The sequence below is a fragment of the Canis aureus genome, chromosome 10 (assembly GCF_053574225.1).
Source record: "Canis aureus isolate CA01 chromosome 10, VMU_Caureus_v.1.0, whole genome shotgun sequence".
NCBI classification, from domain to species: Eukaryota; Metazoa; Chordata; class Mammalia; order Carnivora; family Canidae; genus Canis; species Canis aureus.
The window spans coordinates 50,451,423-50,595,601 of NC_135620.1; the positions used below are offsets into that span (position 1 = coordinate 50,451,423).

The 144,179-nt window shown below is 34.8% G+C and overlaps 1 long non-coding RNA gene across 6 annotated transcripts; it reads right to left on the reverse strand.

Annotated features, from left to right (window-relative positions):
• Positions 1-14,424: 14,424 nt before the first annotated feature.
• Positions 14,425-90,753, reverse strand: LOC144322337 (uncharacterized). 6 transcript variants are annotated; one of them, XR_013387994.1, is made up of 7 exons: positions 90,499-90,753; positions 88,711-89,221; positions 68,866-69,027; positions 53,486-53,663; positions 21,042-21,185; positions 19,067-19,270; positions 14,425-14,615 (listed from the first exon to the last, which is right to left on the reverse strand). It is a non-coding gene; the product is annotated as an uncharacterized LOC144322337 (long non-coding RNA). The 6 variants fall into 6 exon arrangements; XR_013387992.1 differs by lacking the exon at positions 19,067-19,270 and having other exon boundaries at positions 14,427-14,615; positions 90,499-90,749; XR_013387991.1 differs by lacking the exons at positions 14,425-14,615; positions 19,067-19,270; positions 21,042-21,185; positions 53,486-53,663; positions 68,866-69,027 and adding exons at positions 86,005-86,213; positions 87,076-87,211 and having other exon boundaries at positions 90,499-90,742.
• Between the last annotated feature and the right edge of the window lie 53,426 nt (positions 90,754-144,179).

Consider the following 144,179-nt stretch of genomic DNA (forward strand, 5'->3'; position numbering starts at 1 on the left):
CTGTCTATAACAAACTGAATTTCCTGGTATGCAAACTCTGAGGTGAATTTAAGTACAGTTACTGGGATGTGTTCTTTGAAGGGTAACAAGAGGAAATAAAATTAGGCTGAGGAAGAAATTGGACTACAATGAAGTCATACAAGGCCTCTGCCATTCCCAAGAAGGGTTATAAACAAGAATGGCCCTTCAGAGCTGCCCCATGTTGGGACATGGAGCCAGGCTTATATACTCTCACAGTGACCAGTAACAGGTTTCAGAAGAAAGCATTACCCCGGGAAAGGTGGCTCTCTTTGGCAGAAGGCAACTCCCTTTGCCTTGGCAGATGAGGTTGCACTACAGACTCAATATTTAAATACTGCCCCCATTCCGCCCCCGAACACCTGGTGGCTCAGTGGTTGAGCATCTGCCTCCAGCTCAGGGCATGATCCTGGCGTCCTGGGATCGAGTCCCACATCAGACTCTCTGAGGGAAGCCTGCTTCTCCCTCTGCCTATGTCTCTGCCTCTCTGACTCCCATGAATAAATAAATAAAATCTTTTTAAAAAATCTTTAAGTACTCCTCAAATTCATATGTCAAAATTCTAACTGGTAAGGTGATGATTTTAGGAGGTTGTTGGGCCTTTGGATGGTGATTAGTTCATAAGGATGAAGTTCTCATGATTGGGATTAGCACCCTTGTAAAAGAGAACCAGAGAGCTAGCTTGTCTGTTCCCCCTCATGAGGACACAAATGAACTCTCACCAACCACCACACTGAATTTGCTACTGCCAAGATCTTTGCTTTGATTTCTCAGTCTCCAGAACTATAAGAAATAAGTGTGTGTTGTTTATAAGCCATCCGACATATGGTAATTTTGTTATAGCGTCCCAAGTGGACTGAGATAGGCGGTCACCCTGCAGCACTCCAGCAACTGGTGGAATCACTCCTTTAGTACTAAAAAGTAATATGAGGGTACAACATAGGATACACTAAAATGGTGCAATTAAATTGAATAACTAGTACAGTAGTCAGTGACCAAAGGTTTAACGGTTCCGCTCATTGATGCTTGGCTAAATCAGACCTAAGGATCTTTTATTTCCCCATGATTAGAAGAAAATAATTATTTAGTCCAGGTAACTAATAAACTATTCAGCTGGTAAGAAAGAACAGACGTATCTATGAAAAAGAAATGAAAACAAATCAAAACAAATGTCTATTAAGAGCCTGATTATAGATTAGATACTCAATACCTCTTGTATTATGAAATTCTTGGGCACAATTAACTATAATTCATATTACACCACCTTCATATATACTCAAGGGGTCTGTTTCTATTTCCTTCTCTCCTATTCCTCCATCCTAGGACAAGTGGGAAGCATGAGGGCAGAGTGAGTGGCTGAGGGCAGCTTTAGGGAGGGTCAAAAGATGGGAAGTGATGCAACATGAGGAACCAATTTTGAATTTGAATTTTAGCAGGCAAAAGTGACACATAAGCGCTGAAAAGTATAAAGAAAAGAGTTAGGTTGAAAGCTCCCATGAAGGTCAGGGGGTTAGTATCAGGGATAAGCTCATCAACTTCATGCTGGTAAGGCCAATATATTGCATAAGAGAGATGCTGCATGAGAAAGATATTAGAATTCAAATGGATAATTATTTTGAAGTTCTTGCTATACTTTATTAAAAATTAAAACTTTATTCTCTAGAAAAATTTTAGAGTAACAAGAAGATTATGCAAATAGAGAAGAGAGTTCCCATATAACCCACATCCAGTTTCTCTTTTATCATCTTATATTAGTATAGTAATTTTGTTACAGTTAACCAATATTGATATATTATTATTATTGTTATTCAGATTGCCTTAGTTTTTGCCTAATATCTTTTTTCCTTCCAGAATCCCAACTAAGGTACCACATTTCACCTGGTTGTCATATCTCTTTAGACTACTTTTGGCTGTATTGGTTTCTCAGACTTTCATTGTTTTTGATGAACATCAGTCTTAAGTGGTACTGGTCAGATATTTTATAGAATGTCTTTCTACTGGGATTTTTCTGAGTTTTCTTCATTATTAAAATGGGATTATGGGATTTGATGAAGGAAACCACAGAGGAAAAATAGCATTCTCATCATATCATATCAGGAATAAATAATAACATGATTTATCACTGTTGATATTAACCTTGATCACCTAACTAATGTAGTGATTATCAGATTTCTCCACTGTAAAGTAACTCTTCCGCCCTCCCTTTTCCATACTGTATTTTTTTGAAGTTACCATACAGAGCCCACATATAAGAAATGGGGAGTGATGATATTTCATCTCCTTATGGGTACAATGTCTATAAATTATTTTGAATTCTTCTGCATGGGATTTTATCTTGTCCCTGCATTTATTTATTCTCTCATTCATTTCTTCACACAGCATGGACTCATAGATAAATATTTTAAATTTCAGATTACAAATCAGTATACTACTTTATTTTGTTGCTCAGATTATTCCTGCTTTGACCATTGGGAGCTTCATTCAGTTGGTTCCTGTAGTCCACTGATACACCTCCCTATTGTGTTTTAGGTTTTTTTGTTTGTTTTGAGCACATTCTTCCTATCTTTACTATACAATGTTTCAGTCTCATATATTCCCTGCCTCTCTCTTAGAATCAGACATTTCTCCAAGGAGTGCCAACTCATTTTACTGGAGAATGGTATTAAAAACTAAGATTTGGGTGCTAGGTATGCTCACAGTTACAGGTGTCATTTTTTAAGTTCTTCTCGGCCAACAAAGAAATATATGCATGTGTACTAAGCTATGTATATCTACAAGTATAACTGTGTGTATATATATATATATACTGACAGTATATATATATATATATATACACACACATATACATATATAATTATGAATTTAGTGTGATCTGATTATAAATCATTGCCACATGGATCATTATAGCTTGCTTTGCTCATTTATATGCAAACTACCACGTCAACACTTAATAAATTGGTCTTTCATCTGCCATCATTTATTATTATTTATCATTTATTATAGCTTAATTCCAGTATACTGTATAAAAGCTTCCAGTGTAGAAGTATACATGTATAGTATACATATACAGAAGAATTATTAACTGGCACTTATTCATAAGAAATAATTTCATTAACTACAATATAGCCTATGTTCCTTCTCTTGATTTTAGACTCAATTTATTTCCAGAGCTTTAAGATCAATACCTTTTCCCCCAAGTTGTTTTATACATTTATAAGATAGTTTTCATATTATATCCTCCATTCTGTGATTCCCATGAGCTCCTAAATTATTTTATAAAATTTGCATACAATAAAGTTCAGGAAATTAAAATGAATGGTGTCTTATAGCTAAAATTATAGTACCAAATAGAGTGTATTCATCACTCTAAAAATCCCCCCTGCTTCATCTATTCAGCCCTTGTCTTCCCTTCCTGAACCACTGGTAATAACTGGTATTTTTATTGTCTGTAATTTTGTGTTTCCAGAATGTCATACATTGGAATCATTCATTATCAAGCCTCTTCAGACTAGCTTATTTCATTTAGCATTATGCATTTAAGATTCATCTAAAAATGTTCATCACTCAATAATTCATTTTTATTGCTAATATTCTTTTTTATTGATTTACCACAACGTGTTTATGTATTTATCTATTAAAAAATAGTTGCTTGCTTCCAGTTTTTGGTGATAATGAAAAAGACTGTTATAAACATTCAGGTGTATATTTTTGTTCAGAAATAGTTTTCAAATTCACCAGGTATATATTTAGGAATATGATTGCTGGATTGTATTTTAGCATTATACTCAGATTTTAAGACACTGCCATAATGTCCAAAAGTGGCTATACTATTTTGCATTCCCACCTAGGACCAAATGAAAATTTCGGTCATTCCACATCCTCACCAGAAATTGACACTGTCAAAAAAATTGACATTGTCACTATTTTTATTTTAGTCAATCTAAAGAAAATAATCTAACACGATCTAGCATACATAGTGTTATATCATTGTTTTATCTTCTATTCACTAATGACCAATAATGCTTTCTGCCTCTTCACATACTTGTCATCTACATATCTACTTTTGAGGTGCCTATTCACATCTTTGTTCTTTTTTTAAATTGGGTTGCTTGTTTTCTTAATGTTTAATTTTAAGATTTTCTATATTTTGGATATTGCTGCACTTTTTGTAAAATCTTAACTTTAAACCCTACGGAAAGCATTTTTTTAAGAATTTTAATTTGTAGCAAAACTAATTTATTGAGAATTCCATCAGCCTAAAAGATTACTAAGAAGTTTCTCTTCCCAGAAAGGTCACAAGAAGAAAGATTAATAATCTCCTAAAAATATGGACCCTTGGGTTGCTCAGTGGTTGAGCATCTGCCTTTGGCTCAGGGCATGATCCCAGAGTACCAGGATCAAATCCCACATCAGGCTCCCTGCCAGGAGCCTGCTTCTCCCTCTCCCTATGTCTCTGTCTTCTCTCTGTGTCTCTCATGAATAAATAAATAAGATCTTTTTAAAAAAATAGAATCATCTTGACTACTAATAGTCATATATGCACTACAGAAGTTAGTGAAACAAGCACATTAACGTAATGACCCAAATAGTTCCACCAAATGTGGGAATCTAAGTGACATTAATGGTATTAAATATTTTTATTCACACTTCCAATTCCTTCTTTTTCTCCATATATTCTTTCCTCCCAACATCTCCTTTTCCCACAGAATTAACAAAAATGCTATATAACAGCAATGTAATATTTTTATTTTTTTTATTCCTCTAGGTTTGTTTATGCCAGATTTCCTACTCTCTTTTATTATTGTAGTGTTCTTCCACAGTAGAAATAAAAGAGTCATCAATTCTAAAGAACACTTCTTTTTACCAAAGATCCCCAGAAGCTTCCTTGGTTTGATTTTCTGATTAAGCATTGAAGTCAGAATTACCAACAAAGATTAACTGCTGCTTAGAAGACAAGTCAAGCAAGAGGTCCTGATCAGACAAAGAAAAACTATATATGTTTGAAATATTTGTAATAAGTCTAGATATTATTTTAAGAGCTGAGTAAAAGAAACTGCATATCTTATATAATTGGATTTCAAGACCAGTAGTTATTTCTACAAAGTATATTGAACTGTCAAAGACTGCAAGTTGGAATTAAAAATGATTGAAAAAGTACATACTTGGAACTAAGCTGAAATTAAAATAAAATCCACCTATTATTATGCAAAATTTTGCTTAGTAAGTTGAAGATCCTTATACAGAAAAAATAATAGAGAATTAGCTTATCAAGAGGTATTGGATATAGCCCAGAAAGGCATCAATTTATTATTAAGTAGGAAATAAAGTGAGAAATATTAAATTATTAATAATATTAAATAAGCAGATGTATGATGATACTGAAATAAATCATTATAGCTTAATATCTGTTGAGACTTATGGACATTGTGACTTTAAAAATAAATTTCAAAAAGTGCTATATAAATCACTGGTGTAAGTGAGTATGCAGTTTAATATAGTTTATCATTCTTACAATGACAACAAAAGAACAAGTAAACATGTTTTATGAAAACATTTCAGGGACATCTGGGTGGTTCAATGGTTTAGCGCTTGCCTTCGGCCCAGGGCATGATCCTGGAGTCCCAGGATCAAGTCCCACATCAGGCTCCCTGCATGGAGCCTGCTTCTCCTTCTGCCTGTGTCTCTGCCTCTCTCCCTCAGTATCTCCCATGAATAAATAAAATCTTAAAAAAAAATCTCATTTAATCACAGATTTACTGAACATTAAAAGTTGCTATGAGATTATGATTTAACTATTTTAAAATACATTAATAAATAAGTAGGATTTGTGAAAAACTTAGAATTATTGAATATCTTGTTATATGATATTGAAAATCAATTAAAAACATTTTAATAGTATGATACCACTTAGTAGTTTTTAAAAACAAAATAGACTTCTGCTTCCAAGAACAAATACAGACTTTTCTCTATTCTTCCCATTAAATACATCTAGAAGTCCTTAATATTGTACATAAGACATCATAAATAGACTCTGAAACACGGAGAGAGGGCAGAGTGGCTACAGACTTTGAAACCCAAGGAAAAGAACAGTGGTGAGTTCCCTAGGTCTTCTGTTTTGCCTCACATATCTCAGAAATGTTGCTGGAAAAGACAATAACTTGAAAACAATAACTGACACGTTAAAAAAGCCACAACAAAAACTTTCCCTCTCTAGCCAAAGACTAGGAAAAAGGCAGTATGGGTTTAGAACAGAAAAGTTTTAGACAGTAATTGCTCTATTGTAGCCAAACACTAAAGAAAAAACTTTGGCCCCATCCTACTCGTGTCAGTAAAGGCTAACTCAGACTTCCACAAATTGCCACGTTCTACCCAGGCATAACAAGGTCAATGTTCTCTACTAAGATAGCCAGCGAAGGCTAAGTAGGGAGTCAGAACTCAGGTCCAGTCAGTTAGTAACAAGCACCATCCCATCTGCCATGCTAATGGAGGTGGCAAGGAGAGCCTGAATTTACAGCTCCAGCTGGCAGTAAAATCATGAACATTAATGTAAAATATAAAACAATAAAAATTTTAGGAAAAAAATCCATATAAGAAATTATTTGGGATTTCAGACTAGGCAAACGTTTCCCAGCCTTACAACAAAAGCACCATCTCTAAAATAAAAACACATAAATTACACTTCATCAAAATTAAAAATGTTTGCTCTATGAAATGCTCTATCAAAGATAAAATACAAACTAAACACTGGGAGGAAATATTTCTCAACTACATATCTAAATTAAAAAAAGAAAACTGGTATCTAGAATATATATTCTCCAAACTCTATAGGAAAAAAACAATCCAATCAGAAAATTGGCAGAAGGTATTTTACAGAAAAGTATATCCAAGCGGGAAAGAACCAAAAGAAGGTATGTCCAAAAGAATTTTTCATTAGGGAAATATGAATCAAAATCAAAATAAAATACCACTACATATCTATCATAATGGCTAATACTAAATAGTGAGAGAATCAAAGCTGGCAATGATGTAGAGAAACTGTATTCTCACACTCCTAGTGGGAATGTTAAATACTGTAGACATTCTGGATAAGTACATAGAGGTGCGCTTACCATTACGACCCAGAGATTGTACATTTGGACATTTATCTTAGAGAAATAAAAACTCGTTCACACGAAAACTTGTACACAAATCTTTATAGTAGTTTTAATTGTAATAGGCAAAAGCTGGAAACCCTTGTCTCTAGCAATGGGTAAAACAAACTGTGGCATATTCATAACACAGAATGCTACTCAGTAACAAAAGGGGCAAACTCTAGATAAACACAGTGACTTGGTAGATGCCCAGGGAATGATGCTGTAGAATTGTTAAAATGAGGGATCCCTGGGTGGTGCAGCGGTTTAGCGCCTGCCTTTGGCTCAGGGCCGATCCTGGAGATCCAGGATCGAATCCCACGTCGGGCTCCCGGTACATGGAGCCTGCTTCTCCCTCTGCCTATGTCTCTGCCTCTCTCTCTCTCTGTGACTATCATAAATAAATAAAAAAAAAAAAAATTTTAGAATTGTTAAAATGATAAAATTCTTTTTTTTTAATTCCACAAAACTGCATTTTTTATAAATTTATTTTTTATTGGTGTTCAATTTGCCAACATATAGAATAACACCCAGTGCTCATCCCATCAAGTGCCCCCCTCACTGCCCATCACCCAGTCACCCCCATCCCCCGCCCACCTCCCCTTCCACCATCCCTAGTTCGTTTCCCAGAGTTAGGAGTCTCTCATGTTCTGTCTCCCTTTCTGATATTTCCCACTCATTTTTTCTCCTTTCCCCTTTATTCCCTTTCACTATTTTTCATATTCCCCAAATGAATGAGACCATAAAATGTTTGTCCTCCGATTGACTTATTTCACTCAGCATAATACCCTCCAGTTCCATCCACATCGAAGCAAATGGTGGGTATTTGTCGTTTCTAATGGCTGAGTAATATTCCATGGTATACACAAAACACATCTTCTTTATCCATTCATCTTTCGATGAACACCGAGGCTCCTTCCACAGTTTGGCTATTGTGGACATTGCTGCTATAAACATCGGGGTGCAGGTGTCCCGGCGTTTCACTGCATCTGTATCTTTGGGGTAAATCCCCAGCAGTGCAATTGCTGGTTCGTAGGGCAGATCTATTTTTCACTCTTTGAGGAACCTCCACACAGTTTTCCAGAATGACTGCACCAGTTCACATTCCCACCACCAACAGTGCAGGAGGGTTCCCCTTTCTCCACATCCTCTCCATTTGTGGTTTCCCGCCTTGTTAATTTTCCCCATTCTCACCGGTGTGAGGTGGCAGGCATCTCATTGTGGTTTTGATTTGTATTTCCCTGATGGCAAGTGATGCAGAGCATTTTCTCATGTGCTTGTTGGCCATGTCTATGTCTTCAAGAAATGAAGAATAAATTCGTGGTTGGCCGAGTTTAAGAATTCAGGATTCGGGGTTCCCTGGGTGGCGCAGTGGTTTAGCGCCTGCCTTTGGCCTAGGGCGCGATCCTGGAGACCCGGGCTCAAATCCCACGTCGGGCTCCCGGTGCATGGAGCCTGCTTCTCCCTCTGCCTGTGTCTCTGCCTCTCTCTCTCTCTCTCTCTCTCTCTCTGTGACTATCATAAATAAATAAAAATCTAAAAAAAAAAAAAAAAAGAATTCAGGATGGGTGGGATGCCTGGGTAGCTCAGGGGTCGAGTGGCTGCCTTCGGCTCTGGGAATGCAGCCCCACATCAGGCTCCCTGTAAAAAGGAGCCTGCTTCTCCCTCTGCCTATGTCTCTGCCTCTGTGTGTGTGTGTGTGTGTGTGTGTGTGTGTGTGATAAATAAACAAATAAAATATTTAAATTTAAAAAAAAAAGTTCAGGAGGGATCCAATAGCAACACAGGGGGATCCTGAACTCAGCTCCTCTCACAGGCACATCAAACCTGCATCAGCTCCTTGGACCAGGGGCCTCAGGAAAACTGGCTGCCTGGACAGCGGAGAGACGTTCACATCCAAGCAAGTAGGACACTCTGTCACCCCGGGCACAGACATCCGGAATTAGGAAGGAACTCGAAAGCTGAACTTCTCCCGGAGGAGCAAAGGGTTTGAGCCTCACGCTGGGTGCCCCAAGTTTTAAGAGACCTGCAGCTGACGTGTAAGAAATCAAAGCACTTACCTCGGACGAACAATAGGGCCGGTGCCCACTAGACGCACAAGGCTGTGTGGACCCCAAGAAACGCTCTTAAAGGGCTTGCACCCGGACTCACCCGTCCCAGGGCTCACCTGAGGCAGCCAGAGGAGAGGTGTCCACACTGGGCGGGAAGCAGGCTCCTTCCCTGGTCGCAGAGCTCCAGCCTGAAGGGCGGGCGGGCCGGGGGCGTCTTGGCGCTCTCCTTCCGCCTTGCTCCACTCACCAGACACTGGCTTTTCCTCCCTTCCTCCTCAACACCAGTCCTTTCAGGGGGTTGTGGCTTTTTTTTTTTTTTTCCTGTTTTCTTTTCTCAGCAAGGCCAAACTCGACCCGCCCTCTACCTCACGGAAGCCGGGGCGCGCCATCTTTGCGCTCGATTTGCCTCCTTCCCGAGCGCCCGCCTCGCCTGAGGGGAGACTTCTGTACCGCGCGCTGCCTGAGGTGCCCGGATGTGCGAGCCGCTCCGGAAGGCGGCCTGCCTCGCCCGTGCTGGAAGCAGGAGTGTGCACTGATTTTCAGTAATGTTAGTGATTTTTAACTACTCAGCAATAAACTGACTTAATTCAAGTTGATTTTATGGTTGGCACCAAATTGCTTGCTTTTTGGGGTGATTTTTTTTTCTTAAAGATTTTATCCATTTATTCATGAGAGACATGAGAGAGAGAGAGAGAGAGAGGCAGAGACACAGGCAGAGGGAGAAGCAGGCTCCATGCAGGGAGCCCGACGTGGGACTCGACCCCCGGACTCCAGGATCACGCCCTGGGCTGAAGGCAGATGCTAAACCACTGGGCCACCAGGGCTGCCCTGGACACATGATTTTATTTTATTTTATTTTTAAAGATTTTATTTATTTATTCATGACAGACACACACACAGAGAGAGAGAGAGAGAGAGAGAGAGGCAGAGACACAGGCAGAGGGAGAAGCAGGCTCCATGCAGGGAGCCTGACGTGAGACTCGATCCGGGGACTCCAGGGTCAGGCCCTGGGCTGAAGGCAGCGCCAAACCGCTGGGCCTTCAGGGCTGCCCTGGACACACGATTTTAATCCCATTTTCATCCTGCTTTAATCAACTGATGAAAAGCCTCAACGTGGGACAAAAAAGAAGTATACATAACAAAATTTAATTTCAAAAAGTGCTTGAATTTTTATTATACCTGTGACTTCACTTAGAGGTATATATAACACATCTGAGATTTTAGGAATACATTTTACGTTTAATTTTTTTTTCTTTTAATAAATACAGAGATGTTCATGAAAAGAAGATACTTCTCGATTTTATAGAAACCAGAGGGAAGCAACTTATTACAAAGAAATAGACAAAGCTATCTTTCATCAGCCTCATAGTACAGGGGTTTTTAATCTTTGTCTCTTGTGATAGGCTTACCAGAATGATGAATCAATAGGAAAGTGTTCAGTATTCTCCCAATTCATTTGAACCAACCTTGTGAGTTGACTATGAACTAAACAATTGAGTGAAGCTGGATAGTCCTCTGAGCAGTAGTTTTAGTATTGTCTAAAGCAGAACCTATAGATTTATAGATCCTAAATTGAGCAAATAAACAAAACAAAGCAGACAAAAGCAGACTCAGTGATAATCTCAGAAGCACACACGTTAAAACTATGGTCTTTCTAATTGTGATGTAAAATATCAGAGATGGAATGAATTTAAAACTAATGAACAGTTGATATAGACATATCAAAAACTAACCAAATAATTCTTTTGCCTATTGTGATTTTTTAAACTGGAATTTATAAAATTCGGAAATGTAAAAACTGCTGAAATTAAAAAATGCATTTGTAAGCATGTTGACAGACTGAAATATAATCCAAAATGATGAACCATTTTCTTTTTCTAAAAACAGCAAAATTTTGGAGCCTACTGTAAAAAAAGAAAAAAGTTTCCCTTTATTTTTTTCTGACTCCTTCAAATAAGATGTGCTTCATTCTCTCCATTTCTAATTGGCTTTTTAATTAGAAGAGTCTACACATTTATGTTTGTTCTCCCTAGAATTCCATGTATTAATTCAATAAACTTGTCTGTCCACCAACATCACCTAAGAGGTTTGTTAAAAATGCAGATGCCCAAATACCCAACTGTATGTCCTGAGTCAAAATAATAGGTATAGAAAGTAGAAATTTCAATTTTAAAAAAGTCTCCCCAGGTTACAAAGCAAATGTAGAAATACAGATAACAAAGACTAAATTTTCAGAGGAGTCATTTCTGTTTGCTGCTAGTCTGCTTATGGAAGAGAAATGAATAAAGCAGGAGCTCAACCTACCAGTCTTCATGGAAACTGGTTTTTATATTTCTTTATGTAGAATGGTTAAGTGTGTGCTGTTGGAGGTTTTCTTTTTCCTGATAGTTGCTTTCCTTTATTATCTTTTCTTCGAATATCTTTCCAAGTTTATAGACAGAAATAACCTGTGGACATGCGGTGACAGCTTTGGGCAATTCTGAGGTGGGAATACTTGACACATTTAGATACCAGTGTATGGATCAGAATCTTCTAAATTTCAGCTTGGGTGATTTTTCTTTAACTTATCTGGGTACTTAGTCTCATCTTTGACTTAGCTTCACCTCCACTCTAAAGGCACTAGTCCATATGAACAAATACTTTAAACTTGTGGTATACAGCCATCCGCATTTAACATGTTACTCCTGGGTACGGTGTTTGAACACAGTCTAATCTACTCCTTTTAATGGATCTCAAATGTAAAATGTCCAAACGTTTTTTCCAGGTTGTATCCTCTACCAACCTCTCCCACTGCAGCTTAGCAAATTTTTTTCATTTTTTTGGAAACCCACAAATTTACACATACAGACACACAGATACTTACCATATCCTATAGGATTGAAGAGTATGGAGAAGAAAAGTATAGGTAGAAAAGGATATGTATTCATTTTTTCCTTGTAAACTCACAACAGAAAGTTCATACATGTATATGCCGGTATATACACATAAACAGTTTCTCAGTAATGTACTCCTGTGCTGCATTACACCAATACACACTAATTGCATATCTTGGTATAAAACAAGGACTGGAAACCTAAGACATGCTTATTTCCACAGTAGTGAAAATATGGCATGACAGAACTATGGCAACTTAAGCATGGCAGAGCTAGGCAACTTATTATGGACATCATTAAACGGTCTATCAGCATGATCTTCTGTTCCCATACTCTCTCAAAGACAAGACATATTTGTATTCCTTCACCACTCCACTTCAGTACCCATTCCAGCTGCCTCCCTGATGGCTATTAAGTTATTTCCTGCAAGGAGGAGACAGATTACTAATTGTTAGCATTCCATAATATATACAATTTGAATGGAGACAATTTAAGAGCGGTGTGTGGATTTGGAAGGAAGCCAAACTAGCCTCACCCTCTAACATGAAATACCTCTCCTATACTTATGAAATTGTGAATGTATAAACCTATAAAACTTTGCCATGGTCTGGTACATTTGCAGGCCACTGTTAAAGCAACAGCTCTCTGGTATGTAATGAGCATAGATACTGACTGGTACAGATGCTAGTTGTGATCAAACAGATGAGACATGTCAGTTATATTAAGAGTCTGCTTTGCCAGTGATGGAAAATCCAATTCAAAGTGACCTGTGTCAAATGAATTTATGTGCTCAAATAACTGATATTTATAGGAATATCTACCTTTGTGTTTAGCTTATTTTAACTTATGTAATCGGGAATTAGTTTTGTTCCATTTTTCATTCCTCTTACCACTTGGCTTTATTCTAGGATTCTTTGGATCAGTTTTTGTAGCAATAGGCTCACATTCTAACAAGTTTACTTTAGCCAAACAGATTATAAGTCTCTCTTGCAAAAGATCTAGCCAAGGGACGCCTGGGTGGCTTAGCGATTGAGCGTCTGCCTTTGGCTCTGGGTGTGATCCCACAGTCCTGGGATTGAGTCCCACATCAGGCTCCCTGAATGGAGTCTGCTTCTCCCTCTGTCTCTGCCTACCTCTATCTCTGTGTCTTTCATGAATAAATAAATAAAATCTTTTAAAAAAATAAAAGATCCAGCCAAAATCTAAGTCATGTTATTGAGTAGGTCAAATGCTCAACTCTGAATCCAGTACCTAATGGCAGAGAAAATTATTTTTTCAAGCCCATGGTTTTTGTCTATTCCTATAGTTTGGAGGTAGAGTCAACTCTACCTAAAATTCATGAATTAAAACTAGAGGATGAGTTGGTGGCCACACAAGATTCTGCATACTGTTTATCAGGGGAAAAGTGTTTGAACATTGAAGGGCAAAGTTAGATAGATACCCATTATATCAGCAGTGGCAATAAACTGGCATCCATGCCGGCACTAGCTCACATCCATCCATGGTAGACATTTTTATTAATCTTGGCTCCATTCCTATTGCACTCAACATGTCTCATAATTCTCTTCAATACACTCTCCAGAAAACAACTAGCAGTTCTGATCAAATTTAATATGACACCCTTTGTTATACTACACATGATAATATATTTGATGACTGTGAGTAAAAACCTGAATATGTGTTGATAACTCATCATTGATATTTCACCTTCAAATGTACCTAAATCCTTCTTGAGTCTACTTATAATTTTGACTTTTCCACCTCTCGGGATAATTAATTATCTTCATGCCCTTATTTCTAGAGGCATACCAAGAAGTTCAGGCTACTGCCTATTATACCTGGCTTTTCATCTTCAATTTAAGATTGAATTTTTAGTTAAATAATAGAAGTGTTCAGATGTTAATGAGACAAATGTCAGAAAGATGCAGGCAAAAATGGAAACTTAATTTTGACCTCCAATAATATGTAACTAATCAAAAGAATACAAAGTTAATGCATGTTTAGATGCACATAAAGAGACAAAAATTTATCTCACATTATAGAAAATGACATGGATAATATTTGAGACTGGCTGTACCAGTCTTAAAAATGTATAAAGACTTGTATTATGATGTATATCCATATAATTTAACTTTCTGGCCTTAACATGTTAAAATGTCACCCATTGACTTAGAAGAATGTATTTGAAAATTGCTATTTCTATACTTTATATAAGTATACTACTTTTATAAATACACTAACATACTTTTTCCAACTCTAACAACTGAGAAGGTAACAAGTGACAGAAGTATGAATGCATCTCTAAAGCCATTTTAACTATCATTATTACATTAAACATCATGTTTTGTTTCATTTTGTTTTTAAGATTTTATTTATTTATTCATGAGAGTTACAGAGAGAGGCAGAGACATAGAGGGAGAAGCAGGCTCTATGCAGGGAGCCCAATGTGGGACTCAATCCTGGAACTCTGGGATCATGCCCTGAGCCGAAGGGAGATGCTCAACCGCTGAGCCACTCAGGCATCCCGAACATCATGTTTTTCTCTGAAATTACACAAACTTATTAAAATACAATCCAAATAAAATGCAAATCAAAGAAATTATGATGATAAAAAGCAAAGAAATTCTGTTATTAGTAATGGAAAAAATTCATAAAATGATTCCCTTTATAAGCTTTTTCAAATATATAAATATTTGGTTTACTGTGAATGTATTTATATATACTCTTGCATAGAAAGCATGCAAGAAAGAAACTTAATAGCTAGATTTCTTATGTAAGTCTGTAAATGACATATGAAGATAGTAATAGCGTTATAAAGGTGACAAGAATCATTTCATGGTAGTGTTTAGCATTACAGTGTAACTAGTAACAACTATAAATATATTGTGACTCTCTAATAAAATATTATGACTTCCTTTGGAAGGTTAGAGTTGGCTTCACTTCGATATATCTTTAAATCGGGGATTGTTAATGTCATCTAATTAGTTGACTTTGCTTAAGTACATGCAATATCATGTAACTCTAATATCACTTGCTTTTTAGAATTGCCTATCATTTCCAAGGTCACAACCACAACTATAATGAGAAGAATGAACACTTTGAAATTTAGTATTAGTAAATATAGAAAACAGCATTTTATTTCTTTGAGGCAAGGGGCAATTATTCTTAATAATTTTATCAAAAGTAATAAATATCCAATTGATAAATAGATGAAGGATTGGAATTCTGTGTACAAATGCCAGCTCTTTTCTGATGCCCCCCAAAAATCAATAGCTCCAACACTGTCAATCCTATAACGATTTATACAGAAATCTCATATGACATTAACTAGGTTGTATGGCAAATGTACACACTTATGTACATTATGTACACATTATGTACATTCATTCTCCCAATACTGTATCTCACAGTTCAAACATCCTTTTATCATTTTCTGTATTCTCAGCATTGTTCAGCACATAACAGGTGTTCAAATAACTAACATGTTTGATATAAAATAAAAAGGAAACATAGGGTGTTTTGCACACATTTCCAAATGAAACTTACCATTTACCATCAGATTTTATCCTCAAAAAATCAAAATTTTGGTACACAGCAATATGAACTCAGTTTTCCAGACATAAAAGCTTAGCATTAGTTTTCATTATGTCATCCTCTCTATCCATTCCCAATATGTTACTATATTCTTTTGTACTTCCCTTTATGTTTGTCATATCCAAACTCCTAACTTTATTTTTAGGATCTCTAATTCAATATCAATTCTATCACATTACCTGGATTCATCTAAATGTTATCCACAAACTTTTATGATCATACAGTACTCGTCTTAAATATTTTGTTGATCATCTATTTCATGTATGTATATTTATATATAAAAAATAAACATGTACTAATCAACTTTGGTTGACCCTTGAACAATTGCAGAGGTTAGAGGCGCTGACCCCCTGTGAAGTTGAAAATCTGAGTATAACTTCTAACTTCCCAAAACCTTAACTACTAATATCCTACTATTGATTAGAAGCCTTACTGACAAGATAGTCTATTAATACATATTTTGCATGTTATTTGTATTATAATCTATTCTTATAATACATTTATTACTTATAATAAAGTAAGCTACAGAAAAGAAAATGTTATAAAGTAAATCATAAGGAACAGAAAATACATTTACAGTACCTTACTATAAAAAAAACTACTTATAAGTGGATTTATGCAGTTCAAATCTTTGTTATTCAAGGGTCAATTGTAGTATGTAACACATTCAAAATAAAAATAATCATTAAAGGTATGAAAATAAAATAAATTTAAATACAGTTATTTCTGCAACCTAATGAATTGAAATAAGTGCCTTATGGGAATGTAACAGAGTTTATAAGATAATTGATCTAAATCATATTATATGATGACCTTAAATTATCTAATAAGATGACCAATTCCTTGTTTTTATTTCTCCCAGTCTCCTATGCACCCAGAACTCAATGTCTTTTTAAAACACTACTTACTGGGACATGTGGGTGGCTCAGTGGTTGAGCATCTGCCTTTGGCTCAGGGCATGATCCTGAGGTCCTGGGGTCAAGTCCCCCATCAGGTTCCCAATGGGGACCCTGCTTCTCCCTCTACCTACGTCTCTGCCTCTTTCTGTGTGTCTCTCATGAATAAATAAATAAATACTTAAAAAAAAAACACTACTTCCTGCATAATAGTGTCCTCATCAGAAATCTGTAATGGCTAAGATCAATTTAAATTCCCCAGTGTGGATTTAAACATTTTTATGCCTTAGTCCTTCTTTGCTAATCCATTTTCATTTCCTACTCTGTACTCCAGCAACACACACATATTAATTCTTCTGTTATGTAGCACCTTGTATCTTTTTCATTAGTTTGCTCATTTTCTCCACTGTGTTTTTACCTATATGATTTATCTTGCCTATGTTACAATAGCACAACAGTCCTAACCCAACCCTACATCATATCCTTCTGATCTAATGTTACCCATTCTCAAAGCCTAATTTTCGAAGCAGTTGCTCAACAAAGTTTTCCATATATATTGATGAAATTTATCCATGTTTTTAAAATAAGGAAACATTAGGTTTCTATCCCATTTGAAACAGACATATTCTTCATTCTTCTTCATGAATATATCTCTTTTTGGAGTTCTGAGGCTCAATTTCCAACCTTGATGGGGGTGGTGAGTACCCCCCCAGCCAAGCAATGCTCAGAACACCAGCTGGGTTTCCTAGAATTCAAATCAATTCTGACACTATTCACATGTAGATAACATCAGAGTTCACAATTTAAAAGTTCAGTCCTATAAGAAGACTCACTTCATCCAAATCCCTACTTGAGATGCCAGTCACAAGCCCAGGTAATGATCTATACTTCTGACAGACTAGCTATAAATTAGGTTTCCGGGACCTCCTTCTTGTTTAGTTTGATTAATTTGTTAAACAGTAGCTCACAGGACTCAGAGAAACATTTTACTTACTAGATCACCAATTTATTATAAAAGGATGTAAGTCAAGAACAGCCATTATGAAAGACATGAATAGAGCAAGGGCGTGGAGCTTCCATGGCTTCCAGGAGTGTCATTCTCCAAGCATCTTCAAGTGTTCACCAACCTAGAAGTTCTGTGAACCCAGTCCTTCTGGGATTTTATGGAAACTTCATTACATACAGAGGCATGATTGTTTCCACAGCAATTGATTCAACCTCCAGTGTCTCTCCCCACCTTGGAGGGCACAAAGTGGACTAAAATTTGAACCCTCTCATCAAATGGTTGGCTCCATTGCTAATCAGCCCTCATCCTTAGGTGTGGCTAAATTCACCTCATTAATATAACAAAAGAAACCTTTAGCACTCTCAACAATTAGGAAATTCCAAGGGCTTTAGGAGCTGTGAGTCAGAAATTGTGGACTGAGACCAAATATATATGGGAAATACATTTTAGTCATATGGATTACCAAATATGTATTCCTTGTAAATCACAATATTGCATCTCCCAAGCATTAAACACACACACACACACACACACACACACACACACACACACACACACAAACTGTGTCAAGTAGTGGTGGTATCAGCCACACAGTAGATCCTCCATGAATGCTTGCTTATACTGATAATAATCTTTTTCTCCCAACTTCAACAACTCTAGTAGGGTCTTAAACAAGGACCTTCAAACTAGTATAGTTATTCTCAGTAATATTTAAATGCCAGTCAAATTTCTCATCATAGAATAAACGAAATTGTAGGGTATCTGATCATTTGTATGCAGCCACATGTTATCTGGGAAGATTTTAATATTTTATAGGGACTCTAGACTTCCTGAAATACTCCTGGACACATTTTGTTATCTGAAGGAATCCCATTATTTGTTTTTGTGATGTTTGTGGACAAATACAGAATTATCCAAAATCTTCTTCTGAATACCAATGACAATAATCAAAGGCCAAATCTTTCTGGTAGTAAAATACAGTAATCTTATTCTAAAGTTTAATGAATAATTTTCTATCAAGTTGGGACAGATGGATAAAACAGAGCAAACAGATTCCTCTAGCTAATAATTACATGTGAGGAAAATAAATTTTTCTCATTTCTTTGAATTTTATTTTTACTGAGAATATCATGCCAGTTGGCATGACATTCTAGTTTTTATTTTTAAGAGTGGTGTTGTTGGCAAATGTAATTATTAGTCTGCCTGCTTTCAAAAATGTAAAAGAAAATAACACTTTAGAATTTTCTAAAACATTTTGTTAAACGGTTAGTTCTGCTAATCTTATCAATCTACCTATTCAAGTATCAATACATCAGAGCCTGTCCCTGTATTCTAGCATTTTTGGAAAAATTTCCAAGATTTTAGCTTCCTAGCAATGCTCCTAATCACATTTGCTCAAAATAGACATACCCGAAGAAGCCACTCTGATGTTCTTTGCCTTAATTCATACCTTTAAAAAAATAAAAAATAAAAAAATAAATAAATAAAAAATTCATACCTTTATTTGGCCTCTTTGATTGAGACTATTATTGGCTTCCAGTTGGAATCTCAGATTTGGCCTCATTACTAGGCATTATTTTTTTATATTTTCTTATAGAATGACTTTTTATTTATTTAAATTTTTAATTTTAGTCAATGCCATAAAACTGCCTTTTATAGGATCATCTTCTTGAATCTTTGTTCACAAATAGATTTTTGGTCTCTGTTCAGGAAGAGAGTTGGGGCTTTAATCTAGAGAGTCATTTATTAGATAAAGTTAACAATTAGCATGATTGTTTTGTTTACTTTATATTACTGTTCTCTTTATTTTAGTTTTTCCTTTTCGGCATTATAAGCAAAACTTAGAGTATATTTCTTCTATGTCTATTAGTTTTCAAGCTCCATTTGATGGAACTACATATAGTTCAGTGGTCCTCAAAGTGTGGCTTGGACTCCTTTCAAGGGGTTAGTGGGGTTAGATTTACATTACATAGTTGTACTAAAACAATATCTTCTATTTTTACTCTCATTCTTTTGCAACTACACAAACTTTACAAAAGCTAGATGATTTATAATATCACAACAGACTGAATGCAGAAATTGAAATAATAAAGAAAACTGAAGAAATATCAAACAATGCCATTCTATATACTAATTTACTTATTTTAAAATATATTTTATAAGTTATTATTTATATTAATGTATAATGTTTATAGTGTTATTTAAAATAAAGTATTACAAATATTTAAATTGTCTTCCAGTTTTGATTACAGTAAATAACAATAGATATAATACATACAAACAAAAGCTCTTGGGACTCTCAATAATTTTTAAAATTGTGAAAATGTTCTGGGAACAAAGTTTGAGCACTGCTTTTCTTGTCCATAAACAATATAAATTGCATCTCAAATTGATAAATACATCTAAGTAAAATTTATTTCTTGCAACTGAGACAACAGATGGAGTGCCTAAGTCCTTAAAACTGACTAATATTCAGGTGACAAAACGACCCAGGAAATCTAATTCTAACTGAGCTCTTTGTTCCAGCAAATATAGTGTACTCCAGCAAATTACAATGGATTAGTAATAGAGAACACACTATGGTTTAGTAAAGAATAACATAGGAAAAATAGGCTAATTATATAATCATTGAAGATTCCACTGGCAAACAAGTGATGAAGAAGAGTTGGAATCAATATATCCTCATCTGTGTCATCTGTCTTAGCAAACGAAGGCAATACACATGACTACACCCAATTCTTTAAGAAACAAATAGGTCTAGATTTAAGAAATCTAGGACTACATAGTCATCCATAAGTAAATGTATTCTGTTTTCCCCCAATAGAGTGCTTAGTTTCCGAACATGGTCTTTAGAAGATTGCTAACTCAGATAACTCATAGTGTTTTCAAGTCAGCTTTATTCAACAGAGCATAGCAAAATTACTACCTAAAACTCAAGCAAATTTTATTTATTTTATTTCTAACTCAGCACTTAGACAAGGCAGTCAACAAATCAACTAGTTCTGAATTTGTTAGTCTGATATTTCCTGACAGTCACATCCTGAAGGTCATTTTCTGGACTGGGAGAAACCCAGGCCAGTAATCTGTCAGCCTTTCATATGCATCATTTTTATGCTAGGAGTAGCCTCTTACAAACCTAAAATAAAATTTCTGGATGCGTAAAAATCAAGCAATTGACAAAGAAAATACATGATTCCTGGAGAACAGAGAGGAGTATATTTATATAAAATTATGGCATTTGTTAATAGAAATAAAGGAAATGTCCCTTATTTTTTATTTTCCACAGAGAAATTACCATGATGTGTATATTGATTCTTATCTGATAATTCAGTAGACATTCTGTGAGAGGTTTGTATGGGTCATCTATTCTTTTTAGAAAATCTCAGTTATTCAACAAGAGTAGAAAATATTACTGTAAAATTTTTACAGCAGGCTTGGGGCACCTGGGTAGCTCAGTTGGTTAAGCGTCTGACCTCAGCTTAGGTCGTGATCTCAGGATCCTGGGATGGAGCCCCAAGTCGGACTCATGCTCAGTGGAGTCTGCTTCTCCCTCTCCCTCTGCTGTTCCCCATGCTTGTGTGCTCACTCGCTCTCTCACTCTCTTTCTCTCCCCATCTCTGAAATAAATAAATAAATAAATAAATAAATAAATAAATAAATAAATAAATAAATAAAATCTTTAAAAAAGTACGACAGGCTGTTTTTTTTATTATTGTTGTTATTTATACTGACAAGGTAAATCAAAGCCTCATATGGATTAAAACAGTAATGTGATACCACTGCACACCTATTTGAATGGCCAATATCTGACACACTGATAATACCAAAGGCTGGTGAGGATGTGGAGCAATATAATCTCTCTTGCATTGCTGGTAGAAATGTAAAATAATACATTTTGTATGTATATAAAATAATACAGTTTGGTGATACTTTACACAACTAAGCGCACTCTTGACCATATGAACTAGGATTATTCTTCCTGATATTTACCCAAAAGAGTTGAAAAATTTGTCTACACAAAAACTTATATATAGATGTTTACAGCAGGTTTATTTATAATCGCCAAAGCTTAAAAGCAACCAAGATGTCCTTCAGTATGTGAATGGATAAATAAGCTATGGCATATCCAAACAATGGAACATTATTCAGTGCTAAAACAAAACAAAACAAAAAAAGAAGACGTCAATCCTTGAAAAGACACGAAGATGGGCAGTCCGGGGGGCTCAGTGGTTTAGCGCTGCCTTCAACCCAGGGCATGATCCTGGAGACCTGGGATCGAGTCCTGTGTCAGGTTCCCTGCGTGGAGCCTGCTTGTCCCTCCGTCTGTGTCTGTCTCTCTGCCTCATTCTCTCTCTCTCTCATGAATAAATAAATGAAATCTTTAAAAAAAAAAAAAAGACACAAAGGAATCATAACTGCATAATACTTAGTGAAAGAAACAAATGAGGAAAAAAGTACAAAACAAATAGTACAATAGGACAAAACAGCTTTAAAAAAAATAGCATCCTGGGCAGCCCGGGTGGCTCAGCGGTTTAGCGCTGCCTTCAGCTTGAGGTGTGATCCTGGAGATCTGGGATCGAGTCCCACGTCAGGCTTCCTGCATGGAACCTGCTTCTCCCTCTGCCTGGGTCTCTGCCTCTCTCTCTCTCTGTCTCTCTCTCATGAATAAATAAATAAAATCTTAAAAAAAAAAAAGAAAATCAAATCAAATAGTGAAAGGGAATATAAGGGAAGGGAGAAGAAATGTGTGGGAAATATCAGAAAGGGAGACAGAACGTAAAGACTGCTAACTTTGGGAAACGAACTAGGGGTGGTAGAAGGGGAGGAGGGCGGGGGGTGGGAGTGAATGGGTGACGGGCACTGGGGGTTATTCTGTATGTTAGTAAATTGAACACCAATAAAAAAAATTAAAAATAAAATAAAATAAAAATAAAAATAAAAAAAAAAGAAAAAAAAAGAAATCTCAAATGGAAACCAAATGTTATTTTTATTTGTATTTATGTCCCAAGAGAGTCATTTACATTCCATGCTATGGACATTAGATACTTAGTAAACAGACCCTGATCAAGGATTTTGTGCCATGGCAAATGCATTCTAGTTCATTTGCAAACATTTTTCTCTCATTCTTTTGCTAGACTTATTTAAGTATACCAATAATAAACACAAATATTTTGGGGCCTAAAGCATTTGGAGAGTTTTTTTCCTTGATAGTTAAGTCAAGCAAAATTGGATAATTCCTGCATCTTTCAAGAGGAAAAAAAACTTGTATTATCAACTATGTTATTTAATGTGTCTTCCTATACCAAAAATTACCACCACTTAATGATTAAGAGAAAAAAAGAAAATAATAATAAAAGAAAGACAATCTACCATAACACTTTCTAATCTGAAACTCTAGCTATTAAGTTAGGCTCATTGGGAGTTTTTCAACAATAAAATTATAAAATATCAGTAAAATTGTATATAATAAAAATAATAGCAATATCATGATCTATTAATTTTATTGTATATCCATTACAGTTTTTAGCACAGCTATGGAGAAATCATTACAGGTGTTCTTTGAGGTGTATAAATGCAATACCCCTTTTTATTTAATTAATAAACCTTTCCATAGTTTTCAATATTTAAAGCAATATATTCATAGAATACTAACCAGGGAATGCAATAATTAAATATGCTTTCAAAAATAATATTCTAATCTTTTAGACTCAATATTTTCTTTTGCATTAAATATTACATTTTTAATGCCAGAATTACTTAAGCATAGGATCATAAATTTGCCCATACATGTGGGAACACTATTTCTATTTAATTTGTGGCTTTTCTCTTTGTTGCATCAAGTTCTCTGATTTCTCCATGCCTATGAATTATTAGAGCAAGTCAGATTCTGAATATGTTAAATAGAAACTATGTGAATTTAGAAAATATATACTTCTAACATAAAGCATCTGTTTCAAAACTCTTTTTAGCTTATGAATTATCATCATGTTCTCTCCCATAATGCCAGATAAAAACAGTTCTGAAATGTTTGAGATTCAGAACTGATCAATGACTAATTTATACTATTTAGAGCTTCTTATGTTTGCTGTATTAATAAGACTCATGGCTTATCTTTGAATGTAAAAAGCTCAAAGAAACATGATTTCAGTGAGACACAGAAATATATCCTTATCATTTGTCTAAAATCCTGGTTATTCTTTAAGACATGCCATTGATTTATCAATGTTAACAGTTTCAGAGTGATATATATGTAAAAATCTAGAAAAATATAACTTGATCAAAGATAGCATCTATTTAAATAGATATTTAGGAAATAGCTTTGTCTAATTTATTATCCTTTTTCCCTCCACCTACAATAAGCACAAAGAGATTTTTTTTACAATTCACTGAGAGAACTAATTCTTGTAGACAAAACTCACACATGGATGGAGATGCTCTATGAGTTTTTAACTCTCAGAGATGCCCACAGAGAGCCTCTAGTTACAGCTCAGACTTCTTTATCATAACACCAGGTCTGGCATATGTTTTTGCTTAGGAGTCTTTACTCCTGCAAGTATTAATTCTCTGCATTCACCTGCAGTTTTCCCCCGAGTTGGAAGGAGCTATTTACCCTCACTTCTCTTATGAACTTATGAGGAGTTTTGATATTTTATATGGTTTAGTTTTTTAGTTATTAGGACAGATTGTGGATTTAGTTTCTTACACGCCAGACCAGAATCTGTTAATCCCTTTGTCCTGCTTTGAACTTCCAAAAATTTACAAAAATGTTTCAGATGCTAAACCATTCATCCATTCTCATCTGTTTCCTAGAGTTATTTTAATACTCTCCTGAGATGTTTTAATACTATTTTTTTGTATATTTAACATGTCCCTCTTGCCTGGTATTGTTACACACTTATTATACATACACACACATTCTAAATATTTGAGAAAAATATATATGTATTGCCTAACTAATTCAATCAAGTAGCAAAGTAAAATGAAGATCTTATCTTAAGCTTTCAAAGAATATCCCTAACACAAAGCTTTTTTAAGGATACTATTAGAGAAAATGTTCCATCAGAATGAAGTAGCATATCTAGATAGAAGAGGATTTCGGAAACAATAATGTAACAATAATATAGCCTGATTAAATACTCATGTTGCTAATTGCATTACAACTAACATAGAGAGTTATTAGTCCAAAGTTTAACAAAAAAAAGCAGGAAAACAAAGAATCAGTAGATTGTCTCATTTCCCCATGTAGAAAACTATATTGAGAATCATTTAATAAAGTTTTTTAGACAAAGAGAAAACTAGAGTTCAAAGAAATAAGAATATAAAGAAAAATGGGGAATAATGGCATCAATAAAAACTAAAAAATATAAACAAAGGAAAGCATAATCATAAAAATATTTTTCTTATAAAAGTGATCAATATTGGGATCCCTGGGTGGCGCAGCGGTTTGGCGCCTGCCTTTGGCCCAGGGCGCGATCCTGGAGACCCGGGATCGAATCCCACGTCGGGCTCTCGGTGCATGGAGCCTGCTTCTCCCTCTGCCTGTGTCTCTGCCTCTCTCTCTCTCTCTCTCTGTGACTATCATAAATAAATAAAAATTAAAAAAAAATACAATTTAAAAAAAAAAAATCTAATTAAAAAAAAAAAGTGATCAATATTTATCAAATCATAATATTTACTTATTGAACAGTTGTGATAAATTGAGAGGATGAAGTGGAAAAAGAGAAGGGAAAATGCAAAAAAAGATAGGTTAAAGGAAGTTAAAATTCTCATCTACTATAAGATAATCTAAAAACATAATGTCTAAAACTGGTAACAAAAATTTCAATATATGCAGAAATACAGAGAAAATGAAGATATGGAGAAATATGGACATATGGAGAAATATGGAGAAAACTGCTAAAAATAATAGCTAACTTTATGACAAGGGTTGCCTCTAGGGAGCAGGGTAGTGTTGGACTGTTACAAGCTGGCTGAATTTGGTTTAGCTTTATGGTGTTAGTAGTATGTGAATTTTGTGAAATATACATGTATATTGATTAAAATTGATTAAAGTAATAATTAAAAATAGCTCTCAGATAACCAAGTGAGGAGTCTCTAACTGTAGGCTAAATAAAATAAATTATCCCAGTAAAGATATTGGCATACCTATCCTTCTGAAACTTAACATAACTTCTCCATCCCACACATCATTTTTACTTTTATCTGGATTCCTGACACTAAATATACTTTAGGCTTTAACCTCTGCTTCTTTGATTCCAGACAGGCTGTGTATGTGTATGTGTATGTGTATGTGTGTGTGTGTATGTGTGTGCAAGTAAAGGGAAAATACTGTATGCTTGTGTATTTTGCTCCGTATTTTTGTTCACATAATCGTACAGTATGTAAATTGCTATGTATAAGCATTCTAGAGTCAATCTTTTTTTGTATAAAGAGTAACTAACATTTGAGTGTGAATGTATCATAATTCACTGTATACTACTTCATCTAAAAATGTGCTTTTTGTCTTTTTTCCCATAAAATATTTTTAAAGTGCTGCACTTAGCAACTTCATTCATCTCTCTTATACATCACAAATATATGTAAATATTAAAATTCCCACAAGTGGAATTGTTGGTCAAAGGAAATGTGAATTTTAAAATTAGATCACATTTTCTAAATGCCTTTTATAAGTAATTTTAACAATGGACACTTTAACCAATGGTATAGAAGAATGCCTATTTCCCCATAAATTCGCTGTATTACTACAAAACATGTAACTATATGCTCATCTGAGAATTGAAAATAGCATCTAATTTATTTTGTATTTACTTAATTCTCAGTGAAGTTGAGATCCTTTCATATGTTCATTAACTTTTTTTATTCCTATGAACTAATCCATGTCATTTATTAGGTTGTACGAGATCCATTAATTTCAATGTCAGCCTTATCAGATACTGAAACATCATATATAATGTAGTTTCAATCTTGTAGATCTAAATTACTTTTTTTCATCAATTTCTCTGCCTAATTTTGCTCCAGTTACACACAGCTTTAATGTATGGTTTTTTTGTTTTGTTTTGTTTTATAATTTATTTTTTATTGGTGTTCAATTTACTAACATACAGAATAACCCCCAGTGCCCGTCACCCATTCACTCCCACCCCCCGCCCTCCTCCCCTTCTACCACCCCTAGTTCGTTTCCCAGAGTCAGCAGTCTTTACGTTCTGTCTCCCTTTCTGATATTTCCCACACATTTCTTCTCCCTTCCCTTATATTCCCTTTCACTATTATTTATATTCCCCAAATGAATGAGAACATATAATGTTTGTCCTTCTCCGACTGACTTACTTCACTCAGCATAATACTCTCCAGTTCCATCCACGTTGAAGCAAATGGTGGGTATTTGTCATTTCTAATAGCTGAGTAATATTCCATTGTATACATAAACCACATCTTCTTTATCCATTCATCTTTCGTTGGACACCGAGGCTCCTTCCACAGTTTGGCTATCGTGGCCATTGCTGCTATAAACATCAGGGTGCAGGTGTCCCGGCGTTTCATTGCATTTGTATCTTTGGGGTAAATCCCCAACAGTGCAATTGCTGGGTCGTAGGGCAGGTCTATTTTTAACTCTTTGAGGAACCTCCACACAGTTTTCCAGAGTGGCTGCACCAGTTCACATTCCCACCAACAGTGTATGAGGGTTCCCTTTTCTCCGCATCCTCTCCAACATTTGTGGTTTCCTGCCTTGTTAATTTTCCCCATTCTCACTGGTGTGAGGTGGTATCTCATTGTGGTTTTGATTTGTATTTCCCTGATGGCAAGTGATGCAGAGCATTTTCTCATGTGCATGTTGGCCATGTCTATGTCTTCCTCTGTGAGATTTCTGTTCATGTCTTTTGCCCATTTCATGATTGGATTGTTTGTTTCTTTGGTGTTGAGTTTAATAAGTTCTTTATAGATCTTGGAAACTAGCTCTTTATCTGATACGTCATTTGCAAATATCTTCTCCCATTCTGTAGGTTGTCTTTGAGTTTTGTTGACTGTATCCTTTGCTGTGCAAAAGCTTCTTATCTTGATGAAGTCCCAATAGTTCATTTTTGCTTTTGTTTCTTTTGCCTTCGTGGATGTATCTTGCAAGAAGTTACTATGGCCGAGTTCAAAAAGGGTGTTGCCTGTGTTCTTCTCTAGGATTTTGATGGAATCTTGTCTCACATTTAAATCTTTCATCCATTTTGAGTTTATCTTTGTGTATGGTGAAAGAGAGTGGTCTAGTTTCATTCTTCTGCATGTGGATGTCCAATTTTCCCAGCACCATTTATTGAAGAGACTGTCTTTCTTCCAATGGATAGTCTTTCCTCCTTTATCGAATATTAGTTGACCATAAAGTTCAGGGTCCACTTCTGGGTTCTCTATTCTGTTCCACTGATCTATGTGTCTGTTTTTGTGCCAGTACCACACTGTCTTGATGACCACAGCTTTGTAGTACAACCTGAAATCTGGCATTGTGATGCCCCCAGATATGGTTTTCTTTTTTAAAATTCCCCTGGCTATTCAGGGTCTTTTCTGATTCCACACAAATCTTAAAATAATTTGTTCTAACTCTCTGAAGAAAGTCCATGGTATTTTGATAGGGATTGCATTAAACGTGTATATTGCCCTGGGTAACATTGACATTTTCACAATATTAATTCTGCCAATCCATGAGCATGGAATATTTTTCCATCTCTTTGTGTCTTCCTCAATTTCTTTCAGAAGTGTTCTATAGTTTTGAGGGTATAGATCCTTTACATCTTTGGTTAGGTTTATTCCTAGGTATCTTATGCTTTTGGGTGCAATTGTAAATGGGATTGACTCCTTAATTTCTCTTTCTTCAGTCTCATTGTTAGTGTATAGAAATGCCACTGACTTCTGGGCATTGATTTTGTATCCTGCCACGCTACCGAATTGCTGTATGAGTTCTCGCAATCTTGGGGTGGAGACTTTTGGGTTTTCTATGTAGAGTATCATGTCATCGGCGAAGACGGAGAGTTTGGCTTCTTCTTTGCCAATTTGAATGCCTTTAATGTCTTTTTGTTGTCTGATTACTGAGGCTAGGACTTCCAGTACTATGTTGAACAGCAGTGGTGAGAGTGGACATCCCTGTCTTGTTCCTGATCTTAGGGGAAAGGCTCCCAGTGCTTCCCCATTGAGAATGATATTTGCTGTGGGCTTTTCATAGATGGCTTTTAATATGTCGAGGAATGTTCCCTCTATCTCTACACTCTGAAGAGTTTTGATCAGGAAAGGATGCGGTATTTTGTCAAATGCTTTCTCTGCATCCAATGAGAGGATCATATGGTTCTTGGTTTTTCTCTTGCTGATATGATGAATCACATTGATTGTTTTACGGGTGTTGAACACCCAGGGATAAATCCTACTTGGTCATGGTGAATAATTTTCTTAATGTACTGTTGGATCCTATTGGCCAGTATCTTGTTGAGAATTTTTGCATCCATGTTCATCAGGGATATTGGTCTGTAATTCTCCTTTTTGGTGGGGTCTTTGTCTGGTTTTGGAATTAAAGTGATGCTGGCCTCATAGAACGAATTTGGAAGTAGTCCATCTCTTTCTATCTTTCCAAACAGCTTTAGGAGAATAGGTATGGTTTCTTCTTTAAACGTTTGATAAAATTACCCTGGGAAGCCATCTGGCCCTGGACTCTTGTGTCTTGGGAGGTTTTTGATGACTGCTTCAATTTCCTCCCTGGTTATTGGCCTGTTCAGGTTTTCTATTTCTTCCTGTTCCAGTTTTGGTAGTTTGTGGCTTTCCAGGAATGCGTCCATTTCTCCTAGATTGCCTAATTTATTGGCGTATAGCGGTTCATAATATGTTTTTAAAATCGTTTGTATTTCCTTGGTGTTGGTAGTGATCTCTCCTTTCTCATGCATGATTTTATTAATTTGAGTCTTCTCTCTCTTCTTTTTAATAAGGCTGGCTAATGGTTTATCTATCTTATTAATTCTTTCAAAGAACCAACTCCTGGTTCTGTTGATCTGTTCCACAGTTCTTCTGGTCTCGATTTCGTTGAGTTCTGCTCGAATCTTTATTAACTCCCTTCTTCTCTTGGGTGTAGGATCTATTTGCTGTTTTTTCTCTAGCTCCTTTATGTGTAAGGTTAGCTTTTGTATTTGAGTTCTTTCCAGTTTTTGAATGGATGCTTGTATTGCGATGTATTTCCCCCTTAGGACTGCTTTTGCTGCATCCCAAAGATTTTGGATGGTTGTATCTTCATTCTCATTAGTTTCCATGAATCTTTTTAATTCTTCCTTAATTTCCTGGTTGACCCTTTTATCTTTTAGCAGGATGGTCCTTAACCTCCACGTGTTTGAGGTCCTTCCAAACTTCTTGTTGTGATTTAGTTCTAATTTCAAGGCATTATGGTCTGAGAATATGCAGGGGACAATCCCAATCTTTTGGTATCGGTTCAGACCCGATTTGTGACCCAATATGTGGTCTATTCTGGAGAAAGTTCCATGTGCCCTTGAGAAGAATGTGTATTCAGTTGAGTTTGGATGTAAAGTTCTGTAGATATCTGTGAAATCCATCTGGTCCAGTGTATCATTTAAAGCTCTCGTTTCTTTGGAGATGTTGTGCTTATAAGACCTATCAAGTATAGAAAGAGCTAGATTGAAGTCACCAAGTATAAGTGTATTATTATCTAAGTATTTCTTCACTTTGGTTAATAATTGATTGATATATTTGGCAGCTCCCACATTCGGGGCATATATATTGAGGATTGTTAAGTCCTCTTGTTGAATAGATCCTTTAAGTATGATATAGTGTCCCTCTTCATCTCTCACTACAGTCTTTGGGGTAAATTTTAGTTTATCTGATATAAGGATGGCTACCCCTGCTTTCTTTTGAGGACCATTCGAATGGTAAATGGTTCTCCAACCTTTTATTTTCAGGCTGTAGGTGTCCTTCTGTCTAAAATGAGTCTCTTGTAGACAACAAATAGATGGGTCCTGCTTCTTTATCCAGTGTGAAACCCTGCGCCTTTTGATGGGGTCATTAAGCCCGTTCACATTCAGAGTTATTATTGAGAGATATGAGTTTAGTGTCATCATGATATCTATTCAGTCCTTGTTTTTTGGACTGTTCCACTGAACTTCTTCTTAAAGGGGAATTTTAAGAGTCCCCCTTAAAATTTCTTGCAGAGCTGGTTTGGAGGTCACATATTCTTTTAGTTGCTGCCTGTCTTGGAAGCTCTTTATCTCTCCTTCCATTTTGAATGAGAGCCTTGCTGGATAAAGTATTCTTGGTTGCATGTTCTTCTCATTTAGGACCCTGAATATATCCTGCCAGCCCTTTCTGGCCTGCCAGGTCTCTGTGGAGAGGTCTGCTGTTACCCTAATACTCCTCCCCATAAAAGTCAGGGATTTCTTGTCTCTTGCTGCTTTAAGGATCTTCTCTTTATCTTTGGAATTTGCAAGCTTCACTATTAAATGTTGAGGTGTTGAACGGTTTTTATTGATTTTAGGGGGGGATCTCTCTATTTCCTGGATCTGAATGCCTGTTTCACTTCCTAGATTAGGAAAGTTTTCAGCTAGAATTTGTTCAAATACATATTCTGGCCCTCTGTCCCTTTCGGCGCCCTCGGGAACCCCAATTAAACATAGGTTTTTCTTTCTCAGGCTGTCGTTTATTTCCCTTAATCTATCTTCATGGTCTTTTAATTGTCTCTTTTTTCCTCAGTTTCCCTCTTTGCTATCAACTTGTCTTCTAGGTCACTCACTCGTTCTTCCACTCGTTAACCCTCGTCGGTTAGGACTTCTAGTTTGGATTGCATCTCATTCAATGGATTTTTAATTTCTGCCTGATTAACTCTAAATTCTGCAGTCATGAAGTCTCTTGAGTCCTTTATACTTTTTTCTAGAGCCACCAGTAGCTGTATAATAGTGCTTCAGAATTGGCTTTCTGACATTGAATTGTAATCCAGATTTTGTAACTCTGTGGGAGAGAGGACTGTTTCTGATTCTTTCTTTTGAGGTGAGGTTTTTCTTCTAGTCATTTTGCTCAGTGCAGAGTGGCCAAAAGCAAGTTGTATTGGGAAAAAGAGAAAAAGAGAGGAGAGAAAGAAGGAAAGAAAAGAGAAAGAGAAAAAAAGGGAAGAAAAAAAAACGAAAAAAAAAAAAAGAAGAAAAAGAGAAAGAAAAAGAAAGGAGAAAAAAAGGGGGTGGGGGAAGGAAACAAATCAAAAAGCAAAACAAAAACAAACAAACAAACAAAAGAACCACCGGGGAGTATCTTCTGATTCTGTGTACTTTAAGTCCCTTGACTTCCCCTGGAACTTGTCCATCTAGCTGGTCTTCTGGGGGAGGGGCCTGTTGTGCTGATTTTCAGGTGTTAGCAGTTGGGGGAGCTGCTGTGCCCCTGCCTGGTGCAGGGCTCAGTGGGGGTTGTTTACCCCGTGAGGCCGCAGGAGGAACAGCCCCAGTGGCGGGGCAGCTCTGGAAACCTGGATTCAGCTCCGGCAGGAACTCCGTCTGCAGGGCCTGGAGGCTCCGGGGCGGGGCCGCTGATCTGCTCAGCTGGGGCAGGAGCGTCCTCGCTGTCCTGGGCCCTCCCGGCCTCTGCCTGTCCCGGGTGAGGCGGGATCCTGGGCTGTGTCCCGGCGCCCTGTGCTCCGGAGCCTGCGCTGTTGGATTCGCGCTCCCGCCCCGCAACCCCCTCCGCGGAGCCGCCGTCCGAGCCCCCCGAGCTGCTCCTGGAACCGCGCAGCTCCCTCCGCACAGAGCCTCTTCCTCTGCCCGAGCCCCCCCGAGCTGCTCCCGCCCCGCAGCCCCCTCCGCGGAGCCGCCCCCCAGCCCCTCTGAGCTGCTCCTGGTCCTGCGGTGCGCGCTGCAGCTCGGCGCACTCTCCTGGGCGCGCAGTTGCTCTGTTAGTGTCCCCGGGAGCCCGAGGGCATCCCCGCCCTCCTGGGTCCTGCTCCAACTCCCTGCGAGCCCCTTTCCGCCCGGGAAGGTCGGTGCAGCTCCTGCGTCTCCGGGACGGGGCTCTCCTGTCCTGGGGACACTCGCCCCGGCCTCAGCCCGGCTCCTCGCGGGGCCCCTCCCCCTTGGAGGCCTTTGTTTCTTTATTTCTCTCCCCCCCGTCTTCCTACCTTGATAGAAGCGGGAACTCTTCTCACTGTAACATTCCAGCTGGTCTCTCTTTAAATCTCAGGCCGAATTCGTAGATTTTCAGGATGATTTGAAGGTTATCTAGGTAATTTGGTGGGGACAGGTGACTTGGGGACCCTACTCTTCCGCCATCTTGCTCCTCCCCCCGGTTTGCTTGTTTTTTTACATTATATCATAAAATCAAGTGGGACAAATTTCCTATCATTGTTTTTCTTTGCTGTCATTGTCTGGAAATCTTTCAGGAAATCATTAACATTGTGATTAAACTTATCATTTTTAAACTCAAGGTATGTGACATTTTTGTTTAAGCAATGATTTTTCTCTATACATTTCTGACTCCTCTGCATTAGTCCATCTTTACCTGCACAGTTCAGGAGGAGTATAAAGAAATTGAGGAAAATCCAACATAATCTTAATTAAACATAAAGATCTCATATTGGTTAGCCAAACTAACAGAGGTCTGCTGTTTTCTTTTGAGTCAGACAAACATGGGTTTAAAATCCATTTATACTATGTAATAACTTAGCAACAAAGAGAAAAATGACATCATTTCTTAGGATTCAGGTTTCCTTTTCTATGAAAGGGTGAAAAAATATTTTGCTCAAAAACAAGATGCGTATTTGAGAGCAGTGTCAAATACTGGTTAAGTATTTTGAAGACAGACATTCTCGGGTTAAATTCTGGTTCTAGCTTTTTATAATAAGAAAGCTTGTATAAGTCACTGAGTCAAAATCCTGTCTCTAATGACTTCTAACTTTGTGATCAAAGTAAGGAATGTGTTCTCTAGTACCTTAATTTCCTCATTCGTAAATTGGGGATAATAGTAACTAAATGAGTTCATAACTAAAGGTACTTAGAGCAGGACATAATGCCAAGTAAGTACTCAATAATGGACTTATTTGACATTTTGTGTGGGTCTTTCTTAAACAAAAAATCAGCAAGTTAACTTGCATGTTGGAAAGAAGGGCTTTACTTACTTTTTTTGTGATTTTTACTTGTGAGTCCACTGGGAACACTTTGTGCTCCTAATACCCGCAAGGAAGGTGTTTCTATGATTTACACTTTTTGACTTTGAAGCCCAAGGACATCCTATGTGAGCAAAATCCAGTGCCTAGATTCCTCTCTGTTATACATCTAAGGACTACAAGTGAAACTCACCTGCTGCATATTCTCTCCAATATAAGTGGGATGAAGATGAGCATGACACATATAATACTTTCCTGTCCTCTTTCCAAAGCCATTAAAAAGAAAATTGTGTGTACATATTTGTAGTGTGTGTGTGTTTAACAGAAAAAGAAAACATGTTGACTGATTCCTGCATTTGGCCAGAGCTGGTATGCATAAAAGAATAGGGAAGAATGACAATTTGAAATTGTGTCAAATTTGTTTTTATCTGGCTTACTCTAAAAGCAGCTAATAAGCACAAAATCACAAACAACATGTAGGTGGTTGGATTTGGCTACCATTTCCTACCTCATGTCTCATGGAGCTCTGCCAAAGTGTGGTGGTCTCCACAACTCAGTGGCAGTGGTCTTACTGTATTAAGTTAGAAAATCTGTAGACTTACATTAGGAAAGCACTCATCTGTGGTGGATTCGACTCAGCACACAGAAATTACTGGCTTATAACTGTAAACCAGCACAGATACCAGACTTAAAGCTAGGGTTACAGGGCTCTCTGGTTTTGTCTGCACAGGGTCACTCTCTTCTTAGTTGCATATGCGCTGGGGACTAGAAGTTTTTTCCTCTGTATTGACCTGTGGATTTTCAGTGGTCAGGCCTGACCACAGCTCACCACAACCTCAAGCTCAATTTTTCTACCCGAGCACATAGTTCGTCAATGTGTTGCTTCCCAGCAAGAATCCAAATCAAATACCTACGAACAAAGCTTGTTGTGTAGGTGGCTCCTATGCTTGCTTTTGAACATTAAAAGAGAAAAGAAAAAAATATTGCTGAATGTGCCTCCCACAGTTTTTCATCACACTGACCTCCAAACCTGACCCATCGGAAATGAAACATCCATTACCTTTTGTCTAAAGGTTTCAGAACCCTATGTGACTGAACAAGGAGCTTGGTGAGAATTGATTTTGCCACAGCACTCACACCTGGGTATTGCTTAGTATTATTTTGAAATCATTGGAGGCTTAAATCATTCCGGGAATGTTTACTATGGGATTTGGTTAACAGTCAGTATAATTGACTGAGCATAGAATGTATATACATAATTAAAACAAAACTATTCTTTTTTTTACATTTGCTAATGACTTTTCTGCTGTCAATAAAATTTCCACATTAAATCTGATTTGTTTTATTTAAGATTTCAGAAGCTTCATATTTTAAAATAATTTAAATTAAACTATTACAATAGTTTCATATCAACCCCAAAAGAGAAACTATCATCAGCTGAACAATAATACTCACTTAAAATTTAGAATAAATCATAGCCCACAAGTACTATCACATAATGATTTTCTAGTCAGTTGTGTATATATAATATATATGTCTGTGTGTATATATATATATTTTATATATATAATATATATACATATATATACGGCAGACATTAAGGGCTTTAAAAAAGTACCTATTTTGAAAGAAGTCATTCCATAATGTGAATATAAAGCTCAACATCTCATGATAAGTGATCCAAAGACATTCTTGAAATAGAACATAAAAAAATAAGAAGTTTTTATAAGGGTATAAAAACATCTTACAGAAATTAAGGGCAAGAATTCAAACAGCTGGGCATGAGAAATGGCTCCAAGTCTACAAAGAATTTGCTTTCTATCACCTATTTCCCTCTCTACATGTCCACTTTATTCTTCCCTCTTTTCTCACCTACTTTCTCTATTTTTCCAGATCATATGGCCAGAGATGGTCACTGACAGTGTCTGAATAATACCAGTTACACACAATAATAATTGGTTTAATTTGGGTCAGAGACATGCTCTCCTCAAATCCAGTCAACTGTGTGAGTGGATTGTATAGAAGTGTACCATTAAAGAAAAAGAAGAGATGTTATGGTAGGTAATAATTAATAGACAAAACAACAGATATACACCATTGTATCATTATGGAGCTTTTTCAGTCATGACCTCTCACCTTACCTATCACCTCTACCACTTCTTCCAGGCAACTCATGGCACCCAAGTAAAAAGCTACCTTCTATATTTTAAAACCAAAAATAACTAGGACTGAATCTACCCATTGTGTTGCATCTTATTTTTAGAACAAGTTTTTTCTTCAGAAGTTACCCTTTTTATTTCAGGCAGACTGTCCTGGAAGATATTAAATGATCACTGGCATAGTTGCATGGTCTTGACTCAGTGACCCTTACAGTGCAAAGTCAATACTATCTTTTCAATAAAACATGACAGACACTTCCTAGATTTCACTTGAGTTCCTACTTTTTGAGGCCATCACCCAAATATATTGGAAAGGGAACCAAAACAGAGATTCCAAACCCTATGTATGTTTATGTAGTCCCTTCAAGTGGCTATTACCTTCACTCTGACTATCTCCTTCTTTGAAGAACCAGAATCATCTTTTTTTACACAAAACCCCTTCACATAGTTACATATATTTAAAACATGAAGGTAATTGCTTTCCAGGTTTGCAAAACTAAGTCATTTTGTATGTCTGGAATATATAAGGGCTGTTTTGGTGGAGGAACTAGAGTGGTATCTGAAGAGTTGGGAGGGTGGTTCCAAAGGACTGACCAATAGAGAATCAGAAGGCAATCTAATTGGGGATACCTGGGTGGCTCAGCAGTAGAGCCTCTGCCTTTGGCTCAGGGCATGATCTTGGGATCCAGGATCGAGTTCCACATCAGGCTTCTTGTGGGGAGCCTGCTTCTCCTTCTCCCTGTGTCTCTACCTCTCTGTGTCTCTCATGAATAAATAAAATCTTTAAAAAATAAAAAAAGAAGGCAATCTAATTGTATATACTGGTGTTTATCAAGAATAAACCTACCATAGGGGTGCCACCATCTGCCTCCAGCTCAGGTCCTGATCTCAGCATCCTGGGATCAAGCCCTGCATTGGGCTCCCTGCTCAGTGGGGAGCCTGCTTCTCCTTCTCCCTCTGCCTGCCCCTCCCCCTGCTTGTTCTCATTCTCATTCTCTCTGTCAAATAAATAAATAAATAAATAAATAAATAAATAAATAAATAAAATCTTAAAAAAAATTCACATGCCAAAAAGCCTCTTTTAAGTGCTTGATGCTATCAATATACATAAATTCAAGAAGACTAGTTATCAGGTCTGTTGTGAACATCACTATAAGCCCAGTACTTAGCCAATACTCTGGTAAATAAGTAGACACTTGATAAAAATCTTCTGAAGGAATAAATAAGCAAACACAAGCCATAAGGTATTTAAAATAAACATGAGGGAGAGCAGTGACTTTGAAGAATCCACTCATTATATCTGGAGCTTTATTATGATAATGGTTCCTAGAACCAGCCTGCTGAAGAGTAGTTTCCTGAGCCTGGAAGCAGAGACAAATATGACTTATTTGATAAAGCAGATCTATCTTTTCTGTGACTTTCTGAGGGAGGGAGGAGTGACACAGGGAACCTTCTGGGTTGGGATCTCAGCAACTATCTTTTGGCTCCCCCTAGGGTATGAACTAGAGATGTAAAACTGCCATAGATTTTGGGTTCTGAAAAAATATGTAGACTGAGGTGTAAAATAAAAGCAAGAATGTAATAGGATAGTTGAGTCATAAATGAGTTAATAAAGCCCAGGGTTGCTGTGGTGAGTAAGGGTATTTAATACTATGATGAAGGCAGTACCATGATGGCCTGAAATTCTCCACAGGAAAGGTTTTTAAATGTGACTCAATTGGGAAGTTATTTTTCTCTGCCAACACCATAGTAGCAGATCAGAGTGAGGAACCAGACACAATAAAAGCAGCTTTAGAAGAATCATATAAAAAACAATGATGCAGTAAGAAAGGCAGTGAATTAATTAAATGCCATTTGCCCCTTTTATTTCTAATTCTAGCAAAAAAAATTAGTTTTTAACACAAGTAAGTAACTGAATTACTCTTAATTTTTGAGGACCTACTTATGTATAAGGGTTGTTTGCAAGTTTATTTATGTTTTATCACTTAGTCTTTATAAAGACTCTGCTTGCCAAGTATTAATATCTATAGCATTGTAATTCAATATGTTTTAACCCACACCTGTTTTTATATTATAAAAGAAGGGTTGAGAATTTTGAACTCAGATCTCTTATTTCAAAGTCAGTGCTTTTTTTCCACACTGTTGTTGGGATTTATAGTTGTTGCCATGGCAACTTAGTGACTTCCTTAAGGATAACTATCTTTTCATAAATAGGTCCCTGATGGGTCTTGAGGCACTTTCTAAGCTCAATTAGTCAAAGATTGTATTCTGTTTTATTTATATTATAAGTACATTATAGCTCAAAGATCTTATACAAAAGAAAATGAAGAAAACAAATGAATTACTAATTTAATTTGCATGGTATCTAGGTAATCTGGACTTTTTTTAAAGAGAAAAGCTTTGGTATGATAGCTACATAGTACTTACAATATGCTCTTACTAGGGCTCCTTATTGTCACTTTAGTTTCCATTGGGAATTAATTTTTAACAGTACTGGTATTAAATATCATCTGAGTATTAAGGAAAAGGGCTAAATATTATTTAAAAACATCTATACGATTCAGAATGATTTATAGGGATAGTTATATCTGTTGATCAAATCCTAAGCTTCCAAGTCCTTTTCTCTCTTCTCAAGATATAACTAATTTTCATCAGGACTCCATCTAAAAACTGATTATCCTCAAGCTCCAAATTCTAGTCCATGTGAATTTGGCTAAGTCTGTCAGCAAAATTCCATTTTCATGGCCAAAGTGATTTATTTGGGGTCTGGAAATGTGATTTTCGCCAGTGCAATAAGAGTGAATGTCAGGGCTTTGTGTAAGGAGTTATAAGATCTACCTAAGAAATCTCTATTTATGTGAACCATCCATTACTTGCAAACAAAAGTATCTGAACTGATTCAGAAATTAGTATAGGGAAATAGGGATTGACAGTAACAGATCCAGCTAAAATGAGATAGAACAAAGAGTAATAAAGACCCCTCCTCTCCCTCTTCAATGACAGAGTGGGCAATACTTATGTGTTAGTAAAATAGCTGTGAATCTGTGATCTCTGTGCACTGGGACTCAGATCTTGTTTCTAAGCCTGCAAAATTAAAGTTGGGGCAGAAAGATGTCCTGATGTCTGAGTGTGTTGGCTAATTCTGCAGCAGTAAGTAAGGTCCTGAAAGATACAAGCTTTTCCTGACATCAGCCCATCTGAAAGCAGGAAAATAAATAAATAAATAAATAAATAAATAAATAAATAAATAAATAAATAAATAAATAAAAGAGCTTTGCTAAAAGCAACTTCTTTTACCTATGGGCTGAAATAAAGAATGGCCAAATTCTAAACATTTTGGAAAATGTTGGAAAAGGCAATTTCTATATATAAAATTATATTAGGGCAAAATTATATTAGATAGCTTTTGGTAGGTAGGATATTTGTCAGGCAATAAGATCAGAGCCTAAGGGAAACCTGACATTACTTCCTACCTACAAACTCACAGCCTTATGGAGAAGCTTTAACTTGATTATTAAAAAGAGGAGCAGGGAGGAGAGGAAGGGAGGGAGAGGAAGGAGAAACAGAGGAATGAGAAAGAAAATTACTTTTGGGATGTGCACTGAAAGCAGGGACTATGTTAGCGGCGACAGGCCATCCATGGTACTGAATAAAGAGATTATGAATAGCATGCTGCAGGACAGGGCATGGGTCGGGCGCATTAGCTTCACAACATTCAGGTACCAATGTTATACTTAAATAATATCCTTCTAGTTTTGTTTTCTAGCACATGTCATTGTCTCAAATCAGGGAGATGTGAAGCTTGTTAAAGTTTTAAGGGAGTGGTTTTCAAAAGAGGACTCTAATTCTGGTAAATAATTACCAGTGATTGTTCATCTCCCTATGGGTCACACTGAGAGGAGGAGGTTAGTTAGCGTGGGCTGGTTCCTGATAGGTGTAGACTGTGTTCAGTGCACATCTCAGATATAAAAAGGAAGGACAATGTGGGAGGGACAGTTTCCTAGAACAAACCAACCTACCGCAGTCAGGCAAACCCTCTACAATGGGTAAGAAAGCTCTGTCATCTCTAATAAGAACGTGAGAAGGTCCATGCAGGAGATTCTGGAGGGTATTGCTTCCGTTCTCTCCTAAGCTTCCAAGCTTTGGAAACTTTTCCTATAATTGACAATCTAACGTGTCCTAAATATACCATGAATGTAACAAAATGAAGAGTTTCATTCAGAAGGCCTTTTGGGGCTAATTAAATTCTTAAATTCCTGAGGGACAGAAATGGAACATATTTTTTAAGGATGTGAAGGGTGGTTTGAAACTTCAATGCAAAACATGGTACCAAGACTGTATATGCATAAAATCTTTTTGGTTTTTACATGGGGTCATTTTTATTCTTTCTGTATCAAAGTCATTATCAAAGAAACATACAAAATTGCCATTGATTGTGCTTTATAAAATGTAAAAAGGTAAAAATCTATGCTTCTTTGTCATATATTTTTCCAGAGAAGTATTACCCAAAGTATATTTTGGAAGGCAATAGACATGTGATCAATTCCTTAAATATGAGATCCTCCTCATTAAAAAAATATGTAACTTGCATATATTTCATTTTTTGTGGAGCATTACTGTACTAAGTAATCTATTAAACATTGTGAGAAGTCTTAATTTAAAAAATTGTCAAATTTCAATAAACTATAAATATGTTTAAATTTACATTATTATTTTTATTTGACCTTTGAGTTAGACTTTTTAAAAAAATTTCTAAATTATAGACTACAGATTCAGAGGTGTGGCTCTAGATATGAAGGGAAAAATATCATAATTTGATGTACTCCTAAAAGATCATTCTTAAAGAATACAGGATTGTAAGAAGACAAAGTTAATAAAGTGTCTAATTCAAGATAGAAAGTAATAATAAAATCTATTTTAAAAATTAAAATTTTTCACAAAATAGAACTACAAAAGTTTTAAATTAAATGTACAAACTAATGTTACTTAACACAAACTCACTAATTAGAAGTAATTGCTAAATCAATTAATATGAGCTTCATTTAGACTTCTGAAATATATTTATATGGGACACTTTCTTTAGAGTAAAATCACTAATCTTTTCTCCAAATGTAAATATTGAGACATTTTTCTTACATTTTAATATTTTATGGTAGCCTATATTTAGAATGAAAGCTAATATATAAAACTAGTATTATTGGGAAAGGATTCTAGTCAACACTTGTCAACAAAACTATTCCTTTTTTTGTTTTTTATTTTTATTTTAAAGATTTTATTTTATGTATTCATGAGAGACAAAGAGAGAGAGAAGCAGGCTCCTGCAGGGAGCCTGACGTGGGACTTGATCCCAGGTGTCCAGGATCACACCCCAGGTGAAAGCAGCGCTAAACTGCTGAGCCACCGGGGCTGCCCAACTATTCCTTTTCTATCTGAGCTACTGTAGTACAGAGAAAGGCATTTTTTAATAGGAGCTTTGCAGCAGATATTTACTTTTGAGAAGTCTTCTTTCTTATAATCCCCCAATTTCATGTGTTTGGCATTAGAAAGTAGCAATGTAAAGATATTTAACTATAGAAAAGCTGATTGATATCCCTATAAAGGTTGAACTATGAAGGTACTTGGCTTCAATAGCTGAGAGTGACCTATTTAGAAACTCATATTTTGTTTAGAGAACAAATAAACTGATCAAGTGGATCATTGATTAATAAAGAACCACAGTGGCCACAGTAGATAATCATCTGTACCATAAACCTAAATGAGGTTTCAGTACAACCTAAGGCAAAGGAAGCTGTTGTTTATGCCAAACATTGCTGAAGTAAAATTAATTAATTAATTAACTAGAGAGAACAAACTGAGGATTAATGGAAGGAGGAGGGTGTGAGGTGGGTAGAAAGGATGGGCTAAATGGGTGATGGGTATTAAGGAGGGCCCTTGTGATGAGCACTAGGTAAGTGCTGTAAGTGATGTAAGTGATGAATCACTAAATTCTACTCCTGAAACCAATACTTACACTATATAGTAACTAACTAGAATTTAAATAAAAATGTGAAACAAAAAAATTAATTAAATTAAAATGAATAAATGTGTGTATGTAATGACCTAAAAGCTTCCTATGAATTATTTAGATACTTCTCATCGCTATTATGTATATATGTAATATTTATGTCTGAAATTAATTAGTATTAAAATAATGTAACATGTGAGCATGAACTAGACAATATTCAATAAATTAAATAATTTCGATAAAGCATTTCTAACACTAAATGAGAATATAGAAAGCTAGAAAAATAACGACAAATGATCTATACTGAAGAAATGAAAAATGTGTGGTTCTATGTGAAGTAAATGTCTGTTTTAGGACAAAGACCACTTAGTTACAAATGTAAAGAATAGCAAACTTGTTTGACAAACATGAAAAGAGACACAAAAATCCCAAGCTAGAGAATCTCAGGATATATAATATATACTACTGACTAATTGGGAAATAGTGACAACTCTGCATCTAGCAAGGGCTTCTTCAAAGAAATGAAATGTAGAAGGCATAAAGTTCTCATGCAAAGTTCAGCTTGCTGAGACCACTGTGGTTGACTCTTGACTCCTTCATGAGTGTTCCAATCAATCACATTAGATCTGCCTCAATATTTCCATTCCTTCTCTGTGTCAAAACTGTGTGTCTCAGAAGTGATTTTTTAAAAAGGGTGGCTAGGATTGGTTTAAGAAAAGCTCATTTTATTGGCTGTTTCCTGAGTCAAATGCACCACAGTCCTAATAGTCCCTGGCAATTAGAAGGGTCATTTATCTTTCTGTGAGACTAAGGAATATAGAAAGTAATTGGGAAATTCCTTCATAATACCCCTTTAAATACTTCACTCCAATTAATACTCCTTTGCATTAGTTATCCAGAGTATCACTCTGATTAATCTTTCTTACTTTAAAATACCAAACACAACCTAGCAAAAATAGTCAGAGTAAGTGTTGTCACTCAGAATAAGTACTGAGACACCTATATAAATGCATGTTACATTTTTATTATCTTAAGTAAACAATGAACTTTATATTATGTATTAGTCTTTCCCAATTAACCTTTTTTTTCTAAAGATTTTATTTATTTATTCATAGAGACACAGAGAGAGAGAGAGAGAGAGAGAGAGGCAGAGACACAGGCAGAGGGAGAAGCAGGCTCCACGCAGAGAGCCTGACGTGGGACTCGATCCAGGGTCTCCAGGATCACGCCCTGGGCTATAGGCGGCGCTAAACCGCTGCGCCACTGGGGCTGCGCCCCAATTAACCTTTTTATAGCCTTGGGTTAAAAGCTTTTCAGTTTTACTGAGGGTGAGTAAATTGAACTGAATCTATCTCACAATTTTGGTTAATGCATTGGACACCTCTTGTGCTCCACCTCACATTTCTCACATTTTACGTTGGCCATGGCTGCAGCAACCAGCTTCTTACAACTGTAACATGTCTACATCTACATACAACTCTGGCTTTCTGCTTTCTGACCCAACAGAATGGGATGCCTCTGGAAATGCACTCTAAAGTCATGCAGACAAAGTAGTGCTGCAGAGGATATGGGAGGGACCTTCCTTGCATAAATAATGAGAGCTAGGAATCATTTAGAAAAACCCTTTCTGTCCCTTGCACAGACCATTCTAAGTATCTTCTCTGTACCTCCCTCGAAGAATCTGGCAAGAATGGGCACAGTTACGCACAGAGGTAACCTTTGAAAATGCACCCTAATATTGGTTTTTCCTCTTTACTAGCTTAATTATTTACAGTCCTTTGTTTTTATTTCTTGAGATAACTTTGCAAAGTAATCTTACTTCTATATAAGCTTGTCTCAGATTCTGTTTTCCCAGGAAAAGATGAGCTAAGGTACCTAATATCCCGAGAGACAGACTGGGGCAAATAAATGAGCAGCTCTACTTACAAAATCTTGGTTGGATAGGCTTTCTTTTACTCTACCTGTTTCATAAATATTGAAGGATATTCCCACTAACATATCAAAATTTAAAAAGCACAATTGTGGCTTCCAAGGTCTAGGTTTTAGTAATCTTAAACCCATTGCTTAAGGGAGATGTGTGCTGAGGGATGGTAGAGGCAGCTGCTCAGATAAATGCAGGAACAGTTTGTTAAGGCAGTGCATTGAACAAGTTGAGTCTTTGGTTTCTTTGCAGTTTCAAGAATATATATATATATATATATATATATATATATATATCCTTGATATTATTTTGTCTTGCTTTTTGCATAACATTTTGTGGAAAGACAAAAATAAAACCACAAACAGTTATAAAGACATCTGTGAAGAGAGGGTGCACCGTCTGTTCTGACTGAAAAAGTATATAGAAGAGTTGCTTCATAAGGTATGCATCTTGCTTGAAGAACACTGTGTTTGCCAAAAAGCAAGCACTTTCATGTTCTCATTGACCCAATATTTCATGTAAAAAAATATCTGCTAAACACAGGAAATGGGACTACAAGCTACCCTCCAGCTTAAGACCTGAAATGGATATACTAGGTTCTCAATGACTAGTTCAGGACACTAACCTGGTGGTAATTCTTCACTTTTCATTGGTGCAACTAGAATTTTCTACTGTTCCCCTGGGAAGGTTACTCATGGTCTAGAAATAACTTAATTAGCCAAAAATGAGCAAATAGAACTTATCAAAAACAATAAACAATAATATAGGATTTACAGAAATAGCCTATGACATCATAAACTTATTGCCCTAACTGTACCCTGACATTACTGGTTTTCCTTAAGATAAGGCTTCTTGCTGTTGGTCTTTGAATGCTGGGATCTGCCACCCACTGTTGTGTAGCTCAAACATCTGAACTTTGGGCGTGGTTCACTGATTACCATGGTTCAATGATAACAGTTCAATGGTCTCTCCTATGGCTCTGGCTGCAAGGTCCAAACACTCAATCCTACCACAGACTTTATTCAGTTTATTGGGTGCTCTTTGGCTCTCCACATTTTTTTTTCTCCACATTTTTTAACACTATCAACTCTTGGCTATTTTCCCTAAGCATTTGGATTTTGTCATTATCCCATCCACATCAATACCATTCTTTGTCATTAATAATCTACCTCCTATATGCCCTCCTTTTTTGAGGGAGCACCTGCAAATTTCTAGGATTTTATTCTGGGTAATATACATAAGCATCTCCTTTTCCCATTCAAAGCATCATAGTTTTCATACATAAAAAGTGGCATGGCTTTCAAAACATAGTTTCTGCTATACACTAAAATTCATAGTTGAATTTCTACACTGAGACAAACTTTTCTGTGAGGCAAGAAGTCACACCAAAGTCCTAATGTTGGATGTTTTGCAGAGGGTAAAAATTATAAAGCATAAACTAACAATATTTTAGACTATTCTAATATAAATGCTAGGAAATGTGTTCAGACAGGAAATAATTCATTGCATAAGAAAAGCAATGTCTCATACAGGTTTATATGTATGTCGTTTTTTACTTCTTGTTCTCTAAAAAGGGGAGCCCTTTCCATTGTACATTGAAAATTAGTGAGATACACTCCATATAACATATAATTTGTGGACTATTGAATATAAGACACATGATTGATGGTGAATTTGTGTTTAATGGAAGAGTAAAATTAAAGGTATCTTTTGTTTTCATAAGTTCTTATCCTTGACTGTAAAGCATTTGATATAAAAATTTACACATGCAGATATGTGTGTATATCCATGTGTAATCCATTAGTTATCTACTAGTAGAATGAAAGATTCAATGTATTCACTTCTTGATCTTTGTATCCGCAATTTTGATATCGAGAGACCATGTTAGGACAACAGAAAAATGAGTAATTTGAATAACAATAATTTCAGATAGTTTTGATCTAAATATCATGTAACTATTATAATATCAGCAAATATTTTTATAACCTGATGTATACCTTTCAGTCAGCCAGAGAAAGATATTCAACATTAAATAAAGATGGATTAGCAAGATAATTGGTGATATATATGACACAGAATAAATTTGATATTCACATATCCATGCTAAAAGTTTCATAAACCTTTACCTGTTTTTGATACATGAAAAATGATAAAATTTCAATAGAATACTAGAAACAGGTGTCTTTAAACTCTCTCTTCTGGACTACCATCTACAGCCTTAGATGTGTAAATTATCAGTGTCATTAGTATTATTTTGAATTCTTTCCTACCTTCTTCAAGAAACATGTATCATGTATACCACCATTTTGTTTCACTCATCACTTTTTTTTTTTTTTTTTTTTTTTTAAGTAGGATCCACTCCCAGCATGGAGCACAACACAGGGCCTGAACTCATGATGCTGAAATCCAGACCTGACCTGAGATCAAGAGTTGGATGCTTGACCCACTTAGCCACCCAGGCACCCCTCACTCACCAGTTTTTAAAAAATGGATTAGTGGCGAAACTAAAATTACCTCCCAAAGAGTTTATTTGGAGAATTCACTCTTATCAAGCCACAGACCCAATTATTATGATAATATCCCATGTAACACCATGAGTGTCCCTTTGTCTAATGAACTGTGGCCAACCCACAGTTGTCAGTGCTATTTAACTGACACTTATACTCTGTGTTGCAAAGTCATGTTTTTCTGATAAAGTCTACATAATTCTAGTCCTTTCTGTTTTGGCAACTGAAAAACTGATTGAGACGAAAATATTTCGCTAAGATGGAAGTTGAGGTTGATGGTCAAAAAACATTGAGTTAAGAGTTCCCCATAGCCTTGTTGAGGATAAAGACGGTTTTGATAAGGTCCTTATGCTGTTGCAGTGCAGCTTTCAGCAAAATGATTCTATGTTGTCTCTCAAGGGAATGAGTAATGGAGAATGACAAGGAAAACAAGCAAACACACATGCACACATACAATTGGATATTTTTTCCTGTTAAACTGTGAGTTATAGCCTTCTGGGAGCTTTTCTCGAGGGTATGACTAATAATTGCAAAGAGAAAACTCTCTTCTGACTATAAACATATATAAGGAAATTAAGGGAGCACTTATCAAAAGAAATGTTTCCCCATCTCTTTTGATATGAAGACCCACAGGAATCAAGTAAGATTTAATAAATTTTTTTTCTCTCACATTTATATCAGCCAAAATAGATTTTTACAACATAATTCTGACTTTCTTTATAAAAGGAAAGAGAACCGAGTTAATATTGAGTCAAAACAGGAGGTATGGTTGTTTTAGAAGCTTGACCTGGACTACATAACTTCAAGCTTTTTGGATTTTTTAGTTTGTTTTACTGAATGTCTAACTCAAAAGTATCAATCTCTTGGTGTGCCTATACCACACAAGTAAACATTACCATTTTCTTTTCTTTTTTTTTTTTTTTAACATTACCATTTTCATAAATGGAACTAAACCAACTGAAATGCTGGTGTATCATATGAGCTCTTTTCCACACAGGTCTTAGGCAAATCTCAGCAGGTCTTACTGCTTTCCAGCTTGTGCCAGATACCCTGCAGATTAATTGGTAAACTACAGGAAGTCTCTTTTGAATCCCTAGTAACGCTGAGAGTGAATGTACTCTCTCTACAAGAAATAGCTCCCTGCCTTCTTCAGTTTTGCAAGGAACATGTATGGTAGAGTCTTATAGTCAAGAATAATCTCTTCACATATCTATAAAATACTTATGAAATATCCACTGAGGTAAGTTTTGGTTTAACCATAAGAAGTTCAAGAGCCAAGTACAAAGATAATCAAAAGAATAGCACTTAAAATAACGTTCACCATGAAAAATGGAGTAGCCTCAACAGCACGTGTTTGATATGTGTGTGTGTGTGCTCACTGCCTGTATTATCTGCCCTTAGAAGATTTACATAGTCAAATCTCTTTTTCTTTTGTTTTCTTTGCAACCTTCTGATATTGAAATTGCCTCTTTTTGAAATCGTATTTGCAAATCACCTTTAGTTCTTGGAAATGCAATAAAAATACACAGTAATTTTAGTCCTAGAAATAATAATAGGTACTCCAGATTAAAGAGCTTATTATCAGAAATTGCACTGTTTCTTATTTTTCTATTCAATTTATTCAAATGATCCACAAAGTTGATTTCATGATATCTTGATAAAAAAATAATGGCTATTAGTAGAGAATATAAGAATTTGCAAATTTATTTACTTTTATAGAAGGTATTGATACAAAAGCACATTTTGCAAAATTTATGGTAAAAGTCATTCCATCTATAATTTATATCCATTTTTTAATATTAGAATATATCTTTGTTTTTTGTTTTGATTACTGTTGGATTTTTCACAAACAAAATAAAAAGAGCACATTCTTGAAGAAAGTAGAAGTAGCAAGAACTTTGTAAGCAACAACTTGTGTGAAATGATCTATTTTAATAGGAAGAATATTTAGGACTATTTCATAAAGCTAAATAAAATCTACTAGGAGTTTCTGGTAAACATCAAAATTTAATTATAATTACTTGAATGGTTTCTTTTTTTCCATTTTGGGAGCATTTTTACTTCTTACTGAAGAATATATTCTTACTGAATATTATAGCATTATCCTTACTGTATATATCATAATTTTTCCAATGCTAAAAGGATAAATTCCTAGGGTCAATATCTGGATTAATCAAGTAACTTTCCTAATTCACAGATTATGATCTTAAATTCATAATTTAACAAATAAAATGCATTAGTATTTGGCTTGTTTTTGTATTCACCATAACTAAAATCAAGACCTGAATGAATGGATAAATGAATGAACCTGTCTTTGGTAAAAAAAAAAAAAAAAAAAAAAAAAAGAATTTGTAGACAAGTATAATTTATCCTCAAAATACCATTTAGATCTGATGAAGGTCAAGCAAACTAATTTTGTTTGTTACTCCTATGTAAATTATGTTAGAGTTAAGTAATTTTTTAACCTTGTTTTTAATAAAGTAATAAGAGTTTTGATTGATGAGTTTACAGTCTTTTAAGTATTTAAGATTTGGCAATGGTTTTATCATCAAAGATAGCCAGAGACAAACATGGTCTACCCAGTCAATAAAACAGAATTTTGCTGTCAGGGTGTTTGGGTGGCTCAGTCAGTTGTCTGCCTTGGGCTCAGGTCATGATCCCAGCCATAGTGCCATCAAGCCCAATCTCAGGTGATCAACAGGGAGCTTGCTTCTCCGTCTCCCTTTGGCCCTCCCCCTGCTTATGCTTTCTCTCTCTCTCTCTCTCTCTCTCAAATAAATAAAATCTTTTTTTTTTTTTTTAAAGAGGATTTTGCTAAAGATATACCTTGGGTTCAGTCACTTAAAATATCTTTCCTTTATGTTACAAGGAATTCTTTTATAACTTGGACTGCTTTAAATATGCCAAAAGTATTAGACTGTAAATGCTAATCACACACATCAAAGTGATCTATTTCTGATTTCTTGAAATTTCTTATTAAAGATATACATCTATCAAAAATGATAATATATTGTTTAAATTGAGGGTTGCTCTGGCATTAACCAAAAACTCATTCTCACTAGGGAGATTTCAAAAACAACGTCTAGGGGAAATTTTTCAGTTCTGATTAAATTATTGTTCTGGAATACTTGCTGGTATGTTCTGATGTGATCACTTTATTAACATACAGGTTGTAACTGAACTATAATCACTCAAAATTCAACTTTTAGGCTTTGTTGTTATCAACTATACTATTTGTTGTTGTTGCTGTCGTTCCTTTTGCTACTGCCAAAATTCATGCAAGTGCTAGAGCCTCAAACAGCAATTTCCCTCATACTTAAGGAATTTTCTTCATACAATGCTATAAAGTGTGTTTGTACTTTTGTAGAGATCTCTTTTATAAAATTCCTAGGCCTTATATCACAATCTTTATTTGGATAGTATGGTATTTAGAAAAATTCTTTTCCATCCTCCATTTCAATATAAGCTGTATAAAAGCATCTATATCTGTTTTATTTTCTGGTCTATATGAGGACTTAGAGGAATGAATGGCATGCAGTGGACACAAAATAAATATTTTTGAAGGAATGAATTCAGAAGTTATTTATAATTTTGCAAAGACATACAAATCAGTAAAACTAAGATATATGTAAATGGATTTCTAATTGGTTAAGTAAAACTCCAATTTGAACTATTAAAATCAATGTTTTAGTAAATTATATACAATAGCATTTTACAGGAGACACATTTGTGGGTTGGTATATAGATCATACATTTTCTCAGAGCAGGCAAGACTTGAGCCAAGTTTAGATTTGAAAAGATGATGGGAAAGAGTAATTAAACTTGTGCAAAGCCCCAATAATGCCATATTTGATGTAGTCATTACAGTCTGGCCTCCAGTGCTGGTGATTGTGTATTTTTTTCTATTTTTAAGAATTTTATACCCAAATATAAAATCTTTCTTAATAAGATGATGAAAGTGAAAGCACATTTTGGCAAGGTTATTTTATTAATGTAGCCCCTGAAAAAAGGACAAGGTGTATCCTCATCTTAATCGGTCAGATTAATTAAATTTTCTTTAGTTGAATATTGTCTTATTAAGTATACCATATTATTGATCCATTTTATGTACCATAAGTATGTTGAAAAATGAAAACTCTACAAAAATGTGAGTATTACTACCATCATTATTTAAATAATGTGTGTTTTTAAAATCAATGGTGTATCTGGTTTGGTCATAAAGGCTGATAGAGAAGTTCCATTTAAGCCATGAAATCAGTGAGATAGCAAAGAAGAAATGAAATAAAATGACAACCTAGGCAGAACTGACCAGATGCTAATGGCAGATGGAAAACTTAAAGTGAAGTATTAAAAGAGCAGGTTTATAATGCTACAGCTGGTGATTAAAATATCTCAGTATCTAATCAGGCAACAACATCTGGCCCACTGCTATTCAGTGGTTTTCAAACAGTAAGAACCACAATATAATTTAATAATCAAAATTGAACTTCTAAAGCTAGCCAATGAGGAGAAACTCAGAAGACTCTGCCACACTACTTCTTGACTGTTCAAAACAAGAGAAAGAAAATATTAAAACTTGCCTTTTGATAATTAAATTCCATATATTGTGGAACTGATGTTGGATAAAAGTTTAATCACACTCTGTGTGTGCCATTAAAAAGGCAATAAACAAATAAATGATTGCATAAATAACAAAAATTTCTGAGTTCTCTAATTGTCTAAGAACAAAATTAGTAAGACAAAGTGTCACTTGGGTAATTGGCAACAATATACAGCAGTAAAAAATATTCATATTTAATTTTAAAAAGTTATGGTGGTCATAATTTCTCCATTTTCACTTGTGATTTATCTTTTATTAATTTGAATAAGAGATCTAAAGCAATAAGAGAGTTAATGACTCAGTAATGTTTTAACATGAGGGAGATCAACATGCAAAAACATTTCTATTCTGGAAAATCAAAACTAACTATTTCATTAAGGATACTGTATCCTCAATTAAGATAAAATAATATCCTATGAATTATATTACATAGCTCCTTAAATCTTGTTATTGTACTCAGTTCATTCAAAACTTATATCCAAAGACCTAAGTGCTATATAAGGATCTTTCTCTCTCTGGTCTCAGCCTAAATATCTAAACTTATCAACCAACACATCCTCCCATGAATGGTAAATGTGGCATGCATTAAGTTAGTAATAATTATACAAACTAACATCATTTTCCACTTTTTTATACTCTTATTCATAATGTCTGAGCTTTCCTCATGTCTGTCTGCTTTACAATCTCTTCTCTTCATGATATGTCTAACATATTTCCTGAGAAAATCTCAGGTGAAGTTAAGAATTCCTTACTTTGCTTGTCTCCATTTTGTCATTTATCACAAATCATTGCCTCTATTTATTCAAATGCATATTTGCTAAAATATGCATTTCCAGGGTTGCTAAAAACCTGAGTAACTTGTAATTTCATTATGAAGTATTTCAAAATCCTAGTCCATAGCTTGACATATATTATGTTTACAATGAATAAATAAATTAGGGAACTTTATTATAAAGTCAACTTACATATAAGAATATATTAGAGACATTTCTGGCCAAGTAAACTGCTTGCCTTACTTGGCGTGAAAACAAGTTTTAGAATGAATGTATTAAATAAACTTTATCGTGTTTTTGTTTCTCCTTATCTATTACTATATCTGAGATACACATTATTTGGTCACATAGAAAATTAAATTCTGAAGAAAAGCAGTAAAAGTTTACAATTATCTCATTTTTTAAAATTTGTTTTTAAATACGGTAAAACTTGTTTTTTTCAAAAAAAATAAAATAAAAAAATAAAAAAATAAAAAAAATAAAAAATAAAAACTTGTTTTTTTCAGAAAGACTTTTTATTGTGTGTGTGTGTGGGGGATGGCTGCATTTCTTGCTTCTAATGGAGTAAAATGTAACCAAGATTACAGTAAATTGCTCACTTTGAAAAAGTGATAATCATTACCTTTCCTCCATCAAAACCCCTCTCTGCTCTGATTTGATTGACTCATTTGATGGTCAGCTCTGTATCCCCATCAGATAAAGAAAAAGAAACACATCACTGACTTACCTCCAAATGTGACACTGATGAAAGTTACTGCAGTGTCTCTGACACTGACAATAATTTGCAAGGTTTGGTTTCCACAAACCTTTAGTCTCTATATCTACGTTAATTTAAATAATACTGACATACTTGTAGAGTACTTCTTGATAGTTGCCATTTTGTTGTGATCCCTGTATGTGTTGTTTGGACTTCTGTGCCTCAGAAAATAACAAAAGAAAGATAAGGTCTGTAGGAATGGATGATGGAAATTAAAAGTGACAATGCAATGACAAGTTGTAAGCTGTCTGTGGAAAAAAAAACATTTTAAAAAATCAGAAAAGCTGTAATATCAAGAGTAAATTTCTCTCTGTTAAGATGGTTTGTGTCCAAAAAACTTAAAAACTTGAGTCTCTAAATTGTATTATCCTTCAAAGAGAAAGTGTCTACAACATAAAAGTAATAGCTAATTGTCATTGAAGGACATAAAACTTGAATAATCAACACATGCGCCATTGGATATCTTATTTTCCCGAAAAAAATATTTCACCATGTACCAATTAATGTTGCCATGTTTTCCTTATATCACTACTTGTGTGACATCATGGAGTCTTAAGGAGTGATTGCAGGACTGTCTGAACACCAACCTTTTTTTCTTTTCTTTTTTTTTAAGATTTTTAAAATTTATTTATTCATGATAGACAGAGAGAGAGAGAGAGAGGCAGAGACACAGGCAGAGGGAGAAACAAGCTCCATGCAGGGAGCCTGACGCGGGACTCCATCCCGGGTCCCCAGGATCACACCCTGGGCTGAAGACACCACTAAACCACTGGGCCACTGGGGCTGCCCCTCAACCTTTTTTTTCTAATGGCAATCTTTCTACCTCCCCACCCTCACAACCCCAGACATACATAGTGATGTTCTAATAGTCTTCCTCGCTACAAATAAATACGCTCAGTATGGAAAAGTGACTCATGCATGGCAATGTGTCTCTCAACAGAAAGCATGAAAACAGTTTTTGTTAAGGATAATAGATATGTATATAAATCACAGAGTTCTTAATGGCCAAACTGTCTACAATGAGAAAATCTGGACCTTAGCAGGAGAGAATGGGAACCAAAAACTGGGGAAAAACAGGGACTACTCACAGTTCAAAGGTTCTTGATGCCCAGGAGAACTTGTGTCCCTACTTTGAAGCTGTGTTCAATTACTTTTTTGGAATTCACGAATCAGTTTTATTAGTTTGGCAATCTATTCTGCTCCACTTTAAACACACTATATTTTGTGTTTTGTGATGCATTTTTTCAGTTAAACTTTAAGTAATACCTAAAAGAGCAAATATTTTTGATCAATTATTATGACCCTGGTAAGTGGTCAAAATATATGTTTAATTTTCAAGTACCTCTATGAAATAGGTGTTACTGGCTTCATCTTAGGAAAGATGAACCAGAGCTCAATATCCTTTATGACACAGTTTAGAACTCAAATCTTCATGATTGTAAGCCTAACAATTCTAAATTGCAATCCTACCCTCTAAATATTTTCTGGTATTATTACAAAATGTTAATGTCATTTCAAAAGGTATCAAATAAAATTTTTAAAAGCTATAAATATAAATAACCACTATAAACATGTGTGAGGACAAAACAAGTAGTTCTGAGTCATACAAGAAAATCTGAGACTAAAAACTATAAAGTAACTGGTAAAATCTCAAATATTCTAATGCATTTTTTCATTTACAATGAATCATGTGTAGATAAGTATGAAGATACTTTACTAGCCAAACAGTAATGCATGGATAAAATTCTACTGAATAATGTAAGTGAAACTTCAAATTTAAAATAATATAGGCTCACACACAAAAAAAAATATCACTTGATTACAAATATTGTTAGGATGGTCTTAGTCATGATTTCATAAGCAGAATAAGTTTGAGAATTTCCGTCATGTGAGTCTCTACAGTGAACTGTCTGGTTTTGACCAATGATTGTTGCCATTTATCATTCTTTAAACAGTTTGCAATTAGTTTAAGTTTGGATAATCTGATGCTGCAAATACAATGATGGAGAGTATAAAAATAATAAAGAACACAGTATGCTCTCAAATCCTAATATTAAACCAAATTCAGCTGTAGCATATTTTAATGTATGTTAAATACTGTGTCAATATTTTAAGTTATATTTTAAATTTTGTGTCAATGATTTTTAAAATGTTTTTAAAGTTGTAATTTCAATTTTATGTATTAGAATATAACATAATATTTTATATATAGTGAAGTTTTATATTTTCATAAATTCTAATTCATCAAGTGGGGCTTATAAATGCAAATAATGTCAATAAATATAGCTAGCCCTTCAAATCTTTTGTTTGTCCATCTTAGTCACATAGAAAGCATAAATTATTGTCTTATTGGTAGGAAAACTATGAGAGTTTTGAGAATAATTGGCTCTTTGCCATAGGTGTGTCAAATCAGAGTATACTTATGGTCAACTAGATTTTGATGAAATTTTAGATGAGGTTATCTGTTTTACATTGTTCCTGGTACCCAAATATGATTTCTAAAAGTTTTAGCCTAGCTTTTAAGATATATATAGTTTTTATAGTTTTTCTACTATATGCTATAATTTATATGTGGGTATGCATTTAAGAGATTTGTTATTTTTAAAATACACATGTGTAATTCTGGCAAAGCTTCCCAGGTTTGGCTAAAATTTGCTTCTTAATATTTTCATCTAGTGTTCATGCCTTAGCTGCATCAATAATTTCTAACTGAAATGCTTGACATGTTTGTATAAGATGGACTCCAATATAGTCCATAGGAAACATCAACTTAGTTCCACTTCAGACAGAAAAATAGACAATGGAAAGTGGGAATAGGAAATTCCTCTTATAAGACAAATTTTAGAGTACTCAAATATGAGTGTTGGCATATTTCATATTTTAAAAATCCTTCCTGTTCCTTCTAAAAATATATATATTAGAAGAATTTTATTGTTCGGGTATACTTTTTAAAGGAGCTTCGTGACAATGAGTGAATAACGGTGCACCGTCTAGCATAATTTCACTTTTGCTTCTTGCATGCGATTTTCAAATGATGCCCTCATCAGGAAATATTTTTGGAGTCAGTTACTTATTTGAGACCTTTAGAAAAGACTGGTTGATTTTCATTTCTATACTAACCATATGGACATAAGATAGTTTGCATTAAAATTTAGCTATGTTGAAGTTAAGCCCATGAGGTGAAAGTGCTATGGTCGCTATAAAATCCATCAGTAGATCCTTCATTTAAATCTGTACATTGTGTCAAAGTCTTATTATTGACTAAAGACTTTTTCTTTTCTCTAAAGTGGCTTATATTACAACTTCCATGAGATCCTTATGTCATAGATTCTTATTTATAATAAGTTCTCTCTCTAATCGCCAATACATAGTAATAAATAAAAGGACCATCCAAATGAGTTAGTCATTATTTACTGTTTTTTTTTTTTTCTATTCTTCTGAATTACTTATTGCTTCTAAACTCTCCAGTCTTGGACTTTATTTCAAACTCTGCCACATGGACATAGATAGATGATCATGTCTTTGAAATAAAGTTTTGGAACATCACACAGGAAGTATATTGTAGGTATAAAAGACAAATCAGGGAGGCCTGGGTGGCTCAGTGGTTGAGTGTGTCTGCCTTCAGCTCAGGGCATGATCCTGGAGTCTTGGAATGGAGTCCCACTTTGGGCTCCTTGTGTGGAGCCTCTGCCTGTGTCTCTGCCTCTCTCTCTCCCCCTCTCTCTCCGTCTCTCATGAATGAATAAATAAATTGTTTTTTTAAAAAGACAAATCTGACTGATGTTGAATTTTTCATGATAGTTAACTATAACAAATTTAAAGTATGAACATGAAAATTAATGTTACAATTATTGCCTTATTTATGTAAATTTAGAATAACTGTTTCTACATTTATAAAAACATTGCTGGTTTGTGAGAGCAATTTTGTCAAAGCTTTTTATTATTATTTTGGGCAAATGAACATCTTTGCTATATCACGTCTTTAAAGCATGAGCAAGTTATATCTATATCTATGATTCCTTTGTTTTTACCAATTGATGCTATTACATGCTATGGTTGAGGCAACAGTACTGGTGTCGGGTATGTTAAGCCTTAACATAAACTACAAGCTTTATGAGGACTCCGTGGCTTTTTAAATGTTCATCTATTATATTGCAATAGGATTTAGGAGACAACTGATACAGTATCTTGGCCTTAATAACATATAGAATTAATTCTAAGATGGCAAGTTCATTTATCAGTTTTCCAGATTTTCCTAAAGATTGGATCTGAAATCCCAGCATCCTGCCTCCTGGTGGATTTTTTTTTCCTACTGGGTGGCCAAGGGACCAGCAAAAACAGAGGTACTAACGCCACCTTGTGGCCTGTATCTGCCCACACTACTGGAGTCTCGTCCTCGCCAGAGTGAGGCAAGCAAATTGATATGGAGCATCCCAATCCTCCTCTCTCAGGTTGCTTAGTAATAACGTGCGAAATTAAATGAACAATTCCACCGGGAAGAAAATCTGAACTATTAGATTTGGTTTTCTTAACATTGTGATTTTATCTAAAAGATTCAGTGAATTTAAAAAAAATCCACAAACTGGACAAGTAAATCTGTTCACATATGTACTAGAGGTTACAGCAATAATATGCTGGCTTTGTTCCTTCTTTAATTTCGTTAATCTGCATTTTATGGTTTTCAACATATTAGTCCTTCCTGCACATATTTGTTAGCTACACCTAATAATTTCATTTTTTGAGTGATTGTAAATGATATTATATTTTTAAATTCAGTATCCATAAGTCCATCACCCCGATACAGAAAAAAAAAATTTGATTTCATATGTTTATCTTATGTCCTAAAAACTTTATGAGCTCACTAGTTCTAAGAGCAGTTTTGTAGATTTCTTGGGATTTTGTGAATACACAATCATGTCATCTGCAAATGGGGACAATTTTATACTTTTTAATTTGTAAGCCTTTTATTTCCTTTTTATAGCTTTTTGCACTGGATAGAACTTCCAGCACTTTGGTGAATAATAAAAGTCATTCTAGCCCTGTTTCCAATTAAAGGAGGAAACATCCATCTTTTCACCATTAAGTATAATGTTAGCTGGATGTCTTTTCTCTCTTTCTTTTTCTTTTCTTTCTTCTTCTTCTTCTTCTTCTTTTTTTTTTTTTTTTTTTTCCAATTGCTCTGGTTAGAAATTCCAGTACAATGTTGAAGAGATGAGAGCTGACATTCTTGTCTTGCTCCTAATCTTAGGGGGAAGGTATCCATTCTTTTATCATTAAGCATAATGTTAGCTTTGGATTATCTTTAGCAGATTGGGTAATTTCCCATCTAGTTTGAGTTTTTGTCATTAAAGGTTGTTGGATTTTTTTTTTTTTGTCAAATGCTTTTTCTGTATCTATTGATATGATCATGTAACTTTTTTTTATTCTATTAATATATCACATTAATTGATTTCTGGATGTTAACCAACCTTACCATCATTGGAATGATTTTCACTTAGCCATGGTATCTAATTTTTTTAACATGTTGCTGGATTTGGTTTGCTTATGTTTTGTTGAGGATATTTGCATCTGTATTTATAAGCAATATTTGTCTGTAGTTTTCTTGTGATCTCTTTGCTGATTTTGGTTTCAGAGTAAAGCTGGCTTTAAAAATTATTTGGAAAGTATTCCTTCCTCTGTTTTGAAGGAGTTTGTGAAATTGGTATTCATTCTTATTTAAAAGTTTCCTAGAATTTAGCAATCTGGATATAGGCTTGGCTTGGCTTTGTGAGTAGTTTTAAAAATTATTTCATTATTATTAATAGTAAATAACTATTTAAATAGCAAATCATTAAAAACTACTTTTACTACTATTTTAATCTCCTCACACAAGTCCATTCACATCGTTTATTTTTTATTTTCTTATGATTGAGATACTTTTGGTACTTTACATGTTTCTAGGAATTTGTCCATTTCATCTAAATAACCTGTTGACATATAATTATTCATAGTATGCCTGTATAACCCTTTTCATTTCCATAAGGCCCATGTAAATGTCTCCTCTTCTATATCTGATTCTTAACTTCTCTCATTTTTCTTGGAAGTTGGGGTACAGTCATGTCAATTTTGTTGATCTTTTCAAAGAAACAACTTTTAGTTGCATTTGATTTTTTATATTGTTTTACTATTTTGTATTTCATCAATTACCACTCTGATATTTACTATTTCTTTCCTTCTTGCTTTTGGTTTACCTTGCTTTTCTTCTCCCAGTCTCTTAAGGTGGAAGTTTATTTAAGTACTTACTTAAAATATTAGGTATTTATCTATTTTTCTTTAATATAGGCCCTTGTAGCTGTAAATTTTACTTTAAGTACTCCTTTAGCTCCATCCCATACATTTTATATGTTTTGTCTTGAGTTTCAATTGTTTAAAGTTTCATTTCAAAGTATTTTCTGATTTCCCTCTTGTTTGATGGTAATGATAGTGTTATCCTCTGACTCGTGATTTCGCACTGCATTTAATTTCCACATACTTGGGAGTTTCTAAGTTTTTCATTATTTATTTCTAATTTTATACCACTTGACTGTGTATTATTTCTACCCTTTTTAACTTATTGAAGTTTGTTTTATGGCTCAGTATGCCATCTATTCTGGAGAAGGTTCCATGTACTCTGTAGCAGAATATGTACATCCTATCACTACTGAGTGGTATGTTCTATAGAGGTCTACTAGGTTTAGTAGATTTATAGTGTTCTCTAAGACTCTCATTTCCTTGCTGAACCCTCCATCTAGTGTGTATATACTATTGAAAGTGGGTTACTTCTAGCTCCTATTGCTATTGCTGAATTTTGTATTTCCCCATTTCTTTTAGCTTTATTTCATGTATTTTGGTGCTAGTTGTTAAGAACATGTGTTTATAACTGTTTTATCTTATTATAAAATAAGCCTCTGTATCTTTTAATATTTCTTTGTTTTATTTTGTCTGATATTAGGTATAGCCGCTCCAGCTTTCTTATGTTTGTTGTTTGCATATCTTTTTCATCCTTTTATGCTACATTTTTTTTTTGTATCTTTGGATATAAAGGATGTTTCCTATAGACAGCATATATTTGGATCTTGTTTTTTTCCCCAATCTGACAATCTCTGCTTTTTGTTGAATTGTTTAAATCATTCGTATTTAGTGTTATATAGCTGTATTTATAGCTGTATAGCTGTATTTATATCTGCCACTTAAAATTTTGCTTTTTATGTGTCTAACATATCTATCCTCTCCTCTCTCTAGCTCTCTTCAACAAAATAGCCACCCCATAATTTAACATGTATTTCATATGTAGCTTTGCTAATGAATCTATACTGAATCTACAAATTCCTCAATTGCCACTCTCCACCACAACCTCCATTATTTCTGAGAACACTCTTAGACAAGCTCTTTTGTTAATGAACTGGATTCCCTTGCAAATAGATTAGAAGCTATGTATTTTACTGTTTGCTTCTCTCTCCTTGCAAAATTTCTAGGCCAAGTTTCTGAGGGTGGGCACAATGACAGGCTTCTCTCTAAGTGACACCTTCAATGTATGGACTGAACACTCAGAGGAAAGGGGCAGTAGCCTGAATTCTTGTCTGATCACTTCATCTGGTGTGGGACCACTAACAAGCAGAGGAAGAGCATATTCTCAATTATTTCAAGTCCAAGACAAAGCCTCTGTTACACAGAGGAGTCCTGAGTAGAAGAAGGTAGTCCTTGTCTCTCAATTACACTCACTTATCATAGACTAGGCAATAGGTAGCTAGGGATAGGATGAAAAATGCTGCAAGGAGAAATAACCTCCTGGAAAAATTTCCCAAAGAGGGAACTAGAGGGAGTGAGAGCCCATGTTCCTATTATTGGCTAGAAGAGTTGGAGTGGAATTTCTATCTTTCTGAGCTTAGTTCAAATACTACAAACTTGCTTTTCTTGCTGAATTTTCATACATTTTCTTGAATAGATATTTATTCACTTGATGTATGCTTTTTGGAGCATTTTCAGATGGTACAAATGGTTGCATATAAATTACATAAATATGTTGTTATATTTATATTATTAATAATAAATATGTTGTGGGATCCCTGGGTGGCGCAGCAGTTTGGCGCCTGCCTTTGGCCCAGGGCGTGATCCTGGAGACTTGGGATCGAATCCCACATCGGGCTCCCGGTGCATGGAGCCTGCTTCTCCCTCTGCCTCTCTCTCTCTCTCTGTGACTATCATAAATAAATAAAAATTTTAAAAAAATTATTTAAAAAAATAATAAATATGTTGTTATATCTTTATTAGATTGAAGTATGTTATTATATATGATAAAATGTATATTATTGCTTATTAACATGACTATATAGGATTATATGTATTTGTATATATATTTATATATTATACAACTTTATATTTATTCTTGTTATATATATAATTGTTGTTTTATCATCTATATCTATATCTATATCTGTATCGATAAAATTTCACCAGTTTTATAGGGAAGTGTTCTGTAGAGCCCTTCATGCTCTCATTCTGGGAGTAGATCTCTGTTCATTCATTTCTTTTGTTTTGTTTTTGAAAAGGAATATGGAAACATATGTCCATATCCTAGAAGCAGAGTCCTCACATTAATTCTCATTTTTATGTAGCCAAATGTAGCAATCTGTCTGTTTAGTGCTTCTGGTGTTCTTTCTGAGATAGTGCTTTATCATCCTGATAGTAATAACAAGTATTTTATCCAATTTAATTTCTGTACATTAACAATTTGATTAATGCAAATCTTTTATTTCTTTGGAATATATTTTTAAACTAATATTGATCTAACCTACTGGTTGAATATTTCTCTCTCTGAATTTAAAGTCCAGGACAATTTTCAGGAAAATTAAAGTTCAATATGTTTGTCCAACTAGGCTTTCTATTCTCTTTCATTAATTGTCCTGTTTCACCATGCACCTATACCAATATAGTTAATATTTTTATTCATTCGTTCATTCATTCATTCATTCATTCATGAGAGACACAGAAAGAGAGATGCAGAGACATAGGCAGAGGGAGAAGCAGGATCCGTGCAGGGAGCCCGATATGGGACTCGATTCTGGGTCTCCAGGATCATGCCCTGAGCCAAAGGAAGATGCGCTTAACTTTTGAGCCACCCCGGCGTCACCAGTGAATATTTTTAATTATATAATAGATCACATTAGTAGGTTGCTCTCCTCTCTTGTATATGATTACTTTCTCTAAATATTCTTCTTTACCAGAACCATTCTGAACTTTATAATTTGGTTATCTACTAAGTGAAACAACAAGAAGTATAAATTTACTTTCTTAGAATAATAAAATATTTTAATAGTGAATCTTTCTATCTAAAATCAAAGTATGGTCATCCATATTTACATGATTCACAGAGGAATTGAAAGTTTCTATAATATAGATATTTAGCAGATTCCCATTGTAAATATGATGTTATTTCTTTTATTTAAGAAAACTGTAGGGACACTTGGGTGGCTCAGCGGTTGAGCATCTACCTTTGGCTCAGGGCATGATCCTGGAGACCTAGGATCGAGTCCCACATTGGGCTCCCTACATGGAGCCTACTTTTCCCTCTTCCTGTGTCTCTGCCTCTCTCTCTCTCTCTCTCTCTCTATGCCTCTCAGGAATAAATGAATAAAATCTTTAAAAAACACTGTTAAAGACTTTTCATATTATTTGTAATAATGCTTTGTTGGTTCATATGAGTGCTCCAGTTATTCAACTATTATCACTGACAAATATGGACTGACTTTATTAATTTAAAATTTTTATATTATCCATTTCCCTGAGCTATGTTGATTATATTATCCAAAATAATGATTTATAATAATAACTATTTGCTGCTCAATAGAACTGCAAGGTGTTTGCATGTGCATCGAGAACTGTGCTAGCTGCAAGTAATCAAATAACAGATGTATAGCATAAACATTTCAGATGTATAGTATAAAAATGTCACAGAAATCATTACATAGAAAGTATTTTTAATAAACATTTTATCAAAAATATTAAATTTTACCAGGTCTATTTTTGGCATCTGTTGAATTTTTTTAACATTTGACCCAGCAATAATCCAAAAGATATATATAGATTCTAAATGTTTAACAACTGTTGAATCATGGCTACAATTTCTGTTTGGTATAATATACTTTTTTTTTATTATGTTGTTTAATTGTTTCTGCTAATAATTTATATATGATTTTACTTTCATATTAATTTGGGGAATGTTGGACATAATTTATTCTTATACTGTGATTTTTCCTGCTTTTGAAAATTCAATAGTCATAGATTTTTTAAAATAGCTTTTCCTTACATCATTCATAAAAAAAATTTAGCTTCTTTTCTATATATTTGATCCTCTTCAGTTTCATGCACTAATTGCCACACTTTGTTCTTCTCTGACACTCATTTAAGATTTTCTATATATATTTGCTAATTCTTGAGTACTTACTTTATCCAAATACTCCTAAAGCCATGTGCACTTAAAAACAGTAAGAATAAAAATAAATAAATAATAAAAACATTAAGAATATCATACTGCATATGTAAAATAAAATAGTATGCAAACCTTACAGAATATAAATGCAAGGAGAATTTAATGATATGGTAAAATTCTTGTGTTACATGTATAAGTGAAACATTTAAAACTGCTTAAGTAGTGACAGGAATTTGACTTAAATAATCAAAATTTTTTTGTGCACATGTATTTAAGGAAAAAATTAATCAACCAAAAATATAATAGACATAAAATCTGGATTTGTTAACAATATTAAGTTTGTTCATTTACTAAGTGTTGAATGCTCTGTGTCAAGATATTTCTAGGTATACAAGTTAATATTTTTTAATCTTGTAATTATTCACTTAAGATAAAACATTATTATTTTTGTTACTTTAAGTAATACTTGATTGTGTGACTTTTTTATTAAAATTATGTTGCCAATAATAATGGCATTAACATTATACCATAATATAATAATGGCATTATATTATGGTATAATATAACATTATAATAAATAATGGCATAATATTATACCAGGCCCTTTTTCTAAGCAGTTTTTGTGAATTTGTCACTTAATCCTCATCACAAATTTGTGAAGGAGGCATTTTAAAATATAGTTGATTTAGAATCAGTTTGATTCAGTTGATGAAATTTCAAAAATTAAAGCTACAGTGCTAAAATTTTATCGTGCATCCATGTGACTCTAAAGTCCATGCTTTATAGCACTAATCTATCTCACTGTTCTGTTTCTTTTTTTAAAAATAATACAATGTTTCTCTCTTTAGTATAAGTGAAATATGATACTAAGTAACAGATAACATATTGTATAGCTTCCCCTCACTGATCATATATAAGTTTTGTTATTATCTTCTATTACTACTACTACTACTGCTACTACTACGACTACTACCACCACCACCACTACTACTGCTACATTCAATAGATTATGGATTGCCTAATGAGGATTAATACATAGAATTAATTAGTTACTGATGTACCATTATCTCAACTGCCAAGCCTGCAAATTTGACTTCTCTTGCAAAGGCAAATGCTTTTGGAATATGGAATGACAGGTATCAAAAGGTTATTGTGACTATTCAAAGCTTAAACTGCAGCCCTTAAAACATTATCTGGATTTTTATGATTGCTCTTTTGTTATCCTTCCTGTCCCTTTCATAGTCTCTCATTAGATGAGCCCCAGAGGTGATCCATACTGATTAAAAATTATGACACTTCATTTTCATAATAGAGGCTCATTTCAATTCTACAACCAAAAGTGTTTGAATGAATAGAAAAATTCTCAGTGAAAAGCATGTCATCAAAGAAGAATGCTTTACAAATCTGAGCTGACAGTCAAACCACAAACAAAGAAATTTCTAAGTAGCTCATATTCTGACCACAGATTTGTATGTTTTGAAATTCAATTATCTATTATGTAGAAATAGTGTTTTCAGATTTCTTCATGTCCTGAAGACCTTGGCTTGTACACTCTTTCATTTACAAATGAAACAAAATAGTCTCCCATTGTCTCTTAAATGATCAGGACTGCTTCCTGATGTGTATGGCAAATATGAGGATGGTTGACAGTTTTACTCAGCTGTAGGTCCTGAAGGCTTTAAGGCAGAGTCAGATTCAAATCTGCTTCATTTCTGACCAATGAAAATCAAATTTGTATGAATTTTCGGGAGTCCATCCTCCTTAATTCAGAGAATGTCTTGAACTTTCTTTTTTAATTCAAACAGATAATGTCTTAGCATGTATTAAGTGATCCTCTGACTACATACAGTCTTCCTTTCCCTGACATTGCATGTCCTATTGTCTGTGGACAATCTATGTACAGACACATTCTTAATAGTTTCTTTTGCCTTGGAAGGTAAATTTGATCTTACTGTCATTGAGAGGTTGAAGAGTGTTATGTTAGCTCATTGGTTCAGTGTCAGATTGTCTGGGGTAATAGTGCTTGTGTAACTATGAAAATTAACGTATATTCTCAAAGGATAATCTTATATGTAAAATTAAAGTTGTTTCAACATCTGAGAATAGGATTTTACAAAGATAAAATGAGTTACTATAAGGTAAGAATTAGAACTGTGCCTAACCAATAGTAGATAATATTAAGGTAAACATACCTTAATATACGTATAGTGGCTTATATATATGTACTCAAATTATTTGATGATGCTTTGACCATAGAGTAGAGCCTAATCTCCCTACCCTTGAGTGTAACCAGATTTAGTGATTTGCATCTATTGAATAGAGTTGTAGATATGACACATCCTGGTTTCTCAGGTTGGGTCATAAGAGACATCGTAATTTTTATCTCTGTCTCTTCTAGATCACAGGCTCTGGGGAAGCCAGCTGCTATATTATGAGGATACTCAGCTTTATAGTGGGGCCCAAAAGGAGAAGAAGTAAAGCCTCTTGTCAACACCCAATAAGGAACTGATACATCCTGTCAGTAGTCTGAAGGGAGGGAACCACACATAATACTGGCCAAGCTGTTTTTGAACTCCTGATTGATAGAAAATGTTAGGCAATGATAATATATTGTTTTAAGCAACGAAGTTTGGGGAATAATTTGTTATATAGCAATAGACACAACCTAATGCTTTGGCTATTATTGATATTATTCTCCTGCCAACATTTCTCAACTAGGCCCAGAGCACTTTTCTTTGGCACTTAGTTCATGCCTTACTTTCAGGAACAAAACAAAGCACTACTGTCAATTCAAGTGGTAGCTGTCTGGTTCACCAGCTTGAAATGTCTATACACTGATACTGCTCTACCCAGACAGAAATTTTTCTTTCATTAACAATTTCCTCAAACCATGCTACTGGGAAAATATGATTTGTTACAGAGTATTCAAAATATAATTTCCTAATCATACTGCAGCTTAACTGGTGAATTCTACCAAACTTTAAAAAAGAAATAACATTAATTCTTCGGAAACTATTCAAAATAAATAAATAAAAGAAGTATAAATACTCCCAATTCACTGTGTAAAATTCTCAACAAACAAACAAAACCCAGAACTAGAAACCAAAGCAGCAAGATGTGAAAAGCATTATACAATGGTAGCAAGTGGGACTTATCTCCAGAATGAAAGGTTGGTTTAGACATCCCCAAAATCAATGTAATATACCATATAAGTAGACTAAGCACCAAAAACCCCCATGATCATCTCAAGAGATGAAGAAGAAGCACTAGAGAAAAGTAACATACTTTTAAGATAAACACACTAAAAAATCAGGAAAAGGAACTCCCTCAACGTGATAATGAGCAACTACCAGACTAATAAACAAAGTAACCCACAACTAACATGATACTTAATCACATACAAGATCAGGAAAAAGACAAAGATGCAGGACTTCTTGCCATTTCTATTCAACATTATACTAGAGATCATAGCAAAAGAATGAAGAAAAACAAGTAATAAAAAGCATACAGATAAAAGAGAAGATAAAACTATTTATTTCCAGTGTATATAGAAAATCTAAAAAAAAAAAACTACTAAAAATTGACTAAATCTAATAAACAAGTTCTGCAAGGTTACTAGATACAAGATCAATAAAGAAAAATCAATAGTATTTATACATACATATAATCTAAAAATTAAAGTAAAATTATTTCACTTAAAATATATCTAAAATGATAAAATATTTAGGAATAAATGTAAGAAAAAAAGAAGTGCTAGGATTTTACTCTGAAAAATCACAAAACACTGTTTTAAGATATCAGTGGGATTCTAAATAAATATAAAACATTCTATGTTTATGAATCAGAAAATGTAATATTGTTAAGATGACAATCCTCTCTAAACTTATCACAGAATCCATGCCATCCTCATCAAAATCCCAACTTTATAGTAATCGACAAGCTGATCCTGAAATTCATCTGAAAATGCAAGGGAGCCAGAATAGCCAACACAATTTTGAATAAGGACAAATTTGGATGACTTGTACTGTCCTGCTTCAAAATTTGCTTACTTAAATATAATATTTAGTTACTATTTATAGTAATCAGGATAGTGTAATCCTAGCATAGAGATAGATATGTAGAATTGAGAGTCCTAATTGAACTATCAAATGATTATCAATTGACTATCCATAAAGAGGATATGGTGAAAGAATAGTGTTTTCAAAAATAATGCTTGGTATCTGGGTACCTACACGAAAAAGAACATTTGACCCTCTAACTCATACCATTAAAAAGTTAATTCAATATGGATCAAATAGCTAAACACAAATGATAAACTTAAAAAATGAGTAAATATTTGTGATCTTTGATTAAGATATGTCTTAAAATTACACCAAAAGTGGCAGTCCGGTGGCTCAGCGGTTTAGCACCGCCTTCACCCAGGGGTGTGATCCTGGAGACCCGGGATTGAGTCCCACGTCAGGCTCCCTGCATGAAGCCTGCTTCTCCCTCTGCCTGTGTCTCTGCCTCTTTCTCTCTCTCTCTCTCTCTCTCTGTGTCTCTCATGAATAAATAAATAAATAAAATCTTAAAAATAAATAAATAAAATTACACCAAAAGCACAAGTGGTAAAAGAAAATACATAAATTGTAATTCATCAAAATTAAAAACTTCTGCACCTCAGAAAATACCATCAAGACAGTTCAGAGTTGACATGTTATCTGTGTTCTGGGGAAATTAGGAAACAGGTGTTCCCAAGATCAAACTTGACCACACTAGAAAACAGCCTTTCCTAATGCCAGCAAATCTGCTTGAAATTATACTGAGAATGCTTCCCCTGCATGTCCGCACTCATTACTTCTCTACGCTTCACCCTTAAAAACCTCTTGTCTGGGACTTTGGAGGTGGTCTTTGGACCTTTGTTTGCCATCTGCCTGGTTCCTGAAAAAAGCAGCTTTTATTTTTTCCCATCAATTCTTTTGTCTCAAGTATTGGCTTTTGAGTGGTGAGTGGCTGAACTTGAGTTTCATTAACAAACAGGAATGGAAGAAAATGTTTGCAAATCTTCTATCTGGGAAGAACATTGTATCAAGAATATTTAAAGAATGCTTACAACTCAATACAAAGAAAAATAACCTAATTTTTAAAACAAGCAAAGGTGAGTAGACATTTCTCCAAAGAAAGTATACAAATTTACATAAGCACATGAAAAGATACTCAATATCTTTATACACTAGGGAAATGCAATCAAAACACAAGAGACACAACTTTATACTCACTAAGATGGCTATTTTTTTTTAAAATACAGAAAAGTTTTTGTGAGTGTGGGGAGTAACCAAAATTCTTAGGCATAGTTGATGGGATTGGAAAAATGTTGGCAGCCACTTTGGAAAACAGTTAGGCAGTTCCTCAAGTTGTTAACCATACAGCTATCATATAACTCAGTAATAATACTGCTAGGTATCTATCCAAGACAAATAAAATATTTATCTACACAAAACTTGGATACAATGTCTAAAGAAGGAACATTCATAATAGACAAAAGGTGAAAACAATACAAATGCCTATTAAATGATGAATGGATAAATAATATGCATGTGTCCTTATAAAGAAATATTATTTGCAACAAAAATGAATGACATGGTGATACATGTTACAGAAAAGATGGGCCTTGAAAGCATAAGTCAAAGAAACCAGTCACAAAAAGCCATATATTGTATAATTCAATTTATATTAAATACCAAGGAGAGGAAAATATAGTAGCTCCCTGTATCCAGGGGGGATACCTTCCAAGATCCCCATAGATAATCAAAACTGCAGATAGGATCAAACTCTATGTACATTATGTCTTTTCCTACATGCACATATCTACGAGAAACTTTAATTTATAAATTAGGCACAGTATGAGATTAACAATGATAACTACTAATAAAATAGAACAATTATATATATATACTGTATATATCATATGTGAATATATTGTATGGTAAAAAAAAGTCCATAAATGTGGTCTCTCAAAATATGTTATTGTACTGTACTCACCCTTCTTTATCTTGTGATGAGGTGAGATGATTAAAATGCCCAGGTGATAAGATGAAGTGAGGTGAATGACATACACATTATGACACAGGGTTAGGCTTCTATTAACCTTCTGACAATATCATCATCTGCTTCTGGACCACAGTAGACTGTGGGTAACTGAAACTGTGGAAAGCAAAACTGTGAATAAGAGTGGGGGCACTACTGTACTGGAAGAAAGGAGAAATAGATAGTGGATGCTAAATGAGTATGAAGTTTCTTTTTGGGGTGATGATAATGTTCTGTAATTAGATTGTGATGATAGTCTTTAGAAACCTATAAATGTAGTAAAAACTATTGAGACCTTATATATATGTTTGAATTCCATGGCATGTGAATTATATCTTAATAAGGGTGTTATTCTAAGAAAAAAATTAAGGAACCCACTAGTAACACTCTAAAAGCTAGAGATATTAATACATATCTCACAATTCTTGTACTAAATAATCACAATACCTACACTAAAATTGCTCACTTACTAATTAAAAAAACAGGTATTCAAACTATTCATACAGTTGTAGAGCACTATGATAGAGCTATGAATTGGATGCCTGGGGCACAACAAATATCAGCCAGCAAGAGTGACAGAGACACAGAAGAGGTAGGTTGTGGACTGGGTTTTGAAGGTTGAGTGATTATCAGCTAATGAGGAAAGGAGGCAGTGGTGTCACAGCAGCATGGTATAAGAATGAGAAATGAACAATTCGGTGAAGAGGTAGAGAGCATCATAAAAGAGATAGAATTTTATCCTGAGAATTAAGAAAATTCCAATGAGAAATCTGGATGGGAGGGGGATTACCCAAACAGATGTTAAAGAAAAAAAATCCCTTGCAGTATGATGACTGGTAAAAACAAAAGCAAGCAAGCAAAAAACAACAACAAAATGGTTGGTAGGAATCAGCATTAGAGATAGGAGAGGAGCTAGAACTGAAACCTTCTACTTTGAAATCCTGTTTTTATGTTTCTTTCAATGACTTTTTAATTAATGGCGATTTTTATTTTTCTTAAATATTTTATTTATTTATTCATGAGAGACACAGAGAAAGAGAAGCAGAGACACAGGCAGGGAGAGAAGCAGGCTCCCTGCAGGAAGCCCGATATGGGACTTGATCCTGGCACTCCAGGATCACCCCCTGGGCTGAAGGCAGCGCTCAACTGCTGTGCCACCCAAGGCATCCCAACAGTGATTTTTCTTTTTTTTTTTTTTTAATCTTTATTTATGATAGTCACACAGAGAGAGAGAGAGAGAGAGAGAGAGAGGCAGAGACACAGGCAGAGGGAGAAGCAGGCTCCACGCACCGGGAGCCCGACGTGGGATTCAATCCCGGGTCTCCAGGATCGTGCCCTGGGCCAAAGGCAGGCACTAAACCGCTGCGCCACCCAGGGATCCCCTCAACAGTGATTTTTCTTAATGTTGATTCTTATCCTTATTTTTTCCAACTCCAGACAAAAAGCAAAATGAACAATTCCAAAGAACGATTCAAAATGCATTTAATAAATAATGCTACTATTTAGACTCTACCAAAGAATATGTTAGAAATACCACATACACTTTACATTACCCACCTCTAAACAAATTATTTCTGTATGGGTGAGTTTAATGGTTCAATTTCATTAAACATAAGCTGTTTCCTTGATTAAAATGACATTTAGTCAAACCTTCCTTTCTTTTCCATAAATTTCTGTAGTAATATCTGATATCTTTCTTTAAAGAGAACATTTTACCCAGAGAATATAAATATAGTCAGTAAAGATGAAAATAAATCATTACAACCTGTTAATGTGTTGGAAAATGAATTTATATCTGCTTCGTGTTATCCTACATCAAATTTTGTTCACTCATAATATTCAGATAATGCATTTCAGTAATTTTTATGGTGACATGCTATAATTTACAAAATTATTAAATTATATGTTTAAAAAAGAAATGAATAGAGGCTGGTTTAAATTTCTTTAGGATAATTATAGAGTAAATTTCCAAAATGATTTCAACTGCCTGCTTATTCTATAGCTTATGATATAATCCTAATTGGCACAAAGAAATTTTTTGTTAACAAAGATTGCTAACTGATATTGATATAAATTTATTTTAAATGTTTCACATCTTTAATATATATTTCATGTATCAAGTAAATATTTTACCTCTATCTTTTATCATATCACTGCCAATAAAATCTAACTGAATTTAGAATTTATATATAGGATATATATAAATGGGAATACAATTTTCAAAAAAATATTTTTAATTACTATATATACAACAATGTAACATGTTGAAAATATTAAAAATAAGGGAAATAACTTGCCAACATATTACACAAACTCAATAGAAATGTTTCCTTTAAACATAAAGTGAACAAAGAAATTCTCAAGGAAACAGAGTCAAGAAAACTTGTTGCCATCAAATTGAACTACAAGAACATTGAATACAGTTCATTATTTGGAGGAACACCAATTCTGGATTAGAATCCATAATGCAAAAAGAAAGGGTTAGAATTCACACTTCAAGAAAGGGCAGATAACTGAATAAACAGAAAAGACAATAGAATGCATAAACCAACCATAATGGCAATATCCTGAAAATTTTCTAACACATTCAGAAGTAAAATATGCAACAACAGTTGAGGTCTTTAAAAGGGGTAAATGAATTTAAATTGTCGCAAACTTGTTATATTGTTTGGGATGAGATAAAAGTAGTGGTTTAAGAAGTCAGCAATAATTTAACAAATTTTGAAATAATGTGAGAAACCACTAAAGAATGATGAAGATATTACCAAAATGTTAATAGAGATGTTTAAATAGAATACTAAATTAATAATAATAATAATAATAATAATAATAATAATAGAAACAAAACCAAAACTTGATTAATATAAAAGAATATAGGAAAGAAGGAATCAAGAAATGAAAGACAAATAGAAAACAAATAGCAAGATGGTAGACATAAAAACTCAACTATTTCAATAAGAACATTAAATATGAGTGGGCTAAAATGACCAACTAAAAGACAGAGATAGGATACAGAGAAAGGTCTAGAGAAGAAAAACCTAACATCCTGTTCATAAGAGCAACTTTAAAAAGATAGGTTGAAATTAAAATAAAATTTTAAAAACCCATGCAACAATTAAGCCAAGGGAAGGTAATGTAGCCATGTTAACCTTGAATTAAAAAGATTTTAGGGTTTAGCGCCTGCCTTTGGACCAGGGAGCGATGCTGGAGACCCGGGATCGAATCCCACATCGGGCTCCCGGTGCATGGAGCCTGCTTCTCCCTCTGCCTATGTCTCTGCCTCTCTCTCTCTCTCTCACTGTGTGCCTATCATAAATAAATAAATAAATAAATAAATAAATAAATAAATAAAATTAAAAAAAAAAAAAAGAAGAAGATTTTAGGGCACCTGGGTGTCTCAGTAGGTTAAGTGACTGCCTTCAGCTCTGGTCATGATCCCAGGGTCCTGGAATTGAGCCCAGCATCTGGATCCCTGCTCGGTAGGAAGTTTGCCTCTCATTCTCCCTCTGCCCCTCTCCACTACTTGTGCTCTTTCTCACCATCTCTCTCTCTCTCTCAAATAAATAAATAAAATCTTTAAACAATCAAACAAACAAAAATATATTTTAAGGCATGGATGCCTAAAATATGGACAGTTCTCAAAAACACATTTTAAATACAAAACAAATTGGGATCCCTGGGTGGCGCAGTGGTTTAGCGCCTGCCTTTGGCCCAGGGTGCGATCCTGGAGACCCGGGATTGAATCCCACGTCGGGCTCCCGGTGCATGGAGCCTGCTTCTCCCTCTGCCTGTGTCTCTGCCTCTCTCTCTCTCTCTCTCTCTCTCTGTGACTATCATAAATAAATACAAATTAAAAAAAAAAAACCCAAAACAAATTGATATGGAAAAGGACAATGATGGAAAAATATATACCAGAATAAACCAGTGTCTCTGTTAATGTCAGGTAAAGGAGACTGTCATCCAAGAAGTATCATGAATGCTAAAGCATAACATTTTACAATAAGAAAACAGTCAATAGAATGATATGACAGTAGTGACAGACACCTGGATGGCTCAGTGGTTGAGCATCTGCTTTGGGCTCAGGCATGATCCTGGAGTCCTGGGATGGAGTCCCACATCAGGTTCCCACTGGGAGCTTGCTTCTACCTCTGCCTATGTCTCTCCCTCTATCTCTGTGTCTCTTATGCATAAATACATACAATCTTAAAAAAAAAGAATGATATGACTGTAAATTTGGGGGCACATAACATAGCTTTAAATTACTTAAAGTAAAAATTAATGTAAATAAAGAAAATAAAAATCATAATAAGAGAGATTTAACATGCTATTTTTGGTAGGGAAAATATTCAAAACATTTAAAATAAAATAAGATAAAACATTTTAAGAACTTTATTAAGCACACTGATTTGATATGTATAGAATATCATAAACACAACTATAAATCATACATTCTTTTCATACGATCACAATGCACTTAACAAAATAAAGTATATTCTAGGTCACAAAGCAATTTTTAAAAAATGCCAGTTAAGGAATGATAGAGTATATATTCTCTAACCATTGTAGAAATAAATATTCCTAATGATAGGAAATTAGGAAACACTCAAGTATTTGTTAATTAAGCAACTACCTGCTAAGTAATCCATAGGACAAAATAAAATAACACTGAATATTAGAAAATATTTTGAGATGAAAATAATAAATTTATATTCCATGAAATTTGCAGTTCTGAGGGTCAAATTTAATATTTTAAAATGCACATATCAGAGAGAAAGGAAGTTTAAATACCATGATTCAAGCTTCCAACACATGAAACAAGAAAAATTATGCAAATAACCTACAGGATAACTACAATACTATAGTAATAAAAGTAATCAATTATCTACTATCTATACCCATTTAGGTTAATGGAACAGAATTTAAAATCCAGAATAGCCCTACATATCTATAGACACTTCATTTGTGACAAAGATGCCTCAAAGTGTATTATGACAAGTTTTTTTACCCCCATGAATAGTACTAAATCAATTAGATATCTATATGGGTAAAAGTAAATCAAGTTACATTCTATCTTACACTGTATAGAAAAATTAACTTGAGGATGATTATAGATTTTATCAGATTAATCAATTAATATTAAAATTAAAAAAACATTCTGGGGGAAACAAGATTGAGAAAAACATTTTCATGTTGGACCTTGGAGTAGCAAAATATTTTTTAAATATTAATAAACATAAAACACTAATCAAACAGGAAAATAATTCATGTAGTACATTAATTAAAGAAGTTCTGGTTATCTAAATAAATCATCCTTAAAGCTAATGAAAAAGAGAAGACAGTCTCGATAAATACATGAGAGAATGACTTGCATCCAGAATATATGAAGAATGTTAATCAGGAAAAGAGGCAAAAATATACAATTAAAATATGGGGCAAAGTTTTATAAAACCACTTTACAAATGAGGGTATCTAGATGATCAATAACCATATGAAAAGATATTCAACAGCATTATCAGCAGAGAAAAGAAGATTAAAATTTTAATGAAGTTATAGTACACATCATCAAAATGGCTAAATTTTTATTTAAAGATTTTATTTATTCATGAGAGACACAGAGAAAGAGGCAGAAACATAGGCAGAGAGAGAGAAGCAGGCTCCCTGCGGGGAACCTTATATGGGACCCTGGGATCACGGCCTGAGCCGAAGGCAGTCACTCAACTACTGAGCCAACTAGGTGTCCCAAAATGGCTAAATTTAAGAAACTGACTATATGATATATTGATCAGAACCCTCATACACTGTTGATGAGATTATTAATTTTTTGATCAATTAGAAAAAATTCTTAGTATCTAGTAACACTAAATATACATACATATCCTTTATGACTCAGATACCTCTCCAATAAAAAGTAGTGCAAAAATCTATTAAAAGATATTTATATATACAGGAAGTTTGGTCATAACAGATAAAAATTGGAAAGAACTCAAGTGTACTCAGGAAATGATAGACCATTTATAATGACATTCTGTTACGTAGCAATACATAAAAGAACAGTCTCCTGACATGAAAAGATGCTCAACATCACTCATCAATTGGGAAATGCAATCAGAATCACAGAGACAACATCTCACACTTGTCAGAATGACTACAATTAAGAAACAATGAGTGCTGGGAAGGATGCAGAGGAAAAGGAACCCTCGAGCACTAGTAGAAATGCAAACTGGTGTAGCCTCTGTGAAAAGAGTATGGTGGTTATTCAAAAAATTAAAAACAGAATTACTGCATGATCCAGTAATTCCACTCCTGGATATTTACCCAAAGAAAATGAAAAGATTTATGCACCCCTATGTTTATTGCAGCATTATTTACAATGGCCAAATTATGGAAGCACCCCAAGATGAATGACTGATGGATGCACAATGAAGATGTGGTATGTATATTCAATAGAATATTACTCGGCCATAAAAAAAATGAAATCTTGCCATTTGGAACAATATGGATGGATCTAGAGGGTATAATGCTAAATGAAATAAAGTTAATCAGAGAAAAGTAAATAAATACCCTGTGATTTCATTCATAAATGGAATTTAATACACAAAATATATGAAGAAAGAAATAAAGAGACAAGCAAAAAAAAAAAACACCTCAAATCAGAATAGACTCTTGAATATAAAGATCAAACTGGTAGTTGACAGAGGAGAGGTAATGAGGGGGATAGATGAAACAGGTGGAGGAAATTAAGGTACATTTATCATGATGAGTAATATACAGAATTAAGTAATATATAGGATATATATTAACATCAAAATATAAAAACAGATCAAATATATGATTACATAAAGTAGTGTATTTTAAGTTATACTAGAAAAAATAAAGGTCCCTTTTTCAATAACAACAATAACTCTAAGGTATCTAGAAATAAATTAAAAAAATACTTCTGAACTTTCTGGAAAAAATCGTAAAGCATTATTAAAAAAAAAACAAGACAAAACAAAAATATAAAGAAGGCCTATGCTTATAAGTAGAAGTTACATGTACAGATGGGAAGATACAGTATCTCAAAGATAATAATTCTTTAAAAATTAATCTTGTTAAAATGAATGAAATTTCACTTGAAATCCTGTGAGGGTTTTTCATTAAATCCAAAAAGGATGGGGAGAATTTCTTACAGATATCAAGATTTGTAATAACAATTTAGGAATAAACACTGTTTACTACTGCACTTAGACTGCTAGACAAACTAATATAATAAAAATGCATAAACAGACATTATGGCATAATAATTTGGTTTATAAAAGAATCTATGTCAATAAACAGATAGTAAATAGACTATTCCATACCAAATTGGGAAAAGCAAATATAACTTTTAAAAGACATTACAAGGGGATGCCTGGGTGGCTCAGCGGTTTGGCACCTGCCTTTGGCCTAGGGTGTGTTCCTGGAGACCTGGGATTGAGACCCGTGTCAGGCTCCCTGCATGGAGCCTGCCTCACTCTTTGCCTGTGTCTCTGCCTCTCTCTCTGTACCTCTCATGAATAAATAAATAAAATCTTAAAAAAATAATAAAAAACATTACAAGAACATAATCTAATCATATCAAATTACTAATTTGCTTTTTAAAAATATTTTATTTATTTATTCATGAGAGACACACAGAGAGAGGCAGAGACATAGGCAGAGGGTGAATCCCTGTAGGGAGCCTAATGTGGAACAGGATCCCAGGACCCCTGAAAATGACCGAGCCAAAGGCAGATGCTCAACCACTGAGCCACCCAGGTATCCCACTAATTTGCCTTCTTAAAATATAATATAGACATGAATGTGAACAAAAAATAATGCCACAATGCAGCTGATAACAAAGATCAAATATCCAAAATATTTATTTAAAAAAGATACCGAGGTATTAACAAATCAGCCCAAGAGCATAAGTAGTAAATTACAAAAGAGAACACATAAGTGGTCAATAAATATAAGAAAAATTGTTCATTTTTTGTAGTCATATGTAAAAGAAACTCAGAAGAGCACTGAAATAATATTCCACACGTAAGATTAATCATATTAAATATTTTTGCAATATCAAATGTGGTTAAAGATGTGGAAAATAAGACATTTTCATTCACTAAGATAATGATTTAGATAATTAACAAACATGGGAAAGATCTGTTTAAGGTGGAAGAAACTATGGAAACTTATCCATGGGATGTGCCCTTTGAGATAGGTGATTGATATCAGACTCAAAGAGTCAGGGATTATAACAGGAAAGCTTTACAGAGAAAGCGGGGAATAGCCAAAGAAATATTACAGGAGTGACTGACTGCTCCTCTACCTGGAATCCTTAGTGTTGAGCCCCTTCTACTATGTGGAACATCTTATGTAGAAAAGTATATCTATTAAAATAACTTTATATCCTTATCATGTGACTTCCTCTCCTCACAAAACAGAGGTGAAACAGTGGTGCCTGAGTTCTTTTCTAGAGATAACGTGCTGTAGACCACAGCTGATAGAGAAGAGTTTGTGGGCATGGAGAATATAGAATTATGTATTAATTGGAGCTTTCAGATTGGAAGTGAAGAAACATTCTGGGAAGCAGTTGGCTGGAAGAGTTTTCCACTCTCACTCTCTTAAGAGTCACTCAAGAGTACACAGTGGGTATTCAATACAGAGGTGAGATGTGAGATCTAAAGCTTATGGCCCTCCAAAGCTGCTTTGACCAGAATGTTAGGCTTTATCTGTTTTACATATTAGATGTTATTTTAACATAGGACTACAATACAACCAACTTTGATAACCACCTGTTCATATTTATATTATGCAAAAAGGAGACACTTTGGCTCAAGGTCTCCATCCAGGTGATTGGCTGGAATTAGAGATGTGGTCTCCTGATTTTCAGCCCTTAGTTCATTATAGAAAAACATCTCAGAAAAATCAGTGAGCACTCTATAGTGGAATGAGCCAATGGGTCTTATTTGTACATTGGCATTCTGTATATATGCAATTGATCATGAAAACTGTGGATGTGGGTAGAAGGTGCTACAGAGGAATCACACATGAGCACACAGACCTGGTTGAGGCTTGTGGACTGATCCTGTGTATTAGCTGTGCCTAAGTTCAGTTATAATGGAAATTTTGAGAAGCATTTGGGAAAAATGAAGCCAAACAAAATGTTTTCTATATTTCTACTTCACAGATTTCAACCTGTGACTTTCATAGGGCTATGGAGCTTATAGTCATGCTCTCTCATCATTCTTCCCTCCATACTTTGGACTCAGGGCTGCACCTGAAGTTCTCAAACATGCCACTCTGTGTCTTTCTTTCTTCCTCAAGCTGTCTCTCTTGCCTGGGCCCCTTTTGCTAGCTTTATCTCCCCATAAAACTATCTCCCATCTGTTCTACAAGATACAACTTAAGATTTTCTTTCTAGAAAACTTTGCCCTGTCTTATTTTATTTTATTTTATTTTTATTTTTTAAAAAAGATTTATTTATTTATTTATTTATTTATTTATTTATTTATTTATTTATTTATGAGAGAGAGAGAGAGAGGCAGAGACACAGGAGGACGGAGAAGCAGGCTCCATGCACCGGGGGCCCGACGCAGGACTCGATCCCGGGACTCCAGGATCGCACCCTGGTCCAAAGGCAGGTGCTAAACTGCTGAGCCACCCAGGGATCCCCGCCCTATCTTATTTTAGATGTTCATCTCTTTTGTTCCAATAGCACTTAAGTGCATTACTTTTTCATGTCACTTTTTTACTGTAAAATAAATACTTGAAATATTTGTGAACATTTCCATTTCTCCTATTAGGCCGAGAGTTGATTCAGGGAAATTCTCAGGAGCAGATGCTACCTTGTGTGCAAGAAGCAAAAAAAAAAAAAAAAAAAAAAAAAAAAATTTAAGGAATATATGAAAAAGAGGATGTAAAAATACTACTTGGATGATGAAAGGAGTGATCAATAAATAGAACTGTTATTTATGTAAGGAGAAAATTATAGAGGGAATTGACTAATTTTAAAAGATAATGTAGCATCAGTTTTAGTCTTTTCATAGAGTGAATAAGCTACAGAGACTTAAAAACATATTTGTATCAGACAATCTTGCTATTATTTGAAATAATTTTTAAAAATTATTAATTTTTAAAATTTTAAAATTATTAAAAATAATTATTTGAAATAATTCCTCAATATATACCATATAAGACTATCAATATATTAGGAAATTACATACATATATGAGTTCATATGGTCATATGAATATATGTATGAATGATGAAGACCTATTGAATCCAAATATGTGGAGATAGGCCCTCCCAGCTCAAATCAATCACTGACCATTTTGTTCTACGGATGGTATACAACAAACAACAGAACATTCAGCACAAATCAAGAAAAGATTACACAAAGTGATTTCATTATAACAATAGTAAGAAATTCTACAGTGTCTATTAGCATCTTAGACTGTCTCTCTGTCTCCACTGTTTCTCTACTGCAGAACTTTGAGAACACTTCTCTTGGATTAAACATATTTGGCTTGGAGCAGCTATAGGACCACTTAAACCCATCAAAATAACTTTTTCTTTTTCTTTCTCTTAGACTAAGCGTATTTTTCTTTGACCATTATTTCCAAAGATTAAGTACTTAAACAGCATTACTGTCTAAGCACATCTTGTCTTGATCCTTTCTATAGACTGGGTAAATGTAATTCTCATGCTAGATTCAATTATTTGTATTTCTCTCAAACACTGTAAAAAAGCCCTCCCGTGTATTTTTATGCATCTTGCTGCATAGTAAATTCCACCATAGTTATGGTTTATTCTAAAGCCACGTTTAATAGGATGATCAGGTCATTTTACATTCAGACATATATAATTATCTTTTATGGGTGAGTGGTCACAAATTCAATAGAATTAACATGAATGCTTTGCACAGCTCCCCACAGAGAAGGATCATGAACTATCAATTGCTCAGAAGTACATCTAGTTGGTCATGCTCTGTTGCACATATTCTTTTCATGAAAATCAATAATTCTCTTGGTGGAATCTTGGATTTGAGTTTGCATATATTTAGACAATAATTGTTTGCATAGTAGTATTATGCAAAGAGGTAAACAGTTTCTGAATCAATCAACACCTAGATTGCTGGTCTAGTTGTTTATTGATTTTTGAGTCATTTTTTCCTATTGTCAAAAGAAAAACATAAAAAGGTAATAATTATTCTGATAATGCTCCCAGAACAGATTTACTCTTGTGTCAGTGATCTACAGAAATCAAATATGTTTGAAAGACATAATTGCCTCTTGCTTATTTTGTAATATTTCATGTTTCCTAAATAGTAACCTGAATGTATCATACGTATTTCAAAAATAACAATTCTCTACCCCTTTGGAAAACACACACACTTAGGATATATTATAAAAAGCAAAATATTATTATGCCTTTTAATTTTTTTAAGATTTATTTATTTGAGAGAGAGCACTGAGCAGGGGGAGGGAGACAAGTAGATTCCTTGCTGAGTGGGGATCCCCATATGGGCTCATTCCCAGAAACCTGAAATTATGACCTAAGCCCAAATCAAAATTGGATGCTAAACTGATGGAGTCACCCAGGTGTCCCCTGTACCTTTTGCTTTCTGGCATGGAAAATAAATGAGAAAGCAACTTGGAGATCATATGTGACATCTAAAATTCTGGTATTAACTAAATTAATAGGATGTTAATGCATAGAAATCTAATGAATGTTAAATGTTTAATTTCTCAAGTTATCTAGAACTTTTACAAATCATGGAAATGCATGGAAATAAGTATAATCATAGACATATAAATGAACATATGTGTATATGTCTTTCCAGTAACTATTTCTGAACTTCTCTAACCCATGTATTACCTGTGAGCTCAATAAACTCTAAGCATACTGCAACGAGTGCCAGTAAGGAGAGCAGAGAGAGAAATCTAGGAAATTTTTTTTTTCCAAATAAGCAACATTTTTCTATGATCAAAGATTTCTTGGGATGCCTGAATCTATGATCAACGATTTCTTGGGATGCCTCAGCAATTGAGCATCTGCCTTCAGCTCAGGACATGATCACGGGGTCTAGGATCAAGTTCGGCATCGGGCTTCTTATGGGGAGCCTGCTTCTCCCTCTGCCTGTGTCTCTACCTCTCTCTCTTTCTCTATCTTATGAATAAATAAATAAATCTTTAAAAGATTTCTTTAAGATGGGTGAAATATTATTTTACTGTATATTATCTATAGCAATCTAATATGCTAGTGTTCACGGAAAGTAAACACTTTAAGAAAGGTATATAAGAATAATTTTTTAAGCATTTGAATTTGACATTTCATTTTTAAGGAACACTTCATTAGAGTAGTGTTCTATGAAACACTTTTTGGGAATAAATTTTTTTAATGGCATAAACAGCTCTATGACCATGTCTACTGAGAGATACACAAGGAATTAAAGCAACTGTTTTATAACATAAATGAAAATCATGCCCAGGGTAGCTGATTGAGTATACAAGACCTACTCATACCCATGTATAAAAACAGAATAGACAATGATGAATGTTAATAGGAGAATAAGGCATGGAATTAAAAACATAAGCTTGATGTAAAATTAAGTGGAACCCAAAAGAGTTATGTAATACAAATCGAAAGTTAAGGTATGATGAACAGCACAATGAAAGCAGATAAACATAGGTTAGAAACTAGGCTTTATAACTGGTTTGACAAGTAAAATAAATTTCCTGACCTCCATTTCCTTGTGATTAAATAGGACTATTATATCACAAAGATTAATTAAAATCATACAAGCCACAGCTTGGCACATGGCAGTTGGCCAACATAAAAAGTTATTATAGGTATTAAGGTGCAGTATTAAAAGGTAATGATTACTTTTTGACTTCTTTATATTCTTAAAAGTGGAACTACATACCCAGTGCCATTCTTATAACCTTGCAAGTATGTATTTGAAACTTTAACAGGACTGTTCAAAAAACTGTTGGCTGGTCTGTGGGAAATGTATTGCTGTAATGAATCCAGTGGTAGAACAGAACATTGATGGGAAAAATAAAATAAGAACAATGGGTGAGAGATAGATGAGAGGTTCCCCAAGTCCTATAAACATGCCATTCTTTTCTGGCCATTAATATTATGTATGTGTTAGAAGAGAAATACAGTGACAAAGCACAAATATGATTAAATGTGAGTGATTTTGTTTAAGGCCTAAGACATTTCAACTTTGTCTACTATCACATTTCCTAAATACAAACTTTCAGTATTTTAGAGTATTTTAGTGATGATCTTTAATTAGGAGTGGATAAACAAACATTCTATGATTGTAATATATGATATGGAAATTCAAAATAAATAACATGACTTACAATATCAGATGGACACAGACAAAAGCTTTCAAGAATGTCTATTTTTAATATCCTTTTTTTTTTTTTTTGGATTTGCTCTATTGGTCCTTTCCTTAAGTTGAAACTCAGCTCACTGATTAAACTCTTTATTCACATTTAAAGCCAAAAGTTACCCTATTTATATTGCTTTAGCTACATTCCACAACTTTTGGGAGTGTTTTGTTATTTGGTTGAAAATATTTAAATTCTCTATTATGATATTTTCTTTGACCTGTGAGTCACTTAGAAGTGTTTACTTTTTAAAATACTTATATAACACATTTTGGATATCTTACTAGTTTTCAAATTTTGTTGTATTTTGATGATACCAATCCTTTGGTTTTGTTGAGATTTCCTTTATGGTCAAGTATGTGACCAACTATTTTTGTTTTTATTATTTTATTTTAGAGAGAGAGAGAGCTCATGGGGGTGGGGGAGGGGGAAAGAGAAGGAGAGGGAGAGAGAATCTTAACCAGGTTGCAGATTCCACGCCTAGCACAGAGACTGACACAGGGCTTCCAACCACTCTGAGATCATAACCTGAGCCAAAATCAAAAGTCAGGCACTTGACCACCTGAGCTACCTACCCAGGCACCCCATGGCTAATTATTTTTAAATGTCCCTTGTGTGCTTGAAGCCTGAAAGTTATATTGGGTGGTCCACTTGTGTGGGGCCTATGGGACCTAGAGTCACCTACTATTTCTCTTCAGAAGCATAGGTTTATAAAGTCTTTTTTTTCTTCCTAATAACACTGTAATAAAACACCAATAACTGGAAAAAAAAAGAAGTCTATTTTATCTAGATTATTACTATCTCAGGACTATCACCCCTGGAGCTCTCTTGCTATGCCCTCTTAGCCCCTTCAATGTTTATTTTTTGTGATGATTTTGCACCTCTAGTTTTACCTTTCTCTTTCTATTCCTTACAGATGTTTAAATAAAATAGCCAGAGTTGGACATATTCTAAAGCCGAAACCTTTTTTAAAATTAGGGGTAATTAATAGATTTTTCATTTTGCTTAAAGTATCATTTTCCTTTGTAAAATTCTTGAGCTTCAAAGGGGATTATTATCCTATTGTCTTCATTTTTTTAATACATAAAGGTCTTTATTAAAACATTGTCAGGGGCACCTGGGTGGCTCAGCAGTTGACCATCTACTTTGGCTCAGGTCATGATCCCAGGGTCCTGGGATCAAGTCCCACATTGGGATCCCCACAGGGAGCCTGCCTCTCCCTCTGCCTATGTCTCTGCCTGTCATGAATAAATAAAATTTTAAAAAACAGTCAAAAATTCAAAGCACTGCTCAAACCTCCACATGATTTATCAGATAAAAAATAAAGTCCTTGTCATAGCCTACAAATGTGCACCCAGTTGGCGCCTAACACATTCTCTTTCCCTCGTTCCCTCTTGTCTGTGCTCCAGCTATATTATGTTTTTGCTGAGGTCCATTTTCATAAAAATAATTTTCCTGAAATCAATGACACATCTGTTCCCACTCTGTTGTCCACAATGTCATGTATTTTGCCTTCATAATATTGATCACAGTGCACAATTGTGAGATTTGAATAACTGCATTCTTTTAAAATATTAAGACCCAAAATGGCACACAATGACACATCATAGCCAATAATAAGCTTAGAATGAATAAATATGCTGTAATAATTTTGCAGTAGCTTAACTGAATCTCTTATATCTTCAAAGATCAAAGACTGTAGAAATTTTTTAATGTTGAAAATAGGTCATCAAAGACAAAGGCAAAGATAGTTCACTTAATTTAAATAATCCATAATTTGAGCCTCATTCTTTACAGTTTCACATTTCTTGGTCTTTTGGCCTCATCTATTTAAAATTCTGATTTCATTAAAACTGAGTGAAAATTCCAGATTCATCCAATTTCATTTTGACACCTAAAAATCAAAAGAGGCCATCAAGGAGGGATTCTTAAAAGTACAGAGATCTGACCTTTGGTTACAAAAAAAGAGTTTCACTTTCATCTCAAGGTCTCCATGGCTTGACAGAAATTTTCTCTACCTGTCATTTATCTCTCTCTCTTAGGTAAATTAAGTTATTGCTGTGACTGCTCAGGACTGTCATCTCTTCTTTATAAGCATATATCAGATCAGGATTTTTTAAAACTGGTTTTGTGTGACCTTATAGGTAGATGACAAATTTGAAGGAGTCCTTGTGTAGCGGGCACAGCATCCTGCTTGCTACTGAGCTCATATGATATTGATATTGGTTCTCTTGCACTAAAATATATTAAAGTTTTTTAGCTGGCTTTACAGAATATTTTAAAAAGTGGTGGAGAGAGGTAAAAGAGAGATAAAACTTACATATGACCACATCAGAATATTGTCTTTTATTTGAACATTTACAATAAATTGTAAAGTTTTCATTCAACATTAAAAAAGTGTTTCTGGGAATAAATAAGTTATAAATAAAATTGTTATTTCAGTTAAGTGAAATCTAAATCTCTTTTCATTCACATCTTCAACACACAGACACACCCACATAGCAAGTGAGTTGTATATATATAGTTTCATATATATGCTTAATGTACATATAACTACATATACATATGCTTATATAACTCATATATACATATATGCAACATTTTATATGCATATATACACACAATCAACTTTTTGCTAGAGATTATTATACAGATATAAAGACATAAAAAGTAACATATCAATTGTCTGAGATTAGGTTAGATGGAAAGAATAGGAAAAAGATGGGAAGCCAGCATATACCTGAGTAAGAAAAGGACCACTAATGACAAAGGAGGTAATCAAAACTATTTCCCTACATATTTGATATTATCTTAGGAATATAGCCGCTGATATCTCATTTTGGTTTTAACTTTTATTTCCTTAGTAACAAATTTCTCAACTGTATAGTCAGTCTTCACAGCAGAATCTAGCTTTTTTGAGAACAGGGACTCTGATAGTGTTGTCCTGGCAGGGTGGCTGTGCATAGAAGGCACCAGTCATTTCACGATTAAAGGTATCTCTATAATATATAGGCATTAAAGTGATTCATATGAGTAATGTTAAATTCCCTTAAGATTGCTTATGTTATATTCAGTGAATTAAAAGTGGGTCATAAAATACATGCAGGCTGATTTTATTTATAATTTGGAAAATATATAACATATCTAAATTAAAATGTTAATGATTATTTTAGATGGTATATTGTTAGATGTTCTAGATGTAATTTATAAAGCAAAAGGCTTAAAAATGTTTTAAGAGAGAGAGTGGGAGGCAGAGGGGCACAGGAAAAGAGAGACTATTTGTAAGTTCCTCTGTTCCTATATCTATTCTCCAGAACAACAGGATTCTGCAATCATGCAAACGGCCTTCAGGCTTTAGTCTTTTATCTTCTTCAGTCCATCATTATCAGATTCTATCAGGTTTCATCTGATGTTGTTCCCAGATACCTTGCCACCTAAAATCTCATTTTACAAAATCAAAGAATTCAGATATATAATAACTATTTCTGGAAATGATACTCAGAAGAGCATATCAGGACTAATATAAAATAATAACTACAGTTTTGAAAATGTACTCTATGCAGTATACTGTGCCAAATGCTTGAGGAACATAGGTAATACATTTTATAATTGCTTGTGTTTATTGTTATCCCCATTTTACAAATGAGAACACAGAAGTTTGGGAAAGCAAGAAAATCACAGATCTAACAAGTAAGTAAAATAATTCAATTTTTATTCAAGTGTGTCTGATTCCAAGGCTCTTGTTCTCTTGACCTGAACACTGGGCTTGTGTTCTGGTCTTCTGAACCCTCACAATTTCAGGATATAGACCTCGGTGGGGCTAAGGTAAGAAAGCCTCTTTATAGATTAGGATTTTTTGCTGAATAATCAGATGCCCATTCTCAGGCCTGTTTCCAAAATCTGCAGAGATAAAACATGTTACTAGAAAATCAATTTTAGAATAGGTTCGTTAATGGCAGAACTGTAACAAATCTGATACTTTCTTAATCTCTGATCAGTACTGGGTATCTCTAACTCGTAAGAGAATTAGTTCCTGCAGAAGGCAGTAACAGAATTATTGTTAGAATGGGTAAATCTCCCCTTGTTCCAACTGTCTCAGAGATGCCTGTCTCGAAGATGTCCTGTTTACAAGCCCAAATCCTGAACAGCTCAGTTGCCCTCTTGCCATTTGAGGACATTATGGCCTTGTTCCCTAGGAAAGCAATACACATCTTTCTTCCTGGCTCCAGTCAACCAAAGATACTACTCGGAAATATCAAATCTAAGCCGCTTCTGCTTCTTTTGATGGCAAAGGCTCTCTATATTTGAGGGCAAATGCAGTGGGGCACCACAAGATAAGGGATCCTGCAAGCCTTTGCTAGTCTGTAAGCCAAAGCTGCCTTTTCCACACCCTTGGATTCCAGCTACATTCTGTTCTCTAAGCTTCAATTGCTTTCAGGATATAAACATGGAAGCATGTATAAAGCAGGCAAATATCTAAGTGATCAATCTCTGAAATCCTCAGAGACTGCTTTAATTGAGTTCTTAATATTTAGACCAAATATTCTCAGAAATAATTGCCTTGAGCAGCTATAAACTTCTATAGGCCACTAATTCCATTGTTTTCCTGGGTATGAAAATCCTTATGGAAGCTAGTGCCTCAACACTTTTCCAAGAACATCTCAGAGCTGGTATAAGCATTCTAATCAGTGGCAGGAGCCACAGCCTGGGCTGAAAGCAGATTTCTAGATAGGTTTATATTTCCCACTTAAGAGGGACTTACAAAGTATCCAGCAATGGTGTGGGCATCTCCTCTGCTGCTGACTCAGCTCTTGAGCTTCTCTTCGCTTCTCTACAACTTTTTCTAGCCATTAGTATTATTCATTCACTACCATTTAACTTCCTAAGTTACGTATTATCTGAGGAGAGAGAAAATATATTACTTTGATTTGGACAGAGTGCTCTCTTTCTTTTTCCTATCAAGATATTAGCAGAGGCCAGCCTGTTTCAGCTCAGCACACTAGACCCGGTGCACTCCCATGAGGAGGTGGTGAGGACCTGACCATCGCCCTCTGCTTCTGTCTGTTCTGGCTCAGCTCTGCCCTTCGAGCCCTACTTCTCTCCCAGAAGGGTCTGTGTTCCTCTCTCCTGGAACTGTTGCTTCCCACCCTTTATTTCTCTCTGCTTTATCTTCAGAACCTTCTTTCTCCTCTAATCACTAGTTATCAAAGTAGCTTCTGCTATTCTTCTGTTTCTTTACTAACAGAGTGATGATTCCTGGGCATCTGTGCATGAACATCACTGTTCTAATTCCTTGTTAAGGACACCTGGATGGCTCAGCAGTTGAGCATCTGCCTTCAGCTCAGGGTGTGATCCCGGAGTCCCAGGATTCAGTCCTACGTCGGGCTCCCTGCATGGATCCTGTTTCTCCCTCTGTTTATGTCTCTGCCTCTCTCTCTCTCTCTCTCTCTGTGTGTGTGTGTATCTCTCATGAATAAATAAAATCTTAAAAATAAATAAATAATTATATCTTCCTTTATTATGTCCTGGTGCCTCTGGAATAGTGAGAATAGAAACTATTATCTCAAGCCAAGACCCAGAGAACAAATGGGGGAAAAGCCTCAGCTGATGACACACACCTAAAAGAAAGTCTTAGATTAAATTGCAGATAATCCTCAGCTTCCAGCACAATGATTGCAAAAGTGATGAGATCATATATACTATGTCTCAAGTTTTTCTATTTTATTTTCCCCTTTATGTTTGATTTTTATGCTACACTTTCTTTTTTTGGTAGAATATTTTTCAGTATGTAGCCTAATCAGCAACTAGAATAACTTGCCCGAAGCCTCATAGCCATTATATGTACAAGTGGCCCTGCTGAATGACTGTTTGGGAAGCAAGGGGAGCTGTATTTTAGTTCCTGAGTGGCATCTCATGGTGTGTTTATCCCAGCATCCTTTATAACACCCTGATTTATCTGAAGAATTTACCTACCCAGAGTCCCATTTCAAATCATAGCCATATTTTCTTATCCCCTGCCCTGCATGTGATCCATAGGCCTTCTGATTCCCTTTGTCAAGCATTAGTATCTAGTATCTAATATTCTCTCTCCAGCTCATGTTTTGTATCTTCTGCTTATTAGTATGCCCCTATTGCACTCACGGTACTAGTGAAGAATAAGAGATAGTGAAACTCAGCTCCAAGATAACCTTGATTAAGTTCCCGAAAATGTTTCCTTCATAGGTTAAACTACACTATCCTCAGTAATGCCCATGAAAACTCCAGTATCCTAGGAAACCAGAGAACAGCAAGCTGAGATTTTCATGTGGCCACTCAAGACACGGCAGCATGTCTGTTGGAAGCAGTGAGTTTGCTGAGCCTGGTTCAAAGCTTGTCCTTTTACCCCTCAAGCCCTTACCTTGCTTCATAATGACAGCTACTTCCTCTTCTCCCTCCTGCATACCCCTCCCTGAAATGTAGATGGGGATGATGACAGGGATGCCACAGCCATCTGAAGTAAATCTTCTTGCTCTCTTCAAATCTCTCAGCTGAGAGTAGCAGACGGTGTGCTGCAGGTGGAGGGAGTTTCCACCTATGTCCTTTGCTCGATGTCGTCCTTTTCCACATAGGCCTCATCTGGGGGTAGAAGATGTGTATGTGGTCCACTCAAGTAGACAGCTGGGAAGGAAAGGTCCCTCAGGAACCAAGAACCTCTGTTCTTGTGTATTATATCCTCCGTCTAACTCATCTACATACTCTTCACCATTTGGACCTGCATATAATACATTTTGTAGGCAATTACTCACTTTAATGATTGGACAGAGAGAAGATATGGGTATTACAGGAGCTAGAAAGAATAATGTCATCTCCACAAGGATATTTTTTTGACCAGCAGTTACAGTATGGGAGTCATCTTGTAATCAAGTTAGCTGAAGAGAAAAAAAAAAAGTGGAGGACGAATTAAATTTTTGCTTTGGGGCACCTGGGTGCTCAGTAGGTTAACTGTCTGCTTTCGGCTCGGGTCATGATCTCGGGGTCCTGGGATGGAGCCCCACATTGGGCTCTCTGCTCAGCGGGGAGTCTATTGTCCTTGACACTCTCCCTCTGTGTGCACTTTCTCAAATAAAATATTTTTTTAATATTTATGTTTTAAAACACACACAGTTACTGAATATTTAAAAATTGTTAGGCACCATGGTAGGAACTTGCACATGCTGATCTTGGCTTTGGTGAAAGCCTGGCATTGGCAGGGTTTTCTTATTTGGCTCTAACTTTATTACCAGCCTTCTCTGCTAGGAACTGAAAGCATTGAGCTTTGTGGGCCACCACTCCTTCGGACAGGGTCAGATATACTAGGGCTTCTTCATGAGAGCAGCTTTTGCCCATGGAGCTCTTATGTGTGCTCCATTCTATCCCCCCTCCCAACACTTTCAACTCCCAGGCTGGCAGTTATTTTTGCCTCCAACAGTTAACTACTCAGTCTTTTCTGCTTCCAGCAAGGGCCCCTGGCCCCCACAGCTTCACATGCTCCCCAAATCAATGTCTTTTGCCATTCTTTTATTCCATTACATTCCCCATGTAATAGGGAAATTGTCCAGTAAGACACTTTTTCCCCTCTAAGAAAATAGCCTCATGATCTTGATAGGATCCAAATCCAGAATAAAATATATACCCTACCTACTTACCTCCCTATCTACAATTTATTCCCCGTGATACATAATTTCAGGTTTTATACTGGCTCTTATTAAAGAGAATTTTTGTTGATATCCTTGTTTGCTCCAGTCCAGTCTTTTAAAAGTTAAGAAAGGCTAATCTCACTTTGGGCAATAACTTTCTGTGTTGCATTTTCCTCTTCAGGTTAGATGATTTTTCATTCTACTTTCCATTTTCCAGATAATCACAGATGAATAAAAGTGAGAAAGAAAATAAACCAACACAAAAGGCAGCAGACATCACTCAGGTAGTGAATGCACAGCAAAGTTACCTCACAAAAACTGTGGTGGACATGAGGCCCCTACCAAAGTACCAAGTACCTTGGGTATTCGTAGGTTATGTTTCCTCAGGCATAGTTGATCTCCTCTGGAAGGAAAATGATAACTTTAGCTGTTCTCTACTAAGTGACTTGGATTTGCTATACTCCCTTCTCATTGAAAGTGTATCTCATCCACTCCCATCTGTGCCCAAGAAAGGGTGTCCCCAAACCTACTTCCAGACCAGCAGGAAGCTTCTCTGATATCCTCAACTTCCAGATGCTTCTTCACTCAAAAACGTGTCATTGCATCTGGCTTTTTAAGGCAAGGTGCCCTGATCCTGTAGGTGGTCTGTTCATGGTGCTCAGATATGTGGCTGACCGCAGTTCTTTTCCAACCCTCTAAGACATCACGCGTGTCCCAACTTCCAATCATCCTTTACTCCAGATGGCTGTTGGGGTTGGAATATTGCCCACGGTTCTGGATATTTCTTTAACTTGTCGGTTACTCCTCAGGATTCTTCCATCCCAGATTAACTTTATGTAAACCAACTGCCTCTGAAAGATAATTTCTTAAAGGAAATGCTCTCACTCACTTTAATCACATGCTTAATGACATCTCTCTTTGGACATGCATGAATGTTTGGATTAAGGAAAAACTCTCCTCCTGGTCAGAAATACCCTATACTTTTCTATCCTCCTGAATGTCACGTCAGGCAACAACTCCTTAGTAAATAATGTAACCTCCTCAGTCACTGAAATGAAATGAGTGACACATTTTCATTTATATGATTATAGTAATTTAAGCTTATTTTTACAAACACTATTCTTTTATTTAAATATTTTATTTATTTAATCATGAGAGACACATACACACAGAGATAGAGAGAGATAGATAGAGAGAGAGAGAGAGAGAGAGGCAGAGGCTCAAGCAGAGGGAGAAGCAGGCTCCATGCAGGGAGCCTGATGTGGGACTCGATCCCAGGTCTCCAGGGTTACGCACTGGGCTGAATGGCAGTGCTAAACTGCTGAGCCACCCAGGCTGCCCAAACACTACTATTCTCTTGTACAAACAGTACTATATAGAAAGAGTTAAAAGATTTTATTATTAAAATCCCACCATCCTCACAATCCATTCTATTTATATTTTCCTTTCCCATCTCCTACCCTAACAAGGAGATATTTATGTAGATTTTAAGCAGCATATGTGAAATTTTAAAGCCTTCATTTCTTCATGTCACATCTTCATATTCAGAAAATATTTAGAGAAACTCTTCAAATTTAGACAATATTCTAAATTTCAAGTGTTTTGAGTGAAAAATATTTTTTAATATGAGAAACACTATAATGTTCATATTATATATTAGTTTTCTTCTCTTTATTATATTCTTTAGCTCAATTCTTAGAAGTTAGAACATGCAATGAGAGTTTGAGCATTGTAATAACCCCCAAATATCCTACCCACCCCTCCAAAGATGTATTATTTGTTCCTTGTAATCAAGAGTATAGGTATGACAATTCCCATTGTATAGCGTAGCAAGGAAGAGAGCTAATGAAGGTTCCCAAGATAAGACTGGTAAAATTATTTTCATATCCCCAGATTAAGGCTTGAATAGTTTCTAAAGCAGACAGGTGACTATTTAACCAAACTATTTTCCTTGAACTTCCCACATGCCAGTTTATTTTTCAAAATCAACAATTATCAAACTAATATCTAAGTTTGAAAATATAATCCTCCTGTCTCCCTATATCTTACGTTTGTTCTAAAAAAAAAGCCAAACAAGTCTTGAAAGTAATTTTTCAATGATAAAAACTACCTTCTCCTGTGGAAACCACCTGACAACTTTACAACTTCATTTCATAAAATATTTGAACATAATAGGATGTTTCTAAAAGTAAATATGTGAAGGCACCTGGGTGGCTCAGTTGGTTAATCATTGTCTTCAACTCAGGTCATGATCTCTGGATCCTGGGATCCAGCCTCTCAATGGGCTCTCTGCTTAGCGGGGGAGCCTGCTTCTGCCTCTCCCTCTGCCTGCTGCTCCCCCTGCTGGTTCTCTCTCTCTCTCTGTCAAATAAATAAAATCTTCAAAAGAATAATAAAAGTAAATATGTAATACTTTTAGGATATAAACTTATGTCTCCATATATAGATATCTCATCTTTATAATATGTGAAGATTTAAACATATGTAGACAATGCCTGACATAACATTATAACAAACCACTCTCCTTGAACTCTTAGGATAAGGAGCTATTTGATCTCAGAGTAAAGAGCAATCAGTCAAGTTCAGCTTAGCTCAATAGAAAAGGCACTACATAATAATACAAAATTAATTTTTAATAAAGTCACTTGTTTTCACATTTAACTCCTGCTCCAAGCTCTCTTTAACTTCTTAGTCTTCTAAACCAATCATTTTATATTTTATAAAGTACAATCATATTTTTTAACTTTTCTTTTTTTTAATTTTTATTTATGATAGTCACAGAGAGAGAGAGAGAGGCAGAGACATAGGCAGGGGGAGAAGCAGGCTCCATGCACTGGTAGCCCGACTTGGGATTCGATCCCGGGTCTCCAGGATCGCGCCCTGGGCCAAAGGCAGGCGCCAAACCGCTGCGCCACCCAGGGATCCCATTTTTAAACTTTTCATTTAAATTCCATTTAGTTAATATACAGTGTAATATTGGTTTTGGGTATACAAAAATACAGTACAATTCAATACTTGGGAACTAGAGTCTAAGAAAACATTAAACACAACTTTCAAAGTGCTGTTTTACTTAAACTTTATGAGTCATATGTTTACAGACAGCACTACTTTAGTTCTTTAGAAACAAACAAACAGATTTAGAAGAAGAAAAGTAGAAAGAGAAGGAAAAAGAGACTCTCTTCTTTCCCAATTAAAAATCGACTAATGGCAAGTAGTGGCACCAAGATAAGTAAGGGGCTAAGTTATGATTGTCTTTACTCACATAACTACTGTTAATATATTTACACAGTTATATCTACAACTCCTCTAAGGGACACCATTTGTTCTCATAAAACAGAACAAAGCATTAGAGAATGTTGGCTGGCCTGAAGCATCAATGCTGATGCTGAACGGAAGATGAGAACTAGAAATATGATAATAAAAACCCTTGAACTAATAGTTGAATGTTGAATTTCAAACAGGAGTGATTGGGTGAAATCAGATTGCTTATATTCAGATTTCTGCTTCAGAAGATTGGTCTCATGATTTGAACTTAATTGTGTCTTTTTATGGCTGTTATGGCAAGTAACCATAAAATGCTGTTTTAAGGTTCAATCCTAAATTTTGAAACTTCTTATCACTTGGTATGGACACAGTTTTGAGGGAAATTGCAGCAAGACAGCAAATCTTACCATTCTGTTGCATTTCCCAGTAAGTGGACCCAGGCCGCTCATGTAATAAGGGCCATATATGTAAAAATGAAGAACAAATGGAAAGAAAGAAGAAAAGAAGGTAAATTGAAGAAAAAAAATAGTAAGGTTTTCCTTTGATTATTTTCAGCCTAACTTAAGGTGATGTGCCTAGGCTTTTTCATTTCACTTGTAAAATGTTTTTGTCCCCTCTTCTTATTGCTTCCTTCTTTGTGTAAAGCCTCTATTAAATACACATTATTGTCAATATTTTATTCTTTTTAAAAAACACTTATAATTCTCCATAATTACATCAGTTTTTCTTATATACTGATTTCTCTGCACATCCAAAAGTATGTGTATAGGCTACTTAAATCCTCATTTTCTCTCCTTATTCAGTCTCCTTCCCATTATTTTTGTCATTACCACTTTCTTCCTTGTACAAAAGTAGAAATATTTAGATGATTCCTCAGAATTTTTCTCCTTCCAGAAAGAAGAACTTAAAAACTTGCCCTTATTTAACAGTGAGGTGAGAGAAAATAAATAAAATTATTTTAAATTTTAAAAAAGGGAAGTATCCCAACTGCTTGGAAAACTGATGATTGACATTTAGTAGCCAGCAATATCAACCGATAGGTCAGAACTGTACCTAGATTATTATTAGAGAAATCAAACTGAGTGTGTTGTACTCACCCCACAGAGGAAGGATAGATTCCACACTGGCTTGGATGTTGAGATTTATAATGGCACATATGTGCTAAGAAAAGAAAATATTTTCTCCTAAGTATGTCCAAATGTGGCTTGATAGACAAGGGAGAGGCAACTGACTTGGGGTGTTAGAGTGGCTGGGGACACAGCTGCAGTGACTCTCTGGGATGGGGCTAAAATTGTGGTCTGAAATTCCTACTGGTGTCCTAGGAGGGAGCACTCTTTCTTTCTTTCAGATTGCCCAGACAGAAGTGGGAAGGGGAACTGAAATCTGTCAGTAGTCAAATGTTACAAATGGAATCAGAATCTTTATTACAAGTGATAAGAAGGATACTAAAGAGACTTTGGGAATGGAAGAAGCTATAGAAATTTATGAACAACAACAACAACAACAACAAAAAAAAGAAATTTATGAACAAATAAATTAGCTATGAGTTCAATGGTTATATGTGATTGATTACATCTTTCCCTTTCAATGTTTTATAATTGTCTTCTTTATGTATTTAAGATACAGATGTGAAGGTTATTAAAGCTACTATGGCACCTCTATTAACTGTCAGGGCTCATTAACTCATATGGCTGGTTGGGTACTAGCCTTGTACTCACTTATCACTCAAGGATCAATGAGAATAAAATACACTGAGAACAAAACTTTCACGATGAACATATACAATATTAGAATATGAATTGTGTCTTAGAAAGGGCTGTCCTTATACTAGAAAATAATTTTGTTATGAGAAGAGCCATATTAATGAGTTAAAAATCAGTAAATTAAAAGAGCTAGGAGCATTGTTTAGAATGTGAAAAGGGAAAAAAAACTTCTTAGATTCTTACCTCATATAACACTAATGTTGATTCCAGATTTAATATAAATATAATAAATGTGGGATCCCTGGGTGGCGCAGCGGTTTGGTGCCTGCCTTTGCCCCAGGGCGTGATCCTGGAGACCCGGGATCGAATCCCACATCAGGCTCCCCGTGCATGGAGCCTGTTTCTCCCTCTGCCTATGTCTCTGCCTCTCTCTCTCTCTCTCTCTCTCTGTGACTATCATAAAATATATATATATATATAATGTTTAAAAGCTTCAAAGCTGAGACTATTCAGCTAACATAAACAGAAAATATGACATCCCAGCCTAGAAATCAGCACCCTGGGAGACTGGGAGACTTGACTACATGAAAGCACCTCCTGTGCTGGTAGTGGCACTAGCGATAACAATGAGAATAAGAGTAAAACTCCCATTCATCTAATTCCTTAATACATAAAGGGAATTAAGAGTTACAAATTTTCAGTTATAAAAAAGTCATGGAGAAAAAGTACAGCAGAGAGAATATGTCAATAATAACTGTGATAACATTGTATGGTGACACTTGGTGAGTACATTTATCATGGTAAATGTATAGATAATATATAGAATTGTCAAATCACCAGGTTGCACACCTGAAACTAGCATAACATTATATGTCAACTATACCTCATAACAAAAAAAATAATAAAACTCCCATATCAAGAGATAATTGTAATTAAAGAAAAACCACAAATTGCAAAAAAAAATGTACATTTAACATTTTATGTACTTAGAGCTTAAAATTTGTCTTTAGTAGTTAATTAAACAAAGAAAAATTGTAAATCATTTTAAATGAAGAAAACATAAAATCGTAGGAGACATGATGAACTCAATACATAAAATAGAAATGCAAAAAGAGAGAGAAAGCACTGCCACAGCAATTTTTAACTACAGTAACTGAAGAAAAATTATGTAATACTCTATCCAGAACAGTGTAAAGACATGGACACCCTCATGTGCTGCTATTAGAAACATGAACAGGGACATTTGTATAATCAAGTTACCAAAATATACCCAGAGTTTCAAAATATATTTTCATTTAGTCCCAGTGATTCAACTTCTGGTAATAATTTAGGGTTAAATAAAACAGAAATCAAGAATAAAATAGCTTCATGAATAAATATGCAAGTTATTCATAATGACATTTCCTATTATAGAAGACATGCATAACATCCAATATTGGACTTAAAAATGATTTTTAAAAATCTAACATATATCCATTGCATGGAATATAATTGATGTATTAAAATAGTTCTTATAGAATTATGTAATAATGAAAATTCTTATCATACATTTTTTAAACGAAGTACACATTTGAACATTAAGGATAATCATTAGAATGTAGATTCCCCAAAAGATGGAAGATTCTCTGCAGTTGTTGCTATTGTCATTGTAGCCGACTGCTAAATCCCTACCACATAAAACAGAACCTGGATACCAAACTGGCATTCAACAGTACTTATTTAACAAAGATGTTCTGCATTGCTTTAGCATATAGAAATAGGCCAAATTTATTATCTATAATCTTCAATGTTTTAATGAGATTATGAACATTGTCTTCTTTCTCCATAACTGCATTTCAAAACCTTTTAAAATTGACTTATGAAAATACAATTATTTAAAAAAATAAGGTAAGAGAAGAAGGTGATGGAACCCATGTGTCTTCACTTTCCTACTGTGAGCCAAATTTCTGAAGGTTTACATGGGTTAAGGAGCGCCAAGCACAAAAAGGTAATTTACTTGGGTTGGCATAGAGAAAACACAACATTCATTACACTAGTCATGATTTCCATTATTAGACATCAACAGAAATTTCATCAATTTAGGACTACTCCCATTTAGGACTGCAGTAAGGAGAAAGAGATATAGAAGAAATCAGAGAAACTGATTCACCTCTAGAAGCCTGCAAAAATCATCATAGTGGATTGAGTTTATTGAATTGGACATTCTTAATTGCATTGCCCAGCTAAAATGTAGATTAAGGTTTTATAAGAAAAATATCATTTATAGAAAAATGCATAAAGATGCATTTTATTTACAACTCTTAATATAATGTGAGGGAATCTGTGACCCAACTATATAGGAAGTAGTTTTTAAAAGATTTTATTTATTTGAGAGAAAGAGAGTGAGAAAACACGAGCATGAGAAAAACGGGGCAGAAGGGAGGGAGAAGATCCCAAGCAGACTCCACAGGAAGCGTGGAGCCCAAGGAGGGGGCCTCAATCCCACGACCCCAAGACCATGACCTGAGGGACCTGAGCTGAAACCAGGAGTCTGATGCTTAACCTACTAAACCACCCAAGAACCCCCAGGAGGTATTTTTAATCCCATGAATCCAAGAACTCTCAACAATATAAAGCTATGAATTATATCTCTACAATTTTTAAAAAGGTTATTTTAAATATCTTATATAAAGAGAGGGATGAAATGATTGCATCTGTAGCTGGTTAAAGAAAAGAAAGACTATGGATATCAGGATTCCTTTGTTAAATTACATAATTATCCTGCAGCAGGCATCCACACATTCCTAGGTCTGGATTACATGCATAAGTTTTTATATCAGGCTTCTGTCTTTATGTTTGGAGTAGACAGGTTTATCATTTTTCAGATATACTGACATTATTGATTGGAATCTTCTCTTACTCTAAAGAGTAGGAGTCCAAAGTTATCAGTGGGAATGAAAAAAATAGCTATTTTTTAAAGAGTGGTATGGACTACTATCAGAGAAGATGAATACCCCCCTTTCTGAAGTCCCCAAGAATAGACTATGCAAATTCTTAGTGAAAATATATAAGAACTTCATGCATGAAAGGTCTGGTTACATGCAGGTCAACTAGTAACTTTATGATTCCATATTGATTTCCTATTTGGCTTTAGTTTAGAATTTAAATTCTATCAAACTAAACATTTTAAAATATCTCAATTTTAGCACTAAAATGTTATCGGAAACTTGAATCTTGTGAAAATGATATGTATAGGCCACAATTTGATAAATATAAATATGTGTGTGTGTGTGTGTGTGTGTCTGTGTGGATATGTGTGTGTATAGTATAACAGAAGGGAAATACTGTTTGTCGTTTTTGTTGAAGCTCAGTTTAGTTTAGATGGCCGTAAGTGTTGAAACCAGGAATTCCAATTACTAGGTATAAGATTCTTCAGAATAGAGACTTAAATTATGGGTATTTTAGTTTTTCCGGTTTTTGGTTTTTGAAGGGGTTTTTCTTTGTTTTTGATTCTGTAGTCTTTAGCACAGTGCCTATTATGACATATATGACACTTATAAGTAAATTGATGAGTTAAAAAAAACTTATACTATACACATTAAAAATTTTTGTCTACTTGTCCTATATTCCTTCATGTTTGGTGTAATTTCTTAATATTGAAAAGGATCACAAAAACTTCTCTTTTTGAAAAGCTCCATTATTTTGGTTTTCTCTAAAAAATAAAAACAAATTTTAAAAAATTAATTAGTTATGCTATTATTTATTAAACAGTCATACTTTCTCCTTAATTTATTATTGTTTTGCTCAATCAATAGTGTTCAATCTATAGTGTTCAATATTATTCCATTCAACATGTTATAAAATAAAGCATAAGAAATCCAAGATTACTAAGAGCCTTCCTTTTCCCTCTTCAAAATTTACAGTTTAATATGTATATTAAAAATTTTATAATTAACATGGTATTTCATAGTATTATATAACACAGATATGATTTTAAAAAGTATTATATGCTTTGAAACAGAAAAGGAGTAATTTTTCCTTTTGGAGAATGGATAAGATATAAATGAGCACTGGAAAATGGATTCTAGAATAACCACTTAAAGAATCTATAATTTACTTGATAAGTGATGAGTAGGCTTTGAAAAGTTTAGACCAGGAGAGAAATGTGCAATCTAAAGATAGTTGATGTAAATTTACTTGATAGACTGAAGTAGAAAAAGCTTGGTGAAGAGGAATCAGAAGAGAATTCTCTGTAAGCCATAGCTCCAGCAGAAGCTGATTAGTGCCTGAATGAGGATCATGAGGCAAAACAGTGAAAGAAAATGGCATGATGAAGAAAAAGCAAGACATGGGGAACTTTTGCTTTCATTGGTAAGAGAGAATTGAATATAACATTTGGTTTTAGAGACACAGGTTTTATGTTAGATGTAGTATTAATTTTCATCTGGATGGAAATTCTCTTCAGAATTAGGTACTACATCAGTTTCCTATTACTTCTGCAACATATTCCTACAACCTTAGTATCTTAAAACACATTTACTATTGTAGAGTTCTGTAAGTCAGAAGTCCAAAATCAGCCTCATTGAGCTAAATCAAAGTGCTGGCAAGGCTGGTTCCTTCTGTTGACTCTGAGAAAAAAAAAAATACCTTCATAACTTTTTCAACTTAGAGGTCATCTTGAGAAGCCCTTGGCTCATGGTGCCTTTCTTGTTCACTCCAACTTATTGCTTCTGGTGTCATATCTCCTAGTTGTACTGACTCTAGTCCTTCTGCTTCTCTCTTTTAAGAACCCTTGTAATTACATGAGCCTGCATGAATATTCCAGGATACTCTTTTCATCTCAAGATCCTTAACTTAATCACTTCTACAGAGTCCCTCCTGCCACATCAGGTAACCTATACACAAGTTCTGAGGATTAGCAAGGACCTGGACATCTTTGGGGCCATTATTCAGCCTATCATAGCCATGGATTCTTGTGTTTGAGGAGGAGGTAGGGCTTGAGATAAAGATATGAGAGCCATTAACTTGGTCTGAGAAATGATTCTAGAATACAAATAAAATTTCCAGAATAAAGTACTAAAGAGAATTGTTAGAGAGTCATCAGAATGATTACAGGTAGTAGGAAGAAGGTTAGGAGTTGGAGTCATGGAAACATGGAAGTAGAGCCTGGTGTGATACTATTCAAGTAAGTTTTGTGAAATGATTTGATCAACTTTGGCAGGTAATGCAAGATTCAGGGGAGAGCTGATAACATCTTACTGAACATAGCCTAAGAAGTTCTGTTTCAAAGCACAGTTGTAGGGATGGGAATCAGATTGATGAACATCATGTCATAAAGGCAAGAGTGTGATCTTTGACACAATCTTTGACACTGAATGACAGATCTTTTAGTTGTCAGTTGTATAATCAGTGATAATTTATTTGAATCTCACACTCATCGGATTTAAAAAGGAAATAATGATACTTGTGTTGCGGGAATGTTGCAAGAATAAAAGGTGGTAACGATTATGAAGTTTAGTACATTGTCATCAAATAGAATGGAAAGAATGGCGTTATAGTTGTTTATTTTGTTTTAAACATTCACCCTTCAGGATACCTGGGTGGCTTAGCAGTTAAGCATCTGCCTTCAGCCCAGGGCATGATCCTGGAGTCCCGGGATCAAATCCCACATCGGGCTCCCTGCATGGAGCCTTCTTCTCCCTCTACCTATGTCTCTGCCTCTCTCTTTGTGTCTCTCATGAATAAATAAATAAAATCTTAAAAAAAAATAAACATTCACCCTTTTTCTCTGATATGAAAATGTTTTAGTAAACATAGAGAATATTAACAGAGGAAATGACACAGGAGGACACATTATTAAAATAAGTTCAGCAGAAAGTCTGGTGTGGGTGTGGGTATCATTGAGGCTATTCAACTGAGAGTGGCCAAGATTACTCTTGGGAGAACTTAGTAATGAGAGGTCCTAGTAAACCATTCTCCTGCTTTTAGAGATATGGAACACATGGACTGTTGACTTTTGTGATTTTTAGCTGAAGAAAAATATCTGAAGTAGGAATAGTTTAACACCCTGGCACTGACTGATTCTTAAGATTTATGGAAATAAGGATTAAAGAAACATTAAGTGGGAGGGTTCTGGTGGGTCATCAGAAGAGATGGTAATGTGCAATTGATATAAAAGGGAAAGAAGGAAGCATGCAAATCACAAAGGGGTCATACTTACTAAAGGCCTACTCTGTATTAAGCACTTTTGCAGGTTTTCGGAATATATATTTAATTCTCAAAACAAATATTTGAATTAGACATTATTACTCCCATTTATTGTACATAGAGTTAAAGGAGCTAAGAACCTATCCAAAGCCACAAGACTAAGTGACAGAGTCCAAATTTGTGTGGTTTGCTCAAATTTCGTATTTCTGCTCACATTATCAAGTGCTGAAACCATGTAGAAAATTGGAAGTGTAAACAAAGTAGAAGTTTATTTTATCCAGGACCTAAGGACATCATAAGCAACTGTAGAAAAACCAGAGGTGGAAGAACAGGTTTTTATTAAGGTCTGAAATTACTTAGGTTATACTTTGTATAAAGATTTTTTACAATTGCTTGAATGATAGTTAGATCTAAGAACTCCTTCCAGGAACTCTAGCATCAAAAACCTATATCATATTTCGGTTTGGTTTAACATTTCAAAATGGGTAATACTTGATCCTTAATTTATCCTTATAATTTATCTGTGTTTTTGAAAGGCATTACCAGACAATGATTAAGATCATTCACTAAATTATTGACATTTGTCCTTCAGGATCCTACTGAAAATTTTAGATAGGGCAAACTGCCAATAAGAACAATGTTTCAGACAATAGAAAGATACAGACGTTAATCTCTATATTAAACTACATCTTATATTTAATGCTAAGCCAGTTTGTATATAATTGTGTTTTATAGTCTTATTCTTTCACTATACAGTTAATCTGTAGGTTCTTGGGACACGATTTAGCTTTTTTTTGAGATAGCCCATCATCTTGAATATGCTCAGGAGACCACATCAACTTACATTGTCTTCTCCAGGAAATTTAAATGCTTTCAGCCACATCCTATCCATAAGGAGTTCTGTTTACAGGAGTTGCCCTTCTTGATATTATGTGGTCCTGACATCCCATCCACAGTTGACTGTATCACTGAAAAACATTTCACCCCAAAGTTACCATCACTGAATTTACATGGAAGCAAAGATAAGGAGCAGCTAAGTCACCAAAGTAACTGAGTGCTGTAGTAGTAATCTATTCATGTAATCCAAAGTTTCAGTAGTTGGGTGAGTTTAATAGCTCCTGAAAAGCCTATAAGGTTATCATTCAAAAAAGCCTCTAGTGACTTACTCAGTGGCATATGCGAAAAAAGCATTCTTTTCTTTATAAGCAAGTTTATATGGACTAGAGAAGCAATACTTGTGTTCATATTTAAATATCAGAGAGAGTCTGATTTTTGCTAAGGCTTTAAGCATTTGCTGGGATCATGACTGAGTACGGTGGGTAACAGTTTTTAAGACATCTGCTTGTTTACATTAGGGGGAAATATTGGTTTACGGAAAAACAAAAACAAAACAAAAAGCATTTGGGTTCTTGTCCTTATTGCTGTTGAATCTCAATATTGATTCAGGCTGAGAATCAGGCTCAATTCTCTGCTAGCTAAGGATATATTGCTTGATGAAAATTGTAGGATAGATATGGCAAACATTCAAAATTCCATTTCCAGATTTTATGAATTAAATTGTATCTTACCTCACCTCCCTAAAAGATCCCAGACATATTAGAGTGTTAACCACCAGTACCTCAGAATATTACCTTATTTGAATAGAGTGTCTTTTCACAGCTAATCAGGTTAAAATGAAGTAATTAGAGTGAGTCTAATCTGGTATGATAAGTGTGTTCTTTATAAAAAGTAGAAATTTGGACACAGACACACATACATGAGAAAGACAATGTGGAAAAAGAGGAACCATCTCCAATCAAGGAACCCCTGAAGCTACCGGAAGCTGGGAGAGAGCAATGCAAGAGTTTCTCAGTCATAGCCCCCAGAAGGAATCTACCCTGTTGACACCTTGATTTGGGGCTTCTAGCCTCCAGAACTGTAAGAAAATACATTTCTGTGTTGTAAGCTACCCATATGTTATACTTTGTTTTAGCAGCCCTAGAAAATCAATCCATCAGCTTATTTTTATTAAATATGAGCATCTGTCAGGAAAGGCAGTCTTGTGCAGCTTCCTGCCTCCAGCATGGTGGTGGAAGAGTGACCTTAAGCCTGGAACATTTCTTGTTGGGAGATGAAGACTCCTCATAGCCAGTGCTGGGTTATCCCTTTGTGAGGGAATATCTTTCCCTGTTAAAGATGTGGTGTATACTACTTTGTTCTGCTTAAGCATGTGCATATCTATGACCCTCAGGCATGCCACAAGCTTTCTGTATTTCAGACCCTATAGAAGAGAAGTCAGTATCATCCTCCTACATCACCAGATAGGCTGTGTGTAGTGTGTGCATCTACATTCCCCCAGCTAGCCCGAGTGGATCTTTTGTTCATGGAAGGAAGGACCAAAGCACTCACTCCAAGCGGCTTGTTACTTCTTCACCCCTCTTGCAATGGTTAATGTTGTACCACTTGAGCCTGACATTCATATTGTCCTGACATGCATATTGTCAAGGTTTCTCAGTAACCTTGAATCATCTTCACTGAATTGCAATTAGCTAATTTTTTAAACCACGGCCACACAGCCTGGCCACATAGTGAACTGGAAAACAATACCCAAAAGCTTGGAAATGCTTGGAAGTTGCATTAAAAAAGCAGTACAGTAAATACTAGGCTAAGGGACCATGTCTCTTAATGTTTCTAAGTCATCAGAAATGCTGACAGATTAGTAAGACCACTGCCTAGCTGTGAAGTAGTCAAGGAATATTGTCTTCCTTAATCTTTGTCTATTCTTTCAGTAAAACCTCAAGCCTTATTTTATGTCTAAACCAACGTTAGTGGTTTGTTGGAAGTGGTTTGTTGGCCTTGCTTTTCTTTTCTTTTTTCTTTTCCTTCCTTCCTTCCTTCCTTCCTTCCTTCCTTCCTTCCTTCCATCAACATGGCAAACAAATCATTAGCAAATGTGCAAAGCTACTCCCCTGGTGGAAATAGTGGTGAGGGTTAGCTTGGAGAAACAAGATATAGGAAAGCCTTTCTCTCACAGAGCTGTGAGGAATGCTGAAATCAAGAAACCATGTGGAAAGGAGCAAAAAGGCCCATGCCAGAGGGAAACCAAAAAAATCATCAATACCAATGATCTGAGAGAGAGAGAAAGAGTTGGATTTGAAGGAAGAAGTCAGAGAGCACAGAAAATATTTATAGAGCACAAAATTAGAGCAATGGCTCTCAAACCTAGTCTCACAGAATAACCTTGGGTGCTTTCAAAAGCAGTCAATGCCTAGGTTCCACCCAGAAATAATTAAGTCAGAATATCTGCAGGGGGGGCCTAGGTGGCACTTTTTTTTTTTTTTTTTTTTAACATATCCCCAGGTGCTTCTAATGTGCAGCCAGGGTAGAGAATCACTGAACTAAAGCAAGTATAGAATTTTCATGGGCAATTATCTGGAAAAAAGTGGTACTATTATACGCCTATGACTTCTTGGCTGATGTGCCAGCCATAAAAATCTGAAACAACTGGACACATTTCAAAGTACTAGGCAAGGTACTCTCTTCAACTTTAATCCTCACATTAATGAAGCTAGAGTTTTTTGCTCTCAAAGTTAATTGACCTCTATTATTTATGTGTAGAAAATTGCTCTACTTAATGAATCCAAAAGAATATAATTTTACATATAACCCTGAATTTAATTGATTTTAATTCTTCATTAAGTCCCCTGTCCTCCAATATCACTATAATTTTCAATTGTAAAACATTTAAGTATAAGAAGAGCCATAAAGAAAAATAAAATCTCATGTAGCCACAATAATTTTCATTAACACTGGTGAAGATTCCTGGGTACCATGTCTCAATCTCTTTCACTAAACCCTGAAAATAAAATCCATCAGCTTGAATTTATGGTTTATCATTCCCATATGTTATTAACTTACATTCTCCACCTAATGTTTTTGAAATCTATTGCTGTTAATATACATAACTCTAGTTCTCTTGGGTTTATTCTGCTGAATCATTTGGTCACTCTATGCTTCATACTATGAGGACCTGGTAAAATAGTTTTCCAAAGCAAGCTCACTACTATAAATATCACCAGCAGGGGTGCCTGGGTTGCTCAGTCAGTTTAAGTCAGTTAAGTAAGTCGATTCTTGGTTTTGGCTCAGGTCATGATCTTGTGGTCATGGGACTGAGTCCTGCATCAGGCTCTAAGCTCTGCAGAGTCTGCTTCAGATCCTCTCTTCCTCCCTCTTATACTCTCAAGTGTTCTCTCATAAATAAACAAACAAACAAATAACTTCTAATAAATGAATACAAATATTACCAGCAACATATGACTATTCCACTTTTTTTGACATCCTCAACATTGGTTATTATCATTTTTTTAGCCTTCCAAATGTGTTTTGGTGTTTTAATTTTTAATTTCCATTTTCCTAATGATTACCAATGTTGAATAATCTCTCATGGGCTTATTCGTGGCCATTTGTGTGCCTTATCTTTAGAGAAATGTCTCTTCAAATATTTGCTCACTTTTTAGTGGATTTGTCATTTCAGACAAGACAAGCTTCACAGTGAGAGATAGAATATATATCCTGCAAAGGACTCATATTTATAATGTATAAATGATTTTTACAAACCAATAAAAAAGATGTTTAAATAGAGAAAAAAGCAACTACTACAACAGACACTTTATATAAATGAATATCCAAGTGGTTAATAAACTTAAGAAAAAATAATCAGATACACTACTCATAAGGGAAATGAAAATTAAAGTCACAATGAGATACCAAGGTATATTAATACACTCACACATATCCACCAGAATGGCTAATATAAAAAGGTAGAAAATACCTAATGTTATCTATGATATGTTGAAAATTGGAGTCTCATGTACTGCTGGTACAACCAATTTGGAAAACTGTCATATTTCTAAAACTGAATGTGCCTCATGGAGTGGATCACTCCATGTGAATCACTCCACATAAATATATTCCCAGCAGAAATGGATATATATGTTTTTCCCTCAAAAAAATATGACTATTCATAGTATGACTATTACATCTGAAAATTGTGAACAATCCAAAAATGCCCATCAGCTGTAAGCTGGAAAAGTATAGTATATTTATTTCATAAAATGCTATTCAGAAATTAAAATAAATGAACTACAACTTCACACAATAATATTGACAAATCTTACAAATGTAAGGCTGACTAAAAAGGGCCAGACACAAAACAATACATTCTGTATAAATATATAAATATATATATTTATATACATATATATGTGTGTGTGTATATATATATATATATATACATATACATACTTTTATATGGCTTCAGAAATCACACTGGTAATTATCTCTTGATCCAGGAACTGCAGATATGGATGTATTTAATCCATAAAATTCTATTGAGCTGGACACTTATGATTTTTGTACTTTATGTATGCAAGTATATCTGCATGTATATATATATATACACATATTTTCCCTTGGAAAATATTTCTGTTCCCTTGTTATTTTATTTTTCCTTTTCATGTGCCTTTTTCTATCCTACTTTAAAACACAAACTTTCAAAAAAAAAAAAAAACACAAACTTTCTAAAGACATGATTCTTTCCCTTTTTCTCTTCACTGAAGAAACCAGAGCCATGAATAGCTACTAGGAAACTAATCTGGAAAAAGGCATGATGTGATGTGGTCCCAGACCAAAGTGATAGGAGATTTTTAAAAGATTATAAGACAAGAGAAAATCTTAGTAAAATATGATGGAAGCAGTGAGGAATAAAGGAGAAAACTGGATCAATACTAAAAGTCTTCCAATAAAGGAAATGTGAATAGGAACTGTAAGGTGATTTATTGTGTTAATATCACCTTTTAGATATTGTAATGGTACTGTGGTTACATAGGAAAAAGTCTTTGTTTTTAGGAGATGGGTGCTCAAACATTTATGGGTAATGTGTAATGATATATGCAACTTGTTTTCAAGTGGATCAGGAAAAGAAAGTCTCAAAAGTATATACATATATACATATGCATGTGTGTATATATATATATATATACATACAGTGTTTGCATATATACACCCAGTAGATACCATATATATGTATATATATGAGAAAAATGTGACAAAATGTTAATATTTGGTGAATCTAGGTGAAGAGTATACGTGTTTGTATTCATTGTCCTTTCAACTTTTTCTATAAGTTTGAGAATTTATTATGAAAACAAAATGAATAAAGAAAAAAAAACACTAAAAACAAAACAAAACAAAAAAAAACCCCAAAAGCCTAAATGTCTTCATCCCAAGATCCCTAATGGATTTACACAAATTGTACTGAACAAGTGATAAATCCACATAGGGTAAATGCCTATAAATTCCTATCTCGTTATCCTGGAGCTTTGTGTAAATGGCCAACATGGAAAAAGCTCTTGTCATGAATTCACTCAAGATTCCTGAACACATTACAGACATTACATCTGCTGTTAAATGTTTACTAACCGAAAAGAATTTCAATGAAATCAGGAACAAATTAATCAAGGGTCCATCAAAAAGTTTGCATTGAGAATATATGTGACTCCAAGCACCGAAATAGTATCTATGTCTGTTAAAGAGTTAGTATGTTATATATAAAGTCCTTGCCAAGCATATGTGATTACTGAGATTATTATTTAGCTACTGGCTATCATAAAGCATGGGGAATGTACGGCTAAAGTGTTTCTTTCCATAACCATCTGCATTTTATCATGCACTTATATATCCATTCTAAAAGACAGGAGACTGGAATTAAGGCCAACAGATAGAGGAAGATTGCATTGGAGACACATACCAATCATCTTTTATTGCTAAACTCTGCTCTGTCTCTGATTTGATTTTTAGCAAAGTATGCTTTGTAGTCTCAGTGATGCACTTTTAGGTTTGAAGCAGATGACATTAGTTACATTGCTTATAGCTGCACTGGAACCTCAGAACAGTGTTATTTCAAGAGACATCTTTCTTTATATACAAATGCATATAAGTTCATTAGATGACTTCACCTATCTCTTTATTTGGCTTTTCTGTGTTGTTAAGGAAGCTATGTGTTATAATCACCAAAATGGCCATGGAGGTGTCACATATTGCAGATAATGAGGCAATTATGAAGTTCATTTAAGGCTTCTGGAAAGGGTAAACAACAATATATTTACAACACACCAGATGGCAAATGGATAGCATGTTTATTTTATATTTTCATGCTAAAATCTTCTGTGTAATGTGTTTTCCACTCATCAAGGTAGTTTTAGAAAAAAAAAACACTTTGTGCTGTTTTTAAAGGTGACTCTGCAATTTCTGAAATAGTATGTAGTCACATCTCGAACATCATTTTTTAAAAGATTTTATTTATTTTTCATGAGAGACACAGAGACAGAGGCAGAGACATAGGCAGAAGGAGAAGCAAGCTCCCTTCAGGGAGCCTGATGTGGGACTCAATCTCAGGACCCCAGGATGAGGACCTGAGCCAAAGGCAGATGCTCAACCATTGAGCCACCCAAGAGCCCCTAGAATCAGACATATTTTAAGCAAACTTATGTAAGTTGCCTCATTTGGTAGTAATGTATTCAAGAGATATTTTAGCAAATCCTTCTTTCATATATACCCTCACCTATTATCTGATTTAACCTCAATTTATGGGTATTGCTCTGGGGAATGGGTGAAATATGTTCTGGGGAATTAAAGAGTACACTTATCATGATAAAAAAATTAAAAATAAATTATGAGTATTGTTCCTTTAATAATAGAGATCAGGAATAAGCATACTTGTAAAGTCAGTCTAAACTCAATAATGGGCTTAATTATAATTCCACCTGAGACATTTCAGGATATTTCTTAGGCTATATTCTGAGGCTAAGTGAGCTTTTTAAAAAAATTGTTAAAGAATAGTCTTTCAACAAATGGTGCTGGAACAAATGGATATACATACACATGCAAAATAATGAAGTTGGACCCCTACTTCACACAATACAATAAAATTAATGCCAAATGGATAACAGAATTTAACTAAATTCTAACTATCTACCTGTAGATAGTTGTCCGATTCCATGGCTTACAGGTTTAGTACTATAAGACTGCCCCCTACTCCATATCAAATGCCATTCTCAAGTCCAGGTTGTTACCTGGGCTTCTGTCTGACCAACTACAGATTGGAGGTTCCTGTGACCACTTCTTGGTACTCAGATGTCAGTCTCAAGACCAGGTTGTTATATATACTCCAGACCAACTGGCTGTAAGCAGATGTTCCCACGACCTCCTCCTTGGGTTTGATTAATTTGCTAGAGCAGCTCATGGAACTCTGGGGAACACTTAAGTTTACTTTTATTATAAAAAAGATAAAAGATACAGTTGAACAGCTAGAGGGAAAGGATTAATAGTGCAAGGTATGGGGAAAGGGGCACAGAGCTTCTATGCCCTCTGTAGATGCAGGTTCCTGCTTATCCCACTTATTGCTCCCCCAGCACCTCCACGTGATGACCAACATGCAAGCTCTCTGAATCCCAACATTTTAGGATTTTATGGACGCTTCATTGCATAGGCATGATTTATTAAATCAATACCTATTGGAAATTGACAATTCAACCTCCAGCCCCTCTCCCCTCCTTGTAGGTAGGAGGTTGGAATTGAAAGTTCTAACCCTCTAATTACATGGTTAATTCTCCTGGAGACCAACCCTCCATCATTAGGTAAGCTCTCAAAGTCCTTTCATTAACATAATGAAAACACCTTTATAGCGCTCATCATTTAAGAGATTTTAGGAATTCTGTGTCAGAAACAGGGGCCAAGACCAGATATTTATATCTTATTATAAATCACAATATCACAAATGTATACCATGAGTTTCTCATATTTCAATATTATTAAGGAAAGTCTGAAGAAATTAATATACCCAGGCATTAGAAGAAATGAGTTCTGCCTAGAATCTGTCATTTTCTAGACATTTTACTCTGGAAAGACCAATAATCTCTGTAGGCCTCAGTTTCAACACCAATAAAATATAAAATTTGAAATAATAGTACCCAAGACATTTTTGTCCTGAATTTCATGATTTTATGTACTTATTATGAACTTATGATACCAGATACTTCTCACCAGAAATCCTTCTTAGCAACATCTTAGCAGTGTCAAAGTCAATGAAATAAATATAAAGGTTCAAATTCAGTAACTAATACATCACAGACATTCATTATGTGGTAGTACCATGATGGTGGTGATAATTTCAAAATACTTATTGTTATTTTTCTATGCTTAGATAAGAAAAAATAACAAATGCATTTGTAGGTGCAGGTTCCTGCTTATCACATTTTTTGCTGAAGTAATTTGTTACATTTGAGAGATATACAGGGGTTTTCTTATTCCCAGATTTGTTTACATTTGATAAGCCATCAGTTAAATGGTGCTTTCTATTTGCCAAAGATAATAATAATATACTCAAATTCATTCATCAATCACTAGCTTTCATAATTTATCACTAGAAGAATGTGATAAAATCTTATGCTCTTGATTCTTTGAAAATATCTAAGGAGACTTGATCTGTTAGTAATCAATTCATAATTATTCAACAATGATCTTGAATTGGTTACTCTTGAGTATATAAAAGCAATAAAAATAAAACTTACACTTTGCATAAAAATGTTCTTAAAGTTAGTAGTTCTTCAGAGGGTAGGTTCTAAGCCATGCCAAAGAATTTCATTTTATTGTTACTTTCAATTTGGTCTAAAATGAAGGTATTTGTTTTAAATTCAGATACAATATAAACTTTGCTTTTTTAGAGCATAATCCCAAGGAAGAAAACTATGTATTTAGCAACATTATGGCAAAAATGCAACTTGCCAATGTATATGCAAATATTTTTATGCAGAAAAACCAAGGATTTAGAAATCAATAAAATATGCGATATTCTTAGTTTAGAGTTTATTTACATGCAAGTGTTTCTTAGATCATAAGGAAATACTGAGCTTGGTTAGTTTCAAGCTCATGGTATTTAAATAGTTTATAGTTAATTATTTAACCAAATTTATGAAAAATCACAATTAAGTGAGACTTCCACTCTTTAATCATAAAACAGTGGGAAATTATGAGAAATCCATAGGTTTTTTTTTAAAGATATACTATATGAAGAAACAGTTTGAAAATACTGAAATGTGTATCTTTTAAGATTAATAAGTGTACTATTGACAGTTTAGAGAAAGTTTCAAAAAGTTTTTTGTGTTTCAGTCTATTAAAAAGCAAAATTCAACTGAGTAAATTTGAAGATGAAGATTTATTGGTTTTATTAAACAATTCATGAATCAGCAGCACCCATCTAGCAAGTAGAGGGGCAGCCATCTAGCAAGTAGAGGGAAGAGGAGTTGTATAAAACAGAAGGTTTTTATAGGAAGAAGGGTGGGGCAAGAGAATTATTAGCAAAAGAAAGGATTGTTTTAGGCAAGATCACCTTCCCTCAGAGGAAGGGCAAGGGGGTCTTTTATGTGGATTATCTCATCTTCCTGTGGTGGGGATGGAGAAAGCCAACTAGACAGATTACCTCACTGATGCTGATCAGAAAGTTCCTGACTGACCTGGTTAAGGCTACATTTCTGGGAGAGGTTGAAACTGCAAGTAGGTTAGGTATTCGATCCTGGTTTTCTGACTTGGTCCGGCTCAAGGCCCATTGGGGCCTATGTTTGTTTGTTTGTTTGTTTGTTTTATAAAGTCTCTAAAGTGGAGACCGAGAAAATATCTCATTATTATAAAAAAGTTGTTATACTTTTTATATCTTAAAAGTGTAAATTTATGGGAAAATGAGCTATAATTTCCAACTTAGTTAACTATACATATAGGAAGTCTAGATCTTGAGACCATACATTCATCCTATTGTAGGTGAAGTTATTATCTGCAGTTCTCTATTTTGTCTATGTAATTCCTTTCTTTTATAGTTTTATATCTGGAAATGTAAATTTTACTCACTTTTCACCAACTTGCCAGCATTTGTTTCTGTTTTTTTGACCATAGACAGGCCCTGTCTTAGGGAGTGGGTGAACATTTTTCTGGGAGTAATATCTCTTTTTCCATGTCTGCATCCTTGTGTATTCACAGCCAAGAACATTCCTGTAAGGAAGTCACAGAAGAAGGAGAAAGAGAAAGAGAATAAATAAAAAGGAGAAAGAGAAGGACAAGGAGGAAAGAGAGTTCTAATTCAATAATGATAATGGCAACTGCTGTTTGTATGTGAAAGACTATTTGTGAAAGACTATTATGCTTATTGCCTCAAATACAATACATAATTTCACTTAATCCTAACAGCAATCCTGTAATATAGGTATCAATATTCCCATATTATAAAGAAGAAAACAGGATTACAGAGTATAAAGTATTTCCCTGAGTGGAAACAGACATTCATCTGTTTATATGGTATTTCACAAATATTTTGAGATTTATCCTCTTCATTTCCAATGTCACCTTCTTATAGAATTAGATTATTTGATTATTTGGTCTGGGTATTGGATAGAATTGATGTGGACATGTTGGGGTTTGAAGCAAAAGCTCAAGAAAGAATTGAGACATCTTTGGCAAAAATGTGGTTTTATTAAAGCATGGGGACAGGACCCGTGTGCAGAAAGAGCTGCACTGAGGTCGTGAGGAGTGGCCCATTATATACTTTCAAGTTGGGAGGGGGTGAAGGATAGCACACTCAAGGAATTTTGGAGACAAGTTTTCCAAGACCTTGAGGGGCTAGCTATTGTTAGGAAAAGGCCACTTACTACTGTTTAATAAACCTTAGTCATTAGACCGTTCAGCTTGTGTACCAAGGAGCCATATGCTTGGGGGATGATTGCTAACATATATCTTGGGGAGTGGAGATAAAGGAATTTTCCAAAGGAATTTCTATATGTTTAAAGTAGGACTCATAGGATCCTGGGGGGTCAGGCTAAGATTGACTTTTGCTCTTAGCAAAGTGTCAACGTGGAGGCAGCTGAGGTCCCATAAGAAGGTCACTCTACAGCTGTTTCAAGGACTTGTCAATGGGCTGTAAGTAGTAAGGAAATTTAATTTTTTCTTTTGTCTTTGTTTCCTACGTCAGAAATCTAGATTTAACAATTAATATGTATAAAAACCACAAGCACAAAAAGGACAACAATTACTATAATAATCTAACACATTAAGCCAGATGATCCTGATAAAAATGACTATCTTGCCGTCATACCAACAGCATTAAAACGGGATGCAGGCTTTCATGCAATCTGTTGATTAGTAAAGACATGTGATACTAATAATAAACTGGTATGTCAACTTGTTCTAAGATGTTTTCATGAGTAGACCAGGTTGAAAGAAAATAAAAAATTTACTTTAAGAATCTGAATACAGTAGAATCATATTCTATTGATGATTAATATGGTGGATATTATTCTATCTTGGATTTATTTCCTTACTCTTCATTTGAAAAAGCTTCAAAATGTATACCTGTGTATGAATACATCTATAAAATGCATTTGAATAGCAAACTTATCATTAAAGTCATGTGGGTAAATTTTGGACGCTCCCTGTAAATATATAGCATAAATATATGACAAAGATACATAACTGATTCTTCCCCTTAATAATTCTACTAATCTAGTATTCACTCCTTTCCTGATTGAAACAAAAGTAGAGAATGTCGTCAGGAAATCACCAATTTCCATATTACTTATCTTCAAACAAGGTTGCGTAAGAATGTTTTAACAAACAGACCTGTGTGGCTCCTTTTAATTTTTCAGCTAAAGCAGGGGAAACCTCGTAGTCATCAGGGACCTGTCAATTAAATTAGCAAAACTCCCTCTGTGCATAGTTTCCTTTCAGGAGAGCTTTCCCTCTTGAAAGAATGTTTTCCCCAAATTAAAAAAGTGTGAGGGTGACATTTTGAAGACAATTAATCACAGGTGACTATTTGCTGGGGTCTGCCCCCAGGATGTACTCCAGATTCTGTTTACATTTAAAAAACCTTAGTCAAAAACCCTGTAAGTCATCAGTAGCAGGGCTGGATGCTGTCAGCGGGTCACCGGGGATTCTTTGTTTTAAAACTTAAATACCTTGACATTCCAGTAGCAGTAACATTACCAATACTTCACCCCTGATTAAAAATGTATATTCCTTGGGGCTCATGGTCAAGATTTTAGATCTTTCTCTAACTTTCCCTCAGGCATTGTGATAAACTTGAGAGAATAGTTTCTCTTTCTGGTGATTTCAAAGGAATAAGGCCAGAGGTGCTGTTTCAAGGAAAACAGTTAAAAGCATTTTGACACATTCCTATCAGGTCCTTTCATGTTTCACCAGCCGAAAGGTTTTGCTCCACAGCTTTCTCTTCCCAGAATCTACTCCCAGAATCTTCTCAGCATACCCTGTACCTATCCAGTGCGAACATTATTGAATGAGCATGTTATAGGCCGTTTTCTTTCTTCTGTATGATTTCTTTTCTATTGTCTATGTTGGATCTTGGGTTTGATCTTACAGAATGTTATAATTGGGAGAAATATTTTAGAGATTTAAGGAAGCCCACACATTCTCAGATGAAAAACTGAGGCTAAGAAATGTTATATAACACCCCCGAGACTCAACAGAAAACATTGGAGATACTTCTTCCTAGGCCACTGAGTTAAGACTCCAATTCTCCTTGTGTTTGCAAATTTTGGCTGATCAGCTAGTCTGCTAAATCGACCCTCATATTAGGATTGCAGATCATTCCCATCTAACTAAATTTCCCAAGAGCACCTGGTTTCTGTGCCTATCACGACTAGAGAGGCCTAGCCTTAATATCTCAAACTACAGACATCAAGGTTCTGAAATGTTTTTGAATCTATGAAGGCTGGGAATGGAACTCAATCAAACTACCTAGAAGCTGTGGTCCTTAGCCCTGGATATGATCAGGGAGTTCAAACAAAGCAGGAACCACAACAATGTCTAAAGCCAAGGCAATGTCAATGCTAGTCTGTGCCTGGTCATCACATGTAACGATCTGAAAGGTTTCTAAGGTCTTGTTGGTCTCACCAATCCTGTATCTCTTCAAAATCATTTACATTATAAATGATTTAGAAAATGAAACTGAAAAAGTTGCTTGAGAGCCAGTATGAATATACACATAAGGTGGATAACTATTATTAATAATAAACATCCATGAAGCCTACTATATGCCACTGTTCTAAATGCATTTCAGGTACGAATTACGTTAATAATAAGACAACATATGTATTTTGCCGTTAATAATAAGACAACTTATGTATTTTGACCAATGATTTTTTTCCCATTTTAGGATGAGAAAAGTTTTAAGGGCATATAGCTAATATGTAACAAGTTGATGTTCAGCCCTTGATCTATCTCACTCCAGACTCCTTACCCTCATCATTTGCCCTCATTCATAAAATGTAGTTGATGAACTTTTAGAATTATAGGTGAGGTTTGGCGGGGTGAGGTCCGGAGCTGACAACCAAGAAAGAATTCTTGACACATCTTTGGTGCAAAATGGTGGTTTTATTAAAACACAGGGACAGGACCCGTGGGCAGGAAGAGCTCCTGCCATGGGCCTGTGAGGGGTGGCTGATTATATACCTGAGAGTTGGGAGGGGTTTGGGGATAGCGTACTCTCTAAGGGATTTTGGAAGCAAGGTTTCCAGGACCTTGAGGGGGCTAGCTACTGTTGGGAAAAGGTCACTTATTGCCATCTAATAAAACCTTAGTCATGAGACCTTTCAGATATATATCGGTGGGCTCTGTGCTTCTGGGATGATTGCCATACGTATCTTGGGGGGTAGAGAGAAAGGAAATTTCTTTTTTTTTTTTAAAGATTTTATTTGTTTATGAGAGACACAGAAACATAGGCAGAGGGAGAAGTAGGCTCCCCACAAGGAGCCCCATGTGGGACTCAACCCCAGATCCCAAGATCGGGACCTGAGCCGAAGGCAGACGCTCAAATGCTGAGCTATCCAGGCATCCCAAGAAAGGACATTTCTAAAGGAATTTTTATACATTAGACTTACAGGATCCTGGGACTACGATTGCCTTTTGCCTTTAGCAAAGGATTAACATTGAGGCAGATGAGACCCTAGAGGAATGTCTCTCTGCCTGTTTCAAGGACTTGCAATGTGCTGTCCTAGGCTTGTGCTTTGTCCTCAGCTAGCCTTGTTCCCCATCATAGTGAACACATATGTGTTAAGCATCTCTTCTGCTAATTAAAAAAAAATGAAATATTTGTGTCAAGAGCCTCAGGAATTTTATATGTGAATTGTTCTTCTAAAAGTGCATGGCTTGAGTAAGATAATTCAGTTATCCTGATAGACTTAAAAGGTATAAATGGGTATTGGGTATGGGATGAATGCCTCCAAAGAGACCCAGCACCTACACAATGAAAGGATTGAATGATATCAAGAGAAATACATACTTAAATATATGTGAAATATTGTGATTTAACCTACTGTATAACAAAATTCACAGTCAAAAAGAATATTTTATTATTGGATTTTGCTGGATCTCTTTTCTAGGTTAAAATAAATAGCAAAATCTTAGAATCTAATAAATAAATGGTGCCTTTTCCCATTGGGAACAAAGGAGCTCGCACAAAGTGAATTTCATATGATTGCAAATAATTTAAGACAGGGGGTTTAGCATATTTTGTGGCTTTGAAATGGTATATATTTGTAGGATACAATTTTATATCAAATATTTAGCATGCTTTTCATAAATCAGCGCACATGTAATATTTTCATATTCAGAATATTAAATCTACTCTTGTTATTTTTAATTACATATTTGACAAGAATACTTTGAAATTGAGAAAAATAATGAGTATGCTGACTTTTAGTTAGCAGTTTTCCATATTTTCAATGTTTACATTTTGCCCCTTAGAAATGTGTAAAATCAACCTGAGAGGAAGAAAATTAATAGTGAGGTTGACTTTTCCTAACACATTGAAGTGTGTTGACATAACCTAAATGGAAGTCATAGAACCACATATCGAGCTACAATTTTTGGCATTAATTCTATATATTCACTCACGCAACAAATTTTTATTAAGGGCCTTCTATGATCAGGCATTTTACTAAGGTGAGGCAATACAGACAGGTCTCTGTCCACACATAAATACAACACATATATCTATTCTTTCTCTAATAATATATGTGCTTGTCTGTGTGTGGAAAGGTAGGTGTGAGTGCATTTAATTTGTTTTAGGCTTGCAGTGGATGTTCTTGCTAAACCCAAAGTGCAGTTAAATTTAAGTTGAATACAGAACTATTTTCTCTACACCCCCATTTTGGTGCCTCTTTGCATGGGTTGATTTTTTCAGAGATTTCAGTTTTATAACAAAGGCAAAATAAAAGAAGGATGGTTGAAGATGCCGTGAGCTAGAGCATAAAGTCAGAGATGACCCTGGACAGACAAAACTGGGAAATATCTTGAATAATTATGTAACTGGAAAATCATGATGTGATGTTGGGATTTGATCTTAGAGCATAGCAAACCATCCTAGATCTTTCATAGAGGACAATCTCCATCTGATTTGAATTTTTAGAAAGACAATACTACAGATTAAGTACACACTAGAAAAAAAGGAGTTGCCAGAGCATGAAAAGGTGAGTTTAAGAAAGTTTATGGAGACAATGTGGAAATGGAATAGGCCCAAGTACTTCTAAAACCCAATGACAGACATTTTTGGAAACATAATCTGATATTCATAACACACTAATGTATTTCTACTTTTTGATGGTTTATAACAGCATAGATAATGAGTTTATCTGCTGTTGGTTGTAACAGAGAAAAGGCATATATTCAAAAATACACATTATATTTTCATGGTTTGCAGCTTCTATCACGGCTGGATTCTTTTTAATGTTGGAAAGAGGCATTAATCCAGAGATCTATCTGCATATTTACCATAACATCATTGTATGGTTACTTTCCAATGGTTATTTCAAACCAAGATTTTCTTTTGCTGTAACTGCAACTTCTTAGAATAGATTTTAATTTGAGGTATGTCTGATTAGCACCAGAGTTAGATTTGGAGAAATCACATTCTTTTGCAACCAGCGACAGAAGAAAAATAGTTTCATTTGGGGATAATGCTTTTGGAGCTTGATATGAAAGGGGGAAAAATAACTACATATAACCACATTAAATTGCAGCAAAGCCGATGCCAGACAAAGATATCAAACTATCTAAAGAATCCGTGCCAGCCCCAATGCCGGAACTCTCTATTTAAAGTGACCTCTATAAAAGTGTTAAAATTAATTCTAGGAAAACGATGCCCATAGACTTCTATGATATTCATTATCAGGGTTGGCAAGAGCCCCAATTCTCAGTGAATCAGATTTGTCTTTGAATTTCTGCATCTTGTCTGTAATTGCCTCCTGCAGACTCTGTCCCTCAGTCCCATGATGCATTCAGGGTTATGAAAGCACCTAAAAATTCCTGCCTGCACCTCCTGGGTATCTCTCTAAGGCAGAACCTTAATATATGGAGCTTATCTAGCCTTTCACCTGCAATAAAACACACTTACTTCCTTTTTATTTGATCTAATTGTCTTCCAACTGGCAGATAATGGATAAACGAACTAATCCAGACTAATGTGATAATGGGGACAGGAGGAGAGCCTTTATTATACGAAGGCGTGGAAAACAGGGCCAAATTATTCTATTCATTGTAGACTGCATCTTATAGTAGACACAGCATAAAGCTTCCCAGAGATTTATATAAATGGCTTCTAACAGGAGAACTTTAATCTGAAAAGTTGTGTGCATAGGGGCCTTTTTCAATGCCTCTTTTATCATACCACATCTTATCCCTCTTCTTCCCATCCTGCTTGTAGAACTGTCTAAAAACATACAAGCCACACAGGTGTGCCTCCTCAGTTAATGCCATCTGTTAAGGTTCCCATTCACGTTTTATGTCACTTTTCTCTCCATCCCCAACTACTCTTTTTTTTTCTATCTCACTTTCTTTCTATTTTTCCATCTAGACAGTTGAAATAATAAAAGTGTCAGTAATCTCCCAATTCCTGGGGTGCTCCTATTTTTTGTACTTTTTTTCTCAAGTCATAAAATGACTTTCATCATTTTATTGAAGAGCCAGGAGAAAGTATAACAGGTAGTCTAGTTGGCATTAATACAACCATGTTTGTGGATAAGAGAAACAATAGTTTTAAGTATATCTGACTTATAGCTGGTACATGAAAAAAGGCTATAGATCTTGAGAAAAATAAAAAGCAATAAACCCCTGCAAAGACCATTGTGTACACACATACACAGATATATACACATATACATATACGTGTGTATGTGTTTACAGAACATAAATCATTCAGCCCATGAGAAAGAAAGAAATCCTCTGACAACACTGGATGGACCTCAAAGGCATAATATAAGTCACACAGAGAAAGACAAATACTGCATGATCTCACTTATATGTGGAATAAAAAAAAAAAAACAACTAAACTAACATTTTTTAAATGGAAAGCTTGATACATTCAATGGAAACTCTTTCTCTGGTGGGTCATCCTGAACTTGGGTCCTTGGCAGTGAAAAACCAAAAAGGAACAAAAAAACTGCTATTGTTCTTTTTATATACTCTGCTTGGACTTTTTAGGTTCCTTCCAGTTAATATCATCATTTAACAAATAAATTGAGAAGACAATTATCAGTGCACCTGAGGCCCTGCAAATCTCAAATATATTTACTCCAGCTCTGCACAGCCTGTTGGAATTTCTGTCCTGCAACCATGGCCTCTGCCCAGCCAGAGCTCAATTCTTAGTCACTTGCCAATATTGAAAACACTGGTAACTTCCTTTAGAAATGGAAGCTGAAGTTCCCAGCAAATCTCTGTGTGCTTCTATTCTCTTCAGAATCTGATCCTGCCTTTAATAGACACACTCAAGGGCAACATTAAGTATCTTCAATTGACACATGGGAAATGTGCAATAAATGTCGGTTTTTATTTTTACTATAACCATAACTACTGCCACTATTACTACGATACTGCTGATATCATTATTGCCTCATGTATTTCAACCACATTACTTTCCAGAACGGATAAAATAGAACTCCAATCATTATTCTGAATAGCTCAGTTTTTCATATCAAATATGTTTTTGTAAACAGCTACAATTCCAGACCTTTGAAGGTTTGCTCTTCATTAACTAACATTTAGATAACAGGGTCACATATGCGGTACCTCTTATGGGGTACATCTTAAAATGAATCAATAATATGGTTTTCATTTTCCTTGTTTGAGTGTCACAAAAAGCTGTCTGGCTACTTTCATCTGATTATACAAAAGAACACAGTGACCTACATTTAAAGAACTTTCTCTGCTTTAAGGATTGCAGCCTTCAATGATACAATTCAGCAAGTTCTGCATGACACTTTGTAAGATATGTCACAGCCAATATATCATAGTACAGATTTTTCATGGTTATTATTGAATCCCCTAAAACCATTGACTCATGGTGTCCTTGACATAATAAACTTCTTGTTCCTTAAAAATTCGTTACACATGTGCAGTAAACCAGAATTATGCTTGCAAGTTACATTTCAATCTTAACACAGAAAAACCCTTTTCCCTCAAGTTCAGTATATCTACTTATTATTCACTCTTTTCTCTTCCAGAGCTCAAAAACTACCAGTTAGTAAAAATATAATGTTTCTTCTCCTGTTGATTTTCTATACAAATTTTCAGTCATAGTATAGAATGTATATTATTTTCATAGAAAGTGAATTGGAAGAATATAAACCTTGGAGTAATGACCCCAAAGCAAACTAAAAAATCTTACCTATCCTAAATATTAATGACCACTCATAAGAAATTTTGGTGAGAAAATAAAATATGGATACAGCATGAAGTAGTGTTGTTTTGCTACTGGCATTGAAAAGAGATGGCTCCTGTAGGTTTTAGTGTCAGGAAAGAGAGAATTTCTCAAGCTGTAGCAATCACATCATCTGAACCTCTGCATTAATTTTGAACACAAATGTCTGAGATAGTTAAAATATTGATCATCCATCAACCTATTCAAAAGCACTGTTTCATCCTTAGTGCTTCTCCGTACATCTTGGATTTTTAAATATCCCTTACTGTGGAACGTGACTCATGGAGGAATGGCAGTATTATAATCTAGATTCTAGATATAACTTCGTGTTCTAGCTCTACCATTAGCTGGGTAATCTAGGTTTACTTTAGAGCTTTGTGCCTTGGATTCCCCAGAGATGTGCCAATGGTTTTACTGAATTATATCCTATAGCATAAGGAAATGTGTATATCAGCATAAAGTATATAGACCTAATACCAATTACACTATAAACAGTAATTCACTTTCTTACTGATTTCCACTATGTTACAATATTCAAACTAGTGCAGTGTTAAGTTATAATAATATAAATGCCACTACCTTGCAAAATATCATTGAGGTATTTTAGTATGTAAATCTATTTTCAACTTACTTTTATAAATTTTTGTAGACTTAATAGTTATTTTTTTTTATTCAAAACTTGTCATTGTCAATCAGAAACACTACAAGTTTTACTTCTAAAGTTTACCTATTAGCAGAGTCTCTACTTCTAGCATAATTAGTGTCAAAATAACCCTCCAACTACAAATATCTATCAATCTTGACAAGGTAAATAATGGAATATTTTTGTTTTCAGTTAGCCAGGAGGCTGCTCAAGATGATGATCTATGGCATGATGGTAATAAATCACATGATTTCATGTTCATTCTGGCTTTCTGCATAGGGGTATTTTCAGGACCGCGAATGAAGAAAGTGGAGCACAAGAAAAACAGAAACAATGCACTGAGTTAGGTGGTAGAGAATAAGGTTAAATGCTACTGCTGGACATATAACTTCTTATGTTTGTCTCCCCAGGAATAAGAAAAAAATGCAAAGGCTGGCAACAGATGTCTGTGTGAAGATCCCAAGAGGGATTGGACAGAGAGCTTTTCATTCACAAGAGGGGTCTTAGCTGAGTAGATTCCTGGCCCTTGGAAGCTGAAAAGTGAACAGAAGCTGAGAGTCATAAGGGCTGGGAGTATTTTGCTTTACCACCTACTAGAGGTTAAAGAGTTTTCTAAGTCAATCACTTTTGAATTAAATGTAGATCCCAGAATGGCCACACCTTATGAGTCAAGTGCTAGAGTAAAATTTAAGCTCTAGGCCTAAAAAATACAATTAAAGGAGGTCAGCCCTAACAAAGAATGAGAGCAAGCACACAGTATTCATAGAACTGCCAGTAATGTAATTGACTACTAGTGACAAAGCTCAACATCTTTTAAAGGAAGACAACAGAACTCATACTCCATCATTAAAAATGTTTTAAAATGCAGTCAAAAATCCCTAATTTACAAATCAGCTGGAACATGTAATCAAAAGGAAAATCAGTCAATTAAAACAGCCATGATGATGATACAAATATTGGGTTTAGCACAAAAAACATTCTTTAAAAATATATTAGAAATATATTTAAGAACCTAAAGGGAAACCAACCAAATGAACACACACAGGGGAAAGAGTGGAACAATTGAAACTATGGAAAGGAACCACAGAGAAATCCTATAACTTAAAATTAGAACATCTAAAGTGAAAAATTCACTGAATGAGTGTAACAAGATTAGAAGCCATGGAAGTAAATGCAAAATTTAAGAGACGTTAATATATAGACTAATTTTAAGAACCAAAGGAGAGAAAGAAAAGAGATCAAATACAAAAAGATAGTTACAATTCTGTAGGGCTATCAAGTGGTTGAAGAGGGACAATAAATACTATGTGATCATAAAAAGAGGGAAGATTAAATGATGCAGAAGAAAATTGAGGAAATAATGGCCAAATATTTATTTACTTGTAGCTATAGAAGCTCAGTGAACACCAAACAAGACAAATACAAAGAAAGCTATGCCTTAGGATATGATTATATAACTTCAAAAAACTAAAAACAAAACAAAAACAAAAACAAACAAAAAAACCTGTTAAACTCCAAAGGAAAAAGACATTTATACATAGACAAATGGTGATAAAAAGAATGCATGAATTCTTATAAGAAAAAAGCTAGATGAAAATGGCAAAATATCTCTGAAGAGATGAGTAAAGAAGAGCTTATTCTAAAGGAGTTTCTGGGAGGAGGCACTTGAGTGGCTCAGTCGGTTGAGCAGCTGAGTGTCTAACTCTTGGTTTCTGGTCAGGTCATGATCTCAGGGTTCTGGGATTGAGCTCTCTGCTCAGCAGGGAGTCTGCTTGATATTGTCTCTCTCAAATAAATAAATAAAACCTTAAAAATAGTTCCTGAGTGTGACCTTGGTCTAAATGATATATTATAACTGAGTAATATAAACCCCATAAAGTTTCCATTCATTTTTTTAAATTTTTTGTAAAGATTTTATCCATTTATAAGAGAGTGCCAGCATAAATGAGGGGAGGGGTAAGGGGAAAGGGAGAAGCAGACTCCATGCTGAGCAGGACCTGAGATTATGACCTGAGCTGAAGGCAGACGCTTAACCAACTGAGCCACTCAGGTGCCCCAAACCACAAAGTTTTTAAGCAAATTATATCAGCTTGTGCCAAAAGGGACAAAGACAGCAAAAACGGAAAAAGGCAGTTAGACTCTTGAAGTGCGATGGGCAGGAAGAAGGCTGAGAAAGCTACTCAGTTGCAAATATAAATGTTTTCTCACAGGAAAGGGATGATGACCCATGAGCTAAAATCCAAAGCCCAGAGAGCAGAGCAAAGAGAATGGAGATTCATCCAGTAGAGTTAAGCCATCTTATGCTTGTCTCTGTACTGAATGTTGAATATTGGGAACAGATCATTTGCCTTATTAGTTCATAGATTTTCAGACTGAGATAAAACCAATGGATGTGTGATTCCTGTACCATGACCCAACAAATTCATCCATACCTAGACTCTGATAGTGAACCTCAACCTGAGCCTCATTTACTGATGGGATGAGATTTGGGGATGGGTGGGATACAAGGTGATTGTATTTAGCATGTGGGAAAGATCAGAACCCTTTTGTTGAGAAAGCAAATTGCAGGAGATCATATTTTTTATAACTGCTATAGTAATATTTCAGTTCAACCTTCTCTTCCAAAATTTTAGCTTTTCCCCATCAAGAGGCAGAGAGTGCTTTGGAGACCAGTATTAAATAGGACATAGCAGAAATGACACTGAGTCAGATCTTAGGACAGGTTCAAAAGACAATTGAACTTCTATTGGGCTTTCTATCTTTTAAAGATGCTTGCTTTTTGGAACCTAGACATCATATTTTAAGGAAGCATAGGCCACATAGAGAGGTCATATTAAAGTATTCAGACAGCCCTTCCTAAGGTCTCTCATGACAGCATCAGTTGCCAGATGTGTTGACAACAAACTTTGAGGTGATTTAACTTCCAATCTTTGAGCAAACTAGTTAAACAAAAGCCAGTGAGAGCAACAAGAAGCTATTCCTATTAAGCCCTGCTCAAACTACAAATTAATGAAGACAAAAATACTGTTTTAAACTGCTAATTTTGAGGATGGTTTATTTTACATAGTAATAGGTTACCAAAATATGCACATAGCAAAATAAGTATCCTCAAAATGATACATCTATATAGTGTGATGTAAAACAGAATACATACTTTTAGAAATTAAAAATTTGTAAAAATATAAAATGTTATATTCAAAATATATGTTTATGAATATGGTTAGGCCTTGAATAGAAAATCTTAAAATAAAAATGGTAATTTGCCTAAGTATATAGGTATATATGTTATTATAGCATTAATATGTAATACAATAAAATGGTTGTGAAATACAGTATTAGTAAAATATATAAATGTTAACTGGAAGAATTCATATAAATTTAGGAGAATATTTGCCTTTGAGGGAAATGGAAAAGCAATTTTAGATTTATTTAATATGTTATTTATCTTACAAAAAAATTATGGAAAGAAAAATGAAGATATATGAACTGTTACCAATAAGAGTGTGAGTTATGTTTCCAGGATTTTTTTTTACAGGTAAATATTTATGAAAAACATTTTAAAAGTTGGAAGAGAACAGAATTGATATGGCCCAATGGTCCTGCGATCACCTCAGAAGGCACAGCAAAGACACAAGGAGATTGGAAACTAAATGTTCCAAAAAGTGAAAACAGGGGTAGTGATGGTGAGAAATAAAAATATATCACAAACTGTAAAACTAAAGGACACCAAGGCATAATCCAGTGAAATGTGAGAACTTTTTAAAACAAGATTTTATTTATTTGACAGAGAAAGAGTGAGCACAGAAGCTGGAGGAGCAGGAGACAGAAAAGCAGACTTCTCACTGAGCAGGGAGCCTGATGCACAGATCCCAGGATCCTGAGATCGTGACCTGAGCCGAAGGCAGACACTTAACAGACTGAGCCACCCAAGTGCCCCGAGAACATCTAATATGAAAAGAAATTTCAAGAAAATTACAGAAACAGGGGACCAAAACAAATAAACAAACATAAAATGATTCATCTACATACAAATGGAATTAGATGTCCAACAAATTTTTATGAATAAGCATGATTCTAGACTATAATGAAGGTCATAAAAACTTTGGAGAAAAAAGTGAAATGCTGTCCAAAGGCTGACATAAGGTGTCTGGGTGGCTCAGTCAGTTTAGCATGTAGCTCTTGACTTGGGCTCCTATCATGATCTCAGAATCATGGGCCCTAGCCTCATGTCAGTCTCTGTGCTCAGCTTGAAGTCTGCGTGTCTCTCCCATCTCCTCCTCCCCTGGTCTCATTCTCTCTCTTTTTCTCTCTCTCTATAAAATAATAAAATCTTTTAAAAAATGGGTTTACCCATAAATATGCATAAATATATTATACATATAGCAAGCACAATAGGTAAGCATAACACAACTATTTGAAAACAAAGACTCACAAATATTTTTAATCAAGTATAGATGTTAGAAAATGGCCCTCAAAAACAAGACAGAAAAAAGATGTCAATGTAGACACAGAAGCAGAAAAATCAGATAATTAAGAAAAAAAAACGAAGACAATTTCAAATGAAAAATAACTAAATATAAAAGGAATTCAATGAGATATGAGGAGAAGGAAAATTAATAATTGAGGGACAAATATTTACCTCTATGTACCTATAATTATAACTTTGAAATTTATAAGGAAATGTTATTAGAACTATGAAAATCAGGGCACTTGGGTGGCTCAGTCAGTTAAGCATCTGCCTCTGGTTCAGGTCATGATCTCAGGGTCCTGGGATTGAGCCCCACATGGGGCTTCCTACTCAGTGGGGTACCTGCTCCTCCCTCTACAGCCCATCCCCTGCTCCTGCTTTCTTTCTTTCATTCTTGCTCTCTCTCTCTCTCTTTCTCTCTCGAGTTAAAAAAAAAGGATGATGAAAATAAATGATATAAATGAATATTCTGAGCACTGTAATTCAAAATGGAATTTTTCTTGAGTACATAATATAATAATTCAGATGGAGAAGTCTTGAGTGTTTTTCACTCAATAATGTTCTCTTTGTAGGTTTCTAGTCAACTCTATTATCTGTTTTTTTTTTTTTTAAGATTTATTTTACAAAGAGTGCACCTGTGAGTGAGCAAGTAGGAGGAGAGGCAGAGGGAGAGGGTGAAGAAGAGGATGAGGGAAAGAATCGCTAAAGCAGACTGCTCACTGAGTGTGGAGCCTGACACCAGCTCTATCTCAAGACCTTCAGATCATGACCTGACCGAAACTAAGAGTCCCTTGCTCAACCGATGAGCCATTTGGTGGCCCCCATGATCTGTTTTCATAACTGAACTACTAGATAAGTTCCAACCTCCACAATTGTTGGCAGAACAAATAATGATGATGATGAATGGCTGACTTTATAAGCATTTGTGTCACATAACTGGACAAATTTGTCTTAAATATAGAAAGATTTTAGGCATCAATTATAAATAAAATTATGCAAGCATATTTTTAAACATAATACTTATACTCAACATAGTATAAACTGAATGCATTAGAACAAATTTATGAAAAATATGAAAATGAGGGCACCTGAGTGGCTCAGTGGTTGAGCGTCTGCCTGTGGCTCAGATCATGATCCCAGGTCTTGGGATCAAGTCCAGAGGCTTGTCCCTCTGCCTATGTTTCTGCCTTTCTCTCTGTGTCTACCACGAATAAATAAATACAATCCTAAAAAAAAGAAAAATATGAAAATGAAAAGAGGGCCTATTAAATGTTTGTCAGACATTCCCAAAGTTATTGATTGTAATCTGGCAAGAATCAATAGTCGATTTAGATAATCTCCAATAAATTTATTTAATCTCTGTTTTGTTGTTGCTTTTGTTTTGTTTTATTTACTTTCTATGTAAAGATAATGAGACATCCCTTAATAAATCAAACATCAATTCCAGAAAGACAAAATGAATTATTTCAAGTGAATTACTATGCACGATGATTTACTATATTTTAACTTAAAAACACCAAAGTCACTATGAAATTTATTTTAATTGTATTCTTCTAGTATAATTTTCCTATTTAGAGCTTACTTCAATCCTTCTTGGTCAAGATAATTCATGGAGAAAGCGGAGTTTTTTATACAGCACAGAAATTATAGCATACATTAAACTATAGATAGCTGCATAAATTGTCGATACTCTTTCATATAATACCACTAAAAATACTTTGAAAATAAAATTTAAATTAAGAAAAAAGAAAAAGTCTGTTATCTGTGGGATTTTACTGCTTTCCATTCAAACTGGATAATACTCGAAGAAGAGCTCAGAGGGAGGGAGTATCATTATACATGTACACCTGCATTGCTAAAATTGCTTAAACACTACTACTTCTGGTGGCAATTCAACTGCAACAGCAGGTAGTTTATTTTTAATTGCATCTGGTGTTCTAAATGTTCCTAGTGACACAGAATCTGGTGTAAGAACCATTCCATACCAAAACTATGTCATGTGAATGTTTAAAACCAGTAAGTGTTTTTTTTTTTTTTTTCAGTCACTGAGTCTTATATATAAAATCTTTGCTGTGTTAAGGTGAATGCAGGTGTTCATAAACTCATATTTTAAATAAATGATTTTTAGTTTTCTCAATTTAACAAACATTTACTAAGTACATAAAGAGAATTGAGAAAATCAAAGGAATATTGAGGACAGTTTCATAGCAAAGTTTCTGAACTCATGGCCCAATAAATACAGTAGACATCTATCTTTCATTCTCATACTAACAATTATCAGAGATACATATGAAAAGAACCACAATGGGACACCTGGGTGGCTTAGTGGTTGAGCATCTGCTTTCAGCTCAGGGCATGATCCTGGGATTCAGGATCGAGTCCCACATTGGGCTCCTTGCATGGAGCCTGCTTCTCTCTCTGACTATGTCTCTGCCTCTCTCTGTTTATGTCTCTCATGAATAAATGAATAAAATCTTAAAAAAAAAAAAAAGAACCACAAGAAACCTCCAACTTGAATCCACATCTGTTCTGCATCTAGGTACAAGTTACTTATATCAAACAGGAATTACAATGACTTCAGCACTCCCTTGAAAAAATGCACTTGAATTATCACAAAATGATTTTCCGGATTTCTATAGATACAAAAATGGAAAGTGACAGATTTATGAAAGCTCTGAGTTAGGACTACATTTTAATATTATTACAAGCCTTGACTTCTTATCTTTACTAAGGTTGATAATTAGCAGCCTCAGATGGAAACAACTTATGATTTATAATGCCAATCATTTACATTGTTTTGTCTCTGAAACCGTTTTTAATAAATGTTAAATAAATATATTTAGTACAGGTCCTGGATTATGTAATAACATATATTCCTTTCTTGTACATTTCTTCATTTATATGCCCTTCTTCCAATCATTTTTGTCTAATCATTAAAAATCGTATAGACTTCACTCAGAACATGCATTTTTTTTAACTCCTATGTTCCTCTTCTTTGAGGCCATCTAAAATATTAAAGTAGAAATCACTGCAGAAAACTTAAACTACTTTTCTTTGCAATATCTCATGCTCAGACTCTTCTATTTTACCTATAAATTGTTTGCAATCTGTCTTCTGTATTTTGAGGCTATACTTTTGATAGTAATTCTCTTTCATCTGTGTAGTTATCTCAAACTACTAAATGCACAGGTCACTTACTTCCCTACAAAAATGATTACCTTACATTTATTTTCCTGGCTTTAGTAGAGTTTGAATTAACCTCATATTATTCCTTTTGTCAGATTTCTAGGAGCTTAAATTTATCTTTTTCAAATAAATTTATTTTTCTTGTTTTATAGAATACATATATATAATAGAAAATGTAAGAAACCCAGAAACATTGAATGGAAAAAATATATTATGCATTGCCCAACTATTCCAAACCATTTCTTGTTACAGTTGGGTACACATGATACCAATTTCACATGTGTGCATATATACAATGAATTTTCTACTTTATTTTGTTTCAAGTGAATTATATAAAATATCCAAGCTAATAATTCTGATTTTAAATATATATTTGCAAAATAAATAAGTATAGATTTGGTTATGATAGTTAACATATGGCCTTTGTAGAAAATGTGAAAAAGACAGAAATGCATAATTAGTAACCTCTGAGCCAAAGTATATTAATAATTCTATGTAATTAGAGTTGCATGAAAGAGTGTGATATTTTGATTTCTAATGAGTATGAATATATATACAATATATAAAATGCTATACTGAGTCACCCAAGTATTTTTTGTTTTATTTTCATTTGCTTTCTTTTTAATATCTTTCAATGGAGAAGATGGAATAGACTACCTCAATCGATATTGGTCATTAAATGATTCTTTACACTCTCCTCCAACTAATACTTGGAAAAATTCCTTTCCAAGATATATTTATAAAACCTGTCTGTATAGTAAGATTTTAAACAGACAAGAATAAGAGTATATGGAACACTTTAAAATGTGTTATAAAATCAATTGTTTTTCTTTTCAGGTTTGGCTCAAACATTGTTCCCCTACAAACGCAGGTAAGACCTCAAACTGTGTTTTTATTTGTAATATAAGTGTCATTTGATGGCCATGTGGCTACACAGCATGAGGTAGCTATGATGAACGATGATGAAAAACGACAGGTGCAAAATGAGGAAAGTTTGCACACAACCTCAGCTTTATGAAGGCTTCTAGTTTACCCATCATCGGAGAACCTTGATTTGCAGTGGTTCAAAACAAGGAAGGGAGTCCACCTGTTTTGCCTGAAGCAATAATTAAGATCAAACAAAACATGCTTTGCAACAGTAAGACATGACAAGTAGGAAAGGAAAAGGCTTTTCCAGCAATGGCAACAGAAGTCACTTTCTCCAAAAAAGAGTCTAGGTTATTATCAAGTAAAGCACTGTGGTGATAACCCAGCGGCAAATCAGATTAAAGAAAAGCAGAATAAGCAGGTGGTAGAACAATATTTGCATTTCCACAGAATAAATAATTTTAAACATCCTGGCAAAATGAAAGGACAGAGAACTCATTAGTTTGAGGTATTTCCTGTGGCCATAATATCTCCACATTTTCTATGGCACCTCACTGAGCTTCAGGAGAAGCCTGAACTGGAATCTATTTGTTAACTCATCGCTATTAACATCTGACAGGTTTAGCTAGTTGTAATAGATTAATATTTTAGATGAATGGATTAATATTTTTTTAAACATGACATGTGTTACACACACACACACACCCACGCGCGCGGCCATAAAATACCTATAATCACATTATGTAATTTAGATGAGAGAGTTGCTAAATAAAGAATACTTCTGCTACATCTGTTTGATATGAGATTAGAAAGCTGACCTGGAGACTGGCAGGCACAGTGAATGATTTCACTCCACCCCTTCCCTCCAAGTGAAAATGTATTTATAATGATCAATTCATATCCTCTCCTTAATGAATCTTGTTTGTGTCAGGGCCAGAGAAGTATGAATGGCAGTATTCTGTAAGATGTAGCAAACTGCCTCATAAAGGAATCAGTTTCAAAACCCTATGTTCTCTACAAATTCTAAACAGCTATGAAAATTAAACCTAAAAAATAATAAGTGCCTCTGCACACAGATAATAACTATAACAAATAACAGTAATCTAATCAAGTCCAAGCCAAACCTAAAATATGATGACTTCCAATTTCAACATTTAAAAATAAATTCCCAGTGCAAAGCAATCATCATACTCTTCCTCTTCCTTGGTAAATGGAAATCATAAAACATCGTACATGAAGTATGCCTGTTGTCTATTCATATTAATTATAATGGTAAACTAATACTTCCTAAAATTTTAGTTTGAATTTTAATGATAAATATAATTTAGTGTAATTTGAAAATATATAAATGAAAATAGTCTTCCAAATTCCAATGCAGACAAGAGATATTCTGAGTATCTGGGGGATATTTCTTTTCAATATTTTTACATAAACATGAATTACAATGTGGTAAAGCACTTATAAATGTTCCTGGTATATCATAAAAACTCTGCAAGAACTTAAGTAAAAATTAATGAAAAAGTTTGCACACAATAACCTCAGGTTTATGAAGGCTTCAGATTAGCAAAGAACCTTGACCTGCTGGGGCTCAGAACAAGAGTGTCCACCTGTTCTTATTTATATTTATAATCTTGAGGTACATATAGTGCTGTATCATGCACTTAAAAAAATTAACATCTGGTTATAATCATTTTTATGAAAAAGACAAAAGGACAACATATAACATGTACACATACAAAAGGGTATAGAATGAAAAATTAGCTTCAGTCTAAAATTTTCAGTCTCACTTAAGAGACATAAATACTAACATATTCTCTTGTATACCCTTCCACACATATCCCTTATATACCTTATCTATATATTCATATGAATACCTTATATATTCATATGTATATACATATTAATGCATAACTGTGTGTATCATATTTAGACTAACTTTACATTAAAAGTCTGTATATCATAACTAATGTATTTTTACAAGCCAGTATGTCTTGGAGGTAGATTACATATGTGTGTGTATATATATGTATATATTCATATTTGAATGAATAACTCTCAAGTAGGAAGAAAAGAAGTAAATTCTTACTCTGGTAGGTATCTTTAAGAGAAAAAGAAAACCCTATATCTAACTCTATTACAGGCCAAAGTAATTGATTTATCAATTTATCAATACTGAATTATAAATTTATCAATTTATCAATACTGAATTATCCTCCCTGAATTCAAAAACAATACCTGAATATTCAGTATCACCACTTCAATTCAGTTCGAGGAACCACATAGTAAAACAAGAAAAAAAAAAAAGTATGCAAATTGGAACCCAGAGAGTAAAGCTTATAATATAAATATTATAAGATGATATAATTGTATACATAGAAAATCCAAAATTCTCTACAGAAAAGCTACGAATATGGATAAGTGAATTTAGCAAAATTCTTGGATACAAGGTCATTGTATAAAAATGAAGTGAATCCTCTATATAGTTAGGCAAACTTTAAAGGACAAGACAGTAAATATTTTAGCCTTTGCCGGCAACTCAATCCTGTCATAGTAGCCTTCCTTCTATTTGTTCCACCCTAGAAGTTACTAGAAGCCTCTGCTGCCCTGAACTTGTGGTACTCTGTCCACAGTATATGATAAACCAATACTCTCTGTAATGGTACTGGGTCCCCTTCACTTAGTTCTCAGCAGCCCGCTGTCTCTACCTATTTTGATATTTAATCCGATTTGTTTGCCTTACAGTATAATCCCACCTATAACATATTTTTAGATATCCATGAATATTTCCAGTCAATTGATAGTAACTTCACCCATCTGCTGCTAATAATTCAGTGTTGTTTTTTTCTTAGTTTCATGCACATTTGTTTCATTGATGTCAGAGGTTTTAAGCAAGTGGGATCTGTCATTTTGTACCAGTTAGTTTTACCATCGATTACTCATCCAGAAAAACACTTCTGTTTATCTTTAGGGAAACATGGTAGGCCTCATTATCCAAGCTTCTGCCTGATTTTACAAGCACATTTTAAGAAACTAATGATTTCTACACTGAACAACAGGACTATCAACCCATTAAATACCAACATCTGCTTGTTTTTAATAACACTTAACACTTGTAGGAAATTGATTGCAGGAGGTACAATTAGCTAATACTTTATTTGCAATACTCCATGACCCTGAAACACTAGCTCTTTCACATGCACATTTTTTAGTGCCGCAGTCCTCTCATGGAAGAAATTAGGTCATACAGAGCTGGTTTGTCCTAATTTCTACCTTTACATGCCATTTGACTTAGTAAGAAAACATCAACAACTGGGCTAAGCATGTTCGTAAGCTCAAGTTCCATCTTTTATAAAAGGATGACATTAAAACAGTAATAGAAATCCATTCTGTTAGTAGGAAATATGGAAAATTTTGGTTACCAACAAAGGCATATATGATTTAGTCCAATAAATCATTGACAACTATATTAACAGTAACGACTCAATCCAGTAGGTTGAATACAAAGATGTTTATTTTTTCTACATAAAATGCAGGGCTAAATGCTTATATTTCCAGTCACAGCTAAACTGGGATGCATTCATTGGGATTCAATTAACCATGTAGCCCCTACATCATTTTTTTCCACAAAGCTGAATCTACTCTATCTCAGTGGTAAATTCAATACCTCTAAATTTCTAGGGTTAATGGTCACTTGAGATAAGAAGAAGGAGAGGGGCTCTGACCTATTATTTTGCAACTTTTCCTCCCCATCCTTTGAAACTCTCCAGAAGGAATATTTTTGCTTAGTTCTTAAGCTGTAGTGTCTATTAGGTTCCTCCATCATGTTCAGTGCTTATTGTTTCTAGTGTTAAAGTCCATATTCTGCTTCCTTTCATGGTCCCTGATGAGCCTATATCTAGGATCTTGTCTTCCTCTTGACAATCTGATCTCCAAGGAGCCTTTCTTGTCAGAGCTATCCAAAGCATTTGTTATATTCTGGGTCAGACTACAGCTCTTCTAGAGTTTGAAATCTGGCCTCAATTTCCTAATAAAAAATGTCTGTTGTCAGTTGCAGGCTTCAAGGTGAAGGTATTATATAATGGTGTCTTAACTTATAGTAATCAATGTCTTAGCCTTATAAATTATATATTATAAACATCTTTATGGTGATAATCTAAACATGTATCATGCAAATGTTAATAAAATAATTTTGAAAAACAGACTCCTACTAAAGATACCCTAATTATACAACCCAACAATCACACTCTTTGGTATTTGCCCAAAAGAGTTGGAAACATATGTCAGCACAAAAAAGCTACACACAGATGTCTACAGCAGTTTTATTCATAACTGCCCAACTTAGTTGGAAGCAACTAAGATGTTGTTCAGTAGGTGAATGGGTAAATAAACTGTGGCACATCCTGACAATGGGATATTGTTTGGTGTTAAAAAGAAATGAGCTATCAAGCCTTGAAAAGGTATAGAGGAATCTTAAATGCATATTACTAAGTGAAAGAAGCCAATCTGGAGTCATATATGCTGTATGATTCCAAATATATAAAATTCTAGAACAAGAAACATAATGAAGATATGAAAAAGATCAGTATTTGCCAGGGGCTAAGGGGTAGGAGGAATGAATTGGCAGAGCATAGAGGATTTTTAGGACAGTGAAAACACTATATTGTGGATACATGCCATTATGAATTTGTTCAAACCCATCGAATATACACCACTATAAGTGAAACCTAATGTAAACTATGGACTTTGGATGATGTGCCAATGCACCTTCATCAGTTGTAACAAATGTACTACTCTGATAGGAGATGTTGATAATGGCTATGCATGAGTAGGGGCAGAAGGCATGTGGGAAATCTCTGTAACTTCTCCTCAATTTTGCTGTGATCCTAAAACTGCTTTAAAAAATAAAGTGTGGGATGCCTGGGTGGCTCGGTCAGTTAAGCATCTGTCTTTGGCTCAGGTCATGATCCCAGGGTCCTGGGATCGATCCTCACCTTGGGCTCCCTACTCAGGGAGGAGTCTGCTTCTCCCCTTCCCTCTGCCTGCTGCTTCTCCTGCTTGTGTTCTCTCTGTGTCAAAATGAATAAATAAAATCTTTTTTTTAAAAAAAGGTGTGTTTAAAAAATTTGACTCTTAATTGTGTCATAATCCACCCATTCTCCAGATAGACAATATACCATTGCATCATTTATAAATTCTTTTTCCTCCCATCAGAGTGTAATATTATTAAAATATTATTAATAACTTTCATTAACAACTGTATGAAAGTCATTTTACATGATCAGAAACTGAATCATTAAACAAATATATAGAAATTTAATTTCAACATTTGAAGGTATGTCTCATAACTTAAGTAATAAAAACACAATATTCCCAATTGCGGATTCTACAAAAAATACCTATTTTTTTGAATTAAAAAGTATTTCCTTTCACCTGTCTCCATCAGATGCTTGGATTTCAGTTGATGATTCTCAGATGTTTTAAAGTGTTTATAAATTTCCTCCCTTTCAGCCATCTTCATATTACTGATTTGTACACATCTTTCACCTTTCTGAGTAGATAACCATAAAATTTAGTCATTTCTTATTTGAATATAAGGAATTCTTGAATTTTTAAGGCATGGAAAAATAAAACTGCTTGCAGTATATAGCCTTCTCAACACAATAGAGTTTTCTGAGTCTGGTACAAAAGTGATGATTTAGGTTTTATGGAGCAGCAATTTAAAAGTAATTTTAAAAATAAGAGATACTATAATAAAAAAGACTATTATTGTGTAAGTATTAAATATTGATTTAATTAAGTATAACTTTATCAAGTTAATTATATTTTTAATTATATAGTACTTAGTTAGCTATGCTAATATTATGCAACATAATTATGTAATTAACTTAATTAGTATCTGATTATCATGATCATAACTAAGTGTCACCAGAAATGGCCACAGATAAACACATGGTTCTAGAAGTAATAGGTCATAAGTAACTATAAACATATCAGGTAATGTGTTTGCAGAGGCTTAAAGCATTTGGGAACTATTTTATCTCAATGTTAATCTGTATTGACCCCAGAGTCTTCATTAACTGGACACATCAGTAACAGTTCAGACTTAACATGAAGTTGAGACAATGGGTAGAAACCTTGTAAATGTTAGAGGTTGTTCACTGGATATTAAATAGAACATATTCTTTTAAGTAGAAGATCATCCAGTCTCCCTGTACCTCAATGATAACAAATCTACCTACCTCACATCACACTTAAGTTATTTTATCAAGGGGCTAAGTTCCTGGGGGGCTCAGTGGTTAAGTGCCTGCCTTAGGCCCAGGGCGTGATCCTGGAGACCGAGGATCAAAAAAAAAAAAGTTATTTTATCGATCTCTATAATAGAGTTTTAGAGTTTCCTTCACAGTTGCAATTATTTTCATCTTTTCAATCTATTAATTCCCACGTTTATATAATTTATCAAAACCACCTTTAGATTACGTCTTGCTGCTTTTAGGTACAAGATTAAAGTAGGGCAGCCCGGGTGGCTCAGCAGTTTAGCACCGCCTTCGGCTCAGGGCATGATCCTGGAGACCTGGGATAGAGTCTCATGTTGGGCTCCCTGCATGGAGCCTGCTTCTCCCTCTGCCTGTGTCTCTGCCTCTCTCTCTCTTTCTCATGAATAAATAAATAAAATATTTAAAGAAAAAAGTATTTCCAACTTATATTCAATTGTTCTTTAAAATATATACAACATTTATACCCATAAGAGATTTCTCCAAGATTTGCTCACAGTTCACATATTTTTTTAAATTTTTATTTACTTTTCCTCAATTTTGTCTAGTAATTTTTTTCCATTTATGGACCCAAAATTATTGAGGAAAAAACATTTAAAATAAAGCTTAGAGTGTTTGGGCTTTTCCTTCTTTGTTTGTCTTAGTAAATTAAATATGAATTGTATTATGTTCAAGAATGCATACAATTTTTATCTTTTAGGATCAATTGAGGTTTTATTTATAGTGTAAGATATTAATTTTCTAGGTCACCAAAGGAATTTGCTGTGATGGAAAATAGTTTATATCAACCATTCTCAACCCATCTCTATGGATCAGTTACTAACGTACTGATAGGCTTGTAGAAGAGGAATTGAGGCATGTATATTGGTTTTAACGCAGAAAGAAAAAAGTAGAAACATTCTTCTATCCTAATATACTGATATATGGTATACTGACAAGATCATGGCATTCTATCTCAAGCTGGATGTGATAGATGAAATATGAGATATCTTTATATCATGATTTGACCACAGTTGGGGTTCTTATCATGTGATTATTGTACATGAGGAGGAAGTTTAAGTAGGATTTCATTCTCCAAACAAGGAAGGAATCACCGTAAAGCATAACCACACCTGTGGTTCTATTGATCTCAGTCTATTTTGTCTACAATTATCATCAGGATAGGGCTCTCTGCTCATCCATTAATCAGGAGTATTCATCCATCTTCCTAAGGTTGTACATCAGAAGTAGGCATTTAACTCCAAGTAACTCACATATTAGTCGACAATAGGGGGCTAGTTATCATTAGATCCAATATTCTTATCTTTCATTGGGGCACAACATGACAGTGAGCTTTGAGTAGTACGACTATCAATGAAAAACAGAAGATGAATTTATAGTCATAACCGTAAGAAAATTCTTAAGATATGACATAGCATTTAGCATTTGTGTTTTTAGTTGTATGGAATGAAGCCTCAGCTCACTTGGCAGTGATGCTGAAAAATGAAGTACTTTGGAACAATTTTTATATGACTTTTTAAGGCTTATGAAAGAATTTTAGTTGTTCAAAACTCATATTTCTTACTAATATGCACACTAGGTAGTCTTTAATGGGTATGTCTTTAACATGAATTCTTTATGAGATTGAGAAGGAAATCAAAATAATTTAGTCTATAGTGACAAACCTACCTCATCACTTCCCTAAGGGATTTGTTTATGAAGTTCTTCCTTCAGTAGTTCAAAACTTTTACTACCCTAGAACTCTGGCAGTTTTAGTTTAACAGAGACATACAATTCAACTGTGGACCCAAGGCTCAATTCTCTAATGTGTTATTGTTATGCTCCATTTGTATCTTTTCCCCCACAAATTTCTTGCTGAAAAAAATAACAACAAACTCATCAAAATCTCATAACATGCATGGCTTTTCCATTCATTAACCCCTCTAACTGAATATAAATGACTGTACCTAAGGCATACATAAGTTGGGCATCAGATAAATTATACCCCAGCACAAATAGAAAGCAGTAAAATGTTGTTTCTCTTCACATAAAATGGAAAACATCATGCCAATGATAATACAGGTAACAAATAATCATGATATTTCACGACTGCTGAAATAAAATATTAGGCTGCTTTTCTGTTTGGTCACTTCTCTTAGAAAAGTGTATGTTTATGTTTAAATCTTAGAAATAAGCTCATTGAGAAGGAACACTTAAAAGTAGAGGGTGGGAAATCAACCACTATTTCTATCCCTCCTTTCATCCTTCCCTTTTTCCTTCTATCCTTCATTAAATTCTTTTTGATAAGCACTTTATTCAGAACCAATGAGGGACCGGAAAGTGTAAGAAAGCTTAACATAGATGTATTGTTCTAAGAAAGAAAACAGCAATAAGAAGGCACATACACTTTACTCTTCAAGGTTTTTGTAATCTGCTGAGGAGAAAGATATATAGGTTTAAAAATTACATTATAGTGGGATAATATAGCAAAAGAAAACTCTCCAAGCTAAAGTCTTGCTATAGAAAAAAAAAATGAATAAAGTTATTGAGGGGCATGAGGGAGTTTTCAAAGACAGTGATATTTCATCCTACTTTGGAGGGAAAACAGAAGTTTTTCAGGGTGACAAACATAGCAAAGAATACTCAGGCAGAGGAAACAGAGGTACGATACTAATTAAGACTCCATTTCTTTCAGGGAAGTCTTTGTCAGCACATCAAAAACCTAGCTGATCTTTAAAATTAGAAACACCTGGAGATCTTTGATCGGTGGAGGGAGAGAAAGAAATACATGTCATTTCTCTACTCCAGGCTTAAAAATTAAGAATCTCTATTTCTGGGGAAAAGTGGGGATATAAAGATCCATGTTTAAACTAATTTCTAAAATGATTATAGTAATGATAGACATTTATAAATTATTGCTCTAAAGAACTCAGTATCTCTAGAATACAGTATGTACTGATGTGGTGAGGGGAGGGGCAAAAGGAGGGACAGGTAGGAGAGCAAGATGCATTCATAAATGTTTTTGTCAAATTGTCATGGCCATTCTGAGATGGATTATCACTTTTGGCTGTCTATGATGCATATGGAACGTTAGTAGTTTTATAGTCATTAAATAATTTCCACTATGAGGTCAATTAGGAAGGATTAGGGAAGATTAGACAGACACGGGTTAGATATAGATTAGATACAGAAGTTAATATCATTGGTTTTATGCTTGGCAACTTTGAGGTATCAATGGCATATGCAGGCAGAAACATTAAATAAACCTGTCAACATGCATGCTGGGGGCTCAAGAAAGGGGTGGCACTAGAAAGGTTTGGCTTCTTTCTACACCTATGAAATGTACTTGGATCGGTGATTCTGTCACTACTTCTACTTTATCATCTCAGACCAAGCACTGCTATTTCTTGTTTTGACTACTGGAATAATTTTTTATTTGGTTATATGTTTCAATACTTATAAACCTATATTCTAAACTCTGTAAAGCCTACCAGGGAATTATTTTCTTGCAACTTATTATAAAATCCAGAGTTTTAACATAGCCTGACAGTCCCTAAATAATTTCTTCCTCATCTAATTTCTATTCTCCAAATATTTATATCACCATGACTTCATTGTCCTGCCTGCACATCCAACACATGTTTCCCCCACCAGGGATCTTACGTGTACTCTCCTGTTTGCTTGGAATGCATTTTCCCCAAATATCATCCAGGCCATTCACTTACCTCTTTCAGGTAATTTGTAAAATGTGACTCTATCATACAAATCTTCTCGAATCATCTTATAAAAAGACGACACATTCTTTTTTTTAATAATAAATTTATTTTTTATTGGTGTTCAATTTGCCAACATACAGAATAACACCCAGTGCTCATCCCATCAAGTGCCCCGCTCAATGCCCATCACCCATTCACCCCCACCCCCCGCCCCCTCCCCTTCCACCACCCCCAGTTTATTTCCCAGAGTTAGGAGTCTTTATGTTCTGTCTCCCTTTCTGATATTTCCCACACACTTCTTCTCCCTTCCCTTATATTACCTTTCACTATTATTTATATTCCCCAAATGAATGAGAACATATAATGTTTGTCCTTCTCCGATTGACTTACTTCACTCAGCATAATGCCCTGCAGTTTCATCCATGTTGAAGCAAATAGTGGGTATTTGTCGTTTCTAATGGCTGAGTAATATTCCATTGTATACATAAACCACATCTTCTTTATCCATTCATCTTTCGATGGACACCGAGGCTCCTTCCACAGTTTGGCTATTGTGGACATTGCTGCTATAAACATCGGGGTGCAGGTGTCCCTGCGTTTCATTGCATCTGAATCTTTGGGGTAAATCCCCAATAGTGCAATTGCTGGGTCGTAGGGCAGGTCTATTTTTAACTCTTTGAGGAACCTCCACACAGTTTTCCAGAGCTGCTGCACCAGTTCACATTCCCACCAACAGTGCAAGAAGGTTCCCTTTTCTCCGCATCCTCTCCAACATTTGTTGTTTCCTGCCTTGTTAATGTTCCCCATTCTCACTGGTGTGAGGTGGGATCTCATTGTGGTTTTGATTTGTATTTCCCTGATGGCAAGTGATGCAGAGCATTTTCTCATGTGCATGTTGGCCATGTCTATGTCTTCCTCTGTGAGATTTCTCTTCATGTCTTTTGCCCATTTCATGATTGGATTGTTTGTTTCTTTGGTGTTGAGTTTAATAAGTTCTTTATAGATCTTGGAAACTAGCCCTTTATCTGATACGTCATTTGCAAATATCTTCTCCCATTCTGTAGGTTGTCTTTTAGTTTTGTTGACTGTATCCTTTGCTGTGCGAAAGCTTCTTATCTTGATGAACTCCCAATAGTTCATTTTTGTTTTTGTTTCTTTTGCCTTCGTGGATGTATCTTGCAAGAAGTTACAGTGGCCGAGTTCAAAAAGGGTGTTGCCTGTGTTCTCCTCTAGGATTTTGATGGAATCTTGTCTCACATTTAGATCTTTCATCCATTTTGAGTTTATCTTTAAGATGACACATTCTTTATCACTCTTTAGCATCTAAATCAGCCTTATACCCTGTTATAATTCTTTCCTCACCTCATGTCTTCTTTTTTATTGTTTGTCTTACCTCCTCAAACTTAACCTCCATTTATAGGCAGAGGATTATTTTGCTGTCATACATTGTATCTCTAGAGCCTAGTATAATGCCCAGCACATTGTAGATATTTGATAAATAAAATAAACAAATGAAACATATATCAGGAGGTGACACATGAGAATAGAGGCTATGGATGGAAACAGTCAGTGAGTTGGATGAGTGAGAAGAAAAGAGATGTGTTGAAGAGAGCTTTAAAAAGTTGGCTGAAACAGAGATATGCATAGCAAAGGTTGACGCAGGACAGCCATAGGGGCCAGAAGGAAACCAGGAGGAAATCACGTCAGAGAAAACAGTGGAGAGAAAAAGAGAGCATTTGAAGGGGAGGATCAGAAGAGTCTAATGCCATGGAAATCTCACAAAATTTGTGAGACTCCAGAGTGCACTGGGAGTCATTAGCAAATAGGTGACACTTTATCTGAGGGAAATAAGGCCTATTAGTTCATTTGGCTGAAAAGTCAAGCCTTTCTGAACATTTTTTTTACAAAGCTTTAGAAGCCACATCCAAAAACAGTGTATCTAAGCTATAGGTGATGACATGCAAAAAGACTTATATAAACTATGGAGAAGAAGGAAGGAGAGGAAGGAGAGAGGAAAAAGAGAAACAGCAATGATAAGTCACCAACCCACGGAAAAGGAAAAGCATTGATACTAAAACTAAAAATTCTTATCTTAATACTTACTAGCTTTATGATTGTTTTAGCTGCCCTGCTGCTTCTTAAGCCTAATTTTATTCATTTATCTATTTGTTTATTCACTTATGTATCTTTCCATTCATTCATTTTAATAAAATATAGGCAATACCATTCTCTCAAAGCAGTTTTGAGAAATAGAAAGAGAAAATAGAGAAAGAGTAGTTTTTATAGAAGAACACACAAAAAGGGGTCTCTCAGAGATACTGAAGAGGAAAACCAGGGAACTGCTGACTTTGGAAAATCAGAGCATGATTCCCAGGAATAGGAAATTGTTAATGAGGACTTAGAATTCTCTCATTTGAGCAAATCTCTCATCTTATCTCTCATTTTAGCATCTTTTTGCCTTTTTCTTCCAACTATTTTCCCATGAACTCATGCATCCATTAAGTATATTTATTGAGCATCTAGTATGTGCTTTCATCTCTGTCTTAATCACTTTGAAGATAGAAGTGAACAAAAGATGCATGGCCCTGTCAAAGCATAATTTCTGATGTAGGCTTAACAAAAATCCCATTCGCATTAAATTTGCCACCCACCAGAAGCCACACAGAATATCTAGGCAAACAAGAAATTAACTCTGATTTTGTTAAAACCATTATACATCTTGGGGTGATTTGTAAAAGCAAGGAACATTATAATAATGCAAGAGAAAATTTACAAAAGTGAAATAAAAATGACCACCAAATAATTAAGCCTCTATCCTGAGAACGTGTGCATCTATCCTGAAAATGTATTTTAAGATCAAAGAAAAAAGCCAATTGTTAATTGTTTTACCGTTTACAATAATAAAAAATAAAAGCAACCTAAATAAATAATAAGAGGGATGCCTGGGTGGCCCAGTGGTTGAGCACCTGCCTTCGGCCCAGGGCATGATCCTGGAGTGCCAAGATCGAGTCCCACGTCAGGCTCCCTGCATGGAGCCTGCTTCTCTCTCTGCTTATGTCTCTGCCTCTCTTTCTCTGTGTCTCTCATGAATAAATAAATAAAATCTTAAAAAATAACTAAACAATAAGAAAATTTTATAAATTAAGGAGAAACCCCTAAATGTAATGGTTTGCAATAATAAATTAGTATTTCTAACAATATTAAAACATTCAGGTCAATATGGACAAGGAGTTTTATAAAGCAAACTATTTAACTTCAAAATGTAAAGCAGAGGTGTAACTCTGTTCAGATTTTGAAGTATCTTCATGAAGAAGAGGAATGAGTTTTATCCATATCATTTGAGAGGATAAATCCTGAATAAGTAGATGGCATTACAAGAAAATATCAAAGTAAAACAGAAAATTTCTATCAAACAACAAGACAGAAAATGCCTAATCCAAAGATAATTGATCATCACTTAGGGTATCATAGAGCTGCTTATGTTGGTTCTAATATTCTTCCTAAGATTCTAAAATCTTATGAAATGTATGAATAGTAGTTGAGAAACTGCTAATTTGGAAAGCCTAAGATTTGCCTGTTATTAGGCACAAATTATGCAAGATCTGAAGCTATTGTTATTTAATTTTTTTAAAAAGGAAGTGTAGACTCACAGCTTTTTCATTTCCTCTTAGTTGAAGTCAATGATCATCAAAGCATCATATTTAAAATGCACATTTTTCAGGGCTTTATCTTCCTAGAGAAGAAACAAGTGAGAAGTCATGGATACTGACAAGGATATAAGACCTAGAGAATCTCTGGACATCTGTAGGAAAAGGAAATAGAAATCCCTAATCAATCATTGGACAGTGCTCATTCTCTCTTTGTTATTTCTCTGTCAAAAAGGCCCACTATCCATAAAGCCTGATGATTCACATTTTTGGACTATGCAATGGCACATAAAAAACTTAAAAAATTAAGGGAAAACTTGTTTTTAGTATAATCCAAATCATTAATCTTTTTCCTCTTCTGCTGCTTAACCTGTAGCCATATGCTGGAATAGTAAACCCTGAATCCTGAGACTTATAAAATATAACTTAGGTAACATTTTCCAAGATACAGATTCTAACAAAAAGCAATTTGTTTTTATTCTTTGACT